At 40.1% G+C, this 126,126-nt stretch overlaps 5 protein-coding genes and 2 long non-coding RNA genes across 7 annotated transcripts; 3 read left to right on the top strand and 4 right to left on the bottom strand.

The window, feature by feature from the left end:
• The first annotated feature begins 15,377 nt into the window (after nt 1–15,377).
• On the top strand, nt 15,378–20,374 carry LOC141909580 (calmodulin-alpha-like). The gene is made up of 5 exons (XM_074800046.1): nt 15,378–15,426; nt 16,093–16,236; nt 17,871–17,968; nt 19,348–19,495; nt 20,170–20,374. The coding sequence occupies exons 1-5, from the start codon at nt 15,378–15,380 to the stop codon at nt 20,196–20,198; spliced, it is 468 nt and encodes a 155-aa protein (XP_074656147.1). The 3' UTR covers nt 20,199–20,374.
• Nucleotides 20,375–25,841: 5,467 nt separating this feature from the next.
• LOC141909959 (uncharacterized) lies at nt 25,842–28,985 on the bottom strand. Its single transcript, XR_012619800.1, has 3 exons — nt 28,831–28,985; nt 27,983–28,071; nt 25,842–27,441 (listed from the first exon to the last, which is right to left on the bottom strand). It is a non-coding gene; the product is annotated as an uncharacterized LOC141909959 (long non-coding RNA).
• Nucleotides 28,986–29,536: 551 nt separating this feature from the next.
• Nucleotides 29,537–85,644, bottom strand: LOC141909772 (oxidation resistance protein 1-like). Its single transcript, XM_074800378.1, has 18 exons — nt 85,398–85,644; nt 84,861–85,180; nt 82,340–82,414; nt 78,495–78,527; nt 73,652–73,794; nt 55,473–55,690; nt 54,590–54,700; nt 51,145–51,345; nt 50,325–50,506; nt 47,705–48,657; nt 46,687–46,956; nt 40,294–40,456; nt 39,963–40,161; nt 38,474–38,590; nt 37,759–37,911; nt 37,295–37,390; nt 37,137–37,210; nt 29,537–36,464 (listed from the first exon to the last, which is right to left on the bottom strand). The coding sequence occupies exons 2-18, from the start codon at nt 84,923–84,925 to the stop codon at nt 36,320–36,322; spliced, it is 3,198 nt and encodes a 1,065-aa protein (XP_074656479.1). The 5' UTR covers nt 84,926–85,180; nt 85,398–85,644; the 3' UTR covers nt 29,537–36,319.
• A 461-nt stretch (nt 85,645–86,105) lies between these two features.
• On the top strand, nt 86,106–87,022 carry LOC141910342 (uncharacterized). Its single transcript, XM_074801076.1, has 3 exons — nt 86,106–86,178; nt 86,624–86,948; nt 86,990–87,022. The coding sequence occupies exons 2-3, from the start codon at nt 86,652–86,654 to the stop codon at nt 87,020–87,022; spliced, it is 330 nt and encodes a 109-aa protein (XP_074657177.1). The 5' UTR covers nt 86,106–86,178; nt 86,624–86,651.
• Nucleotides 86,992–89,879, top strand: LOC141909740 (DNA replication factor Cdt1-like). Its single transcript, XM_074800337.1, has one exon. The coding sequence runs from the start codon at nt 87,027–87,029 to the stop codon at nt 88,911–88,913; it is 1,887 nt and encodes a 628-aa protein (XP_074656438.1). The 5' UTR covers nt 86,992–87,026; the 3' UTR covers nt 88,914–89,879.
• Nucleotides 89,880–90,558: 679 nt separating this feature from the next.
• Nucleotides 90,559–109,481, bottom strand: LOC141909995 (WD repeat-containing protein 97-like). The gene is made up of 27 exons (XM_074800684.1): nt 109,361–109,481; nt 108,190–108,535; nt 106,944–107,099; nt 106,104–106,220; nt 105,603–105,755; nt 105,137–105,260; nt 104,474–104,765; nt 103,681–103,856; nt 103,190–103,291; nt 102,525–102,818; nt 102,046–102,228; nt 101,805–101,943; nt 100,997–101,103; nt 100,770–100,917; nt 100,447–100,522; nt 99,854–100,006; nt 99,345–99,426; nt 98,955–99,244; nt 98,552–98,800; nt 97,468–97,812; nt 96,735–96,858; nt 96,121–96,319; nt 95,627–95,776; nt 95,314–95,495; nt 94,400–94,583; nt 92,149–92,225; nt 90,559–91,575 (listed from the first exon to the last, which is right to left on the bottom strand). Exons 2-27 carry the CDS (start codon nt 108,448–108,450, stop codon nt 91,340–91,342), a joined length of 4,599 nt encoding a protein of 1,532 aa, XP_074656785.1. The 5' UTR covers nt 108,451–108,535; nt 109,361–109,481; the 3' UTR covers nt 90,559–91,339.
• A 14,869-nt stretch (nt 109,482–124,350) lies between these two features.
• On the bottom strand, nt 124,351–125,065 carry LOC141910241 (uncharacterized). Its single transcript, XR_012619880.1, has 3 exons — nt 124,970–125,065; nt 124,767–124,884; nt 124,351–124,681 (listed from the first exon to the last, which is right to left on the bottom strand). It is a non-coding gene; the product is annotated as an uncharacterized LOC141910241 (long non-coding RNA).
• Nucleotides 125,066–126,126: the final 1,061 nt, after the last annotated feature.

Genomic DNA, 126,126 nt, shown 5'->3' with positions numbered 1-126,126 from the left:
GTATTATATAAGTAAATTGCGCGTCGTTTTTACATAGTTGTACACCTAACTGCTATCTATGTAGACCTATTTGCATAAATGATGAGTAGGAAGACACAAGATAGAGATATACTATCAATGCGTCTTGTAAGCCTTATAATAGGCTGGCTTGTTTACTTACAAAAAATATCAGTGTAAGATGAATATATGAGAGAGTTCCCACAATAATTATCTGAAATAACGGGACAAGTAGTACTTGATTTACTCTTGGAGTAATCATTGAGTAATTCAATGATTACTCCAAGATTTACTAGTGAATAGTAGCTTCATTGGGTGAATGATTCCACGTACATTTCCACACACAGTAGGAACACCTATGGACTGCTTACATCGATCGATCTCCAAATCTCAAATCCTCCTAGTTTCTTATTCATGGTTATCAGTTTGTTTGGAGCAGGCTCGGGCATGTAATAAATGTAAGAAGTACATTTTCAATCCTAAAATAACGATGATCGAACATTATCGCCACCTAGTGGATCCACGATTACCACAGAAGCATTAGTATTTGTCATTAAATACAAGACGACTGACTTCTCACGAGCACACCTAGTTCCTCGATTGCCGGGTTTCAATGACAAACGAAATTCATGATAAAAAACGTAGACAGTGTAAAAAAAACAACTCGAAGTTCGTCTGCCATCGAGACAGACATCGACGTCGGCCTCAACATCGTTGCCATGGTAACGGTAAACGTGTGAATCCCGAACTTCCGGCTCAGCCTATTTACAGTAAACCGGCAGATTAATAATATCGGTGAACACCACAATCGAAGAAACAAGGTGTTCAAACTATTTACAATTGTGCAGATTAGAATTGCAAATCTTTCAGAACCTCGACTTTAAGTTCTCCAGTTTAAAACTGAGATCCTTCTCTCCTACTCACCCTATACCCCTCCTCTTTCCAATCTCCTCAACCCACACTCCCGCGCGCCTTTCCAGTAGCGGAAACCTCCCTACTGCAAATTAGTACGTATAGTTTAGATCGTGTCACTGTAAAAAAACATCGGCACAAGATGCAGCCTTTCGTCACGAGTCACACCGACGACCGAAAACCCTTAAATTCCAACACGGGTCTTATTCAAACGCAGTGTTGCCCTTGACTCGGTGTCCGAAATACTGGGCCCAGTTGACTTAAGACTGGTCGTAAATCGAAGCCATGGCTTAGCAACACATGCCCCTTGGGTGTGCGATAAAGCGGGAAGGAGTTCGTAGTTAAAAGTTAGCCCTCGAGATGCATCTTGAAGTCCTTAATACACAGTGATTCTAGATACACAGCCATCAACTTTCAGGCAAAAAAAAACCAGTAGAGATCAATTGGGAGATGTTACGAAATCGAATATCTTTTTTAAACAACGTATTTACATTTGCACCTAGAGACAAAATCAAACAGCTTGCCTAATTGATCCTTAACATCCACTTTCATTCCACAACAAAACTAAAGATAAATTTCTTAAGTCTGATATAGTTTAAAAACAGGATCTTTTTATACACCATATCTACATTTGCACCCCGAGGGAAAAATAGCTAGCCTTAATTATTTTCCTTGAATTTTGGGTGTCCGTCACTCTCCATTTACTCAAAATAGTATTTAAGAATACTGAATCCTACGTGAGAACTCCTTTTTTTCAATAGTGAGAATAAGAAAAAAAAATATTTCAAGACACAATCTGATAAAAAAAAGTCCGTCCAGAATTGTTTCCTGGCACTTTTACGGGGGGCACGCTGCTCCCCCTAAATCCACCAATGGTCAACGAGACTGAGAAGGTCCTCGTTAGTAACGATAACTACAATTTGATCATAACGTTTGGCTGATTGATCCGATCGTCTGTCGTTTAATCTGAGTTCCGTTTGGAGAGAAAGTCGGTCGATAAGAACGACACAGTTCTGACAAACAACACTAAACAACCAGCCATTAGCGAAATGAAAAGCGAAGAAATTCTGCGTCGCTGTCGGATCAAATTACACGATTGCTTTCTCGTACTTTTTATCGTTCGGTTGAAGTTAACGTTTGCTACTCGCGCGCGCGCGACACGTGAACAGCGCGGAGGTAGATATGAATCTGATCCGGGGCTGAAGTACTTTACAAAACTCTATAGTTTAGTCCATATATTGTATACGGTGGGTTACCTAATACAAAAATGAGGGGGCAATTCTTTAGTTTCAAAACAGTAGAGGTTTCAGATTAGCAAAATTGGAAGCCCAGGGTAAAGAAGAAATGATATGCAGTCATGCCAAATGTCTCTATCCATCTTCGCCCGCCAAGGGATTCGATCACTGAGCTAAAGCTGTTCCGTGCGAGCGTGTGGTAAAGAAGCAGGTTTTAACAATCTCCGTTTTGACGAAACCGAGCAATCTCGATAGATAGGCAGGATGAGTCCGCACCCCGAGCCCACCTTCCAAATCCACCCCTGGGTTTATTTATTGGCCTACTCCATTTCAGATTAGCCATTTCGATCACACCGAATCACTCGGGTAAATGAACCAAAGCTGTTTTGAAAAAAAAAATCAGCTCCGTGTCTGTGCGTTGTGACCTCCACGCAAATCCTCTCGTCAGCAATTCGCTTGAGCTGATGATGATGGCGATGATGACAACAAACCGACATTAAAAAGCGCCACCGCAAAACGGAAATGGCTTCTATTGTATTTCGATTATACGCCATCTTACGCGCGGCGCGTACTGACGTTACCATGGTAATCGTTTGCGGTTGGCCGAGACGCAGACGACAGGTGACCGCGCGCCGCATCGCGTTCAATCCAGTCTCCGCCGCTTGTGGCAGGTGAAATAACAAAACCCTCTCGGCGCGTCAGCAGCCGGAGAAACTGACAACAACGTTCGTGTCTTAGGAAATAGTAATTTCGCGTGACGACAAGTCGGTCACCGACCAGCAGTAAGTCTGTACTTTTTGCACTGCGGTATAAGCGACAGCGATACATTTTCTCTCGTCCGCTCCAATCGACACCCGTTGCTAATTCAATTTCATCAACAAGGTAAATTGTGGTTGTTGTGGCTGTCAACGTTCATAAATTAACCGTGTGTCAATTTTATGGACTATTGTTTTAAATATACATTAAGATAGATTTTGAGTCCATCCCGTCGATAAGACCATGCCCTTTTTGGCGTGTCGTTTGAATTTTGTTCCTGGTGTGTCGTAATAGTGTTCTGCACCTTTTTTACAATAAGCGCCAATCCAAATTGATAAGATCGTCGTTTTACGATTCGAATCGAGCGCGTTAGATTTTTAGACCCACCAATCACGAGCGCGGAAAGATCATTGCTGCAGCCAATCAGCGTGGAGCCCCAACGCTTTAACTACACGTGATATGATTTCATTAAGAGTAGTGTGAGCTTGGAGTAATCAGTCTGATTACTCCAAGGGAAATGGGGAGATAAGAGAGGAGAGATGGCGAAGGATGTGTGGAGGGTTTGAGGCAAACTCCTGGAGAAAACACGATCGAATCTCCCTCAAATCTGACACGTTGTTAAATACTGAATTGGCTAGATAGTCGGCAAAACAAATTTACATTGTCCCGATTTAATTATTGTTTACAAAACCTGTTCCCTCGCTCTCTCTCTCTCCCTCTCTGTCGTATTTGTTTATCAATAACCGGATTTTCCTGGTATAACTTTCCTCTCGCAGTGGTACTCCACACTCGCCCTGGCAATCGACGGCTTTCAACTTCGCTTATGAAAAAGAACAGGAGCGGTTATAGGTTCTTATTCGGGGAGGGATCACGTACAGTAAAAGCTCGTTATAATATCACTGTTGGGACCATTCGAAAACATGCTGGCGTATTGGCGGTATGAAGAAATTAGCGTTATCAGTGTGACCGGCAGCTTAAACCAGTCGGCCACTGCGCCTCTCGTTGAATTTGAGTTAGATTGAGCAAATTTGTTCCGGAGAAATGTTGGCGTTAGAGTGAGCAGTGGCATTAAAAGGGATGTCGTTATAACGGACTTTGACTGTAATTACAATGGCACCACGGAAGCAAAATATAATCGGAAAAAATGAACTCACTTTTGGAAATGCAGAGAAGAGCTTATGAATTTAAACTCTGTTTATGTATTGGTTTAATACATTTCATTATGCCGTAAAATTTCACCCCCTGTACCCACCCCTTGGATCCTACCCTGAAGAATGAAAGCTTCGTCACAAGTCAAACTAAACCGAAATTTTACTGTAATAATGGGGGTTGAAAAAGTTAGATTTCACGTCGTTTTTAAACGGCTTGACGCGACAGAAGCCTTTTGAAATCGATGAAAGTCGAAAAGCCAAATACCGTCCGATGCAACAGGCACGCCGAATTGAGAGCAACAAAAATACAACTGCCACCATTTCAAAGGGAATACGTTTATCTATATAGACAAAGGTAATCAAACGCGAAGGACTTCAGTGCATTAAAGGACGACAGGGGCTATAATTAACCATATAAAATTTCGGACGATCACGAAATCATTTGTTTGCACGCGCGCGCACGCCCGTGTAAAAGGCGTTCGTCATAATAACAGTGAAACGCCCTTGCTTGCTTATTAATTTACTATGTCACTCACGTCGTTTGTGCATCTCTTCTCTATTCTCGTCATTGTCTCCTTGCTCCGCATTTTCCGCTCTCGATGCTCCACGCCACTCTATCCCCACGCTCCATCCTGCAGTTTTCATTCCTTTATTTCGTGATCCTGATTTTAGGAACAGGGATCTCAAGAAATTGGGTTTGATTTTGAAATCGGAAATTGAAGTGCAGATATAATAGTTGAACGAAGGGGTGAATTAAAAGAATCTTCTTTAAAATAATTGGCAATTTTTGGAGTGGAAGGAGAGACCCTATCTTTCTTTTTCGGTGTAGACCGGTAAGTTGATGACGTCATAACGAGATTTATTATCGGAAAAGCGGCCATTAGTTCGGGATAGGACCAAAGGCGCAAGTCATAGGGAAAATTATAGGGGCTCTCATCTGCCGTCCTTTACATCTTGGGGTTAGCAGACCAAGCAACCACCTGCCGCTGAAAATGAGCACTATACTGATACCTTCTTTCATGAATTAATGGATTTACGGATCCTGAGTCTGGTCAAAGACTTTATAGTTAGTAGCTGCCCTTATAACAAAGATTATTACAAACATTATACAAATTGCCCGGGATCGCGAAACCGATTACTCCTCGAGAGCTCCGTATCTTCTTCGAACGAATTCCGGAAGTTACTGAGCCGGAAATAGGCAAACCCGGGTCTTCAATGACTATCGCATCAGTTCAATCCCTGTACCGGTCTTTTGAGTTGCCGATGCGTTTTAATTTCGAACGTTTGAACTCAACCGTCACTTAACCGTCACTTCGTTATTTATAGCCGGTAACCGGGTTGAGAACGGATAGAATTTACAAGCTATGAATAAAGCACGATTTGCTCATGTTCGGCTATTTTTGGAAATAACCGATCGCGAAGCCACCCATTTGATTGGCTAAGATAACATAAAAACTAATATAACTTGAATGTTTATTGGCGCCTTGAAAAAAAGACATATAATATTGTCAACAATGGACAATATAGTATAAATGATATCATACAATTTTAAGAGGATCACGTTATTTTCATTTGATCGATGATAGAGAACTGCAACACCAGCTATCCCACCAGATGGCGTGAAGAGCATGTTATACGTTGTCAAAATTAGTTCATTTTCGATGAACTCAAAACTGAACTTTTAGGCTCCAGAATCCATATAATATCACAGGTCCCACCAAATATATACATAAAATTCAATTTCTTAAAGAAAAAGTCCATTCAGATTCAACAGAAATATACACGAAATCGAACGCGGAAGACCGAGTAACTACGTGCGAACCTGGTGGATCCTCGCCTGCTAACAATTGAATCGGCGACTGCCACAGGAGGTCGTACGTTCCCCGTTGATTTGAATCGGCCGCCAACCAGTCAATTCTCTCAAAAACGATAATCAAAATCTATTAAATTTGAAATAAGAGTTAGGAAAATATATCTAATTACAAAATAAAAACCAAATTAATTAGTTGTAATTGTTTATTTTGAAACGCCAAGATTGATGACGAAATGCACATCGACTCACACAGAACCCCTTATATAATAATGCGTTGTAGTTATCAATGTGTATAAACATTATTGTAACGGTTTTTACGGCGTCGAAAAAAAAGAACACTTCCGTCTGATCTCGTCACTCGCAGTAGCGCAGACGATTTTCACCGAAATTACGCTCGTCCACGACGAAATTCGCCCTCCCTCGGGTCCGTATCTCAATTATACCCCCACTCCGGGGCCGTCTCTCAATTATATAATCCACGACGACAGACGAACTACAACCACGAAATAAAGCTACCGCTGGCTCCGGGAGACGTGTCACGTGACGGGCCGGAAATCCGCGCACCGACTGCAAACGTCATTTGTAATGATGACGGTGATTGTTGTTTGCCATTGGCGGAAAGAAACCTGAAAACGGTTACGTTATTTTTGAATGTGGAGCGCAAAGAATTTCCGAACGGTGTTTCTTGTCTATCCCCGGTAACGATGTTTCCTGTCTATAGCCGTTTTGTTACACTTTCTGCCGTGCACCGGACGACTAAAGTCCAACCAAAAGCGATCTTAGATCTTTAGTGTGATCATTAGTTATTAGATTGGGTATAAAACTACATGTAAGTTGGTCTTAGACTGGTCGTAAGTCTTAGCCGTCATAATATGGTACCTAACCTAGGTGCGCTTTGTAATAGTTCTCACTCTCTTCCTTCACTCTCCTAATCGGTCTCCTCACTATCTCTCTTCGTACCTGCCCTACACCCTCTCTCCCCACTACCTCTTGCCTCTAGCTCGCCCTCGTACCCGTACGTTTTTTCGCCCTGCAAAGGTTTCTCTCGCTCATTTTTTTTCACTATCCTTCTTCGCTATCATCCTTCGCTTAAGCGCCCTACATTATGACGTCACGCTTGAGACGAGATTATAATTTAGATTGTTGTTCGTATATATATGGTCGAAAGTTTCTGGAAATTATATTGTATTTAGCGAAGAGGAATATTTGTTCCCTTTCCTGGTCAGAGCTCGTCACGGGGGTTTGGGTGTGGCCAACGACATCAGGCGGATTCATCGCGTGATTCTCATTACAATCCCCCAGAGCCAAGGGTGAAATAAATTGGCAGCGTGCCAATCGGATGGGTCTGATGAAACGCCCTAGAATTCGAAATATGTCTCAGATATTTTCATGAATTGAATAACAATTCCTATGTTAGATATGTATATATACTAGTCGCCAGCTATCTTCGAATCTGAAAAGAGCTAATATTTTCCCCTATCAAATTTTTACTCCAGTCTTCTATCGTTATTGTTTACCGTATAGCTCGATCAACGCGGCGTTGACACAGACGCGCGGTGACGTTGCCATCGTCGATTGTCGAGTTGCAGCGACGACGGACGGATCAACGCTGATCATTAACCAGAACCTCACGTTCGGGAAAACAACGCAAGTCAAAAAAATGGTAAGTAAGCCTGTGTCCGTGTGTCCGTGCCCGTGTCCGTATCCGTGTTTTATCTTTTTTCGTGTTAAGTATTGTAATTTCGAATGTCAGGACGCCCAGATTTTGTTTTGTGTATATGTTATAAGCGTACCTAGCGTCATTTGGTTTCAACATGAACGTATCACCAAGGCGCATTGGGATTTTTGTAAATTAGGCGACTAGCTGTCTAGTGGCGGATCCAGAGTGAGTTCGAACCCCCTTTTATGACCAAGTGCCTTTTCGAAAATCACTGGAGTTAAAATTCCATCCCATAATGATGTACGACGTGAGTCTTAAAGGCACACTGAAATTGCATTAAAATGTACCTAGATTTTCTGTGGGAGGACCCCTGTAAGTGCACCACGCTTTCGTTGGTGTTCGCTAGGACGCCGACCACGACGATAAAGTGTCGTGAACCCCATTTCCTCCAGCCTGGTACCGCCCCTGCTGTCGGAAATGAGGACGCATTAGTTCTGTACAATCTTACGCTGTACAGTATAGGCAACCTTGGAGCTAGATAGGACCGAACTACGGCGACCGTGCTATTTTCGAACTTTCGTTCGGACTTTCGTTCACAGTTCGCGAATAGTCGACTCACTCGAACGATAACCGAAGTACGCCCTGCGGTGTCAACATTCAGTGCCGTCTGGTGTCAGATTTTAGTTCGATTACCGTCTAGATTATAGAATTTATATTCACTGTACAATGTATACATATCGTGTGGTGACGAAGACACACTCAGTCAACATCCGTCAAAAGTTCAGCGTCGGTGGTGACCTTAAACTTGTGACGCCTTAAATCGCGTATTAAAAAAAAAGATCAATAATCAACTCGTGCGATTAGAATACTCTGCATTCCTATATACTTACAAGCAGAGTTAAGTATGTATCGAAAGACTAAGACAACGCGAATTTAGATGAAAGACGCTTCTAGAAAAGATGTCAGCAGTTAACAAATCTCTCCTCTCTACCCCATAATGATAACTTCACTGTGATATCGAATAGCTCAATAGGTCTCCGTGCTATGATATCATCGCTGAATTCACAGGGGAATTCGAGACAAGCATTCTTCTCTTGAAAGGAGGCTAGAGGCTAATCTACGAGCATCATTTGATGATGTCGGCGGATTTCGTGTCGACTGCTATCATCTTTCGGGTGAGTCGACCACGGTCGATATTCGATGACTCCCGATGGGTCATCGTTCTGTTTGTTTTAATATCTATCTTGGTATGATACCCGATAAGTTTACAAATCATTATCAAGTAGTAGTCCTGTCCAATTGTTGCGGGGTCCCTGCGAATCCTCGGTTCGTTGCAAACACCTTCTAAACTGAAAATACTTTCAAACGTGGTTTCTTGAAACTGCTTTAATTTGAGCAAAATTCCCAAAACTTCTTCTAAACGATACGTGATATTGCCCGAAAGTGTTTAAAACTCCTTCATTTTGAGGAATAGGCGATTAGAAGTGTTTGTCTAGTTTGTATAGTTGTACAGTAAACTATGCCTAAATAGGTACAGTTTGGACTTGTTTTTACTCTATTAAGCGGTTAGCAATCGAGTTTTACAGTAATCTTAAGGATAACAATTTGCTTTAAAAAAAACCCACTGAATTAATGGTTTACCGAGGTTAACAGTACTGGGAGGAGTCTATATGGTAATCGGGATATAAGAGATAAGAAGGTGATGCGGAACCTATACCTCGAAATTCCAAATTTTCTCCTTTAAAACAACTTGAAAACTCCTTATATTTGGAAATGTTGATCTGGAAGGATCCCATGTTAAAAAAAAAGTACGAAATCAAATTTCTTTTCCGTAAAGTCCGGCGTCCGCACGAGCCGATCTCTTGACGAAATCTGGTCGCACGACACGAGACCGACCCACGCCCGGCTTTAAGGATAGGCAAACTAATGACGTCATTTCAGGAGATTCGTGGAGTTTTTGCATCTATATTCATTTGTACAATCCTTGTATATCATCGACGGCTCCTTCCGGGCGTTTTTCTTCTTTTTTTCATTTTTCGTGTATGTATTTTGATCGTTTTAAATCGACGGCAATTTTTCGTCGGCGACTGTCGCAATTAAACGTAATTTCTGTAACGCAAGAATTATAGTTAATTTCTGCGAAATGCGGATTTTTTAAAATCGCCCGCCGCACAGTTCCGCCACCGCTTATTTTCCGCTTCTCCTGTGTACCACTCCTACGAGAACCACGGGCGCCATCAATTAATGTCGTAAGCTCTAAACGACTCTTTCAGCTACCTAGCCGTGTTAATAGTGGGTCGATCTTGATGGTGAAAATTGGGTTCAATGTCGGTATGGGCGACTGGTTTTGTGTAGTGCAAATTATGGGCCCAGCGGGCCACCTAGCGGCAGAAATAGGGTTTTCAGTGACATCACCAGATGCTACCGTCTCCTATATATTTTATGTCTTTGCGCGAGACGGTTTTTGAACAGGACACGTATTTTGGAACATGAACAATGGATACCCTTCGGGCGTCTTGTGGCCGCAGTTAATGTGTGCTATTCGATATTTTCATCTAGAGAGTGATGCGTACGTGTGTGTCAGAGCAAGGCGTTCACATGAGAGGGATTAGTCGCGTAGAAAAAGTTCAGCCCGCATACAAAGTCACCGATGCAGACGGCAGCAACCGATTCCTTTTTACCGCATCGCAGCAACCGCTGAGCGAGCGCTCCGCCGTCAGAGCGTTGCTATAATAAGTGCCCGGTCTTAAACAGCATTTTCTGTCGCGTTACTCCCGGATAAATATCAAATAGAGACACGGGAACCGCGCGAGAAGATTATATCGACAGAAAGACGTGATTAGGTATTTTTGTGTCTTCTTTCGTAATCAGAATGTCACTGGCGCGCACATCCGCCGCTTCTGAAATGTGGTTGACTTAGTACGATGTCGTCATTTTCTCAGTGTATGTATGAGGGTCGTATCCAGCTTGACTCTAATTCGTAAAAATTGTTGCTCATTGATATGCCGGCGGCGAAGCTCATTGGGGTTCCTGCCCAAGAAAGATTTGAAAAATGATGCTTTTCTTAGTATTTAAAAGGCATTCTGGACCTTGTTAGATTAGTTACTTCTAGAAAATATCTTATTCACACTTTTCTGACTGTATTCTGGAATACAGTGGAATATAACCCGCTGCGTATGTTCGTTACGAGAAGCAGTATGAAATAAAAGCACTTCGCCCACTCTACGCAACGATATGGAGATTACGTATCGGTGAATCTTAAGACCAGAAAAAGATGTTCAAGTTCTTCCTAAAAGGCCCTACTCTAGGATGAGTCCCATTAAGCGAACAAGGACCGACCCTCGAAAACTCGAGGAAGCTCTTGGATTAATAGTTATTGCTAGTGACCAATCACCAAAACGGAAGGCTAGTAATCACATCGACCAGATAAACTTTCAAACAGTGTTCGATCACTGTATCTCGGCGTTCTTTTGGTGAGCCGGGAGGGCCTGAATCCCAGAGGCTTTTGGTTCGAATACTGGCAGGGGCTGTAAATAGCTTTGTTCTCGGTATGGCTTGGATGACAATAAAGGTGTTGTATCCTAAGCGGATTTGATTTTGATTTGATTTGAACACTTTATTTTTCAAATATAATTTACAGCATAGTGTACAACGCATAATACAAAATACAGTGAATTAGACCTGGAGGGGCCTGTAGAAACTAAGGAATAGTTTGTATAAAACAGGTCCCACAAAAGAGTAAAGAAAAAAAGAGAAAGGCAATAAAGAAAATAATATGCTCACAGCCAACCCTTAACACACAAAATGCAATCAAAGTAAACTATGATAACAGCTTGATTAAGATATTATTATTTAATAAGCCAGTTGTTTTCTGGAATATTTTAAAAACAATTTAGTTTTAGTTCGAATAATGATAAAATCAAGCACAAAGTTGCTTTCTATAATTTCTTAGGAACAGTTTAGAATTTTCCATGTTTTTCAGATTTTCACTGATGTTATTCCAAAGTAATGGGCCGGATACTTTTACTGAAAATTTTCTTCTTTGACTATTGAAAGAACATGATCATGTCAATTTCTCGCCGGAAAATACTCATCTTTAATTTTACCCTAAAAAACGACGATGGTTGTTTTCTACGAAGAAATAGTGACCTTGGCATTTACCTACGTACACCGGCGACTGGATACCAGACACGTGACCGTTCGCGACCTACCCGTGCGTGTAAGCCGATATCAATGTCGCCGATTTATCGAAGTACTTTCTATGAAATGTGAAGCCTTTGAATTTCACTCGACGTTTCAATTTGAACTTCATTAAGTATCAAGATTAGAAACTTCTGGTATCATATTTTTGTAGCACGAGTCATTCAAATGAACCTCGGAGCCCTAGATCGCCCTATGAAATCATCAAATTACCCCTATTATATATGGACAACAGAAAAAACGGCTGATTTCAAAAATCCTCATGACACGACCACCCAATTTAATTTTTCTACACCAGATATCGGTATAGTTTTCATAAAATATTGATTTATTCAAGTAAAAGTTGATACGCTTTTCATTTGAAATCGAAGGAACGCGGAAGACCGAGTAACTATTAGCGAACCTGGTGGATCCTCGCCTGCCACAAGTGGAATCCTCGATTGCCACACAGGAGGTCGTACGTTCCCCGTTAACGCAGTCTCAAATAATTTATGACTTTTTCAAAATGAATCAAAAATTGAACTGATTCTCAGTTTCTCTGTCCTCAAATATTCATAAACGAACAGTAAGAAATTGTTCTTCTTTCCCAGTTGCAGAAAGATGGTTGCCTTCGTATGATCCCCTTTGATATCGTCGAACTGTCTCAGTTTTTTCATCTCTTCTGCCGTTTAAAAATGTCAAATCAACACTATAGGTCTGTATAAGCCTTTGATGGATATTTTCATAACGTCGTTGGAAATCTTTGAGCTCGGAAGTAATCAATCCGATTACTCCGAGCTTCGAGGAAGGCAGAAGCATACGTGGTCCAGCAGCGCTATACACTGTGGCAAACGAGATTAACAGACATAGAAATTGACGTATCAACGAAATATTAGGCTAATTGCAAAGTTAAAAATATCCTATCAGCGTTAATTAAAGATGTTTGCATCTCGATCGAGACAACACAGGACCATCAGAGAGTACTTGACGACAAGCATCACGGGGAAAGGAGGATGAGCTGATAACCTATCTATTTCTGCGTAATTTGCTAAGTTTTCCTGCCTTAAAAGACCGTTAGAGAAAACTACTGTCATTACAAGTTGACATTTATCGTGCGCGTCATTTCGTCGTCGTGATTAGCGTTTTCTCTCTGTCATCGTCTGCTATCGTTTTTGACGTCACAAGATGTAATACTGTGGTGTGTGCGACTTAATACTAGCCTATACGCGTGTACGTGTGTTTCGAGCCGCGATAACTTGCCGCGATTTGATCCGGACCAAATTCTTTAAGGCAATAAACAAAAATGATACCGTTGCCTCGGACCCGGGTCACTATTAGTAAACTGCAAGTAAATTTGAAATCAGTTCATCATTTCGATTGCACCCGGGCTGAAGAATAATATCGTGCAGGACCCAGTTCCACAGTGTTCTGAGTTAAGATTTGACTCCGAGCTAACTCATTAGGGTAGATACGTAGGTGACCGGCGGGGTCAACTTTAAGGCTCAACAAAAAGGAGAGGGTATTAACTTTTTAAAGTGAATCGTGAGGTGAATCGTCACCGTGTGATCGCGGCTTAAGATATGTATTGCATTCTAATGAATGTTGAAATGTCTTAAGTCTGGTGTTTCTATCAAAAATGTCTTAGGTGAAGTCCTGGACCCAGATCCACAGTTGTGAGTAAGAGTTAACTCCGAGTTCAAATCTTAACTCAGAGAACTGCAGTGGAACTGGGTCCTGAACGCAATGAATATAAGTGTCTGACTCTAGAATTAAAACGTTGATGAAAATGAACTGATTTTAACTCAGAGTTAACTCTAACTCACAACTGTGGAACCGGGCCCTGATAAAATGACTGAGTGAAGTTCGTATTCAATTAAAAAGAAAGATCTCGGGTAAATTCCTGACCACATTCGGTGAAGTCTGGACGATCAAAAATCGTAAGAATGGCGATAAAGTATCTGTGTGGACGATCGCTTTGTGAAAGTGTGCCGATAGTAGTTCATTTTCAAATATTGAGACATACGTATTTCAGAGGTAAATTCCGGAACACATGTGAAGTCTGGACGATCAAAACATGGCGATAGAGTATGAATTGATCAGTCTCTATTAGATTTATTTCATATTATGATATACATTTGCATTTGAAAGCAAATCCTCGATGCCTCTTATAAAAACATCATTCATTCCGGATCTATGAAAACAGGCAGACGCGTGAAAAACTTCTCTCGCTTTTAATCGAAATAAAGTTCATTCAATAAAAAAAATGATTGATTCGCTCGCGCGCCGTCTAAACCGACGTCGGGTTGTCGTGTCGTGTGCGCGCGGGCAACGGCGACCAAAAGCACCCGAGAATATCGAGAGAGAGAGAATGAGATAGACAGATACTTCAAAGCCGATGAAATGATTAAATATAGCTGATCTTTGTAATCGCGATATGCGCGTCAATGCCCACGCGAAACAGTAACAAGTTATCAGCGATTCATCGCGCCTAATCAAAAGCGTCAGTGAATCCGTATTATTCCGAATGGAAAAATACCAACAAAATGGCCGCCGTCTTTCATATCGGGCAACGATCTGTTTACAGGGGCCTATCCCCCGGCGGTAACTAGAAATCACAAATGGAAATAACAGCACTGCCTCAGGACTATAGAATTTTTTGAAAGTTTTGAAACGGTAACATTTTTGTGTAGTTTACCAATTTACACATCGACGCAGGTGTCCGGATTACCGATAGCAGCGCCTAAATTCGCTCTGATAGTTAACCAATCTGGCGGTAATTAGAATTTACAAATGTAATCAGGCTACAAAAATGATACCTCGATTCTCATTCCTGCGAAGCTTATAGGCTAAGTTGACACGGTCGGTAGCCTATCTACCCTGTACATGTCACTTCTTAAAATCATGATTACCGAACCCGGCAGCTATCTAAAATGAACGGGATTACACAATTTCGCTGCGGTTTACAAACTGACCCGACCGATTAGGGGAAACAAGGTATCGTTTTTTTGCCTTACGTAACAGCATTGTTGGTTTACTATTGGATTTGCATTACATCATCTAATAAGCAGTATATCTGAAATTGCGCGTATTAATAACTACCAACGGCTGGCGATAGAAAAAAAACTTACCCCGGCACGTCAGGAGCCCGAGGGCGCGCTGAAAATCTGCGCAGGCACGTGAGTCGGTGTATGATTTGATTCGTGCCCGCCGGAAACAATTATCAAACACAGTCACGTGACTGTGCTTGGCATTTAATATCGCGTTGTTAATGTAGACAAATCGAATTAAACCCGAATTCGACCCCAGGGGGCGCTTAGCAACACCACGGGTCAGCTGGCGTACCCTAGATCAGCATCATTACGTTCAGCCCTCTATAGTGGATGAATAAAGAATATGAATTTGGTTGACAAAGATTTATGTGTAGCTTTTCCCATTATCCCGCGTTAACAGTTTTTGCTGGACTCCTCTGACTTTCATTGTTGAATAATGGTTTAAGTTGATATAGGTTTTTCATCTCTTAAATCCCGACAGCACGCACACAAACAAGTTTCCTTGTGCCGTGTGCCTTCACTGGAAACGAGAGACGTGGTTTCGGGAAACAATGTTTCCGAGATCAAACATGTTTGATTGCGATTTCGTTCAAAACATTATATCCCACTACAAACTAAATTTTCATGAATTATTTTCAGGCTACGAAGACATTGACGAAAAAACAGGTTGAAGGTATGTCCAATGTTGTAACAAGGCAAAATCACTATCGCTTACCTTAATATAGGCTTAAGCACTGATACCTTGTTTCTCATTTCTGCTCAGCTTAAAAGTTGACCCGGCCGGCCGGCTATTTGCCCTGTACACTTCTTTTTAAAAAATCTAAAATCACGATCAAGCAAACCATAACAGACCCGTTAGCTATAGAAGTGAACTAATAACAAATTTTGTTGCATTTCACAAAATTACCCTGGACCCAGTTCCACAGTTGTGAGTTACAGTTAACTCTGTGTTAAAGTTAGTTCATTTTCAATGATTTAACTCGGAGTTAAATCTTAACTCGGAACTGTGGAACTGGACCCAGCCGATTAGGAGAAATAAGGTATCGTTTTAGAACGATAACCACACTCAAACGTGGTGAACGGATAATAAGATAAAATCCCACTATTTACAGATTAAAAGAATTCAAAAACCAGAATTCATTTATTCAATCAAAAATATATAAAAGACACGACGTTTCGATCTCATTCTAGAGATCATCGACACCTGACGATGTAAATAGTGGTATTTTATCTTATTAAGGTATCGTTTTATTCTAGCCTTCGAAATCTTGAATAAAAGTTAGTTCAAAAATCTATTGATTCCCGAGGTCCGATTGTAAATACACGTTTTTCTGCGCAGAAATCAGACGTTCGTTTAATCTGTTCGACCGCGACGGAGACGGTAATATAAGCGTCACTGAATTGGGCACGGCGCTTCGAGCGTTGGGCCAAAATCCGACGGAGGCAGAAATTAGAGCCATGGTCCAACAAGCTGATAAAGACGGTAGGTTCGGCTAAGACACAGATAGAAAATGAAATCTATAAAAACGAGCATTAAGAGAACTTGGTGAACTCGTGTCCCTGGGATTTCTAGAAGACATGGTCCCTATAGCGACCAAAATATTTGCAATAGAAACAGAATCCGGTGACACTACCGGGTTGTTTCGTAGAAGATGCCAGCAGGGCCATTTACTACGGCATTGACCACCCCCACTCCACCCGAGGCAAAAAGCAGGAGATGGTGAACTCCTTCAACCGAGAATTCTTGAAGTGATTTCTAGAGGACAGGCATACCCATTCACCGCAATGCCAGCAGCCCAGTTGAGCTAGAAAGCTAGAACAAAACTTGAGAGACTGCTCCATTGAGATTACTAGTCGAAGCGACCCCTAGCGACCAAAAGAAGCGTGTTTTCAATACAATTACAGCGATAACGACCCTTAAAGAACCAAAAAAGAACTTGGCGACCTAGGGCCAGTTGCTATAAGGTGGATAAAACCATAGTAACAATGCAACTTCTATTGTCACTAAGTCATCCATTGGTTAACTCTAACCAACTTTTGAGCAACTGGCACCAGATTATTCAAGTATCTTAATACAGAGATCAATTTTTTATTATGATGTTACGCAGATCTCGTCTGTTGCGCAGCAGAGAGAATTGTTTCGTCTGCTGCTCCAGAGAAACAAAAATGTCTCAGCAGGGACCCGGCGGCGATGAATCGTTTCTGAAAGAAAGACGCCGGCAAAAAAATTCTCACGATTTGATCAAGTTTCCCGGAGTAATCAGAGTATCTCAATTATTGAATAGTCTCCGACCTAGTTTACAGGCAAATGATCGGTTACGTAATAACAACGTGTTTCGCCTGAAGGGTTTGCAATGCAGCGCTCTGCGGTGTGTGTGTGTGTGCGTGGTAATATGCGCGGAGGATTTGCGCTGGTTCTGTCAACATTTCTGCGCGGCAATGATCGCGGTGCGAAAATCGGTTCAGACAGGAATGAAGAGAACGCCCTTTGCTTAAGTATCTCTTCTTCCTGCTAGTGTGGTCACCCTGTCAATGACATTTAGTGTATGTGCTACTCACTAGGTGTCGCTTCTGTTGAAGCGATGAGGGAATTATCGTCTGCTTTCTACTCACTAGAGGTCACCTCTGTATTGTGGGATGTTGTTAACAACGTCTGTAATATTCTTTTAAGATGCTTTTACATTCTATCTTTTGTAAATAATTGTAAATACTCTTGTTTTCCTCATGGAATTGGTTGGAGTGTAATGAATATATTCCTATATTCGTATTGCCAAGATAATGCAGCGTCTCACCAGGGGTCGCTGCTGTCAATAAATTATGGTTAAGTTCTACTCATTAGGTGTCGCTTCGGCATCAGCGTTAAGCTCATCTTCTATTCTACCCGAGGGGTCACTTTAGTCTCGGTCCCTACCGCAGCCCTGATCCCAACCGAGCAAAGGATGTTTCCTATCCTTTTTCATCTGCCTTAGCTTTGTGCGTATGATTTCCTTTAAAATTGACCTACAACGACCTACTGATGACGTACAATCTTTCATGCAGCAAATGTCACGGGTGTTCACGGGATTATGGGCCGAAATGACGTATGATATACGTAGCTAATAATAATAACTATTCCAGGAAATGGCAGTATCGAATTCGACGAGTTTCTGAATTTAATGTCGCGTAAGTACATGGAAGTGGCTGACGAGGAGCGAGAGATGAGGGAGGCGTTCAAGGTACGGTATTTTCATACACGTGAATAAATCGGGGTTCGAACTTGGAAAAACACACGTTTATCCTCTATTCAGCATCTAAACCAGTTACAATTGTGTTCCAAGATCATTTCCTTCATTAAAAATTTAGAAATCACTGTTTCGATGAATACGTCATTGATTTTATAGATATTTCATCAATAGAATACAGTATAAACATTAACATGCCTGTACCAAACCCGTACCCTCGACTGCCAGAGAAAGAATCCTTCAACTGCCCTTGGAGTAATCAAATGATTACTCCAAGAACTGCCACAGTAGCATTATCGACTCACATTCACGATTACGATATGAAAATATGTGTGAATTCTTTTTACAAAGGATCTATTGTGGTTTTAGTTCAGTGAAAATCCAACAGAGGGGGTACAATTACATAAACTACAAAAACCTCAAGAAATAATGTATATACAAAGTTTTTAAATACGTGCATCTATGAATTCAAAATACATTCAAATTACTCGTAAATTAACTACTTTGGAAACATAATTATTTGTCTAACGTATTTGAACTTATTTAGAAACGACCATTATATTCCCATTTCAAAATACATTCAAATTACTCGTAAATTAACTACTTTGGCAACATAATTATTTGTCTAACGTATTTGAACTTATTTAGAAACGACCATTATATTCCCGCGCACTGTAACGAAAAATTTCCATGATTTCCAGATAAAATACAGTCGTTTCTTTGTAAGCTCAAAAACGTTAGACATATAATTACGTTGCCTAAATAATTGATTTTCGAGTAATTTGAATATGTTTGTAATTCATAGGTATATTAACAATACTGTGCGTTATGATTTCGGGAGGTTACTGTTGTTTTTTCTAGGGTCAAAAGGGTATTCCGATGTCAAACCCCCTCTGTTGGATTTTCGCTGAACTAAAACCACGTTTTATGTAGACGAATACGATGCGCTGCGATGCCCTCGAAATTTCATCTCTGGTCTCTAACTTATTACGAAAAAGATATATCGAGCCCGCTAACAATGCCCTTCCCTTGGTGAAAAAGTTGTTAAAAAATACGATGACCATCATCACCATCATCGTCATCATCAATCGACGGATCCATAGAAGGCTTTACAGCCTATTTTTATCCGCTTCGATGTCTCGCTGTGTTGCCGTACGACAGTTACCGAGCTTTCGCTTGGAAAATTGATTAATCTAGATTAATTTCGCTCTCAAGAAACGATTTACCCATGTCTCGTACTAGTAGAATACCCGAATACACATTCTCACAAAGACAGAAATAAAAGCTAAAAACTAATTAGTTCGCGGCAAAATTAAACAGATTTTTGAAAAGTCTATTGTCTTGTCCGGTGTAATCGGTCATTGTTTCGACAGGTATTTGATCGGGATGGTAACGGTTATATCGATGCTAATGAACTGCGAACTGTAATGACCCAGATCGGGGAGAAGTTGACGGACGCCGAGGTCGAGGAGATGATCAGAGAGGCGGATCGTGACGGGGACGGCCGAGTTAATTACGACGGTAAGACGCCCCCTAGTGGGAACCCAGAAGTGTCGCCCCTATCCTAAATACAGCGGCGCGACCGGGGTCCAATTTTTACTAGCGCGCTGAAGTAGGGGCACTTTTTCAAAAAAGGCATATCATAGGAATCGACCGCGATTCACACTATCAGCCAATTTCCAAAAGTGGCACAATGGTACGCCCTAAATCAAAGACTCATTCTGTCCCCATCTTTTGAGAATAAGTCATCACACTGCGAACATGCATTGCCGCCCCCTAGTGAGAACTATCGGTCCTACTGAAGATCTTTCTCCGTCTTTCGATTAGTAAGACCCTGTATTGCCACCCATTAGTGGACCTTCTAGAAGGTTCTACAGAGAACCCTTTTTCTCCAACAGAGAAGCCAACAGCGTCACCACCTAGCGGTGAACCCGTGTCTTCTCTAGTGAGAATTGTATGGTGTCGCCTCCTATTGGTAACGCATTCAGTGTCGCTTCTTACCTATGATTGCATAGTATAGCCATTATGAGGTGGAAATACCACTGAGAAAGCTGCAGCGACGCCCTCTAGTGAGAAACCTGAAGTTGAATATCAGACTACGCAGACTAATCATCGCCTCATTGGCGAATATTGTAATAATCTTCCCAAAAAACGCCTGCATTCTCTGATAAATGTCATTTCACTATTCATTCCAGAGTTTACGAGGACGCTTTGCTACCGGTGATCTGAGCGTGACGTCATCAAAATAAACACCAAAACAACCTGCTGCTAAAGAAACAACGACACATGATATTCCATTTAATTGCTACTTCCCGCGACCCCTGGCGATAAAATACCAAACCGCACAACGCGCATGAAGCGCATACGTATTCATTTCATGAAAAAATAGCCATTCACACAACGATCAATATTGAACTATTATCTATATGCGTGATGAAACAATTAGCATCCCACCTGAGTTGAATGACTAAAAGTCTATTCAAAATACTAGAAGTATTTCGGTTGGTTTCTACCGCCCTTCTTCAGTCTCAAATGAAGCAGGTCGAAGAGGCTTTTTAGATTGAAGAAGGGCGTTAGGGAACCACCCGAAATATTTCTAATATTTTCTAATAACTCATTAGTCATTTTAGTATCGTGGGATAATACTTGTGTTCATCAAAATTTGATAAATTCACCTATTTTGATTATCGAATTTATCTTAGATTATCGAAACGGTGAAATCAATTCATCAAGCCGAATCCAAAACCAATACATTTATATCAAACAATGGTGGAATTTTGTGGGTAAATTGTGTTTGCTTAATTTTGTATAATCGGTGAATGTAATCATTGTAGTTTATAAATATTTAGGGTCCTTGCGATTCCTCGATTCCTTAAAACAACTCCTTCCTAAACGAAAATGCTTTCAAAGGTGCTCGAAAATCTTTAATTTAAGCAAAATGCCTGAAACTCCTTTGAAACTCTTATTTTGAGAAATAGGCTCTTAGAGATGTTTGTAGTTATACAGTAGACTACGCCTTAATCGGTGCAGTTTGGATTTGTTTTTACTATATTAGGCGGTTACCGGATTATAGAAACCGAGTTTAGGTAGTGTTAGGGATAAGAATTTGCTTACAAAACCACCGAATAAACGGTTTACCGAGATAAACAGTACCGACTTCGGAGGAGTCTACTGTAATTGGGATATGAAAGTGATGCAGGCGCTTCCACGAAATTCGAAATGCTCTTGAAAACTCCTTATATCCAGGAATGACTGATCTGTAGGGACCCTGTAGTTACATTACGATAAGTGGAAAGTTCTTTATATCATATCTGACAGGGCGAAAAGTATACTCATATACGTACCTATTCTAAATCTATGGCAGGCTAGAATTAGAAAATTCTTTCTTCAAAATTAGCTCTCTAATCTTAAGACAGAATTTGGACGCATGTTGTATGACGTGCTTAACGAATAATATGTGACGTATTTCGCGAAACCGCTGCTGCTATTTCACCGCCGTGCTTGTCGTAAATAAGTTATCGTATCGTGACGTCACGTGTAGTATCCCCAACGATCGTAGTTTAATTCGTACTCAGATTATTGATTATCGGCGAGATTTTCTATATATATTTTCTACCCCGAAATCGAAAACGGTCGAAGTCGTCTAAATTCTCGATGTGTCCTTTTTCGGGCTCTTTAAAGAAAACCCGTCCCTCGCGTCCCAGTGTAAGTGTTTTGTACGACGGAGTATATATTGTTAAGAATATACCAATAAAACGCATATATATTCAAATAAAAAGAAAAAACATTTTACTTGTGTTTGCTTTGTGTTTGGACAATAATGAAAAGAGAAATTGATGTATCTTCATCAGTATCAAAGGCAAAAGGCCGATTCGACGAAAATTCGACATGAATTTTGGCGCAGAACGGGGAAGCGTCCTGAGGATACAAGAAAATAAAATTCTGAAATGTTCTGTAATTTTTCGGAGAAAATTTTTTCCCTCCCGCGAGCCAAGTGAATCATACGAATGAACAGGGTTCGAGCCCGGAACAACCACTTTATAGTCAGGCTTAAAAATAATTTAGTAAACTAATAACCACATTGTTTACAGTTAAATACCTGTCCTCTACTATACCATCAATTGTCAGAGAAAGAATCCTTCCACTGCCGCAGGCAAAAGATTTTCATATGGCTGACCATATGAAAATCTTAACAAATGATCTATTGTGATTTTAGTTCGGAGAAAATCCGCCAGAGGGGGTTAAGCGCCGAAATGCAATTTAGACCCCAGAGAAAATTACAAAAACCTCGCAAAATGAAAATATACAGCATTTAAGGCATATCTACGAATTCCAAAAAAGTTCAAATTACCCGTAAATTGATGAAATAGGCCACGTGTAGGCAACAATTTGTCTAACGTATTTGAACTTATTTAGAAACTTCTTTTCGATTTCTATATAATAATCATCTGCTGATTTTAAATGTCGATTAAACTAAATTCAACTTCATTAAAACGCATCTTCTAAAGATACGCGAGACAAATATCGACATCAAAAACAGCACGACTAAAATCAGCCCAGATATCAATAACTCCATTAAGCCGAATAAACAAACCAGAAACTATGTAACTCAGGAATATTTACTCGACCGGGTGGGGTTGGGTGGGTCCTGTCTTAACGTGAAACCAGTTGTAAGTAAATGTCATTTGTATTAACATAAGAAGTAGAGTTCAACTGTTCCACTCTTCATCTTACTCAAATCACACTTAACCCACAAACTGTTAAACATTTTCAATCGGGTTCAATCGTAAATAAATGCAACTTTTTTCTTTGAAAAGTTCCACTCGAAATTACAACTGTAATACATACAGAATATAATATATACTTTCATATCAACAGCTGAAATAATGTTCTGATTTACGAATTATCAACTAACTATTCTAACTGAACCCATCGAGGCCTACCGTGGTATGTAAGGTGAGGGTAGGGTGTGAAGGGATACTGAAATACAATATATATGAATTATTAGACATTATTATACAGGTCACACCGGAATTCTTCAGTCACTCTGTCATCATCATTCAACTTCGGGTTCGATATTCTGTGACTGGTGGGTCTTGTTCTTCTCACTGAAATAGAACATACAGGCCGCACCTGAATCAGGCCACTCTGTTTTTCAAGCTTGTGTGTTTGAGGTGTAGACTCGTACTTTCTGGGGCCTAGGGGGTCTTGTCCCGGCGATGACCCTGAAATTGTCGTGTTTATTTCAACCTGATGTATTTACATAAACGCCGTTGTCTAATAAAACAATGGACTCGAAAAACGGAAATTCGGAAATAAGAGAAAAACACCTGAAAATAGAGAGAAACCCTGGGAAAAAAGCATGAAATACAGGCCCTGAAACAATGATTTTAAGCATAAATGATAAACAAACCGCTTTCTTCATCTGATGTTGCAGACCCAAGCCCCAGGACCCCCATGCGTAGCACCCAAAAACTTCTTTACTTTAAACTAATGCATTTCATTCGAAATTGTAGGCCTACTAATTCCCATGCAATTCTACAACTTACTAACTCACCGAGTAAGTTCCTAAAACTAACTAAACCCGTAAAACATAATTTCAGCTGTTAATGTTTTTCTAACTTACAGTTTATCCAATCCTGAGTGTGTAATGTACGAATCTAGTGATAGGCTACTCCTAGTCAATTTAAGTCCGTTTAAATCCATTTAATGTCTTGTGAATAACAGTTCAGTTTTTGAGAACAGTTTACAGTTCTGTTTTTGAGAATAGTTCATATCAATCCTGAATAAGTTTCAGCGCGATTCCATTCCGAATATATCGTCGTGTATATTCACAAGAGGTATGATATAATGTCTGATTTTTACGGAAGATATGTGCGCGCGCATTATACCAGAAATGCACGAATACACCCAGATGCAATAATCTGTACAGGACACCACGAACGATAAGAATGGTCGAACCAAAGCGTCGCATTTCGTATTATCTAACTGGGTCACTAAACTTACTTACGCCCGTAATCCATTTTCTTTAAACTGGCGGGTCTCTACAAAAAAATCAATCGATCCTGCAATGCATAAAGTAGTATCACATATCAGATACTATCTATAAACCAAAAAGAGGTATTATGGCACAACAACACGTGCGACAAGTATGGTCAAACAACCATGTGTTGCATTTCGTATATATTATCTTACTATTGGGGTCACTCAACTTACAATCCATCTTCGCTATATAAACTGCGGGGCCGGACCAAAAATGCTCGCGTGATCGCGGCTCATCAGTTGATCAGGATGCCCCTCTGGTTGAGGCGTTGGAATTAAAGTTCTGGATGAATTTGCGCTTCGCTTTGCACCCAAACTCCTACTAATAGTTTTTCTTCTTTTTATTGTACTCACCCCCCCCCCCCCTCCATATCTATCAAAAACCATTACATTTTTCATTTCATTTTCGAAGAAAACTCCACACAAATAAACAGGTGACATCGTGTTTCGAATCAAGGCTATTGGTAACGATTATGTGGTTCAGATGCTGAATACCCGGTATAGAAATATATTCTGAATATACTATAACCATCTAAGTTCCAACCCAATCTATTGAATGATGCTGGATCAACAGAGGTGTCCCCCGTTTGGAACCCACGGTCTATATACTACTCTGGTTTTAATGCCAATTAGAGAACAAACTGCGTACCCCAGGTTCAAGGGAATTCCAAACAAGGTATATTTCTAAAAGGAAATATACTGCGACAGGTGGTTTTGCAAAGTCATTAAAATCAAGATCCTATTGTATCTAAGGATACAATTATTCCGATTTTGGAGAGAGAGAAGTCATAAAGAATGAATAAATTAATGAAGATTACAAAATCGGAAGTAACAAACGAACAGTTTAAAAGCGGAAGCACCCGTCGCGATAAAATGAAGATTTAAATATTACAAAATCATTATGAAAAACGAAATGAAAAGAAACAAATGCTACCGTTGATAGTATTCACGTACAAATTGTAGAATGAGAATAGAAAATTTAATTGAATACAAGTGACGAGAAGAGCAAAGAGATTTAGACAATCAATTCGGCGGCTTGAAATAAAGAAACTGCTTAAAATGAATAAACTCGAATGCAAGATCTTTGCTTTCGAATAAATTGTTAATTACAAGGGTAGATAGACCTAAGGTTCATATAAATCTATATTTTTGAATTTTGAAATCAGGGGATCTAAAAATAGTATTCATCATTACGGGACGTCGATTCAGAAATTAATTTTTCAGGGTAGAGCCGATCAGCCTTCCAGAAAGGGAATGCGCATCATCCGTGAGTGTCGCAAAAAATTATCTCATTGCTAATTAAACTTGAAAAATAACAGGTACGTTGTTTTCTGAATACTAAAAGATTCTTAATTTTATTTTTGTTCTGTCTACTTAATTGCGGAAATCCGATGTATTTGCAGTGCTGGGATCAATAAAGTATTGAATAAAGTAACAATTAAGTATAATTGATGAGTATCAATAAAGTATATTTGAACTTGAATTTGAGCCCACTAGGCGGTGGTATTGGAAGACACCAGGTGGTTCGATCAACTTAATATGCTCCAGCGCCGTGGCGAATTTTTTTTTCACACCAGGTCCGCCATTTTGTTGTAGCGTTTACAACATGTTCACATGCATCACGTGACTTTTTAATGCCGAAATATCATCTGCTGCATTTTGATGGCCCTGTAGTCACACACAAACAGTAATGATATAAATTTTATGAGAGTAAAATCCACACAGATCACATCATCCAAAAAATATCTCAGATAATAATTTGATAAAAGAAACTTAAGAAAGAACTGCAAATTGAAGGTTTATTCAATATCAAATGGCATCAGAAACGCATACAAAAATATTACAAAATTAAATTAATACAAAAATAGCCTTTTAGATGGTTACATTACATTCATTAATATATAGCATAACCCTGCCCCTGTTATCCCTAAAAAATACCCATTTTGCAAATGTTGGTGAGGATAAAATTTTTTCAACATTTTTAATTAAGTTTGTGTCATGGAAGTCTAATATTTCTTTCAAATTGCCATCAGTACTTATAAGCATCGACCGGAATTTCAGTCCGAGCTAAGCGAATCCCAGTTAAACGGATCCGAGGTAACCGGATTCTACTTAAACATGGATTTGATACCAACATCCTGCATCCCTGCTATATACAAACTAACCTAAACAGATTGTCAACGTTTTCTTTTTGACACTTACTTAATAATAAAATATTAACATATATATATCAATAACAATAATACACATTTCAACTTCGTTAGAGCATAAGAGAGATGTCTCATACGCCCATGATTGTTATATACCACAAGAGACAGAAAAAGTTTAATTAATATTGCTGCAGTAACTATATACAAACTGATTGTCAATGGCCTATTCCAGGTTTTATAGTATCAAGGATACCCCAAATTCAAGGCTATAAAAAAAAGGATTTTCAAGGCTGATTTCAATTATTTCAACATAGAAGAGCTCGAAACCCATTGTTCAATACTAGATTCATTTTTTACCAGATACACTGCGAATGCAAGGGCAATAGGGCCACATGAGCTAGAATCCAGTTGGATAGGATATCCATAGCAACCGTCAGTACATGCATGTGTCCTTACATTCCGTCCATGATGTGTCTGATGCAAGGGGACTACTGTAGTACCTTCCATGGTCAAACCAACTTTACCACTGACATATTGAACTATGTTGATTGGAATTGGCCACAGTAAGCTGTCGCCATAATATATACAATTATTTACTTTGTCATATAATACAAATGTCCAGTGTTTGCCAGTATGATCATCAGTAATAACAGAAGTTACATTGTCAAAATTAACAATACAAAACATAACATAATAACTGTAACTGTCCTTTAAAACAGCTTTATCCCCAATCGGAAATGTATACAGTTTTTCGGTCTTCTCGTTCAGTATATAGCCAATAGCATTAAACTGTAATTCGCTGTACCAACTGGAGCAAGAAAACCTGCACAGGTTCATGGGTGACAGGTAGGATAATGGCTCACCAAGAGAGGAATTGTATGGGGAATTGTTTACAATGCTATGATACTTGCTCAGGTGTCCATCCATTTCTTTGGTATACCATATCTTTTTCTTGAGGGTTTTAAACCAGGTATCCTCCCTCTCAACCTCAATTTGTATCTGACGCCAACTTTGAATAATACGACAGAAAGAAAGAGCTCCACGATCATATGAACAATGCGAAAATTTAACAATATGATTGGGCTTGGAGTCCAATATCTTGATAAGAGTGGTGCATACATTTTCTGGCAGAATGGACGGATACTTTAAAAGATCACCAACTTCAGCAGAATGTTTCTCCACGACAGTGAACTGTCCAAAACTGGTCGGCGGAATACGCAATTGACTGATTCTCCTGCGGGAAATATTTTCATATGCTGTGTCAATATCAGGCACCTGTAATAAAGATAATAGCCATAAGAAATATTGTACAGATTTACATATAACATCATATACCAATCAACTGACATGACTATCTGAACAGAGTTTTTGTAATTCCCTACTTTTTCCCGGATTCTATCAAATTTTGATCAATTCCCTGACTTTTCCCAACCGGGAATTCAATTTTTAAATTCCCTACTTTTCCCGTTTTCCCGGTAAGCTGGGAACCATGCATTAATGGCGGCCAGTCAGCAACAAGAAACTCGTCCAAGATATTTTATGCCCAGTGCGAAGACAGGAAACCACAAGAGGCTCTCGACAGGGTGTTTGTATGCTGTATTCCAAGGAATTTGGCATATGTAATCTGGAAAATATCCCTGTATTCCGTATTCCGATGGCAAAACAAGACAGTTTTCTCCTTGTATTCCAAGAATTTCAGCAAAATCGACAATTTTCAGCTTTTTATGCTGTATTCCACTTCAAATTAGTATTCCGTATTCCATGACCCCCTGTAGAGAACCTCACACAAAGGACTTGTGATATAAAATCAACTTACCGTTACTATAGCTGAATCCATACTTGTTATGTAAGCATTGTTCACATTATTTAATAACTACATTTTAGTATCACGATAATATTCTTTGCCTAAAATTAAAACAGAGAAATTTGGTTGGCATCTTATGTGAATTTGACCAAAACTGTCTGATTTATGAGGTGCCGTACGTTTTTAAATAGGACTCGTTGCGTCTTGGGAGGTTGGTGGAGCAGGCGTCTGTAAAGCCTGCGGAGGTGTTCTCTGCAAATTTTGGGAGAAGATCTACACAACTCGGTATTGCGGCTTATCACACTCAACACATACACTGTCATGATTTTAGGCCTATATGTTTACAATAGACATTAATTGGCTTCAAAAGTTTAAGTTGCAAATTCTTAATAGAATCTTAATAGTTCAGATTTCTACCGTCACAGTTTGAGCCTACAAATGAGGGAGCTGTGGTCTGACAGCGGGGGTCTGACACTGACAGGCCAAATTTTGGGCAATTCCGACATTTCTTATATTCCCAAATAATAGTTTCTCTGATGAAGATAAATTCCTATTAATCATTTCGTCCCCACTAATGACACGTAGCCTAGGACAGTTTACAGCTTTTGGGTTTTCCAACTTATAAATAAAAAATTGTCACTTAATGGTAATATATAAAGTAGAATGTACATGTATATATACATATTCTTGTATAACGAATAAGTCTAATGCTTATGTTGTGTTGTGTTTTATTCTATTTTATATCATTTTATTTTTGTTACAATTGCATTGCATCTACAATCATGTATGATAATAAAGAATTGAATTGAAGTTAAAGAAGGAAAAACGTGCCTGTAAAAAGAATGAAACCATTAACTTACTTCGGTTTCCTACTGGTCTGAGACGCGAAGCTGGCAAGTAGTCAATCATGGTCAATTGGCTGGCGCTAGGCCTCCTACCACAGCTTATATTTAGTCAAGAGTCGACAGTAGATTTTGTCGTTCACATCATGGATTTCTTCATGCATTGCGACATGCAGTCCGGAAGCGAAACTGAGTTGGGCATGCGCAGTGGCTATCTGACATGGTGTGAAAAAAAAATTCGCAGCGCGCGCCGTGGCGCTGTCGCAAAAATGAGTAGCAATTCGTAGCGGTTCGAACCCGGAAACGAGTGTTTACAATATCGTTGTTTTTCAAAGTGCTTTTATTTTTTTGTTTTTGTGATAATGTGAATACTTTTTTCATCCTCATTAAAATCATAAATGACTAGAGTGTGAATAGATCTATTTTAATCTAAACGGTATAACATAAGTTCACAGAAATTCCGCAAGGGGACTATATAGTGCTGCTACCATGCTCGCCTAAGAATTGGCGGTAAATTCAAACTGTGCCGATATTTCGATTATCAGTTTCAGCGCAAGATGGCGCTGACGGCAATTCGCGATGCCCAGCCAATGGGTTGGAATTCAGACGACTTCTATTTGAATATCTGTTGACTAGCAACCGATCAATAACTGTTAAATTTGAGCCTCTATCACTGGGAGCCAATGAAACTTCGAGAAATACAAGAAAAGAGTTGAAGACAATGTGAATTCTAAGAATTTATTTGACTGTTTTTTTTGTAGTTTTTCTTGAGCTGAGCTACATGTATATAATGTTTTGACACTAGCTTTTTAGTGATGAATCCATTGGTAACGACCTTTTTGCACTGATAAAACCACCAATGAATTTTGCAACCAACTGTGAAAGATAACTTGTGAATTGTACCACAATACTGGGCACAAAGCTTATATTTTATTTAAGTGAATTTCTAAAAAGCCACTCGGAACTTATTTCTAGGTACTTGACTAAGGGCTTGACTTAAGTTACCCTCATACCCAAGATAATATATCCAAATAATACCTAGGATATTTTGGGGATATTTAAGTTGTACCAGCAGGCCCTGTGCCAGTTCTTCATAGTGCACATACCCCATAGGGCACATTAACATTAATCTAAAAGTGACACCCAGCATTATACATGGGGTCCTATCAGCAATTTCTAGATCGGGTTTTAGACGATTACCAATGGATTAACAACCATCAGTTTTCATCAAATCATTTAGTTTAGGCCCTATATAATATTTTTGTTACACAAAAAACCCTTTTCTCTGTTGTCTGCAGTTAACATTTCAATATAACACATTTACATAATGAACACTGTACAAATGATGTCCTGCTTTTAATAACAAATTCTAACTATTTATTTATATTCATATATTTATACCCCTACTCTCACAATTAAGATACATGTATATATAATATTAGAGCCAGTTCCAAGCAGTGTGGAAGCTGTATTCATTCCAAATTATTTCTGTTTGTTTGAGGATTAACAATTTGCACTGGTGTATAGTGGGACATCAACGACTGTGGCAAGTGAGCATCCACCAGGTGCACAAGTGTGCATTAGTTCACTTATACAGGTGCGTAATTTGTCATGGTTCCATCTTTGCATGTGGCTAAAGTCAATCAAATTGATGAAGTGATGTCCCACCACTTGGCATGCCATATGTTGGAACTGGGGAACTAGCTCCTAACAGTACCTACATATATTAAGAGCAAACCTTTGAGGCCAGTTGCTGAAAATCTTTTTATCAAATATTAGTGAATTCAAAAAATGTTGATTCAATTGGCATAAAACCCTCCAGCAACTAGCCATCCTACCCCCTTCCTGAAGTCTGTACGTATACACAGTAAAAAGCAAAAGGTATCAGTACAAAATAAACCAACCGAAATCGCTCTCAGCTAACAGCGCCACCTCGAGCAGACAGAAATACCTTCCATCGCATATTAAGTACATCTTTTCATGCACCCAAATGACAAGCCCAAACCCCAGTTTGAAAAACCCCGCGGAAGCCTTTTGCACATCATACGTACATCAACTATTCATTTCAAGGCCAATCTAACGTATCGGTAGTTTTTGCCCCAAAACAAAAATCCCCTTGGCCCAGCTTCCGAAAAAGGAAAAACTACGAAATCGATTAAAGATGAACTGAATTGATGAAGGAATTAAATCGATTTAAAGGTTATCCAGTTTCGTGAAGCTGGGTCGAGCTGATATCTGTTGTATTACAGTACTTATCCACATGATGATATTTACAGATTTGACTATGAGCCGAATAGATACCTATATACACACACGCACGAACGCTGAACAACTTGGGGCCAGTTTAATACTAAGACTACCCGGTATATTCACACCACGGTGGAACGTTGTTTACCCGAAAAAAGAATATTTGTTCTTCACATCATTCTGGATTTAACGAACAGGTTTTCTGATCCCTGAATTTCGTTGCAACAAGATCATTCATCTGTCCAGATTGATTCAGATTAGTTACGGCCTATAGTGAGTATATCCAGGTGGATCTTGGAAAAGTGGAAGGTCGTGGTCCTCGCAAGATAAGAACAGGCATATCTCAGATGAAGCAGCCATGTAAAAGGCCACAGATGATGTCCCACATTCTGTCTTAGATAATTTTGAAGAAATGCATCCAAAAAGATGTAACTATTCAGAGGACAAGTGTCAAATTTTTAGTTTCTAACGATCTCCGTCTTGATTAGGGCAACCAACTTACGTAAATAAGTTATGTGAATACATGTAATATGATCTTAGTATCATACAAGTTCAATTGTATCAGACTTTTTGGTCCCCTAAAACCAAGCTTCACAATTGTAGGTTAGAGATGCTATAACCCTGAGTTAGGTAGGATTAGTTCATACCGACGATGAAAATTCAACCCTGATCGGGTCTGGATGTTTACGTGTGTAATTTCACTTAAGGTTGAGGTTCTAATTCAAAATTTCTTTAAAAATTGATTTCCTGTGGATTTGATTATGCGGATAATAGTCCCAATATCTAGTAATATTGCAATTAAAATCTAGTTTACGTTACTAAGCACAATCAGTCCCTGCGTTGCTAATTGAGTAGTAGTTTTAATAATAATAATAATCCCTCTTCATCCGTTTTATACAAGTTCGATTTGAATTCGTTGACCAAAGTTACCTACTTTCTCATGATATTTCGTTGATATGATATTTTCAAAAATGCCATTTTTTGGGCGTCTGGTTTTTTTTCTCAAAGAAAAGGTTACTTTACGTATAACAGCCGATTTAAAACTTTTAAAACAGATCTTTTTTTCCTGATGCAAATAAAACTGGTCCCGATTCTATATTACATGTAATTCATTTTACCCATTTAGAAATCTTTTCGAATAGATTCATTACAGAGAAAATTATACATCATTTTACCTATTAGGCGAATTATTTTGTCTTGATTTCCGGGGGTCTCAAAAATTTGCATTTTGTTTGAAATATCACCGATTTCTGCTCTGATTTTTCTTCACTATGGTAACGTGCACCCAGATTCGTTATTTACATTTTTAACATTGCGACAAAACATCTTCTATTTACACGAAATTTCTATTATTTACATCGTTCAAAAAAACCAGAAACATTGCATTTTTGTTTTTTTTTTTACGAACAAAACCGTTTCAAAACATCAACCCTGCTGCCCCCCAACCTCCGAAAAACCCCACGCCTCCTTGAAACAGGCGCTGTAGGAAAAATTTCAAAAACACCTATAGCATTGAAAATCACCTATCACATGATCAAAAATCAAACTGCAGTTTATAGACACATCCAGAAAAGATGGCCACCTCCATGAATCCCTCTATGACATCATCAAAATTACAATAAACATCAGGATTATATTCAGGCTTGAAGAAAGGAGAGATTCGCCTTGTATGAAAAGGGCACTTTATAGTAGTGGTGGATTTCCTGGCGAGTGCCCCATGCACAAAGCCCTTATAGGGTACCAGTGGACCTCCTCCAGAATTTTGAAAATTTTCATGCAATTTTAGTGCATATTAGATCAAATTCAGCGCAGGCGAAAAGAAGCCGATTTTCAAAAGGGGGCTTGGTCAGAAAAGGGGGATTCAAACCCTCTCCGGGTCCGCCCCTGTTCATCTAACGAGAAATAAAGCCACCTAGAGCTCCCCATTGATAAACTTTCTACTCACATAGGCCCAAGTGATGCCGTTGGGGAACTATGGAGGCAGCCATCTTTACCAGATGATTCTAAACTGGGCTTCTAATGTGCGTTCATTTTGTCAATCAGCAAAGTATGATACAAAAAGTCAATGCCTGTCACCCCTCTAACCCCCTCCCCTTACCACAAAGGTATATGTAGCTAAATATGCACAAAAAGTTATAAACACGCATAGATATTTGACCAGAATTATTCAATCCAATTTTCTGTTTTGACTATCATTTTTTGTTCCGTTGTGCAAATATGTGCTTCTTATAAAAGGCAAGAAAAAAAGCATTCGTCATTTAAAGAATGTCATGAACTTAGAAATAGTAAAACGCAGAAAATCTGAATATATTTCATTTGATTTGGGTCAGAACCTGATTCCTGTAAAAGTCGACTCTGACTGGTGAACACCTGAGGTTTTTATGACAAGCCAACCAATGGAAACTGGATTTCAAAGGAATTCCAAAATACAACCAATGGGTACTGAGTCCAGTATACAAAGCCTTCTGCGGTTGGTAAGTATTTTTTGTAGCACATAGTCACTAACTAGCCAATGCGAACGGAGTATGTTAAGACCACTCTGATTGGTCAATATAGAAAATATCCTGGCTAGCTGACGAATAGGATGACAGATAATTAAATCACACTCTGATTGGTCCGTAGACAAGTATTTTCACAAATCCAACAATAGGAGTTCTAAATGGAAAAAACCCAAAAGATTTAAAACTAAGCTCAGATTGACTTAAGACCTGATCATCTCGTCGAATCGTCAGGTGGAACCATTTCGACATGAGTTTACTTACAACCGCGACAAATTGATTGCAGAGGGACCATTCATTAAGTACATACGCAAAAAAGGACCTTTTTTCAAGGTCCTACCTTGTGTACCCGCATCGTACTATATTGCCTACCTTACGTACGCAATTGTTGATCGTGTAGTATAAAACATAAACAAACACCTGTTATTAGTCTACTGGTCTGTTTATTATAGTATAAATAAATTCTATTATTTGAGACTTTAATTATCGTGCTAGGATTAACTAGGATGCACTCTTTTAAAAAGGGGCAATGAATTCATTATTTAGTTTCCAGACTCATGGCTGAACTACTACCAAGATTGGGTAGCCAGGCTACTACAAGATTATATAGTAGAAATTGGTACACTTTGATTTATTAAGTACTGGTACATACGCCTTGTGTAAACAGCTATCTAGCTGTGTATGCAGATCGTACGCTTTTGCCGTCGAGGTTCTACCTAGGGCTTGTGCACGTACTTAATGAATGGTCCCAGACTGATCATATGCCGAATCGCAAGGATAGAACAAGTTCTACTACTACGACCTGAGTTATGCGTCACATGACCATAAGATTCAGTGATGATTGAGTCGTAGTCGACCCGAGTACTCTTGTGGCGTTGCGACAAATGAATCAATAATGCAATAAGTGTTTACTACCGCAGCTGTTTTTATGATGATTTAGTCGGGTCGTAAGTCGCCACGAGCTCGGCTTATCAGAAAACGAAATCAGTCAAAGAGAATATTCTGATTTTCTACGTTTCACCAATCGAAATTATCTTTTTATTCTGAAGTCAGTAGAAAAATGCAAAAATCATCTTCATATTTTTTAGTTCATAGTTTCGATTAACGATTCAATTCACCAGCGAATAAAAAATGCTTTTCATCATTGAGTGGATTCCTTTAGGTATATCGTCGTCGATGGCGACGACGAAACGGAAAATTCCGTCGACGCCCAAAAAATCTGTAGATTGCATAACAATTCGGTTGATATACGTATACACGAACTAGAGAGACACCCGGTGGACACAATCTGTACTAGGTGATTATACGGACATATGCAGTATATATGTGTAGTGCACGAGGCTAACATCGTACAACATAAAAATACTTTAAGTGTCTTCGTTCTATTGAGATAGATTTGTTTTCGTTTCGTTTTTGCCTCAAGTCATTCGGATGTTGGTTTCCCTATTAGATTATTCCTTTAACCTCACGACTTTCTCCAAGTGTTGCGCGCGCATTATAAGCAGCCAGCAAGACTCAAACCCGCTTATCATTCAGCACTGATAGTGAATGCTACAGCATCGAGTCTTATCATGCTGAGCTACTGAGGCCACATGTCATTTAGTGTAATTTTTGCAGGCTAATAATAACTCAGACCTAGGTCGAAAATGTTCACGGGAGCCAGTTCAAAGTTCTACAGTTTTGGATACAGTTCCATGGTTCTGGGACACGGTTCCATGGCTCTGGGTTTTAGTTCCACAGCTTTTGACCCATTTCCAAAGATCTGGACTCTGTTCGACAACTTCAGAGCAAGTGGCTAATGCTCAGGGCCAATCTCCACATCAGCTATGGATCCAAACACCTGACTCAACACCTGAGTACTATGTAGGTTTGGAGGCAGTTCCACTCATTTGAGGGTTTAATTTGACGAAGATCCTCCACTCAGCGCTTCAAACGACTTATTTTTCAGTCAAAATTCAAATTTTACGAAGACTTACTTGTCAGCTCAGTTAAGTATGGCCAGGCTAACTTCGAGTGAATTTTCTAAAATGAAAACATTTACCAGTATGCCCGAGTTCTAGCGAAAACGAAATAATTGTTCGCGAAAACTGGTCGTAAAAATCTTCCTACTTCAACCATTGAGCTAGATATGAATGAGTTCAGTGCATTTTTTTACGAATAAAAAAAATGTTATCTCGCGCGAGCTCCGAAATTCCGTTAGCAAAACAACAAACATCATTCGCAATTATACGCGCGAACCTTCAAGTTTATTTACTCTGACTTTTTTTTTCATTTCGAGACTCGAGTCTATTTCGATATTATTATCACATATACACGCAATATTATAATTATAATATTTCGATATTTTGGCGCTATCTGACGATATATCACACATTACTGGACTAGATTCTGGTCGATCTACAGTTTTAATATTTCATCTTTAAATCTAAACATTCAGGAAAAGCACACATCGAAAAAACGCGTGTGCTTCGCGCTAACACCTTCCGCTCACTCACGAACGCGACGCCTCCTCGACCGTTCATACGCCGAGATTACGACGAGGACACCACCTTGTGGCCGCTATGAGCAACGATTATATTATCACTACTGTTATGTACGATCCTAGCCGTCTGCTGGAGCAGCGGCGCCACCTATCCGTCTAAATGCTACATCATTTCGATTTCACAGTTTCACTGCCATAAATGATGCTGTCCGTGCGTAAGTTTTCGGAAAGTTGTAACCGGACTTTTCAAATGATTTTTTGTCATCTACTGCGAGGTCGTTCAAAGGTCGCTGAAAAATCCCCACGCCTCGAACGCTTTCACGATGAAATCCTCTTGTCCGGGAAGCGGGTCGTTGTCGTACGTTTCGCATTTCTGACTGCGTCCGTGGTAGATATCGCCATCCAACCATAAGCCGAACGATCCGCTGAAAATAACGAAAGGTTATGTCAGTGTAATGCTTGTTATCAATGTGCAGTTAGGAACCGGTTTCCTCACCAGTGCACCCTCAGGGGTGGATCTAGGAGAATTGTAAAAAAAGGGGGTGGGGCGGGGTGGACAGTCCAGAAGAAAAGAAACTGCATTTTGCTATATTTTTGAAGAAATACATCCTTAAAGATGCAAATTCTGAGAGGATGGGTGTCATATTTTCAGATTTTAACCTCATCTCTGACTCGACGAAAAGGGGCACCTCAGTGGAAAGGCAGGGGTCCACATCCCAGAGACCACACTCCCTAAATCTGCCCCCGACATCCTCACTCCCTGAAACCACCTGTATATCCTAGAACCATCGGCTAACAGCGCCCTGAAACTACTTCTTACAACCTAGAATCTTTACAGCTTGGAACCACCTCTTCGCAATGTAAAACCTAAGAACCACCTTTTACACTATAGAACCACCCCTTACAGCTCGGAACCATGTTCACAGCCTCGAATTACCCTTATAGCCTTGAACCAACCCCTCACAACCTGGAACCTTCTTTTAACTCATACAGCCTAGAACCCTTTCAGAGCCAGACATCGTCCCCTCAGAACCTTGAACTACCTGACACGAAAAGAAATTTTCAAAATTCTCAATAAAAAGAAATCTGATACTTACGATCCTGCCCCCATTGCTAAACTCTCTCTATTTCCCTTGATGAAGAAGTTATTCTCTCCGGTCCACGGGTAAACCTGAAAATAACCGGTCATTTTAAGAACAGACACACTATCTGACAAAATATAGTTCTTGAAGTCACTAGAGGGTGCAGCACTTACTCTGAATTCTGGATTAAACGTGTAAATGAACGATTCTCCGGTTCCATAAAAATGTTCACTCATTTTCAGCGAACACGATGTCAACGCGCCGAAAACCTTGACGAAAGAAAAACAAAAAGAATGAAATTTCCGAGGATATAACTCCTAGAATTGATTATTATTTAAACAGAGTGGCCACTTTCCGACAATTTACAAATCACCCCAGTTTTCCCTGATTTTTCCACGTCATGACACAAAATTCCCCGAATGAATCAGAGAAATTTCTCGGTTAAAAATGTTTCAATTCATTCATTTTTCATCAAATCACGTTTTTCATCACCACACAGAAACCTGTGGTCTATAGTACTATCCAAGTTCCCTGAGTTTTCTGTGATTTTTCCTAGATTTTTCAGATACCCTGAGTTTTCCAGGCTTTCTAGGTCAGTGGCCGCCCTAAACATTGGGGGGTTATTTTGATTACATACCCTGTTGTTTGTATCTTTGATAACGAGTAATACAGGAGTATCGAATCCGCACATTGATCGGTAGAGAGTCTTTAAACTGAAACCATTTTGGTCGGAACTATATATCAGAGTCCACGGGTATCCCTCCGCCCGCGCCGGTAACTGTCGGACTATCTGCAAAACAAAAATAATCACATGGGATCAGAGCAAATTTCATGGTAAAATAGTCTCAAAAAAATGTTCCAAAGTCATCCTTTACTTCCAGGTCGTCCCTATATAGTTTGCAATAGGGCAACAACAACAGTGGCATTAGAGGATTTCACTTGTGGCAAGTGAGGATCTACCAGGTGTGCTAGTGTGCAGAAGAACATTAAATTTTGTCGTAATAGAGGATTTTTCTTGCGGCAAGTGAGGATCCACCAGGTCTGCTAGTTGCAGCAGGATATCAAATACTGCAGCCATAGAGGATTCCACTTGTGGCAAGTGAGGATCCACTAGGTGTGCTAGTGTGCAGTAAGACATTAACTACTGTGGCATTAGAGGATTTCAATTCGGGAGAAGTGAGTATCCACCAGGTGTTATGATGTGCAGTAGAACATCAACTCCTGCAGCAATACGGGTTTCCGCTTGTCGCAAGTGAGGATCTGCTAGGCGCATTACAGTAGGATAACAAGTGCAGTGGCAAGAGGATTCCACTATTCTTAACTTTAAGGCATTTGTTAAACACTCCACTTACCGATCGGACATGTTCCTCGCTGAGCACGGTCGTATCGCCTAATAACTCCGGCAGAGGCAACGAATCCTCTACGTCTAATATTGACATCCGTCTACGAGCTTCTTCTACATTTACAATCTGAAAAAAAATAAAGGATGTGAACAAAACCACTCATCCGCCCTCAAGTCAAATGCCCTCTCCACTCTGCTGCTAAGTTATGTCAATAGTCGAGGCAATACGGTAAAAATACAGACACTAGATACTGTAGTCCAGTGCAGAATATGTTTCCAAAAAGTTCTGTCACAATATTCGCCTTTTCAAATTCATGCTTACTTCATATTCGCTCAGCGGACAAATCTCTTCGATGATCACAGTCGGGAGACTCGTCCGCCTGCTCCGAGAACTCCGAACGCTCCAGGCACTCAGAGAACTCTGAGATGGGGTGCATGGTGGCTTCCACCTGTGCACTCGTACCCAGCGACGGTAAGACAACGCCGAAAGCATATCTTAAAACCTTACGAAACTGAAAACCAAACGGCAACTAAGCAACTATTGTACGCCTCTACAGACCATCGATAGATAACCAATGAGAGTTCAATGTTCAGTTGATATTTCTTATCACTTATCAACACTTATATAAATGTACCTTTCGTCTGAATGGAGGTCAAATTTCTAGGAAATTTAAGTCATATTTCCAGGTATATATATTAGCTAATATATTTCTTGTAATAGTCGATATCTGTAAGTCTAGTCACTACATACGTAAACATAAATATTAATGAGTCCACACTGTCATTACTAATTAGGATAAAACTTGTAAAAACTCAAAACTTAAGACTATTCTAAGCCAGTTGGTTGTATAGCCAATCCAACAAAGTAAGACCAAATATCAATAAATTTGAGCCCATTTTCAGACTTAAATAGCCGCTAGACTTCTACAACACTGGGTTCTAAGCTGGTCCTGATTGCAAAGTCGTAAATGGAAGATAATCTAAATGAATGTTAATATTACAGCGAAACCAGTATTACAATCCAAGTCACTTATTCAGATGTTTTCCAAACGATGCAGCCAATTTCCAATGACACCAATTCGCTTAGAAATCTGAAGGAGTGAATTCTAGATGTAACTAGCAAAGAAGGGATCGATAAACTCAATTTGCCAGATTACTCGCTATCACTAAAATAGAATTCACAAAGTACAGGGTGGCCACTTTTATTTGTCTTGCCCCTGACTATTCTCTGACATGCATATTGTTTTCCGTGCAAAGAATCCAATCAATGACAGTCAAAGACATAGACGGCAACTGTTTGATTAGATGCGCGATCTGATGAGCGCAACAAATTTTGCTGACTTTTCCCTGATTTTTAGCATTTTCTTTTACAAAATTCGCAGACTATTCCCTGACTTCTTTCGAGAAGTCTTCCTTCCATGACTTTTCCCTGATTTCCAAGTAAGTGGCCACCCTGAAGTAGCTTGTAAGGGGTTAATACGATCGTCAGTTTTATTTACCTCCCAATCTTTCGAGACACTGCGTGGAATGTGGCAGACGTCGCCGGTCAGTTCATCGATCAATTCTACGCAGATCTCCTCGTCTTCGTCGTCATCGTCGTCTATGACAACGAAGCCGCGTTCCGACGGGTCAATGTCGTCCTCACCTCCGTAAAGATCCGGCGACCATTGGATGAAAAATGCATAAAGATAATCGACTCTGAAATAAAGAAGTCGATCAATTCAATTTCATTTTCATTCGCGTGAACAGTTGTTCCGGGCCAAATTTGGCCCGGGCCAAAAATGCTCGTGTGATCGCCGATTCATTCTATCTTATCAAGTATTTACTCACTTTTCACGTGGAATCGAGAACCAATATTCCGGCTTTTTCTTCTTGCGAGTATACGACTCAATCGGACACGTGGCAGACACCGTTTTGTTAATGGGCATGCCCACCTTCAAACACAGGTACAACGGCGGGTCCTCGTACTGTCGAGCCGGTCGCGGAATTATCTCTGCAAAATATCGACAAAGAACGATGAGCGAAAATAGAATGAGCGGAATTCGAGATATCAAAACAGGTATGCCACAAGGGTATGTTATAAGCCCTTCAAAGTTCGTTGATACATTTTGACGACAATCGTCCTGTTCCACAGTTATGGATTGAATTTTTACATCTACAATTAATTAACGTTTATTTCTTAATTCTTGAATCAATTAAAACCATAAAACTGTAAGGGATCCGGTAGTGCCACAATGATATTTTTATGTTACTATAATATTTATCACAATTTCACATTGAATTGCAGATATAAGTCCTGGATCCAGTAACAAAGTTGTAAAACTTTTCAATGGAAAGAGGAATGGGTTCAAAACTGTGGAGCTGGATCCAGGTTTTCAAAGCAAATCGATCAAGTTGAATTTCATTCCGAATCAATGCATAAAATAACAAATACAATACCATTTCATTACAAAATGAAACCCTTAAAATATCTAGATAGAAAATCCACAGCAAGATATAAAACTAACACTTCGGAAGATTTGAAAACCGTATAGGCTAACAACAGTTTAAGACAGAAAAAAACAGCAAAATTTCAGGTGAAAAAATTAGATGCATTTGAAAAAATCCCCGAATAAAGGACCATGGGTCCAGTAGGATCAACCGAGTAGAATTCAGTTTTGAGCACGAAAAAAATCGCTTTATTCCTGGATTTGAAATAATGTTGTGATCTTGGTGCACTATGTAACTTTGACGATATACACGGTAATGGGTTTTCCCCATGACTGACCATTGGTTTTCCCCCATTTCTTAACATACTATGTTCTATATGTATGTTCTTGACAATGACATCCCTGGGTAAGCCCTTCAGTGTCCACCATCGAACTTGGACGCTGAAGGGCTTTCCCACCAATGTCATTATCGAGAAACGAGGTCAAGCATCGGTTAGTAGAATGGCGTAAAATTTATTGAAATTTTGCACTTCAGTTCTAACCCTTATTTCCCACCTAATGACAAAATGTCAGCTGTGTAAATCCAGTGGTTACAATTTGTGCCACCAAGAGATAACACGAAGTTACTCTCAGAACCATTATACAAGGATCCTGAAAACAACCTGTGTTCAAAAGCACTGTGTTGCTAAAAAAAGCCCTCTTCCAATGAAAAAAAAAAAGATTCTCAAAAAAAGGTTTATTCAAATGAGTATTTCTATTTGAATGAAACATGTCTTCGCCGAGCTCATCACTGCCGATTACCATGGTAACCAACCGATCAAAGGGACGCGATTGTTTCAAAAGAAAAACGTTTATTTTGAAATGCGGATACGCGCGCGCTACTTGAGAGCCTGTTTTTGGAGACGGAGGTTTCGTCAAAATAACATCGTTCTATTTTATTTAAAGCGTAGTGACGAAATATGTTACCAACTGCCACAGCAGTCGCGGTCATATGAAAACCACAAAATATCAATAAATGCCGACAGCTTTGTGCGCGCTATAGGGAACGTTATAACATATTTTACAGATACTTGCTGCACGAAAGTTGATTTTGGCAGTTTTCATGTCAAAATAATTTTCAATATCGATTCTCTCTAAGATTCGGGGTAAAGAATATATGAATACACAAATGTAGTATAGATATGTTAAAGAAATATTGTTACAAAGATTTTGGCCCAAAACCGACAAATCACTGGATTATAGTTATCATAGACACAGATGGCCGTCTCCATAAATCCCCCTATGATTACGTATTATCGAATATAAGTGATTTGATGATGTCATAGGGGGATTTACGAAGTTGGAGGCCGCATTTCCACCGCGTACGGACACTTACTACCGGTTTGACAAAAACATCCAGGATGGGCGACTGCAACGAAAATAAAAACATCACAGAAAAAACGCACTAACGAAAATAGACGACACCGGATAAAGACAACAACAACAATGCATCGAGCAGACAAGATACAAAACAACATACGATATAATACTCGTTCAACATGCATGCACATTCGAGAGAAAAGATGGCTACTTCGATGAGTCCACTATGACATCATCGCAGCAAAATGGCCGACTTATCATAATAGATCACCTCTTTTGTGATATGTTTAGTTAGAGTTATCTAATTTTCAATGAGTTAACCCTTTCAGTGCTGACTAATCATTACCCCATAGTGCTGGAGATAATTTGAAAATTCTGAAAAATTCCACCTTAGTGTGTTGGATAACGGGCGTCCCACTATAGTGCGTCTACACCGCGGCGCGGTGTATCTTTAGTTACTAATATTTCACTATGTTTGACAGGTGTGGCCATCTTTCTATAGGGATAAAAACTAATTACTAATTACATCAATACACCGCACTGCGGTGTACTAGCAAAATCCATCACCAATTCATACACCGCACTGCCGTGTAGACGCACTGAAAGGGTTAACTCAAAGAGTTAAATCTTAAATCGAAACTGTGGAACTGGACCCAGGCTCAATAGTTACCACTGTGAACTTTGATACCGTTGAACGTAGATTAAAAGGCAGCCATCTTTTCTTTTAGGGGCTATTTATAAATTCAATGATACCATACAGGACTGTACCTAGCATTTGAATTTTTTTTTGGGGGGGGGCAAAGAAACCTGGAAAAGGGCAGTTCCATTGTATATAACAATACATTTACTCGCAAAAAATTCTACGGGCAACTGCCCCCCCCTGCTAAGTATACCCTGCTAAAGGGGGATTGGGAGGCAGTCATCATTGCTGATTCCACAATATCAATTAGTAGGCTGATAATATTTCCAGTGAAGGGGTGAATCGATGATGTCATAGGCAACGGCCATTTTTAACAACGTTTATAGTATGCCTGCCCTGGATTCACAGCTATGCCAAATATGGACGGAATTCGACACATAATTAATTCGTACGGCGAATATAGAAAATATTTCATAGCGAGATATAGAAAAAAAAACTTGCATACACAATACCAATTAATTAAAAACGATGACGAAAAAGGATTCGGTTTTTTTTTTTCGTTCGATATTTATTAGAGAAACACGTGTGCGGAGAGAGGACAGCGAGGGGAGCAAAAGTTTAAAGAGGGAGAGCGAGGGGGGATATACCTTCATCGAATCCTGGCATTTCGGAACAAAAAAAAAACAGAGAGTAGAAAAGAGAATAAGACATTGAAACGTTTATTAGCTCGAACAGAAAATGTTGAAATGAAAGATCAGAGATGAGATCAGGCTTGTATAAATCACCCTATGACATCATCAAAGACGAAACTGGTGCCTCCGTGAAATATATGCTATTGGTTATCGCGGTCGTAATTTGATGATGTCATAGGGGGAAGCCATAGTTTCTTTAAAACTCTGTGATGTGGATGAAGTTTCTGTCAGCAGATGGGCTTGGCCCTCCACCGGAGCAAGGGGGAGGGTGATGGGGAGAGATATTCGTTCAATTCTTTCAAAGCCCCATGTTCATTCCATCACCTAATAATTGAGCCCCTGCTTTACAGGACTTAGAACCATACAGAAGAGATAGCCGACTCTATTAATCACCCTATGACATCATCAAACATCCTTGGTTATTGAATTCGTAATGAATTAGACAGTATCTAGCAATGTCATAGGGAATTTATGGAGATAGCCATAGCCATAGGAGTAATTTGACAATGTCATTTTTAAGGAGATAGCCATAAAAAATGTGGGGGCGAGTAGGAAGGTAGGGCTCCACGGTCTAAACTCAAAATAGCCCAAGTTTCATACCCACAACTGATCTTGAAAAAATTAATTCTTGAAGGTCATTATTGCGCTTGAATACCGACTATGATTATAACGACAGACCCTCGGACAGTAAGGGTTAACTTTTAATATTACCTGCTAATTACTAGCGAACATAGTTACTTCCGTAAAGCGCGATGTGAATTGGATAGATTTTTCGTCTTGCGGAGTGAAATGATACATTCGCATGGCGACTTGTCGCGCGCGCACACCTGTTACAACTGGATATCAGTACACGGATCGTATACATGTGACAACACCAGCTGAGTGTGTGTACCGTGTCTACATCAAACACTTATACATAACATTAGATTTATGATACGAACCAGCACAATGGAGACAGGTCTGAGCCGACTTCTTAGGTGCTTTAGGACTAAGATTTTTAACTTAAATGTGGAGCAAAGGGGATGGTCGCACAATCAAGGCTTATATACGCGTATCTCTACGATCGGTTTTATCGTCTATTCTCGTTAAAACTTACAACGGATCTTAAGATTTAAGCCAAGTTTTGGAACCGTGCTTTAAGTTTGAAGAGTGGCCTTGAATCATTTAATAGGTCTTAAGTAGTTAGATTAGTTAAAACTGATGAACTTGGTCCAAGCTCGGACTGGAGAAATGGGATAAAATCAGTTTAGTCTGGTCTTATCTTAGGTTTTCAATATCGAACTGAACCAAAATGGCAATAAGCCTGACTTTATCTTGAGTCTCAACCATAAGATACAAAGATACAACCTTGGAATTAAAATACAAACTTGGACTTAAAATCTAAGATCTGTTTTAAGATATCATCGGAGATGACAGTGCAGAAATATCAAAGCAAAAAAAAAATTATTTTCAAACCATAAATCGTGAGGAATTGTTTGTAGATACAATAGGTGTCGACTACAACATCCATGTTTTTTGTTTTGTTTTTAGAACAGACTATACTAACCTAGTTCTGTGACACACGTTTAAAAATCATGATGAAAAATGAAGGAAAAAAAAAGACAAGAAACACTTTTAGATATTTTCAATCGCTATAAACATTGAACAACTGTGCGCTACACCACCAGGGGGCGCTGGAAAACAGCCCCTTCTGCGTCCTAATCTTATCACCATTTTTTTCACTACCAGACAAAAACACTTATTTTCACTAGACAATAATTTCTACAAGTGCTAAATATATATTTCTCTAGAATAACGATGAAAAATATCGTTCATTTTTCCTATGGTTTAAAGTTTTCGTCCCTCGAGAAAAGATGGCCACTAACAAATCTCCTATGACATCATAGATTCATCTCCTAGCCAGTTGGTGACAATCAATTTGACGTTATGAATGATGTCATAGGGTGATTTAAGGAAGCAGTCATGTTTTCCGTACGGGTATCTAGTATATAAAAACATTAATCACACTGCAATAGAAAGTGCACTGGTTATGAATATCCGTCGGCCAGAAACACACTCTGGCAAGTGAGTGAGGAGTATCACCAGTGGACCTATTTTTACCCCTCTAGTAACCCCTTTCAGCTGCCCAAATCTCTGCAGTGAGGAGACCACGAGACCTCCCAAATGGTATGGAGGGCCGGGAGAGTCAATGGCTCTCCTTCCCCTACAAGGAGAGTGGGAGATAAAGGTATCTTGATTTCTACACGAAGCAGTAGCAGTGGGTTGGAGGACCATGCTTCCCATAAGGATAGGAGGGGTAAGCTCCCCATTTGAACTGGCAGGGCGAACTTCAGTTGTCAGAGTTAGCCGTCTATTTGTGGACTAAAGGAAACTGAATGTCAGATAGTCTGTATCTTTCGTCCAAAAATAGCGAACCACGCAACTGAGTAGTCGGGCCTTAGATCTAGTGTCAAGATGGCCGACACTGTAAAATGCATCAAGACGGAAATAAAGAGCGTTCAATTCTTTACTCCGTCCACTAGCCAACTTATTACAAAACAGGGGGTCAAACAGGGGTAATATAGGTCCACTATGAACTGTGTATGTGGTCACATTATCATCCACCTATACTGCTACTCACCTCCGTTTGAAGTTTTGTTTAGCATCACTGAAAACATATCATATTCAACAATTCATAAATATAAAACTAAAAGTGTAGCCTAAATCTGTGGTTTCTCCATTCGCCACCAGATTATACTGTAAACGTGGGAATACATATACCTCCACAAATTACCCCTTGACTATCAAAGTCTAGTTATTACCAACGGACAATTGCATTCACTGATAACTGAACTAATATGGATGATGTCATTGGGCAACTTATGAAGCTAGCCATCTCCCATGCAATGGACTGAGGGGTAATTTGTGATATCATAGGAATGTCATATGATGTCATGAAGGAAACCTTCTTTTCTAGAAGGGGTCTAAGGGTGATTTGATCGATGTTGTAGTTGAATTTATGAAGGTACCCATCTTCCATGAAAGTATTTATGAAGGGGAATTTGATTTTGAATATGTCGTAGGAGGTATCAAGGCGGTAGCCATGTTTGTTTCAAATACCTACCGTCGATAGACTGGAATAGTTCCGGTTTATCCTCCAATTTCACGATGCTCTCCACTTCTAATTCAACGGTCCGCTTCGTCGTCGAAGTCGGCGCCGAATCGTCGCGGTCCATCGACGCACCCATCACGTTCGACGCCTTCGTCGCCGCCGACGACGCGGCGTTTGACGCGACGGACGCAGCAGACGACGCGGCCGACGATACGGCGTTCACGCCGGCCGATACCGTATCCGATACGAGGCTCAACGGCCGGTGATACCAGGTTGTGTTTCCTGTAAATGGGAAGAAATATTTCAAAATATTCAGTTACTTCTGGTTGCTTGCTATAGGTCACAAATGGTCACTTGAATAACTACCTGATGGCACCCCTATACACTAGCACCCTTAAACTCGCCCCCTTCCCTGAACACCCTACAGCACTCACCCCTTTAACTCTGCCCCCCTTTTACCCTAGCACCATACAACTATCCCCCCCTACCCTGAACACCCTACAGCACTCACCCCTTAAACTCTGCCCCCCTTTTACCCTAGCACCATACAACTATCCCCCCTACCCTGAACACCCTACAGCACTCACCCCTTTAACTCTGCCCCCTTTTACCCTAGCACCATACAACTATCCCCCCCTACCCTGAACACCCTACAGCACTCACCCCTTAAACTCTGGCCCCCTTTTACCCTAGCACCAAACAACTATCGCCCCCTACCCTGAACACCCTACAGCTCTGACCCCCTTTTACACTAGTACCATACATTTTTCACCCCGTCCCTGAACACCCTACAGCACCCCTCCCCAAAAACACTGACATACCTAACCACTATCAACCTTTAACAATTTTTTGGGTTGCTATTACATGTAGTTACAACCAGTTGCTGCAGCTACGGGTTATTACCAGTTTCCCTGACTTTTCCCCCCGATTCTTTTAAAGGAAAGAAATTTCCCTGACTTTTCCCCGATTTCCAAGTAAGTGGCCATGCTGAAAATTCTCTGGGTGTAAATCGATGAATAAAATCACCTACCCGAAGTTTCGCCCTCATTAAGAGCCATGTTCATCTGTTCGACCTCGGTGATATCCTTCACTTCGTCGCGTTCGACCTTCGAAAACAAACCACTCGAGAAATCGACGAAACTGCCGGCGAAACTCGACACCTTCGGCGAAATCGACGACAACGCGCTGCCGGTAAATCCTTTATTGCGATTCGCGGCGCCCGTTATCTGCGTCGGTTCGGCTGTCGCAGACGGCGAGCCTAATTCCGAATCTTCCGTCGCCGCCGAAACCGACGTCTGCTTAGTCGCATCGTCTGCCTTGTCGTCGTACTGGAAGTACGTGATATTACCGATCCGCTCTGAAACAACTGCGTTCGTCCGTTCCGTTTCTCCTTCCATTTCGGCGATGCCGCTTTCGACGCTTCCGGTTTTTAGCGTTAACTCATCGCCGTCGTTATCGCGACCGCCGTCCGGAATTTCAATAGCCGCCGTCGCCGACGACGACAGTGCGGTTTCGGCTAATGCCATCGCAGATCCTGCAAAGACCGAACTGTCTTCGTTGTCCCGATCGAAATCCGTCTGCTTCGACTGCGTTTTCTTCGACTTTGGCACGTCCTGTAAAACGAAATTCTCCATCGACGTCGCCAGGGCGACGCCGTTCGAATCGCTGTCACGACGACACGACGAACTAGTCGATACATCGGCGTTGAAACCTGAGGAATTAATACCCGACGAATTCATCGCGAATTCGTCTTCCCGCGACGTGTCCGCGGCGGCGGCGGCCATCGCTGCCAAGTTCTCTTCCGTGCACGAACATTTCAACGTCGGTGCGGTTGCGGCGATTACGTTCAGCAAATCGGAAGCGTCGCTGCTCGACTCGGAGGCGTCTCGTAAACGTTTGCTCCGACGTTCGAGGCGAGCCTGAGCCACCGGACAGTCCTTCGTGTGATACACCTCCGGTTTGGGAATGTTCTGCTGTAACTCCCTGAAATACAGAGAACAACAAATAACGACACGAAAAATATTGTGCATAAAAACACTATACAACACTCAATTTGAGTAATTCATGCATGAAATATCAAAATCTTGATCCAGTCTTCCACAGTTCTGCTGAGGAAAGGGATGCTGTTCTGAATGGCTTACTCTGTGAGTCATGAAACAAGTTCAAGCATCCATTGGCAGATTGGGGAAAAAAAGAGATTTTGCCATTGGTTACAATTTGTGCCACCAAGAGCTAACAGAAAATAACTCTCAGAACCATTCTAAAAGGATCAACACAGTTGATCCTAAAAACTCTTCGCTCACAACTATGGAACTGGATACGAGGCATTTCTTTATGTATAAGATATCACCGGCTTTACTAAACTGGTTAAGTCTGGGTATTAAGTGTCAGTACAGCTCTATAAAACTGGGCTCCCATGTATAGGCAAGGGTAAATCGAAGCAGGCGGCTTTTTAAACGTTACAAATTCAACAGTATTAAACTGATATTATTCTAATGCATTACATATTAATTATTGGCTATTATCGACACCTGGTGAAATGAGACAAATCTATCAAATGGCTATCAATTATGCTCTGTTGAATAGTCACAGCTGGTGCTTTAGGGTATTAAACTGGAGGCGGGGGGGGGCTGATTTACAATACATGTTGTAACAGCAGGGAGGAGAAAATGGGGTGGAAGTGAATGGGAGGGTGGGGCAGATAGAGGAAGAGAGACAGTGAGAGGGAAGGAGAAAGCAAGTGGTAGAGATAGGAGACAAAGCGAGCTAGAGGGAGAGAAAAAGGAAGAGAGGGGGAGTGAACACGGCGAGGGAGAAAAAGGAATTGTCATGAAGCCTATCTTTCACCATAACAGGAGGCTGATGCACGAGATAAGCAGAGTAACCAACCCTAGAACCTTAACAATCTTACATATTGATAAACTAAAAGTTTCCGATAAAAACATTGATATTCAAAAGCTTAACCTGATGCCATGATAACTCTAAGTCGCAATGATAGCTAAACTGGAACTACTAGATAACTCATAGTGGCAATGATGGCTAAACTGGAACGCCTAGATAACTCATAGTGGCAATGATGGCTGAACTGGAACTACTAGATAACTCATAGTCGCAATGATGGCTAAACTGGAACTACTAGATAACTCATAGGCGCAATGATGGCTAAACTGGAACTACTAGATAACTCAAAGTCGCAATGATGGCTAAACTGGAACTACTAGATAACTCATAGTCGCAATGATGGCTAAACTGGAACTACTAGATAACTCATAGTTGCAATGATGGCTGAACTGGAACTACTAGATAACTCATAGTGGCAATGATGGCTAAACTGGAACTACTAGATAACTCATAGTGGCAATGATGGCTAAACTGGAACTACTAGATAACTCATAGTCGCAATGATGGCTAAACTGGAACTACTAGATAACTCATAGTTGCAATGATGGCTGAACTGGAACTACTAGATAACTCATAGTCGCAATGATGGCTAAACTGGAACTACGTGGTAACTTCTAGTCAGCAGCAAATGTGCTGAGTTACGTAGCATATGGTTGATTTTTCAGTAAGCGTGACTATTTATTGAGATCACTGACAACCGTCGCACTGTTAAACTTTCGAAAAATCGCGAAACATCGCGTAAATCTTACTTCGGAGCGCTTTTCAGTTTCATCGCCGCGATATCGTGGTACATGGCAACGCTGATGACCGTATCGAGCGGCGCTATCATTCCGTACATGTCGGCGCTGTGTTCGATGACCAGCGGATCGGAGACGTTCGGGTCGAACATGATCGCGTTCGGAGTCACCAGCAAAACGCCGGCTACCACTCCCTGCAAAATAGACAAAACCCATCATTCATAAATGACGTTTTATCGAGATTTAATATAATGATGTATTTTACGTAAACCACTATGTACTGGGGAGCGTTACCTAAATAAATTTCATCATTATCATCATTCATAATAATAACAATAATAGATATAAATTTGCACAGCACAGTTTTTCATGATGACAGAATTCAATTGCGCTCCAGGGCCTGGTTTTATATACTGGTGGTAACCTTAACCCTAGGGTCAGCTCAATTCATATTCAATTTAATTAACCCCAGGGGTCTGTTGCACGCACGTGGCGTAAGTCCAAAAGTGGACTTAAATCTTAAGACTAGTCTTCAGTTGTTAGATTGGCTATGGAACAAAGTTGGTCTAACACCGGTGTTCAGTCTAAGCCAGGACTATGCAACTGGCCCGAGGGTTAAAGATAATAATACCAGTCTATAAAACCGGCCCCTAGGTATCATAGCATTGGCCGAATAGTTATATAATGGATAGAGTAGAGTCGAAGTGCATCGGATAGTATATTCGTAGCCGGCAGTGAACGCATTTTAAGACCAGTCTACGTTCGCTTAGTTCCTGGAACAAATCGAACGGATTAATACCGGTTTTGATACTGGTTCCGAGATGAGACTCACCAGTCCGTCCGTTATATGCTTAACGTTCAGTTTAATGAAACGTTCGTGACATTCTCGATCTAATCGTTTTGCCTCATCGTCCGATAGGGGGCGCGGCGTGAGATGATCGTCTTCGATTGTTGGGCTGTTCGGCAAACTCATCCGCTCGGCTAAACCAGGAGCGCGACGCTCTGGAGATATCGGACTCAACGGAGGAGTCTCCTAAAAATAGATCATACAGATTCGTTTATAATCGAACAATAACAGAGCCTGATTTGTGCCATCACATAGTCAAATATCCCCCCATGACATCATCAAATCTGTTTCCACACATTCCGCCTTGATATCAAATCTGTTCCATAAATCCCCTATGACATCATCAAGTCTGTTTCCTTAAATCCCCCTATGATACCATCAAATCTGTTTTCCTAAATCTCCCTATGACATCACCAAATCTGTTCCATGAATTCCCCATGTTATTTTCAAATATGCCTCCAGATATTCTTAAATGACATCATATGTTTCAATAAATCTCCCCGACAACACCGAATCTGTCTCCCAAAATCCACCTAGGACAACATCGAATTGCTTCCATAATTCCCCTTATGACATCATGAAATCACTACTATGGACCCTTCCAAAAAAGGTGGTCACTTCTGTAATCCCCCTATGACATCACTGAATGACAAGCGACATTTAGATTGAAGCAAACAACAGATTTTAACATCTAGAATTCGATTTATCTTGCGCACGAAATCGGAAAAGCTGGAAATATCCAGAAAAACCTGCATCACACTGAATAATTGCATCACACATACGTATCATGAGTCTAGATAGTGCTGCCATCTGGCAACGTTTCAGCAATCAATAACAATTGAACTAGTTTTTAACACGACTAACGCAGCGTTACGAATAAACAACGCGAAACAAAAGACCTCAGCGGCGGATCCATTCATCGACGTTTCGATGTTTATATCGGGCGAGCAATCGCTCGTATCGATTTCTAGCCAAACGAGAACGCGATACATTTTCAGATCGAACAACGCTAGCAAATGAATATCCGACCAATCATTATTTCAATTGATGTCGATTTTCGATCGTCGCAAAATAGAGAAAATCTTAAGCCTAGCACACATCGACACTGCGATTGGAGACAACTAGTTGCCAGGCAGTTTTCGGCGCATGAGAGCAACTGGCTGGATACAATCAGTTGCTCGAATTTGTCGATGTGAGCGAGCTTACGACTGGTTAGCGTCCATCTATCTCCAGTTCCACCCAGTTGCTCATGTTCTTCTTTTGAGCAACTAGTTGTACTCAGTTGCTCTCATATCCTTCGATGTGAGCGCTCCATAATCAACAACACATGGTTGTAACTGACTAAAACAAAGCTATTTTTCACGTGACTTGTGATGCCCTCAAGAATATTTGCTAAACCACATCTCAGTTGCTGTCGATGTGTGCGCTATGGACCTAGCGACCGGCATGAGCCACGCAGTTGCTGGTTTTTACTAAATTTTCGATGTGCGTGGGGTACTCACTCACTAGCAACTAGTTGTCTCCAGTCGCTTTGTCGATGTATGCTTAGCTTTACGTTCGATGAATTGAATCTTGATTAACGTTTCATGCCATTTTAGTAGACGTACAGGGGCGGAGATCCGACTTCGAATACTTTTACAGGAGCGCACGAAGAAATGAGAAGGGCGAACTGTTAAATAGGATCCGCGCAGAGGTCGGGAAAGTTTTGAAATTTCGGTGCATTCTATTGTTAATGTTATTTGAGTGACATTGAAGCGGACAAAAAAATTGATACCTTGTTTCTCATTTCCGCTGAGCTTAAAACTTGACCCGGTCAGCCGCCTATCTACCCTGCACGTTACTAAATCTTTAAAATCATGATCGAGCTAACAATAACAGACCCGGCAGTTATAGAAATGAACTGATTACTATTGTAAGTCCTATTGCAGTTTATGAACGTGAACCGGCCGATAAGGAGAAAATATGGGAGAAGAGAGTATTGCGCCACATGACTTCAAGCGTTCAAAATGGCATGTCAACAAACCACAAGACTCGAGGATTCCTGGGGAATACCCTTAAGATCGCGAGACAAACGAATCGGCAATCACGTGCACGCGTACTACCACTGACCTGAGCTATAGGCTTACGACTTCATTCGCAAAACGATACTTACTAATAACATGATAGCGCGATAGGTCAAATATTGTCGGCGATGCGGACTGCAACACAACGGAAATATCTCCCCGGACATTATCTAACTGATTCAATTAATCCGCAAGGCAAACAATTCTAATGACAGTCGCTTCGTTAACGGACAATTCCGGAAAATAGGCCCGTCTCCGTAGAAATTCCCCCCAGTGACATCATCGAATTGCTCCCGCGAACGCTCTCGATGAAATATGGCTGTCCGCGTAAATCCGCCTACGACATCGTCGAAATACACCTTCGGATACTTCCAGAAGATAAGACTGCCTAAGACATCATCAAGTCATTCCAAGAAATGAGCAGCATCAAATAACTCTCATAGGCTCCATCTAAACCGAAGGATCATCTGGAATGATGTCATAAGGGGATTCAAAGAGAAAGTCGCTTTTCGCATTTCGTAGAAGCAGCCATCTTTTTCGTAACGACTTCACATACAGTTTTGAAACACCCATACAGTCCTATACGTGCTTCAACATCATCTCTCCAGTTTGAGTGGCCATATATGCGCGTATGATATGCGTAAACAATATTTTTCAACACTAGTTTCATAATACCGGTCAATATGTGCAGTTATACAAACTGTACGATGTGACAGATGTGCAAAATAGTTATAATCTAGATAAAGGTGGAACCGACGAAGAACAATAGCATCGGTCTCCCTTTCTTTCTGTCCCATCTCTCTGAACCTCACTCCCTCTCCCTGTCCCTTTTTTGATCCCTCACTCTTTCTGCATCTCTATACCTTTCTCCCTCTCCCTTTCTCCCTCTTCATTTCCTTAACCCTCATTCTCTCCTTATCCTGCTCTCTCTGTACCTCGCTCCCTCTCTCCCTCGCTCTTACTTTCCCTCTTCCTATACCTGTCCTATCTTCCTCACTCTCCATTTCTTTCCCCCTTCCTCTCTCTCTCTGTTACATCCCTCTCCCTCTCCCTCTCTATACCTGTCTTCACTCCCTCACTACCTCCTATCTTCCATCTATCTACCTTTTATTCTTTCTTCCCTCTTCTGCCGTCCCTCTCCTTCACCAGTCACTGCCCTGATCTCAAAAACCACCCTCTCTCACTTCAATGAGTCATATTAGATTTAACTCCTGTGCCCTGTTCCACAATTGTGAGTAAATGTTAACCCAAGACTTAAGTCAAATTTAACCGAGAACTGTGCAACGGGATCGCGCTGGTCGAGGTCTATGTTAAAACCAGCCCCCAGTTGTTAACCAGGCAGACGCGAGGACGTATGTTATACTTACGACGATGGCGGCGGGTTGCGGCGTAACTTTAATCGGGCTGGTCGGCGTCGACGCCTGACTGTCGCTTCCATTCTGTAGCAATTCACCCTCTTTGTCGGGAATGTATAAAATCTGCAACACGGCGAAAAATTAGAACGATAATGTTAACATAACGCGATCAATAAACGAAGGAATGAGCATCGAAATAGGAATTATTATCGTTGAGATCGGGATCGAGGAACACCTGTTTCATTCTCAACTACAATGTACGAAGTACGTAAATGCAGGCACACATTAAAAGCAGCTGGTGGGAAAAATATATATATGTTATTCATTGACCTGTTCTGGATTAACCCTCGACTTGTCTTATATATATTATATTATATATATATATATATATATTATAATAATTCAATAATAATAATTATTTATTCAGCTTAAAATCCATATAAAATATGCTCATCGGCTTTACGTTATATATAAAAAGCGAACATAAAAAAAGAGACAACTAAAACTGGTTTAATCAAAGGCTTCGATGAACGAATGGGTTTTGAGACGAGATTTAAAAACATCAATTGAAGAATTGGACTAGATTTAATTGGACTAGAGGTAAATTATTCCAGAGTACTGGGGCAGAGTACGCGAAGGATCTTATGTCCGGCTAAACACGGGGAATGACTAGCACGGATTGATCGTTAGATCTTAAAACTCTAGCGGATGATTTATCCATAGCGGTATACCCCTTAATCAACCGGTGGGGGTGGAATTTTCAAAATTTTGAATTTCCAAAAGGGTATGAATTAGTCGACGCTGAACAGGTTAAAACTGTTGTTGTCGAGAAACTGGTTTCAGCGACATCGACTTTTACGCGCCACCTACACCCTTACACCCCTACGATACGTACCTGTCCTTGAAAGACGATGCGCGCCGACAGGCGGTTCAATTTTGCCAGCTCCGATGGCGTCGTGTCGAATAGCGCGGCGATCTTCGCGAGCGTGTCCGTCGATTTCACCTCGTAGTCGACGCAGCCGGCCGGCCGCGTTATCTGTTTACATAGTTTCTTGTGGTTGTTGTGACCGGTGGCGGCGGTAGCGTTGTTGTGACCTCCGCTGTCGGCCGAGTCTAACGAAAATATGAAGAAAAAAAAACGAAAAATATAAATCCAGAAACGAAAGATTCCGCGATGGACGTAAGCGATTCACCCCGATTCACCCTTCCATGTTTCGGTATATGCTTTGATATTCTCGGAGCCATCCACTTGAGAAAGTGAGGCAGGGGTTGATTTATAGGGGGTAGTCTCGGGTGTGCGGATCCCTGCTTTATCACTGATGCGGCCATTTTCATCGAGACAGAGATAGTTTTAAAACCTGTAAATTTGACTCTCATCCTCATAACAGTAATAATGATAATAATAATATAGAAATATCATAGAAAGTAATCTACATAATCGAGGCCACTGACTGAGGACGTGTGTTCGTCCGATCTCAAGGACTCGTTATTACGGGATTAAAGCGTTGTTGCCAGTCTCAGATCGCCTCCGCGCGGGGATATACGTGCGCGCCCGCATTTACTAATGCATTCGCCGCTATTAATAGTCGTTCTGCATTCGCGAGATAGCGCGGGATATATCAGAGAATTACCTCAGATATATCTATCGGGCTACGTCTCTTCAACGCGCTTCGTGCGACCTCGCTTTGTCATAACCTCCTCTTAACCTCAACAACTCTTTATTACTGTCATGACTCTCCTCTTTACCGTCCCTCGTTCTCCACATCTACCTCACTTTCCTCACCTTTACCTCGTCTATACTAATCTAGGAGAAATAACCGAGGAAACTAGCACTCCCTTGACGCCGTGCCCACAATGCTTGACAATCCGAGGACGCCTGCCTAGGTGAAACGCTTGACGATATGGCATTTCAATATTCAACACCCCCTTGAAAACTTCCCGAAATAACCCGATTCCGTCAATAGACGAACGAACGAAAAGTGAATGCAATAGCCCGCTGGGACGAGGTGGGCTAAAAATGGCCAAGAGCAATTCAACTTTTCCTACGTCTCTTCCTCCTCTCCACATTCTCTCTATCTCTCTGCCCTTTTCTCCCTCCTCTCCTCAACTCCAGCGCAAACTCTTCCCTCTGTCCATCTCTTCTCTCCTGCAGGGAAGGATCCAGGGCAACATGTAAAAGTCCATCAAATCATTTTTTGAGTGCCCTTTTCTATTATATGAACAAAGATAATTGCCGCAGTACACATAATATCGCGTTCGTGGACATCAAAGTGCCGTTTTGGGATATGACAAGTCTTTCAAAATTGGCCTCTCGATCCGCCCCTGTCCTGTCTCTCGACTATCCTACATATTTTCTCTATATCCCTATCACACTTGTACAACTCCCTTTCTGTGTCTAGCCTCATATCTCCAGGTTCCCCCTCTCTCCTCAACCAGCATGGACGTATAGTCAATATCCCAGTCTTTCAGTGCTAAGCCTCTCAGTCGGAGTACATCTGCTAGACAGTGATATAAACAATCTGTGAATGCGTTCGTATGTGTATAGATTTCGCAGACCGTCAGTATTTCACAACCAGGCTGTCATCGTCGCTGTCAACATCAACGCCACCGCAACCGAGCGGGAAGAGGCAGATAAATCAATACGATATCATCATCGTAAGCTGTGACTCTTTGAGGGCACATCTGTAATGAACGAACGGACAAACGAACCAACACTGCGGTTACAAACAACAGCGCACTTCACTGAAACTTCAAATTACTCCTTCCACTAAGAGTGAACATGAGGTCAATTCTTAGCCCATCCGAATGTACACATTATCTTCAATTGAGATTTATACTATATAAAACAATTTCAGCGTGAATTCACGACAGGCCGGCGACTTTCCCCGCTTAGGTCAACGCTCAATTTTCCACGTAACATATGGCGCAACATTCCCCGAATGAAGAGAGTAAAATGCCACGATAAATGAATTGATAGCCACTCATTTATTGCGGGATTTTACTCTTATTGTTTTATCACGGATATTGTGATCCACAACTAATTCTGCCGCGTATGAATCTACAGGCAATCGGAGAAAGTTCCGAATTCATTGTGTTACAATATATTCATTCATTCATTCATTCATTCATTCATTCATTCATTTTTTATGAATCCAGGTATTCGAACAAAAGCATGTTCAAATTCCCTGAGTTCTCCAGGGGCCAGTTAAGCTGTTAAGTTGGTTAGAGTTGACCCTGCATAAGGACAGATCTAGAGGATTATGAAGGGAGGTGTTCTGAGGAATGGGCCATATGCCGGCGAACTGCCAGCTCTTTAAGGCATGTTTTTTTCTTCTAAATCCGGTACAATTGAAGGTATTCTGCTTGAGGCTTGTCAGAAAAAATTTCCTTTGGCATAAATTGCATTTTCACCGGAAAAGGTTGATCTTTTTTAGACTTTTTAGAATGAATATTAACGTTGACATTTAAGGGATTCCTTTGAAATTACGGGGGTGGGCGAGGGGGTGCAGACATGATCGGACAATATCCTTCTCTTTCCCTATAAAATCATCTCATCCTTCTCCCTCTTCTCTCCTTCCCCTCCCTTTCCCTGGCTCTCCCTTCCTCCCTCTCACCATCTCATTCCCGCCCTCTCATATCTCTCCATCTCGTCAAATTATCCGAAATCTGAACTATTTCGATGACAGGTTTAACCAGTAAACAGTTGCTTCATCAATTATGCCAGCATCGAGAATGAAAAGCTAATATCCTGCGGTACTCCTCACAGGTCCCGCCCTCCCGTCCCGCACCCGCTAGAGTGGCATATCAAATGACATAATTCAGCTATAATTAATAAACATAGCTGTTTATCGACTGTATACAACTCAAATATATACACAGTTACTAAACACACGACCAGCTCAAATTTGACTTTCTCCCGCAGTTATTAACCCGTTAAACACCGGGGTCTCGTTAGTTCAGATAAACGAAGCAAAGGTAGGAAAGAGGGAGAGATGGAGAGATAGGGAAAGGTTCAGAGGGATACTGAGATGTGATGGAGATAAAGGCTTGCGTAGGTCGGCCTTTCTCCACGAATGCCAGTCACCCTAAGACCTACGCCGCCATATTGCAACGCGGTGTTCTACAATCGCATCGAGTCGCAAGGCGTCCTTAAGGTAGAGGGCAGGGGAATTGTAGAGAGAAAGCCCAACAGGCTGGCCGCTTTTGTTTGACTCGCTTCTTACCCGACTATTCCGTGATCTTTAGCTTTTTTTACGAAACTCCCTAAATAATCTCCGACTTTTTTCTAGAAAAGAAAATCCCCGCACCAAATACTTTTCCTCATTTCCAGGTAAGCGGTCCACCTGATGGGGCAAGGGCGAGTGAGGGAGAGTGGAAAGGCGTGGATTCATGATAGAAAGAGAGGGATAAAGGGGAGAGAAAAGATTGGTAGAAAGATTTGACTTTTTCCTCCTACCAGGTAAGTGGCAATCATTATGAGGCAAGAGGCGAGGGAGGGAGGGGAAAGGCAAGAACTCAAGAAGAAAGGGATAAAAGGGAGAGAAAAGATAGGAAGAAAGGTTTGAGCGCGGGAGAGAAGGAAGAAAAGTGACAGTAGTGGGAAGAGTGGATAGAGATAAGAGACATCATCAGGGGGGGGGGAGTTTGGAGGGGGTGGAAGAAACACTGAATCGACCCACCTTCGAGTTTACGTAAAACGTCAAATTCAAGTTGTGAATACCGGCGCGTCGTCGACGGCCGCCGCCGCACGGCGACGACGGGCCACGACGGCGAGCGCGATATCGTCCATAAATGTCGCAACTTTTCGATTTCGTCGAAACCGAACTCGTTTTCGGATATCCGCACGGCCGCCGCCGCCGTGGCCACCTTGGTCTCGGCAGACGGTGGACAACTCTGTAATCGCACGAAGCGAGAAGTTTTCTCGTAATATCCCATAATGTCGTCACTATATCCGATATGACCGAGTTTTCTGATATCCGAAAAATTTCAAAAATATTCTGAAATTACGTGAATTTTCGTTTTTTCAGCAAAAATCCTCGGTTGAAAGTCTAATAGCAACTGGAAGGTTTTTTTTTCGAATCGTTGAAAAGCTTTTCGGAAATATTAACAAACTTAGACGAATAAATTCCGGATTTTTCAGTTTTTCCTAGTTAATCGACGCGGGCTCCAAAAGAACAACAAATCGAATTTCGTAAATCAAACTTTTTCCGACGAATAAACAAAAAGAAGAACATCAACTGCTTTTCTCTCCGATTTTTTCGAATCAGTAGTTCTCGGTCGTACTTCGCTTCTCGAACTAAGTTCGACGAAAAAACTGTATCGCGATTAAAAGTCGTTCTAGATCTCGACGTCACTCGTTAAAAAGTCCCACGCACGATAGATAAAAATAAATCCACTCAAGTTCGCGTGAATTAACATTTCAGAGTTGAGTCAGACATAATCAGGGCCGGTTTCATATTTATATCAGATGAATTTGACTATAGGCTTTGAAGACTTAAAAAGAGCTAATTTCTCAATGCCGTATTTGATGGACATACGAGCCAGTTCGATGATTACTTAGATTTTTAACTTTACGGCCAAAATTAGTTCATTTTAATTTTCGGATACAAGACCCTCTAGTCGAATTCTCCGCAAACTACCGAGCTCGAGAGGTATGTACTTGTATGCCAGGCTGCTCGCTGAAGGACATAGTCTTACAGTTAGGAATTAATAGAAGTCCATAGAAAGAAATCCCTGGGTAATTAAACAAGGGTTAACATGTCTCCAACTATGATTACACAACTAAGGGGATTGTAATAATGCATTATGCTGACCACCCTACCAAACCTCCCTCCCCCCATATTTCTAGGGTCTTATTATTTCCCAGGTACTAGAAATAACAATAGACCTGGAACCATTACGTAAATGCCATTACATAATCAAGAGCTAAATAAACTTGTGACAAATTGAGACCATACTTTAGAGCAGGGCATTAGCTACTTGAGTCCATAAGTGGTCTGAACCTACCCAAAATTGTTGAGATAAATGCTTGTAGTCTGAACTTACACTTACTCTAAGTCCTTATAAGTTAGGTCGATTTACAGAAGCAAAAAAAAAAATAAATAAATAAATGAATAAAATAGTCTGAGATCGTTCTTTAAAAATGTAAGCCTTCCTTGCGCGACTGGTGCCTTCGTCCAACTTCTGCAGCCTCGTAAAATTTGGAATTTTTTAACAGGACTTTTTTTAACATAACAGTTGCGATGCCATTATTTGAACATGTGTGTAAATATCAATTCGATATTATGGCGTCAACGATTATGTGTAAATACGCCGGGATAGGGGCCATTGACACCGCTTTACGAAACGCAGCCCGCGAATTTCATTTTGATACATCGAAATCTACGAATCCTACCAACTTGTTTCATCCTTTGTCTCATCTTTTTTCTACATTATTTCGTTAGATAACTCAATTTAGCTTGAAATTACTATTAAATAGGAAGGTATGATGGCTGCCTCCATAAATCACCCCATGACACAATTGAATGATCTCTCATGGGCACTTCATGAAGGTTGTAGGTAAAAATCCCCTGGGTAAAAATCCCCAAGGTAAATATCCCCTGGGTAAAAATCCCCTAGGTAAAAATCCCCAAATATTCAAAGTAGATAAAATCCCTACTTGGTGATTTTCAAGAACATTTCAAAGCAAAATGTTTCCCCCAATTTTGTTCATTTGCAATGAGACTGAAATTTGTTTGAATTGCGCAATGGAGTCTTTTGTTGGGATAAATTCTTTAAGTAAACTCTTAGAATAAAATAAATTGTTAGAATTGATAAGAATAATGAACTTTTTATTTGTAATATCTTTGAACTGGAATATTTGTGTACTGTGAACTCTTGTTGACTTGTGATATATTTGAGCAGTGCAATGCCATGAATTATAAGCAATAATGGACTTTTAATTCTATATATTTTAGGTTCAAGCTAGTGTAATATATAAGTGCGATGAACCCTTTCATTAAGCTGTGTGATAACTTTAAGTACTAATTTAGTATTAATAGGCTGGTAATTTGTAGCATGTTTTGATTCAAGTATATACTAAAGTTTATATACTCATGATATCCTTATGATGTTCCACAATAATAAATTGGATATATGTATCAATATTAATTGACCTAAAGATTGTATCTACTTACACTGCATTCAGGAAGGGGATTTTTACCTACTTTGAAGAATTGGGGATTTTTACCGAGGGGATTTTTACCAAAGGGATTTTTACCGCTAACGCTTCCAAAAGATATCTGAAGTCCCTATGACATCATCAAATTGTGTACTGGCGATCATATGTCTAGACTCTTCTGAAGATGGTTTTTGCAGGATTCACCCTACGACATCAAATGAATGAGTTCATAACTTCTTTGAGTCTTTTGATCTTAATATTTGATTTTTGATAAATAGAAATAGATTTTTAACCCTTTCAGTGCTGGCTAATTAATACCCTATAGTGCTGAAGATAATTTGAAAATTCTGAAAAATTCCACCCTAAAAGTGTTGAATAACGGGAATAGCACTATAGTGCGTCTACACCCTGGCACGGTATATTGTTAGTTACTAGTATTTCACTATGTTTGACAGGTGCTGCCATCTTTCAAGAGAGATAATTAGTAATTACTAATAAAAACAATACACCGCAGTGCGGTGTACTAACAAAATTCATCACTGATTCGTACACCGCACTGCTGTGTAGACGCACTGAAAGGGTTAAGCTTTCAAACTTTGTATATTAGTTGGTTCTAGACTAATCATCTATTCTATAAATGGGCTATTCTACTATGAACGCTCCCTCAGTATAAAGTCTACATATCTATAAATCTATAAAATGTATATATCACAAGATATGAAGAGCGGTTCTCGAAAAGCCGATCCTACGATATTTACGTAGTCCGATATTTTAAGCTACGGTTCCGCAAGCAGCACGTCACATGGTCACCAGTGTCGTTACGCCGAGCTCATGAACCCAAACGTGTACTTAACGAAAAAACAATGTCGCGGCGTCACGGAAGAAAACGTCCAAAAGAAAACGTCCAAAGTTCGAAAAAGCCGATTACACATGACGTTATACACGGTATGAACATTCAACAACATTTCTATCGATTAGTCGCTGGCTTCGCGAAAAAATACGGAACAAATAACGAATAACATCAATTATGCCTAAAAAAAAACCGAGTACTCATGGAGTTTGATACCTTTCGCTATACAAATATTCAACATTTCTATCGATTAGTCATTAGTTTCGCGAAAAGTTCGGAATAAATAACGAAGATATCGATTACGCTTAAAAAAAAAGCCGCCGGTACTCGCGGAGTTTGATACTTTTCGCCACGTTGTTGTCGGTCGAACGCATCCTCGAAACGCGGTCAAAGTTCGAAACATTGCGCATTAGACTTATTGACATCGACATTGATATCTCCAGATACGAGAAAATGGTTGTTTACATTTCTTTGCGATCGACAGAAAAAAAAAATATACTAAATTGGTGGAAAGTTAAGACGGTGCTTCGAACGTTTTATCAGCAAAAAACAACTTGTTTTTCACGGAACTCGATTAGAACGTGTCTGATAGTTCAGTGATCTGTCTGTTGTTGTCAAAGGGTCTGTAGGCACTGAAAAATGTCGTGGGAATATTCTAAGCAAGCTGCCCTTATTTCTTTTAACTGTTCATGTAGATTTCCATTCATTTCAATTTCCTCAACCCACTGAGCGCCACACGGCATTATCAGCGGGTTAGATATTTCTTTTTCCAAATTGGGGAGAGACCAGTGAAAGACTGACTGACTGCTACCACCAGGATTCAAACACATGAACCCTGGATTGATGTGAGACCAGTGAAAGACTAGCTGGCTGGCTGGCTGGCTGGCTGGCTGATACCACCAGACCTCAAACACATGAACCCTGGATCGACGAGGCCAGTTCATGACGGACTGACTGCACCCACCAGGACTGCACCAAACCCATGAACCCTGGATTGACGAGAGACAAGTGACCGGTGGCTTAAAACACTCGACCACATCACTGTTCATAAAAATCATATCGCTATAGGCAATACTAAACATTATGATGTCATAGGGGATACATGCAAGTGGCCATCTTTTCTATAAGGGTCTAGATGGGCAATTTGATGTCATAGGGCAATTCCTAAAAAGCCATTTGTAGAAGAGTCTATACATCAAATCACCGGTACACAATTTAATGATGTCATAGAGGGACCTATGCAAGCAGACATCTTTATGAAGAGCATGTCAAGAGATCATTTGAAGATGTCATAGGGTGACTTATGGAAGCAGCCATCGAATAGGCCTTCGTAGTTAATTCTACTTTCTCTTAATTGAGCTATGTAAGTAAAATGACGCAAAAAAAAGATGACACAACGAATGAGACAAAGGCCCTCGACGTAAATAGATGAAGCTACGATGGAAAATTACTAAACGGCATTTATCTATACCGAGAAATATGGATCTATTTTTGATTAGTAATTCTTGGTTGTCGTTTTATCGGTGGTGGTCGCTGCAGGCATCGCGCGCCTCTCCCACCTAAACTAGCGTTCGCGTTCAAAGACGAGCGTCATTTAAACGCACGTTTGATGTCGATTCGACGCCGGATATCGCTGTTCTCTCAACACCTATAGGGCGAGGCGCGGGGCGTGGGAGGATGGGTGTAGAAGCGGATCAGATTCGCGTATGTTCGTTTCATCATTACCGCCGCGTTACTGTTTCCAGTGTCAAAATAAACCCACACGGCCGAATTTCAGTACTTGACAACCAGTCACCACACACCGACAAAGTATGGCGGTCACTAGAGTTTCGTGGTCAAACGGTTGGAATAGGGGCGTGCAAGCTGGATCCCTAGGTCCAAATCAAATCGGAAAGTAGGGTCGGCGTAGAATGGGAGAAAGGGCGAGGATTCTGCCTTAGAGAATACCATTTTTGGTGCTGGACAAAGCTTCGCTTTTTAGAATAATAGGCCTTAACAAATTCAAGTACATACGCAACATAGACGGAAACTGTTTATTTCATACGCAATCTAGACTTTTCTCTGATTCCTTAGTTTTTTTAAACGAAATTCTCTGACTTATCGAAGTTATTTTAGTTTTCCCTGATTTCCAGGTAAGGCCTACGTTATTCTTTCGAATTCAGGTGGAAAAATAACAAATATAAAATCAATTGTTAATTTGTTGTTGGGTGGTTCCCTCCCGGTGAAGATGAAGAAAATGATGGTATGAATGATGACGCAAACTGATATCGTTTATTCGTCATGGCAACGATTTCTTTAACTATTGCAAAATGTGAAACATGTGATAAATTAGGCGAAAGTCATCTTTATTTTCGACTCTATAGGTGACTCCCATGGGCGTGGACTGGCTGTGACTCCTGTTCTGGTGACTTCCATGGGTGTGGACTGGCTGTGACTCCTGTTCTGGTGACTCCCATGGGTGTGGACTGGCTGTGACTCCTGTTCGGGTGACTCCCATGGGTTAGTACAGATCGACTCAAATGAAACGAAATGTCAAGGTCATCTAAAGTTGTAGAAACAGTATCGCATCGCGACGAAGAAGAAAAAAACCCCGACGATACAAAGTCGAGGACTCCCGGAGTATCGATTCTAGATGTCCTCGAGACGCATCACGACTCTCGAAGTCATTGACTTGGCTTTCACAACATTTGCCATAATAGCTCGCAACAATGTCGGTATCATGGCAACATATCCGGCCCGACGTTACAACGGGGAAGCACTGAGTGGAAGCAGACCAGACGGATGTTGGATCATATCGAATATAATCATATCACATCATTTTGAATATTAAATCCAAAATAGTTTATATATACACATATATGATATCATAATAAAGAAGTTTCCAGTTTCTAGGCGCCATTTTGTGGCGGTCCCTCGAGGTCCCCATTGTTGCGATGATTTGCGCTCATTTTTAAAACATAAGTTTAGATTGAATATCATATAGTTCTGCAGCCCCTTGCTCGATGAACTTAAGTTATACAGCATTTTAAAGGAATTGACATGCAGATATTTGCTGGCGATTCTTGGAATTTTTGAACGCAACAATTGAGAACAGTGACGATGTGAAACCAAGGACCGCATATCTTAACCGTGCGTAAAAGAAACCACAATATTTATTAATTTTGAAATATCTAAGTATCTCTTAAAGCTATATTTCCTATTTTTACAGTGGTTAAAGAGGGTTATTTGCAGTTTAAGCCTGCGTTAAAATCTTTTGATTATCTTTCCTGACGACTGATCTGTACCCGCCTGAGTTTGAGATTACGCGCAAAAGGGGTCTCCCACTGCGCATTGGAATTTCACTGAACATTGAGATTTGCAACAAGAAATCTTTAAATGCAATTTGATTTCTTCACATTTTCCATGGGGATATTTTGAGATGATAATCCATATCTTGTTTGTACCATATTTTGGCGGGGGCAATTCGTTTAGCTGGTTTCGGGATCCGGTTTGTCCCGCTATTGAAGTCTGAACGGTCCAGTTGAGGAATTGTCGTATACAGCCCGTCCAGCCTAGCGCCGATTTTGTGTTCGTTGAAATCAAACGTTTTAGAATCGATGGTGAAATGTACCAGTCAATTTAAACGCTAAGGACATATTTAACACATATCTCTCTCTGGTAATCCCTCATTCTGGGATCATACGATGAATTTACTGAATCTCAACCTTCTGGTTGGAAAACATCGACCAGAAAACCTTACTGATATAAAATCCCAATATAATATTTAAAGGGGTTCATATCTGTCCCCCATTTGATATTCTGTTTTAGGGGGTCAACATCCAGTTTGGCAACATTCAGCTGCGCCGCATATTCAAAAATATACACAAACTTAGATTTTTTTACTAGTGTCCAACCATGAGTGGTACATTCGGTTGAAACGCAAATTAGGTTCTCAACTAGGCCACATTTGAGACCAACACAGTAAGTCCCCACTCTTACAAGAAATCCTTTAATTTCCCAACGCTACAAAACTCGAATTCATCAAAGCACTCAAAGTCCATTTTCAACCATATGAAAATAAAGGTAATATATAACCTTCAGAAGCAATATTGATAATTAAAAACCAGTATAAAATCTTATTTTTGCGATTTCTTTTCACAAATCTCAATGTTCAGTGAAATGGCGGTGCATAGTGGGAGATCCCTTTTGCGCGTAATCTCAAACTCAAGCGGGTACAGATCAGTCGTCAGGAAAGATATTCAAAAAAATTTCATACAGGCTTAAACTGCAAATAACCCTCTTTAACCTCTGTGAAAATTGGAAATATAGCTTTAAGAGATACTTAGATATTTTAAAATTAATAAATATTGCGATTTCTTTTACGCGCGGTTGAGATATGCGGTCCTTGGTTTCACACCGTCACTTTTCTCAATTGTTGCGTTCAAAAATTCCAAGAATCACCAGCAAATATCTGCATTTCATTTCCTTTAAAATGGTGTATAAATTGATTTCGTCGAGCAAGGGGCTGCAGAACTATATGATATTCAATCTAAACTTATGTTTTAAAAATGAGCGCAAATCATCGTAACAATGGGGACCTCGAGGGACCGCCACAAAATGGCGCCTAGAAACTGGAAACTTCTTTATTGTATATATATATATATATATGATATCATTATAGTATATATATATATGTATATGTATATGTATATGTATGTGTATGTGTATGTGTATGTGTGTGTATATGTACAAATTTTCAGTGGGTTGAGAAAAGGCAAATCTAAACAGTTAAGACTTGCCACGAAAAGGGATATACGTTCGTTACTATGGATTTACAATTTCGAATTCGAATATATGGACGGAACGGTTGCGTTTTCATCGGTTGAATACCGATTGTTGTTTTTTCTATTCACCGAGCATTCTGACTGAGATTGATTGATTTTACGTATTATACGCGGCCTCGTGTCGCTGCTGCTACTCGTGTCGCTGCTGCTCCTCGTGTCAGTCGGTAATCAATAGTCGATGATGACAAAGATACAAAATATCGATCCCATCCCCCTTTCAGTAGGTACTCACGACAGCAGCAGCAGTTCTGACGGTAAGTAACAGAAGAGAGATACGACTACCGATCAATCAGCCATTACGACCTAGTTACTAATACTTGCAAGGTCATTTCCGACGGCAAGACACGCATATAGAATAAATCCTTAACCCTTTCAGTGCTGACTAATTAATACCCTAAAGTGCTGGAGATAATTTGAAAAATCTAAAAAATTCCACCCTAAAAGTGTGTTGAACAATGGGAATACCACTATAGTGCGTCTACACTGCGGCGCAGTGTATCGTTACTTACTAGTATTTCACTATGTTTGACACGTGCTGCCATTTTTCAAAAGAGATAATTACTAATTACTAATTACATCAATACACCGCAGTGTGGTGTACTAGCAAAATCTATCGCTGAAAGGGTTAACGACATAATCAAAATAACCCTGTGGATGATAACACATTCGTCAGAATAGACGAATGCCACCATAAACCCGTATGACATCATCAAATTACCCCCATATATGCATGTACATGTACTACGGACAAATCCGGAAAAGATAGCTACCGGTACTCAAATCACGCAAACACAAATCTATAGAAAAGACAACTGCTTTCATATATCACCCTATGACATCATCAAACCATTCGCATACACCCGACCGGAAAAGTTGGCTTCATAAACCACCCGTAAGCAACCACATTTTTCGGAAGTGTCTCGGGGGAAATTTGATGATGAAGATGATGTCATAAGGGGAATAATTAGAAGTAGCCATCTTCGTTTGGCTAAGTGTAACGGGCAGGGTGTTCGGTATGAAATTTTAGATCAGTACATATATTCATCATAACTGTCGATTGGTAAAACTGAAAAAGAAATTCTGTCATTTCGGACACCCGGTCGCGACCTAATTCCTATCAAGGTCATCAAGTGATTATCGTCATTTCGTTTGCAATTGACGACTGTGTGACGACCTTGACCGGAATTCAATTACGACGACTACGACTACGGTGAATCGATGGACGGACGACGATTCACAGGCGTCGACGACAATTGTATCAATCATAGCGAGAAAAAAACGTTCTTTATCGATTCGTTCGTCATTCGCTCCGCTCGAATACAACCTCGCGCCGCGCGTATCTTTCGTCGGTTCTTTCCCCTCCGGATTGTGCAGTCGAGCACGAAGGACATCGAAATGAAATTTTTCATAAACGTGCAATAGTATCCGCTCAATACGGCGATGGCCGAGATTAGGGCCACAAAATCTCGAAACCGCTGACAAAAAAAAAAAATCAGCGCTCGAAACAACTAGGCGATTTCAGCCTCCACCGAAAACAACTTCTAGGGACTGATAACAACTAAGTTGTTAACCCTTTCAGTGCTGACTAATCAATACCCTAAAGTGCTTGAGATAATTTGAAAATTTTAAAAAATTCCACCCTAGTGTGTTGAATAACGGGAATACCACTATAGTGCATCTACACCGTGGTGTGGTGTATCATTAGTTACTAATATTTCACAATGTTTAACAGGTGCTGCCATCTTTCAATGGAGATAAAAACTAATTACTAATTACACCAATACACCGCAGTGCGGTGTACTAGCAAAATCCATCACCGATTCATAAACCGCACTGCGGTGTAGATGCACTGAAAGAGTTAAGTCATTCTCAGCGGATACTGAAATCAACAAGTTGTTTGCAACACTTGCCAAAAATGATCAATTTTTCAACAAACATTTTTCTTGCGAATTATCTTGTATCTGTAGGGCAGTGATTATTATCAGTTGGGCTATGAAAGAAAAAAATTTATCATTATCATTATTATTATTATTATTATTATTATTATTATTTTCATCAATATCATTATCATTATCATAATTGTTAAATGTAGATTTCATTGACGCACAGGGGTTAACAACTAGAAATAAGCATGAAACAATAACTATTATCATAAGAACTGCGCTACAAAAAGAATAATAATAACATTAAAAATAATAATAATAATAATTCTATTCCTTTCGTAAAATGTTAAGCGACGAAGATTTCATCGATGGCGTTAATAACTATAAACAAACATGAAATGATTACGCGCTTCGCAAAGATGCGGACAGACAGACGAACGAACGTACGGATCAAACGGCTAACTGATTTACACGCGGCGTTGCCATCGACGACAGTGATCGATATTGTTGCCGCCGTGTTGTTGCATATTTCGTCGCGCTTCTATTAGTAGATCACGGTCCCGAGATACTGACGTCGTCGTCGTCGAAGAATTCGTAGAAGTTCGAAAAATTTCTACGTTCAATTTACGCGCGATTCGATCTTCGAATCTTGTTTTTCTACTTCCGCGCGGCCGTAAAAACAATTCTCGGAAATATCGAAATGTCAAATGGCCGAACGATCGAGTCTCTCTCGCCGACCGGCTGCCGCCATTTCTACGTCTGCACATCCTCCGGCACAAACGAATAAATGTCAAGTTCATACGAACAATAATAGAATGTTTACAATGGTTTCATTCGATTATACCCGCAAGAGATTTCTGAAGAAACCAGACGATGACAACTGCGCGATATACCTCCACGAACACCGTCTAAATTAACGCGGCACCGGGCGGCGCAACAGCGATACCGGGAAGGCGCACTATCTGTGAATAATTTATACCTGCCGACCTATCGGTTACCACATCCGAGACAAAAACAGTGAAGTTCAGGGACACGGTAAGGGTAAATGAAGAACAAGCCATAGGCGACAACGGTTCTCGGGCTCAGGCTCAAACTCTGTAATTACCAGTTCCCGTTGCATTTTGGATACGTTGTATCTAGAGCCGATAGCTAAATTTAGTCGAGACAACTTTTTGAATTTCGACCCCGTTCCTCAGTTATTAGGCCATCTTCAAGGTTGTGGTGCCCAAGCAGCATTGTTGGTAGCAGTGTGGCAGTCCCGAAAACCACCAACATAACAGTAGTGCGCCAACATTACCACCAATGAACTAGCACAATTTGAAGGGTACCAAGAGTACCAACAGGACTGCACCAGCTGAACTCGAAGGGCACCTTAAGTACCAGCAGGAGTGCACCAGCATTACCAGTAGAGCCATCAGTATACCAGCAGTACTTGCAAGGCACTATCAGTACCAGGAGCACACCATTAGTACCACCAGTGCCCTAGCAGTACCAAACACGCACCATCAGTATACCAGCAGTACTTGCAAGGCACTATCAGTACCAGGAACATACAAGCAGTTCCAGCACACCAACAATACCGGTAGCGCACCATCAGTACCACCAACGTACCAGCAGTACATAGAATGCACCAGCAGTGCCACCAACAACATGAGGAGCGCACCAGCAGTGAATACTAGCAGTAGTAATAGTTATAGAATTGTTTTGATGTTCATCGAGTGACAGTTAACAGCAGCAGTCGACGCTGGCTTGGCCGCCATTCGTTCGTTGTCATCGTTAAAAGATCAATCACGACGAAGCTCATTAACGAACAGTAATTAACTCTCTCACTAAACGACAAACTGATTAACGACGACGACGCCTGCGACGCAAGTGCCAACTGACCTTGGTTACCATAACGACTAAGACAAAAACCGTACACATGCAGATGTAGATAACGAACACCCGCGCTTAAGTAAACACCTAGTACACATGGGGCAAATTCGAGGTCGCTTGCGCCGTTTCTTAATTGAATTTCTGATAATCACGTAATTAACAATCAATTGAATATTTCAATTAAACCCTAAACGACGGAGAAGCAACAACGACTTGATGTTAGGGCTGGTTCCGTAGTCATGGCGTAGACTTAAGACAAGTATAAGACCATCTCAGTTCTATGGCCGATCTAACAGGTCAAGATCGGTACAGTCTTTAGATTAAACTAAAGATAAAGAACATAGACAAGAACTATGAAACAGGCCCAAGAAGGATAAATGGCACGTAAAAAACCCTTAGTATCCGAGTACTACAGGAATATGAAATGACCTCTCATCAGTACTGAATCAACACATGAGTCCTATCAAGACTCTCATGTCATGTCCCACATACGGTAAAACCTCCCCAATCAGGCACTTGCCGGTTCAGACAGGTTGGACGATTGTTTCGAATGAACTGGAATCGAAATTTCCAGTAATGCACAAAAATGTACTTTGACTTAAACAAAAAAATTCTGTAAATTTGCCTGCTGATCACAAAACTACTATATCTGTACTTCGATTTCCGATTTCAAAATCGAACGCGCTGTTTCGCACCTGGCAGGTGTGGTGGGTTTGCAAGGGACACCAATTAAAATCAATCAAACTACATCGACCAATCAAATCAATAACACGGTCAATCCTTATTTCAAGGTAAAAAACCTCCCTCAGCGAACGGTAAACACCTCTCTAAAATTGAACACCTGCCATGACGAACACTTTTTTCTTGTTCATTTTCAAAGTGTCTCAAAGTGTTCGCCGTATAAAGAGGTATTACTGTAAATGAACAATCTACACACACGAGTCCCGCGTGTCCTCTTCGCGAACACTCAAGTGTCCCGCGGAGTCCGTGAGTGCGTGAACACTCGTTCGTACGTGTCCCCAGTGTGCTGCTGCTGATGCTGCTACTGCTGCTGCTGCTGCTGCTGCCTAGAGGAATTGCTCTAGAGGAAAATCGATGATTTTCTATTATAGAAACTGCCAAACAAAGATTGATGAGAACATGTACTTTTAATAACATACAACAACTACCCCATCTCTCTCTCTATCTGATCTACCGGGCTTTCTTTAACTAGATTTTTCCTCTTCCACTACCTATATATATATATATATATATATATATATATACACCATCCTCGCTTGCCAGGGGTCCAGTATCGCTCCCTGAACTCGCTTCCGCGCCCCCGGGCCTCACGATGCGAGTAGCATAACGACTAGCGATAATACTGCCTCGATCACTAAAATGTTCGCTGATTGCTCCATCCTCTACCACTCGTCGCTTTCAATCCTCTCCCCCTCGCCCCTTTCAATTCTCTCCCTCTCGCCCCTTTCAATCCTCTCCCTCTCGTCTGTTTCAATCCTCTCCCCCTCGTCCCTTCCAATTCTCTCCCTCGGCGTTCTTTCTCTCTCTCTTACTTGTCGCTAATCTCTCCGACAAAGGCTGCTGTCTAATTCTATCGGCTGTTATTAATTGCAACCAGTGTAAAACAAAGGGTTTTCTATGTATCTACGTTTCTCAATAGCGCCATATAGAACGAATCGATATACATTTGTTAATCAGTGAGCGTGACGAGCATTACCTCGCTCTCGCTGAATACTGTCATACACCGCGTTAATTAATACTCCATTATTACAACAACGAAAAGATGTGGCATCATTTCAGAGGCACGTCGAACAAATTGAATAGTCTCTTAAGGGATTCCGAGATTTTGGTAGCGGGCGACGTCTGAGGGAGTATCCCAGGTCGGGAACAAGTTTCTAAAGTCTGTAATAAGCAATGTTTCCTATTGATGTATTTAGAGCTATTGGAAAGTGCAAGCTCTGAAGGGGGAGATCAGGGTCTCTATCGACGAGTGATTCCTGTAATATAAGGAGCTTTATAAGGAGAACATTTCAAATTTCAAGGAAGTGTCCACATCACTTTCATATCCCGATTACTGTTGACTCCTCCGTAATCGATACTGCCAATCTCAGTAAACCATTCATTCAGTGGTTTTGTAAGCAAATTTTTATCTTTAAGATTCCCTGTACCTAAACTTGATTTCTAATTTCGCAACCCCAAAAAAGACAAACCAATCCGTCCCGATTTAGATGTAGTTGACACAGTATTATAAGCTAGACACAAATATCTAATTGCCAATTTTTCATAATTGAAAGAGTTTAAACGGAGTTTCAGCAATTTTTCTAAATTAACGATGTTTCGAGCGCCTTTAAAAGCATTATCCGTTTAAAACGAGTTTTCAAGTCATCGAGTTGTAGCGCGCGGTCGGTTCCAGGCTGCGCATCTTCAACGAAGACATTTCGGGGGATAGAACTAAACGATGGATAGATCGTATAACCGACTTACCGGCCGAATTACTGCGACGGAATTCGCGCCTTTTCTCGTCGTCGGCGATCAAATTCCTGATATCCGTCGAGAGGTTATCCCATGCGAGAGGATTCATCATTCCGTGATGAGTTCCCGAATTATCCATCGATTTGCTTTTCGTTCTGGAAGAAACAAAAATCGGAACCGTCAAAAATACATATATTTAAAAAGTAAATATTCAAGAGTACGTATTTAGAAAATATATTTTAGAATTTGGGGCAATTCTTTTGTTAAGAATTACTTTTAAACACTTTTTTCGAGGCCCGCAATACCAGCTATCCCACCTATGGCATGACCAGCAGTAGGTCGTTTTTAATCAATTTTGAACTGTATTTTTAGACTCTCGAACCCGTATATTATCCCAGCACCCGCCGGATATTCAATACTTCATCTTCTACTCGGATATCAATGTAGTTTTCGTAAATAATTGATTCACTTAAGAGAAATAAAGCGCGGACGACCGATATACTGGCGACTTCTAGCGGGTTCTCCACTGCGGATTTCCACTCATACTTGTCTGGCATTTGAGGATTCTTACTGCTCCGGCAGTTGGGGTTTCCAACAGCCCTGGCAGTCAAAGATTCTTATTGCTCTGGCAGGTGAGGATTCTTATTGCTCTGGCATTTGAGGATTCTTACTGCTCCCGCTGTTGGGGTTTCCAACAGCCCTGGCAGTCTAAGATTCTTATTGCTCTGGCAGGTGAAGATTCTTATTGCTCTGGCAGGTGAGGATTCTTATTTCTCTGGCAGTTGAGGTTTCCCACAGCCCTGGCAGTTGAGGATTCTTGTTGCTCTGGCAGTTGAGGTTTCCCACAGCCCTGGCAGTTGAGGATTGTTATTGCGCTGGCAGTGGAGTACTCCCGCTTCGGCTACTATGGCAGTTGAAGGATTTACATTTAAGTAATGACTATAAAGCAGGCACAGACGGATAAAGTCCGGCGGCAGCAGGGGCTATCACTGTAATAAATCACTCTTCGCAAATATATCAACGTCGCATTCATTTTCTGTATAGATTCAGCACGATAACATGAGTTATTAGAACGCCCGAGTCATCAGGCTCTGTAACATGTGATTTAACGTCGACCAGCTGTCGTTGATAATGCGCTGTCCAAATATTCCCCCTATGATATCACTAACTATAATGGTGACATTGTATATTTAGTTTTCCTAACTAGGTAGTTACTATTGAATTGATCACTAGGCATTTTTGATGATATCATAGGGGGATTTGTGGATAAGATTTATGAAGGCAGCCATCTTTTCTGGAAGTGTCTACAGGGTTGATTTAATGATTTGAAGATGGATTATGAATGAAGCCATGTTTTCTGGAAGCGTCAGTCAACCGAGACGATTTGACGATTGTCATAGGGGGATTTATGAAGGCGGGAGCCATCATTTCCGACCTTGACGTTTACGGTCAGTGTCAGCAGCGGAGAAGTCTAGTATCTAGTTAGCACTAAACACATATTGATCCGGAGTAGTAAAATATGATGCGAGTCTCATGAGAAGGGGAGGGTAGGGGGAAGGAAGAGGGCAAGGGGAGGGAAGGGAAAAAGAAGAGGTGGAGGAAGAGATGGAGCGGAAAGAGAGAGGTGGAGAGGAGAGCTATGGCTTAGTGTATGAACATTCAGTAGAGTCTATCCAGCACGATGACTGCCAGTGAATATATCAATCTCTATATACTGTGCTGTGACCCTCGAACTCCGATAGAAATCTCATCAATGTCTTCGACTGCTTCAATTATACGCGACCAGTTGTCATATATCTGACATCATCAATTGATCTCTCCGTCCTCGTCCCTTGTCGTAGTGAGTGGCATGTATAGAATTCACATCTCGCTCTACCCTCACCCCCTCGTGCTGCACTACCTCAGCTCACTACCAGTTTACTATCTATCATTCACTTCATTCGCGTATCACTAGTGCAAGTATGCGACCAAACGAAACACATCGTTTTAGCCAGTACCCGTTTCAACAGTTCAGAACCAAGTTCTACATTTCTAGATCTAGTTCTACAGTTCCAAAGTTCAAGGCCAAGTTCCACATTTCTAGACCCAGTTCTGCAGTTCCACAGTTCAGGACCTAGTTCCACATTTCTAGGCCCAGTATCGCAGTTCTATGGTTCAGTACCTAGTTCCACATTTCTAGACGAGTTCTGCAGTTCCACAGTTCAGGACCTAGTTCCACATTTCTAGACGAGTTCTGCAGTTCCACAGTTCAGGACCTAGTTCTGCAGTTCTAGACCCAGTTCCACAATTCCACATGTTCAGGATCCAGTTCAACAGATTTGGGGCCAGTTTCAACGAAAAAAAAAGAAGTTTACCCCTTAAAAATCCATTCGATTTCTTTGTTAATTCAGTTGAAAAGGGTCAACGTTTTTCATTGAGACATGGCCCTTCATGAACGTTGATAAGAGAACAAATTATCAGGGGGTTAACTTCCTGTTGATAAAGTGATAATGTGTTTTTATCAAACGTTCATGATTGCTTTTTTATATCCGGTTCCTTATCATTAACAAATGACGGTAGGAAAATGTCTTCCAATGTGGGACACAGTGAAATTAAACCCGCATAACTGTGGAACTGGATCTGAAGTCGAATTAAACCCATATAGCTGTAAAACTGGATCAAGAGTCTAAATAAGCCTATACAAATGTGGAACTGGATCTAAATTCGATTTCAACCTACGCAACTGTGGAACTGGATCCAGAGTGAAATTATACCCACCTGTCCGAGGAATAGGGTTCAGAGTCACAGAAAACCAATATAACCGTGGAACTGGATCTAGAATCAAATTAAATCCACACGATATTGGAAAGGGGCCCAGAGTCAAAATAACGTAAATCCGCACAATTGAAGACATAGATCTGGAGTCAAATTGAACCCACAAAATTGTGGAACAGGATCCAGAGTCGAATAAAATCAATATCACTGTGGAACTGGATCCAGAAAATCAGTTTAGACCCATGTACCGTGGAGCTGGGTCCGCGATGAAATAAAACCAACACAACTATCGACAGTGGAACTGGCTCCGAGTCTGTCTTTAGATTTACCCTTTCTACCCTTACCGAAACTCAACGGCTAACCCAATCAATATTAGTCAATCGGGAGTTATCACCGGGTTGAAACCGGTCCCAAAAAATTACGACTCTAAACTAGAGTGCTCTGTCTAACTCGAAAATATCGGTGCATTGCAAACATACAATTTCACAAAAAATACACGTATCAACATATCATCTACCATTTCACTAACGGTCCATATATAGGCCCTTTAGTCTTATAAGGGTCCACATAAACTATCCTAGATTCTAACAATCTTTTAAGGGGCCACATATCTGTAAGGATTCATTTGCACTACTAACCGCGATCACGTGGAGCTTATTTGGCCCTGGTCAAACAACCATGGGCTTCATTGACACCCCCTCAGCGTGTGAGCATTTCAACAGCGGACCAAGAACGCTCGCGTGATCGTGGCTATAAGGCCTATACCCAGCAAACTTTCAGCAAGTGTCCACGTAATCTACGGGATCCATAATATCTACGCTATCAGTCTTTTAATTAAGGTTCAAAAAAGAAATCTCAAAAGTAATACGTAATTTTTGTAAATAGACATTTCTATTTTTGGCACCGTTCTAATACAACCCACATATTACCAAATCTATTTTAGAACAAATATTTTTAGCCCTATACGGAATTCTATTTCAAATAATTAAACGCTACATTTGACAGCAAGTAAAATAAATTGGAGGCAGGATTTAATACTGATTTTTCAAAAGCTTTTGACGACACCGTGTGGGCGACGCTCGGATTACGACAAAAAACTTCATAAATTATTCATAATCACGAATGATTGAATTAGATCTGTTTCATGATACGAATGTGATATTAAAATCATAGGCTTATTTATCAGAATAAAAGTGATTTTGATGAAACATTATTCTAGTAGCGCATAGTGTCAAATACTGAACCTTGCTTCACGCCATAATTCGCTACTTTAAAACAAAACCTATTTTTCCATTTCTCTGAACTTGGCATTGATTTGCTATTTGAATTTCTTCATACCCACCTTTTTGAATAACGTGTTTTCAATAAAGCGTAACTTGCAAGATTTTTAAAATCCGAAACCACCATAATGGTTCAAAAGTAAAGTAAAGCCTGATTTTCCAGAGAAGAAAGCCTCGAAAAATTTGTGTCATCCAAATTTTTTCTTTCTCACTTTTTTTCAATTTTTGTGGGAACAACAGTAATCTCAGTGCAGATTTTAAAGTTTATAGACATAAGTTACAACTTTTCAGACCCACCGGGATTAAGTTCCGTGCAAATATCTTTGGTATTCAGTCTACAAAATCGTGCCTTGTTCACCCAATTTTCGCAAAGTTAATCGAAATCAATTTCAACTTTCAAACTCATCGAAAATGCTTCGAAAATAAAAAAAACTTGTCGCGAAATTGGTTCCACCGGGCGGGTCGTAAGTTTTAGTAACGTGTCTATAAACTAGGCCGAGGTGTGAATCACGAAACTCCAATCAGCGAAATACTAAACCGGTGATTACCATAGGCATATAAAAATATATATATACATATATATATATACCCTTCCTGAAAAGATGGCTGCCACCGTTAAATCCCCCCATGACATCATCAAATTTGTGCGTAGTACCGCGTAAGACTATCGATAATCAAATCGTAATTCATTACTACTATATCATTTATCATTATCGTTAATTTGGTGATGTCATAAGGGGATTTAAGGCGGCGGCCATATTTTCCAGGCGGGATTTCTACCAATATAGATACCGATGATGATGATGACGACTAAGACTTACCCATCATTCGTTTCATCATCACTCCACAGTAGTCTGTAAACATTGCACACATATATATAACACATTCATTCGAGGAAACGAAGTAAGTTTTGAAATAATTCGCACATAAGAAAAATCAAAAGTAAAATATCCCGTTAATTACCCTTTCAGTGCGTATACACGGCAGTGCGGTGTAAATCAGTGATGAACTTTGCTAGTACACCCTGCCGCGGTGTATTGATGAAATTAGTAATTATTTTCTATCTCTATTGAAAATGGCAGAGCCTGTCCAACACTGTGAAATACTAGTAACGATACATCGCACCACGGTGTAGACGCACTATAGTGGTATTCCTGTTATACAACACACAAGGGTGGAATTTTCAAAAATTTTCAAATTATCTCCAGCACTTCCGGATATCAATTAGTCAGCACAGATTCCAAAATAACCTCGAAAATGTGACCTCGATATTCAAGGTCATGTGGAGACAGTGACCCGGAGAACTGTAAGATGAGATATTCCCCGGTCGCGTTAACAGATCATATCCTCACGCACGCGATCTAGCACTTCAATTAGGCCCTAATGGCGTTAATTAATTAATCATGTTTATCTAATTAGTTAAACATCGGATTAGATCGAATAGCACTCGATATATTAATCAGATTAATCTATCTACATCACTGGGTGGCACCACTAACACGCTTCGAAATAGAGCACACACTGCTTGAGATAGCAGGATGGACTGACCAGTGGACTAACTGGCTTACTAAAGTGGCAGTGGGACACACTGATCAGCAAACAAAATGACCAGTGGACTAACTGGCAAACTAAAGTGGCAGTTGGACGCACTGACCAGCCAACAAAATGACCAATGAACTAACTGGCAAAACTAAAGTGGCAGTGGGACACACTGATCAGCAAACAAAATGACCAGTGGACTAACTGGCAAACTAAAGTGGCAGTTGGACGCACTGACCAGCCAACAAAATGACCAATGAACTAACTGGCAAACTAAAGTGGCAGTTGGACACACCTACCAGCCAACAAAATGACCAGTGGACTAACTGGCAAACTAAAGTTGCAGTTGGACACACTGACCAGCCAACAAAATGACCAGTGGACTAACTGGCAAACTAAAGTGGCAGTTGGACGCACTGACCAGCCAACAAAATGACCAATGAACTAACTGGCAAACTAAAGTGGCAGTTGGACACACTGACCAGCCAACAAAATGACCAGTGGACTAACTGGCAAACTAAAGTGGCAGTTGGACGCACTGACCAGCCAACAAAATGACCAATGAACTAACTGGCAAAACTAAAGTGGCAGTGGGACACACTGACCAGCCAACAAAATGACCAGTGGACTAACTGGCAAATCGAGGTGGCAGTTGGACACACGGACCAACCAACAAAATGACCAGTGGACTAACTGGAAAATGGAATTAGCAGTTGGACACAATGAGCAGCAAAATGACCAGAAGACTAACTGACGTGGCAGTTGGACACAAGGACTGCTGACCGATGGACTGACCAGTATCATTGACTTGAATATGAACATATACAGTTATGATATATTTGCAGATAAAACGAATCAATAATGTCACTGCATGTGTGTGCGTATACCCCCTCAGCCTTGTATGCCTCATAATTTATTCAAATAGGTGATCAAATATCAGAGATTTATAACTGGCTGATTCGTACAGATGTTTCCAGTCGTAATCGATAGATCAAAGATTTTACCCCAACACACACGAGCGCCGTCCGCCCGGGGTTCCCGTAAGCCAGACATATGTCTGATGATCTTGATAATCGATTCCGACTGCTAAGTCATCAGTCATAACACAGGATAGTTTTAATGAGCTTACACTGGCCTTTAGTAGTTGGATTAGTAATTGAACCCTAAATGAGCTTAGCCGCTCTTATCTGAAGTCTAACATCTCATATTGATACATTCAAATATTGTAGTTTCTAAACCGGTGCAGTTAGTTAGTTAGCTGTATAGTCAGGGCGCCAAAACCTGGCAATGTTGGTACCTCACCACCTAACGATTTTCGAATCATAACGTATTTTCATCGGAACTTTATGGAAAACATACTCGCGTAGTTTCCACGAGCTAATATCGCATATTATTAAGGGTCGAAATATGAAAAAACTTCAGGAAGATTCATTGAGATAATGAAGGAATTGGGATAATAAAAAGCTGTTTTGTCGAATAGGTAAGGCCTAAAGATGTAAATCTGTCTAACCATTTTCAACCCCCCTCTCAGAAAAAAAAATCATCGATCTATAAAGAAGCGACAAAAAATACATTATTTACTTCGCAAATCTGAACATCCTCGCATGGAAAATATGACCGCAACAGCAACAACAAATTCGAGATTTTGGATTTCCGCCAAAAATTCCCATTACAGAAATTTATGATCCGTAAGTCCAGACAGTCGTATATAGTCCTCCATTCGTCCTTCAAAAACTATGAAACCAAGACGTGCCTTTATACACAACTGTTAGGGTTCTTAAGAGACTGGCGTAATGTTTATTTATTCCTCCCGGAAACCTGCGCATACGCCCTTCACAAGTCCTAGACTATATCACTAGACTTCGCAAATAAACTTAAAACGTTAACTTTATCTTCACTTAGTGCGCGCAAACAATTAATGTTCAACTTTCGCGTTATTTGGTCGCGATCTATCGGTCTTCAGTTTATCGCATTTTCCAGGGTTTTCATTTCGACCTCGAAAGGTTAGTGCCGGGTAACTAAAGTCCATCGAATGAAATGAACAGTTCGATCTTTATCAAATACGCTTTATTAGTTTTGTTTACAAAATTCTATTTCAAAAAAATTCCTGCAAGACGTCTTGACCGGAGTCAAGGTGAGTTGAATCATATGAATTGTTTGATATAATTGTTTATATAGCCCCAATAAGCTTCACTGATCTAAAGTTAAAAACGTTGGGCACAGCATCCAAGTGAGCTTAGACTGGTGGTAAGTTGTTAGATCGGTTATAGAACTGAAATTGCTTCGACTGGTCTTAACCCATTCCATTTTTTTTCGAAAATTAGTTTATAGACTGGTCATAGTCACAATGTTGGTTTGAGGACAGGTATCTTACGTAAGTTGTAAGATTGGATATAGAACCAAAATGAGCTTATAGACTGTCCTCAAAGTTGTTAGGTTGAATCTAGAACCAAAATGACCTGGTCCTAAGTTGTTCAATTGGCTATAGAACCAAAATGAGCCAGTCCCAAATTGTTAGATTGGCTATAGAACCATAATCACCAGGTCCTGATTTGTAAGATTGGCAATAGAACCAAAATGACCTGGTCCTTAGTTGTTTAATTGGCTATATAACCAAAATGACCTGGTCCTAAGTTGTTTAATTGGCTATAGAACCAAAATTACCTGGTCCTAAGTTGTTAGATTGGCTATAGAACCAAAATGAGCTGGTCTTAAGTTGTTATAGATTGGTTATAGAACTAAAATTGCTAAGACTTTTCTTTTGTCAACACTGTCAGATTGGACGTGGAACCGAAACGAGCTTATAGACCGGTCTTTTTTTAAGTCTCTACTGTTGTCGCCGCGCTTGTTGATAAACTTAGAAATAAATGACGAGGCTTAAGTTCGGTCGTATTTGTAACGGCGAAAGTTGTCCGAGTTGTCGTTCGTTCGGGGATAAACGGCTCAAAGCAATTATCAGACTGGATTTATACGGATCAATAATATAATATTGATCGGTCATCAATCGCGCGGATATATGATCATATCATATACGCGTGTAGAGTATCGCGCTCGAGATCGATAACGCCGTATCGCAGTACGAGTATCCGTATCATTGAATGGACCTTGATACCTCGATAACACTTACTGAACACAGGATGAAATGAGGTTTCCGCGATGGACGTTCCAGGGGCGGCTCCATCGGGTGAATTTGACAATATTCCTAGAAATTAATAATAATAATAATAATAATAATAATAATAATAATAATAATAATAATAAGTTCTTCTATAGCGCTTTTCCATCCGAGAGCTCAAAGCGCTTGGTTCTCCAAAACGTGCTTCTTGAAGAGAGCCCTGTCAATTACTGCTCAATGATCTGCCGACGAAGTAGCGAGCGATTTTGAAAAATAACTTGTTTTCCTCCTAAAGCATCCTGGACCGGTCAGGGTGGGGTTGGGGTGGAATATAACTTGAATCCACCCCTGCGTTCTTAACTGTTGCCAAGAGTAACTACACTCAGCGCTAACTTACTAGAATAGGGCACGCCATGATTTGAGGCGCGTTGGAAGCAATTTTTGATTGCCGCCGCCAATTGCTGATTTCTGACAGGTTCTCATAATGCTGCGGCAAATTTACTTCAATATTGTCAAAAACTGGAATAGGAAGAAAAAAATTTCGTTCAGTAAATTTGCAGTCGCTGCACTTCCAACGCCACTGGATTTGGAGATCCGGGAGCCACCCACTATAGAGGGATGGCTCCAAGGTACAGCTAGAAACAGATTTTTCAAGATGGAGGACATTCTTTCAGATGCCGATAACCTGCCGCCGGGAGCCACCGTTGATATCGCTGAGCGCCGTACTTTTTGCGCCACTCACTAAAGAAAGAGGTTCAGCGCGCGATGTCACGATCGGGATATTCTCGGAGTCACCCATTTTAGAAAGGGATGTCTCCGTATGGGAAACGAGACGGCGTCGGAGCCGGCAAATTTGGCTACGAGACGCGCGAAACGTGTAACACGGTTTCCCACTATACGATCGATCGATCGATTTCGAAGACTTACGATTCGTTTTGAGTAAAAACAACTAGACTTACGAACTCAGTCCGACGAGTGTATTGATTCACGTACCGGTGACAACTTTGAAACACGCGCTTAGTTTCGCTTAAAAACATGGAATCTGAATCAATTCAGCGTATAGTCTAGACAGGCGCGCAGACAGACAGACAGTATTTAAAAATTAGTTTGGATATATCGGCAAACAAAAGATTTATCTGTGTAATTGGTGGAACTAGGACAAATACATATCAGTTTGCCACCGGTTTTAACTACTGGGTTATAAAAATCAGGACATGCATGCGATAAATAAGTTACCAGAGCTACAAAAGGTCTTTCAGACAGGATAGGGACAAAATTGTTCGATTTGTTCCTGCAAATATTTTCCCTGAAGAGAGGCTGGAGAATAATTATTGACTAAGAAGAAACTCTGTCAATACCATGAACTCTGGATTGATGAAGGACCAGTGAAAGTCTGACTCGACTGCTGCCTCCAGGATTCAAACACATGAACCCTGGATTGACGAGGCCAGTTCATGACGAACTGACTGCAACCACCAGGATTCAAACACATGGACCCTGGATTGACGAAGCCAGTCCATGACGAACTGACTGCAACCACCAGGATTCAAACACATGAACCCTGGATTGATGAAAGACTGACTGACTGACTGATTGCTACCACCAGGATTCAAATACATGAATCCTGGATTGATGTGAGACCAGTGAAAGACTGACTGACTGCTACCACCAGGATTCAAATACATGAATCCTAGACTGATGTGAGACCAGTGAAAGACTGACTGCTACTAGCAGGATTCAAATACATGAATCCTAGACTGATGTGAGACCAGTGAAAGACTGACTGACTGCTACCACCAGGATTCAAATAGGCCTACATGAATCCTAGATTGACGTGAGGCCAGTGAAAGACTGACAGCTTTCAAACACATGAACCCTCTATTTTGACCAGAGGCAATAGACCATGTAAAATAGTGACACTGTGGGTAGGCCCTACGAGCAATTATCTGAACAAATCGTTCAGATAATTGCTCGTAGGTAGGCCCTAGTCCAAAAATACGGGTTCCAAAGTCAAATGAACAATCGTTTTGATAAGGCTATATAATATAATCTGTCCTTGAAGATTCCATTGATAACGTTGTTTATAAATCAGTCCACCAAAAGGGTGATAACCTACGCATACAATTGTATATGTTGAATCATGGTTGAAAGTTTGTTTTTGTTAGCACGGAACGTAAACTACAAAGAGCATGGGTTTTAATGACAGTTGTTTTCAAAGTTTTCTTTTTTACTCTCCATATAGAACGCCAACACAACAGGCCTTAGAATTTCTCTTAAAAATCAAAACGAGTGTTCAGCGTTCAACGTTTTGAAGTATTTCTCGACGAGAAATTAAATTCCATCTTAAATTCTAACTATAATGACTAGATTAATTAGATAACTCAAATCGAAACAACTCTTCATCAATCAAAATCAATTAAAAATTGAAATTAACCCAGATTGCGAGAAAAAGTTTGTAAATTGTCCGGGTAGGATTAGAAAGTGTATATAAATAAGAAAATCTTCATCTGAATATTTCGATAAATGAACTTACTTCGTTCCGAATCCAAGCTTTTCTTTCGCCTTGTCTTTGAACGACTTTTTCCGTTCTGTCGCCATTTTTAACACTCGTTGATATTTCCGAGCAAACGCGCTGAAACTAGTACCTTCCTGTTTAGAGCCAAATTCGATGGCAGTTGTGTATAATATCCATTTTTCCCTAGGCCTAATTCGAACCACTAGGGGCGCGCGATTTTTCGGCGTGCGCTTAACATGAATAGTCCACTTTCACCTTCCAGGAAATATAAGAAATCCAAGACGTAATGTTTTCTTTTTAAATTCCGAACACACCAGATATCAAGTCCAATTTCTCTCCTGTAAATAAAGACGTTGCAATAGGCCTATATATTTTCTTAAACAATTACAAATGCCAGCAGAATTAAATCCAACAAACCAAGAAAGAATCTGTGAAATTCTACAAATTCCCCACGATTTCGTTCTAAGTAACTAATTAACAAATTCAATTGATCAAATGCCCTGGTTCTCAGAGATAATTACCGAACCCCCTTATTCTTCTCCTTTGTCATAATACCTGTTTGTTATTGTTTTTCTTCCACCAGAGGAATTTCTTCTCGCAGTCAGTTGGCAGATTTAGCACAACCCGCATGAAATCTCGGATATCTCCTAAACCAATAGAGATATCGACTCAATTTGAAGTTGAGCTTGAAAAATATATCCTCCCGCTGAATTTAGAAGCGCTGACAAACCTTGCCGTGCGCCGGGTGCGTCCTAATTTCGTCAGTTCTGTCAGTGTTTTTCGAGCCACAACCCACAGCTGATTGTGGCCGCCATTTTACTTTCGATGACGTCACTTTCACCTGGATGTCAGAAATCTCGGCAAAAAATCATTTTTGCAACTCGTGTTATTAGTTTGCATCGCTGGTTCTTATATCGTTTTGTTTTGGATGAGGAAATTGGTCATGAAACGTTATTTCTAGTATTTGGGTCGACTGGTGAAAAATATTGCTTAAGCGGGATTCGTACCCGCTTGATGCAGCCAACTGTCAATCGAACATTATTGTTACAAAATGACAATTTTTTTCAAATGACTTCTTTTTACGTTTTGTAGTTATTCAAAATCGGTTATCTTTACAAACTGAGACAGCTGTCGTCAATTCGTTCACACGTATATCGAAAGAAATTGCAAAAGTCTTCGGGATTCGAATCTAGTGTAGTCAACCCATCCAGAGTCCAACCTCTTCCGTCTCTGATCTAATACTAACGATTGCCGACCGCATTACGTTAATCTTATTCAATTGCGGGAAATTTTATTTTGTGATCAGTTAGTGATCAGTAATCAAGAAAGGCATAAGGTGATTGCTGATTGTGTCTTGACGTCCATTTTCAAAATGACAAATTGATAAAAAAAATTCTTCTTCGTTTAGAAACTATAAACTAAACAATGATTAAATGAAAAAAAGATATTTTTTTCAACATGTTTTTTTCGGGGAGATGAGAAGAATGAAGAATAGGCCTACCTAATTAATAATGATTGCTGCAAATCGAATCATCATTCAAAAAATCCTTATGTTAAACACAGGGGCTCAGTCTTATCGGAGTTGTAGGAACTGTAAAAATGATACTATGTTAATCCTTCATCCTATAAAGAGTCATTTTATCGACGCGAGATTAAAGATTTATAGATTATCATCATTCACAATATCTACAACTCTGCAACTTGCGAGCTCCCATGATTTTAACTGCATAATTTTGAATTTCGAAAAATAACTAAAAAAATCGAATCTTTTGACCTTCCAGGATCGTCGTTAGCGAAAAAAGAAACGAAATGGCTTCGCAACCGAAGATCGTCGAGTTGTTTCCCGTCAAAAAGAAGCCCGGAAATTTACAAGCTTCGAAACGACGTAAGGTTCATTTACTTCCTACCGCCGCTCAGCAGCAGCAGCAACAACAACAGGAGTCGGCAGACGTGACTCCAGAACCACCGAAACGGAGCCTCCGATCCGCGAGCGCGAAAAATGTCGTTGCTCCAGTCGCGAAACCGGCTTCGAAATCGCGAAACTCCGTCAAAAATCAGACGAAACTTTCATCGAATAAGACACAAAAAACTTTAGAGGAAATTCTCGCCTCAGAGAAAAAGGTCGGCATATCCAAGGTCGCCGAAAGTATCACAGCGAGCGTCGACGATCACAACAATAGCCCGATGTCGTCTCCGCGTAAACGTGGAGCCGTAGCGACAACGGTTAACGACGCGGTCTCGTCCGAATCGCCTTCGCAATCGGCGTCTCCGAAAAAACGCGGCCGAAAATCGACGAAAAAAGATCGGCTGTCGGAATTGTTGAAAACGCCCGAGGCGGCGCCGGGTTACGATTTCGAGAAATTCGCAGAGCGAAAATCTCCGGGTGCCGATGTTCCCGTTCGTAAGAAACTCGTGCTGAAAAAACCGAGCGTCGAAGAAGCGGTCGGGGTCGATGAAGTCGACGGTTTGTTCGGTAACGCGCGAAAAGCGGTTCAAAATTCACGCGCAACGGAGACAAACGCGGCCGAGAAGAGTGCACCGGAGAAGAGCGCCGTTGATAGACCGGTGTCTTACACGCCGATTCGAAATAAGGTGATCGAAATGTTGGAGAAGACCGATCTCGTAAAACGCGCCGCGGCCGACGCGAAAAGCGCGGAAGCCGCCGAGTTTAAGGCACTGCCGAACGCGTCGGAAATGAAAACTAAGTTGGCGAAGTGCGGAAAGTTGCGCGAATTGCAGGCGAAATTAGCGCGCATGCAGGAATTGACGAAGCAACGCGAATCGAGGCAGCAGACAGCGAACGAATCGAAGCAGCAGACGGATAAAGAATCGAAGCAGACGGATACAGTTGAGGCAGACGCAGCCGAAGAATCGAAGCCGTTGCCGGCGTATCAACGTTTTCACACGCTCGCCGTCGAGGTTCCGCCGACCTTGAGTTTGCCGTATTCGTACAAAGTTCTCGCCGAGTTCTTCCGCGGCACGGAGACGATCACGAGCATGTTGCACAACCGCGCCGAGACGTGCACGTTCGCGAAACTGAAGAAAGGCGTGCAGGAACTCGTGCGCAAGACGTTCGAAACGAAGCGACTCGGCCAGATCAAGACCGTCTACCCTGACGCGTATGTCTACCGGCAGGAGCGCGGATTACCGGCATTTCCGGGCGATAAGCATCGAAAGTACGAGCTGACGGTCGAGCCGAATTTGATCGACGGATCGGAGAACGACCCCACGGCGGCGAAGAAATGCCTGTACAATAAAAATGGGCAGAAGATGTTCACCGGCGACTTGGTCGTCAAACGCAAGCATTTCTTCCACTACAGTCTCGTCGAGATCGTCAAAAAACGCCACAAGGAATTCCTCGCGAGTTTCTTCCCTCGTTTGGCCTGCGGCGTCAACGACGATAAGATCACGCGTTGGCATCCGAAATTCCGCGTCGACGAGGTCGCCGAAGTCCGCGCCGCCGAATTACCGCAACCGCCGACGGTGCGCGTGTTCAAAACGGCCGCCGATGTTTTGACAGAAGCGAAATCCGCCGGGAAAGCGTTGCACCCGCGTATCGAGCAGGCGCTCGCGAAGGTTGCCGCTTCGAAGGTCGCTGCGACGAAACAGCAACTGAAGGAAACGTCGAAACAGACGTATAAACCGCCGGTAGCTGGTGGCGCCGCGTTGAAAGGCGTTTCGGCGTCGTTGTTGGAGCGAATTCGCGCGAAGGAAGCGCAGAAAATGTCGGCACAGTTGACGCGAGACCCGCGCGACGACGAAAAGTATGCGATGCTGCAACGTCTGCCCGAGATGGCGAAGATTCTGCGTACGGTTTTCGTTTTGGAGAAGAAACCGGCCCTGCCCGTCGAAGACGTTCACAAGAAGATGGCCGACAGCTACACGTCGGGGATGACGGCGCTCGAAGTCGAGAGCCACATGCGCTTGATCGCCGAGATTTTGCCCGACTGGATTTCGGTCGTTAAGACTCACCGCGGATCGTTCATGAAAGTCGACAAGAATAAAGATATCGCAGCGCTCGTGAATAAAATCGAAACGGCAATCGAAAAGAAGCGGCTTGAAATCGCTTGATAGAATCTTAGATCATTCTCCGCAAGACCTTGTTTTATAGTCGTGTGTTCATTTTGAATTCAGTCTTCCCGTTAAATATCAACTCTTAAAGTCTAGTATGATACAGCAAACGTCTTTTATAATGCCACTGTATTGGGGTGGGACCAATGAAAAACATTGCATTATACAGGATGGTATTATTTCCTTTGAATTGGTGCAAATTTGTCCTCTGAAAATTCTGGTCTTTCTTCAGTGAGCAGTGGCATTAAAAAGGATGGTTACATGACGGATTTGTGACTGTGGAGTCGAGGTGTTAAGTGTGGAGACAACTGAATGAATCGTAGAACAGAACACTGGATCCGGTTCCACAAAAAGGATTAACCCTCAAATCGAATTAAGGCATACTAAATGAATGAAGAAATTAATCGTTAAACGTTTTCTTGGCTCTGGATCCTAGCACCCTAGTCAATCTTTTAGTAAAATCTCTTGTAATACCATACCTCAAATAGCAAGACCTGGTTCTAATAGAACTGCGACCATAGATATCGACTATAGGTCGAAACATGATATCAAGTGTTCATATTTAGATTTTTACTGAAATAAATCAAAATAAGTTTGCTTTCGATAACTCTAGGGTCAACTCCAAAGCTGAATTCAGCTCAACTGGATCTGGAGAATGACCAACGTTCTCAATTTTAAGCACTAAGAAGCATTGTCGTAGTTTCGCTGGCTCGAACTTTTTAAACTAACGCCTATTGCAGAAGTTTTTATATTCGCATGATTTTCTCAAGTCATTTTTCTATACAGACTCAAATTTTTAGCCGAAAAATTATGAAAATTTTTCAAGCATTGTATTCATCATTGTTTTTGTTAGTCTGTTGGATTTTTCACAATTGGGTGCGAGATTTTCAAGACTGTATGTATTATTATCATGAGCATTTGTCTAGTTGTAAATATTGAGCGATCAAAATTGCATTTATTTGAATTGATTAGTGGATTTTTCGCGTAATTTTCATGTTTTGAATTGATTATGAAATATTTGTAAAATCGAGCATTTATTCAGGTCATGCATCAAACTGTATAAAGAGTCCTACGACGTTTTTTTGTAATAAACTTGCATTTTGCTGTTTTTGAACATATTTGATGAAATAAATACCGCTTTTGAATATTTTGAACAAATTTCTCGCTGGTTTTACTCATTTCTGGAGTTAGAGGAAGAATAAAATTGATTGAACCTTTAGAATGTATTTCTTCAAAATATCTCAAAACTGAGGGCAGAACCCCAGAGGCCTTTGACTGGGGTGCTTTATCCATGAAATGCCTTTGCTCCTACACCCCATTCTTCCAATTTTCCTAGATCCCCTCCGCCCTGCTAAGGCAAGGTTAGCAAGCATACAAAGTGCTTACTTATACTTAAGTCTCGCAGCTACAATCTGTGAGAGGGGAAACACCCTGTTTCAGGGCCCAGGGAAAGTAGGATAGCCATACCCTAGGAAGGGTTGCTGAAATCCGATGAACCAAGTGCAATTCCCATGTTAATCACAATAGAAAAAAGGTTTGTTTAAATATCTTTATTCAAAACAAATAATCTTTCAATCTCAAAATATTGGGTTGAGACAAATTTACATAAATTCAATCAGAATTTTTTTATGAAAAGACCCAGTAAAACAGTTTAGTAAAGTTTGTGAAGAACTGAAACTGGGTCCTCCACAGTGTAGAAATTTGGACGGAATTTAACATTCTTGAAAAAAATGACAGCAGAGTATTCATACATTAATAGGACGCCCTTCATCCTAGTATTTACAAAGACCCAGTTCCACAGTTTTTATTTCAGAGATTTGTCTCTACGGTCAAAGTTATAATAGAAATTGAATTGATTATGTTTGAGTGAACTAGTAGGTGTCGAACTATGTGTGCAGAATCCAAATGATGCTCAGGTCAACAAGCACAAAACCCACCTTGTTGTTTTTGACCATTTATTTTCTGACAGTTTGGAAGTTTTGACTAAACTTAATCATCAAAGAAACAAAAAAAACGCAATAATTACTACGTTATTTTGGTTTCTTTCATGATGAAGTTTAGTCAAAACCGTCAAAAAATAAATGGTTAAAATACATCATCAACTGTGGGTTTTGCACATAAACTCTGAATACTGAGATTAACATCAGTCTACCAGTGATGCTCGAGTCACTGGTAAATGTTTAATTATCACCCCCACCCACAAGTTGTAAATACAAATCTAAATCGAACTGTGGAATTGGGTTCAGTTTAGAGTTATCACAGTCTATAGAACAACAATTCTTTTCATACATTTTATACAAATAAAAAAAACTAATCTCAATACACGAACAAGTGACCAAAACTTCACTCTGATTATAGTGCGTTACAGAACCGTGTGTTTGGATAAAGAGGAGTAGAATTTTAGGATCGTAATTCTTCCAGGATCATCACGAAAGGGAAGGCGCGACATCCGGTGGAATGAATGACTGCGAAGGTATGAAATACTTCGGCGCCATTTTCAACGTGATCAAAACTGGTTCGCGCATTTCGTAATAATCGATTGGACTCGGGAACGGATTCATCGCCACGGTCTTCAGCGGCAACACGATACAGTTCGGAAATCCATCGAGTTGCCCGATCGCGGGCTGACGACCACGACTCGTCATGGGCAATGAGCGGTAGTCTGAAATATTATCAAAATTGTCTATTTAGAAAAATAGTTCGGAACCCTCTTTTAAGAGTGGGCCCCATTTTTATGCCAATGTTAACTTGAACCATGCAGGGGCTGGGTTTCGAAGTCAGCTTAAATCCCTAAGAGCTGGTTGTATTTGGTGGACCATTTTTAACTTAAACCCAGGGGAGCCAGTTTTAAAGACTAGGTTTTCTTCTACCCTGGGGTCGGTTCCATGGTCATGGCTTTGACTGAAGACTAGTCTGAGACCATCCATATAGCCATTCTTAAGATTTAACACCTCTTTTGGACTAGTCTCAACTGTGAAACCGGCCTCTGGGACCTGTGTTTTGTAGACTACAGTAGTTCTATCTATAACCCCAGGGGCTGATTTAGAAGACCAGTTATTCTTTTAAGTTCGTTTCATAGAGCAGGGGCCAGTTGCTCAAAGTTGGTCAAAGATAACCGACAGAAAAATACCAACTATCCACTGGTTAACTCTAACCAACTTTGAGCAACTGGTCCCGGACTTAATTCAAACCCTTGGAGCAGGCTTTTGTTTGTTTGATGTTAAGTAGAACTTACCGACAGCGTAAGAAGTTTCTCTATGTGGTCGACACTGACTAGTGTGTGTTTCTCCTAATCGTACCAAAGCCGTTCTTCTACAAAAAATAAAAACAACACAATGTCAATGAATGTAGATGTAACTATCAGTCTTGGGCACCACAATGACAACGTTCCATAGTTTTGTGACAGATTTGAGTCGTTAGTGTAGGGGGCCAGTCAAAAGGTTTTCTCACATCTTAATACTGGTCTTGAGAGATTGGTTATAGAACTAAGATGGTCTTAACATGGTCTTAAATCTAAACCATGACCATGGTTCCCACAGTTATATGAATTCAAAATTCCCAAATTTTTCCCAAGTATTTCATGGGTGATTTTTCAATTTTCCCAAATGGAAATGAACACATATCGTCATGCTACAGCCAACATTTTAGCGGTGACTGGCTGATAAAGGTGATTTTCAAGGGAAATTGCTGAAGAAAGTTGCCCTTGGCAAATGCAATATGTGAAATGTAATGAATTTCTCAAATATTCCCCTGATTTGAGGAAAAGTTTTCAAATTCCCAAATATTTCCATACCGGGAATAATCATTTCAAAATTCCCAAGTTTTTCCCAATTTCCCTGTTCTGTGGAAACCATGCATGCCTACGGAACTTGACTCTCGGGTCTTGAGCAATTGGAAAATGATGGGTCTGAAATTTAAAACCACTTTATGACTCAGGATATAAACTTTGGAACCGCTGGCATTCCTATTGAAATTCAAGCAACTTGGGACTTTAAAACAGTGATTTGTGAATTCAATTACTTGTGTTTATGTGAAATTAAGGAAACATGAAAAAGACTCATATCATTCAAATAAGTGTAAATCAGGCCCCAGTTTCACAGTTGTGAGTTTGATTTGATTCTAGGTTCGAAATCAGTGCATAATTAATTCAATTATAAAACCCACAACCGCTCAACTGGATCGGTGCAAAAACTCCGCAAGAAAACCTTGTGAAAAACTTGTGACCAGTAAAACACTTTTTCAACAAAAACGAAAATCTCTTTTCTACCGAGGAATCTATTTGCTGCGACTCAAAAAAAAAAAAGAAATGAACCAAACGAACCAAAAAATACCTTTTAAGGCATGCTTCATTGTGATGACACCGACCACATTGACTGCGCATGCATTTACGACAGATACCACATCGGGACGGTACCTCGTATATTCCCGCGCGACAGACACGGTCGGTCCGTCGCGGTTCGGAGCTTACTAAGCACGGTAACGTTATCGTAACGTTTTCGTCATCGCTGTCGTCGTAACAACCGCCTAACAGTTGATCGACGCATTCCGTCTGCCGCGTTCGTAACCGCGGAAACGTTATTGAATATTTCTCAAGGTTGTGGTCACGATCATCGATTGACCGATCTTCATTGCCGCAGTCAAAACTCAAAAGCCTCGATTGCGAGGAATCGGTTATGGCAGACAACCTTGAATCCGCGGTCGATGACCTCGAACTCGAGGCAGACGGATCTAAGAAAATTTCGCCGTCGACGATTAAAGTACGAGTGAAATCTTCGTTCGAATCGGCGAATGAAATCACAGGACTATCGGTACTAATGTCACCGCAGTTCTGATTGGCCAATTGAGAAATATGACAGCTCTGATTGGCTGATTGGGAAACGATATAGTTCCTGATGTTTGCAGCATTAGAGAGAAAACATTTCAAAAATATATATCATCGCCTTTAGTTTACAAAGAAAGCCCTCCCCTCCAACCAAAATCATTCGTCCCATCCCTCCAAACAAGATAACCCCTTCAAGAAGGTCAGAGAGCACACATTTTCAATAATAGGGCTAATAAAGAAAACTGTAAATGTGTAGTAAGGCACAGTTCTCAGAACAAACTTTTTTTCATCTTTAAACAGGGATTGACCCTTGATATTTGATTTGGTGTCCCTTACAAACCCACACCTGCTAGCAGCAGAGTTGTCATGGAAAACAACAGGTACAAAATCTTTCAATGATCCCAGTTTGACCCCCTTGGGCTCCAACCGCTATCAGTAACAAATTGAATATTTTTCAGTAAAATTTCATTGAAATATGAAAGAAAATGTTCAAATTAATCAGTTATCGGCAGTATGACCCTCAGTAACATCTTTCACATTTCTGTATGCATCAAACAAATCAATCTGCATTTCTTGTTATAATATAGTAGCAAGTACTGAAAATCAGGAACATTTGGTAGCGCTGCACCCTTATAGGTAGTTCACTAATAATTCCGATACTAACCCGTCGACTTTTGGTAAAACGAGAACCGTATTTTTCGGTAGCGATGGCTTTTTCTCTTTATCCGTTCCGCCTGAGCGTAGACGTTCCAGTTCTTTCTGTAACTGGAACTCGCAAAAATAGTTGATCGCTTCAATGTAGGTGGCGCTTTCGATTAGCGATGCATCGGGTACTGCATCGAAAGTTACTGAAATGAAGCAAAATTTGAAATGAAATATTTTGTCCGATTCGAACAGATTAAATAATGATCCTAAAATGCTAAAGTGAAACTGATTTTAAACTGGGGCCAGTTGCTAAAAAAATTGGATAAAGATAGGTAGGTGAATATCATCATTAAGGGTAACAAAGAACTTTTAATTATTACTAGTGTCAACTATCCATTGGTTAAATCTTTCCAGCTTTCGAGCAACTGGTCCCTAAAGTCCCCATAACCCAAGGGATCACTCAGTAATGTTCTTCCATCACCCCAAGGACAAGTGTCTCTAACACAACCAGGGATCAAACAATGCCAGGGCCCATATGAGGGAACACGCCCCTAAATTGCTCCAGCATGGAGAAGAGAGAAAGTGACATCCGAGCTACAGCCTCAACCCACTCATCTATTAGGCTACTTAGTGCAGGATAGGCATTGGCCGCCCCCCTCAAGCCCATGATGCAGGAAAACATGGAAACAAACATATGTGATCTCTTTCTTTTTTTGTTTCTCGTATGAAAATGGCCATCTTCCTTGGAAGTGTCTAAAGGGGCATTTGGATTTGATGTCATAGGGAGATACCGGTATGCATGTAGCAGTTTATCACGGTAACCCTTTCGGTGATGGGTTTTACCAAATGGGCAATATTCATCACTGATTTATGCGCAACACTGCAGTGTAGACGCACTGAAAGGGTTACCCTGTGAAATATAGTGATCCTTACCAGTAACAGCCTTTTGTTTATTCGAGTCCACGGTTTCATCATTTCGTTTCAGAATACTTTTACTTGGCGACGATAGTTTACCCGTCTGCGCCGTCGGGGGTACCACTTTACCGTGGAGACCTTGACCTTTCTTCAACTTCTCGATAGCGTCGTTGAGGTGAATTTTAAACTGCGTCATCCACCTAATTATGGCAGCCAGATTTGAATTCATTAAAATATTTTTTGCTTTCAAAAGGACTCATAAGTTTTGAATCAATTACCGTATTGGTGACTTGATTAGACAGACTTAAAGAAATTCAAATTTCAAACTTACTTTTCCAGCCAATCGGAGCACATCGCGATTAACGTTCGTTTGCGGTTTTTATCGTCGAGGCCCCACGTGTCCCACGAGTCGAGTTCTTTCGTAAAATAATTATGTGGATCAATCATTCCACACATCTTCAACATATCAACAGAAGTGGATCTATAAATTGAGGAAAATATGGCAAAATCAAAGGGGGATTAATGGGGGAAGCCATTTTAACTGGAATTGTCTATACGTGGTAATTTGAGGATGATGGTCAAAGGGGATTTATGGTGGTAGTTATCTTTTGTCACAGTGGATTAATGAGTCTTAAGAGGTAATTTGATGATATCATTAGGGGATTTACGGGGGACAGCCATAATTTCTTGAAGTGTCAACAGCTTGGCACTGAGTGTGATATCATAGGGGATTTTGTGAAGACAGCCCCTTTTTAATAGGGGATTTAGAGTTTACAGATGAAATTTGATGACATCATTGGAGGATTAAAATGGAGGCAGCCATACCTGACGTCTTTATCGCCGTCCATATATTGACACATGACCTCGGCGTATAAATCTTTAGTATACGACCTCATCGCGCACGTCAAACGTAACGCCGTTAATATGAACTCTTTCTGTAACGCGTCCAAACACGTCATCGGATTCTCCGAGCTATTCAACAATCCGATCACGGTCTTAGTGACGGCTTCGTTGTTCGTCACTCCTGAAAAATAGAAATTCATAAGGTAAAAAAATTAATTAAAAAAATTAATTGATTTAATTAGTAATTACTAATTATCTTTCTTGAAAGATCGCAGCAACTGTCGAACGTAGTGAAATATTAGTAACTAACGATATACCGCGCCTGGGTATAGACGCACTACAGTGCTATTCCCATTATTTAATACACTAGGGTGGAATTTTTCAGAATTTTCAAATTATCTTCAGCACTATAGGGTATTAATTAGCCAGCACTGAAAGGGTTAAGACACTTCGAGAAAAGAATGGCATCCATGAATTCCCTTGCGAGATTATCAATTTACCCCACATTTTCTCTAGAAAAGATGGCCGTCTCTATAAAATCCCTTCATGACAACATGAAATTACACTAATCCTACAGACAATTTCGTTGCACCTACCTTCTTGATGATGTATGGTTAAAATCGCGTTCATCACGGAGATTTTGATTTGTAACTCGGCGATTTTCATCACGCGAAGCAACATCGTGATAAACGCTTCGGTCGACCACGGTTTCGGCATCGTCTGAATAGAAATATAGATAACGGACCGGTTAGTATCCATGTTAAATACGCGTGTATAATCTAATATAATAATACATGCACATGCGTAAAAAAGCATAACATCATATATAAATACTGATGACATTAATGAAAGGCATTGTAGACATGTTACATGTACATGTGTTAACATGTGTTATTGTTGTTTATCTTGCATTACATCGTTCTTGGTTTCCAAAGATTAACCCCATTAGATTGCTAATCTAACATTACTACAGGACGGCCCTTGATGTGCTACCCACACACTGTAAGCAGCCAGCAGGAATCGAGCCTGCTTGTCATTCAGCACTGATAGTTAATGCAACAGTACCAAGCCTTATCCCACAGAACTACAGCACATAAAATGTAAATACAGATAGCAATGACCTCAATGAACAGCAAACCGTCAGTATCCATAGTACAAGACAAACGTGTTACATGTCCATGTGTTAACATGTTACATGTAATATGGATACTCAATGAAGAGCAGATGGTCATGTGCACATATGTCACCTGGCATATGGATCCATGTTACATGTTCATGTGAACCTTAGAATTTCGAAAGTTTAGATAAATCGGAATTGAGTTCTATTACCCGTTCGTTACAGTTGGGGAAGTATTTCTCGAACCAGTCGACGCCTTTAAACTGCGAGATGAAATCAGGTAGTGGAGTCGGCGGCGGGGTAGGCGTACGAGGTTTAGGCGTAGGTGGCGCCTGAGGACTCTTCGGCGGCGGACGTGAAACGTGTTTGACGATCGGTTTAAGCGGTTTGATGACTCCGGAGTCGCGAGGTTTCAACGGTTTTGGTTGAGTTGGACGCTGCGGCGTCAGTTGACTGGTAGGTCGACGCGACGGTGGAGTAGACTGTTTTTTGACCGAGTCATCGACTGGTGTCTCCGGGGTCGGGGCAGGTAGCGGCTCTGGGGATGGAGCATCCAACTGAAAAACAAAAACGCTTGTATTTTGCAGGGTTCTTAAGGATTTTTGAAAGTTTTGGAAAATAGAAATTTTTTTCCAGGCCCTTGAAAATCTATGAACATTTTTTCTTCCTTTATGGCTATGGAAAAGGTATGGAGGATCAGAAAATGGTCCCAAAATATGATTTTCCTCCTATTTTGAATTTTAGGCTATATGCCTAAATGTCCTAGAATGTTGATGACAACAGGCAGTTGCCACTTTCTAGAAAATGCATTGTTCATAGCCATTACACATTTGATAAAAATCGTTATGAAAAGACTTTGTCAATGGTATTTATGATTGGCACTTATTTACTTCAGATGACCAACATTGCCTGTTCCAGATTGGTGATAGGTACTGGTAATTTTTGGGTATGGAAAATCTATGATTTGGGTAAGAAGCCTGATTCAGGTATTCAGTATAATACTATTGTAATAAATCTGAAATTTTGGCACCACCTGGCAGGAAAGCTGTGCCCTGGTAAATTGCAAGGCAGGGGCTGGCTGAGCAGGGACAGCGCCATCTAGCAGGCCGGGAAAGGTGGTGTAATCAGGAATAGCAGGATAATTAAATAAACTCAAATGTATAAGAGTCAACGGGAATATAAGGACAGGGAAGGTGCTGTAGGCCTGTAGTAAATTACCTAAAAAGCGGTAAACCTTCCTACCTAGTAGGGTTGTTGTAAATAGGGAGTGGGTAGGAAGGGGTTAAATCGGTTTACCTTAGGCGAAGGCGGTTTTTCGAGAATTCCTTTCATTTTATCCATCAACGACGGAGGCGATTCCTCCCCGTCCGGTCTCGCGGAATCTTTCCCGCTCGGCCGTCTGCTCAAAGTGAATTCCTCATCATCGTCCTCTTCGACCTCCTTCTTCGATTCCTCATCGTCGCTCCAATCCATGATCATCGTACGGTCGTTCCAGTTCGACGTGGAGCGCGTCGCTTCACGCTGTATGTCGACACTTGACACCGGCTACAAATACACAATAATCAACAATACTTTACCCTTTCAGTGCGTCTACACCACAGTGCAGAGTGTAAATAGGTGATGGGCTTTGCTAGTACAATGCATTGCTCTACCATGATTTAATGGTTCAATTCGGAAATAAAAAGAAACCCGTATTTACTTTTTTCAGTTTTTTAATCAGTTCCAGTTGTTCGCGGTTCAGTTTTGGAGGTTTGTACGCCTTTTTGATCGCCGCTTTCTGTTCGGGCGGCCAGAGCAGACGCGTCAGGATCGAGTTCGGTACGTATCCGTCCGGCATCGTCGGATAATACGCCGCGCGGAGTGGTTTATCCGGAGCGGCACTCTCCGCAGCGGCACACGGGGCGCCGACCAAGGCAGGTTGTCGTTTGGCGAGATTTGCCGGAGGGAAGAAACCGGTCGCTCCAATTTCAGGTCGATAAACATCGCGTTCTGAAAATCCGTGAAGAAATACGGTCATCCGAAATTAAGGCATGATCTAACAATTCCTTCATCTGACCCACTCATCCGCCCCTGTAGCCGGAATACTTACTCTCATCTTTAGAAACTGCCGGTTTTTCTCCGCTGAGTATTTTCATCTGTTCCTCAATCTGGTCGTCGTCATCGGGTGGAAGCTAAAACATGAATTGAAAGAGTTGCAATTCTTAAAACCAAATTCAGACAACAGTAGTCATGGGAACAATATGGGTTATGTTATGGGGGACAGGGACGGATCCGGGGGACTTGTGAGACTTGGACATTTTTAAGTGCCATTTTCATTCCGTCAACCAAGATAATTGGTACATTTCAGGGTGTACCAATAATATTGCATTTTTGGACATCAAAGTGCCCTTTTGGAATGTGGTAAGTCGTTCAATGATAGCCTCTAGATCGGCTCCTGGGGGATTCATAGGACCATTTTAGGAAAGGAAATTCTAGATGGGGAATTTGATGATGTCATAGGGGGATTTACAGGGAAAGCCATCCTTTCTGCAGCCATATTTTTCTTGAATGAACTGATAATGTGATTATGTCATAGGGGGATTTGTGCCGATGTTGTACCTCAATTTTCGGCCGATCATAGAATATTTTCAGGTATTTGTCAAACGCATCGCGTTTGGTTTTTTTCGTCGATTTAGGTTTGTGTTTAGCGTGAAGTTCACCATCACGAATCAACACAATCTCCTTCTCGCGCTGGTCCAAAATGGCAAACATCTGAAAAACAAACGATTAGCAATTCACTCCAAATACAATTGAAAAACGATGGGGTACCGGCAACGCTGCTGCGGCAAGTGAGGATTCCACCGGGTTCACTACCGGGTTACCGCGCTTCAATTCCTTCGAAATTTCAATTTAATCCATGTCCCTTTTTCTCACTAGTAAATCAATTTTCAGTGAGATCTATACCATACACTGAGTTGAAAAAGAAAATCTTATGTTTCTCTGATGACTTGTTTGATAATTTTCGGATTTGGAAGCCAAAAAATCAAGTTCAAATTTCCTTGAAAATGGAGGCAAAGGATGGAGGCAACTCTTTTTCAAAGATTTTGAAGGGTTGAAATTTGAAACCGTCACAGGGGGGATTATAGAGGCACTATTTTCTCATTGTTGGAAGTGTCTACAAGTTGGAGAAAGATATTATTATCGAATTTTACCTTTTCTTTCAGTATTTTTTCTCCCATCACTTCCTTGGTTTCTTCTGCTGACAAAACATCCATAAAATTCTCAAATCTACAAACAAAAAACAAATTCAAAGATAAGCCATTTAGAATTAATTACTCCTCATCCAGGTACAGACATGTGAAATTTTTCTAAATCAAACCTGTAGAAGTGTTACTTTCGAAATCTAATAAATGGCCAAATTGTGGATTCAGTGTAACCCCCATCCCTGCTACTACCCACACCAACTACCTTCAAGACCTTGGTAAAGCTAAACAATCGAAAGACTTCATTCCATGCTTTATGATATTCAAATTACCTGAAAGCGGCCCTGGCGCCTTTCAGTCGTTTCAGATCGACCTGTGACAGTTTTCGGCAGACCTCCTCTTCGTAAGGCAGAGCGTCTTGCGCAATCGAAGCGTCGAACTTCATACAGACCATTTTCAAAATATAGACACGCGGCAAATCTAACAAACATAGAACATACATTTATTATAAACATGGTCGCTTCCGTAAATCCACCTATGACCTATATTCTATGCTTACACGACTGATAGTTGATTTTATGAAGATGTTTGTCGATACCGACCACGAGGTCTCCTCTCTGACTACAGAAACTAACACTCAACGGAACTGCATTCAACTTCAACATTCTACAATCAACAAATACATCGGTATCATTCATTTATAAGTAGACATACGCATGTAATAATGTGCATGTAGTATGCACATCTAGTGATATGCATGCACATGAAGGAACAGACATACTGGTGCACATGTATGAACAAACATGTACATGTTGGAGCAGACTTTCACATGCAGGAACACACATGTACATGTACGAACATACATGTACATGTTGGAGCAGACTTTCACATGCAGGAACACACATTTACATGCTGGAGCATGCTGTACATGGAGGAACACACATGAACATGTTTGAATACACATGTACATGTTGAAGTAGACATGCACATGAAGTAACAAACATGTACATGTCAGGGGCGGATCTAGGGTTTAATTAACGCGGAGGAGCAGGTAAAGTTAGGGCACATTTTAATGAATGAGGGCAATCTAAGAGCGTCACACTGGAGGTTTTACTTAAATAGAAACAATCTTTTTAGGGCACCTTGAAATTTTGAGGGGAGCGCTCCCCGTGCTCCCCCTTGAATCCGCCCCCGCATGTTGGAGTAGAAATGTACATGTAGGAATATACATGCAAATGTTGGAACCACACGTGGTTGAAGCAGACATGTACATGTAGGATCAAACAGGTGCATGTAACGAGTAAACATCCAATCATACATAATGCACAAAGTGTAAACAAACCATGTACATGTATAATGAAACGCACCTGACAAGTTGATTGTGATCGTCCCAGATGCGAATAGTTCCGTCTAAACTCGACGTCGCAAATAACTTCAACCTCGAACAAACGCTAATACCAGTTATAGTATCAGTGTGATCATCGTCGGGGGAGTGATCACTGCGATCTATCAAAAATAGACATACACATAGACATGATTAACTATTATCAGAAGTGACCATATCTCAAATATAGCCAACCAACCAGAAAAAATGTATAATTTTGTTACCTTTTGTATTGAGATTATACATGACTACGCTATAAGTGGCGCTAGAGTGTTCCTGAAATGCGACTAGTAGTTTCTCTTTCAACACGGTCATTTGAATTGGCGTGTGGGCGCAGAAAAACGACATCAACGGCGCCAATGCCTCCTGGGCGTACGGGTACAAACGCCATATCTTTATTATATTATCTGAAAAAAAAAACATCAGATATTCAGTTTGAATTCAGATAAAATAAGTATGTCAATATTCTATAAGTGCTGAAAATTATCAAGCTTATGTGAAAAATAGACGATCAAACCAAAATTCAGCCTTAATTTTCCAGTATTTTTGGGGGATTGACAGCCTTGCTACTTCAGCAGCCGCGATTCATACACTCAAAATTGAATGCACCCGGTTTAAAATTCCAGCAAGGCGAACACTGCTGGCAACGATTTCAACATTTTTGCGGTAAAACCTGGATACATCGGGGTGACTAAGTACTTACCTTTCCCGGCTGATATCAATTGATCCATGCGAGAATTTGCGACCATGCTCAGAACGCCCTTCACGCCGTGGGCCTCGATCTCGAAATCGACCTTCCCCGTCGACCAGTTGAACACGCAGATATAACCGTCCTTGCGTCCGCCGAGTAATAAAGTTTTATTCGATTTCTTTTGCTGTTGCGTCGACGCGATGGCGATGCTCTGCGTTTGAATCGCGCGTTTCATCCCCGACCAGAAATCGCCCTCCATCATCGCATCGACTACGTATTCATAGACCAGCAGATAGTTGCACGCCTCTGTAAGCGAGGGAAAGTAGTTCCTCATTTGATCACGCGATATGCAAGTTTTTAGATTATGGCGCAAAAGGTCTCAATTGTGTAAATGCAAAACTATTTGAAATGAGGAGCTTTCACTACTAGTGCTAGTAGCTGAACCTTTTCAGCACTGACAAATGAATGTGCTGGAGATTACTAATTACTAAAAACATAAATACACTGCACTGCAGTGTAGACGGACCACTGAAAAGGTCAATCAGGTAAATGAGATTATTTTTTTCATTAAACCACACTGACTGGTCAGCATTTTATGGAATTTAAACTTGCTGGTCAGTTTTTGTGATCTTAAAACTTACTGGGTCAACCTTAAAAAATTTTGAGGCGAAACTTACTGGTCGGATCTTTACATTTCCAGACTTTTTCGATGGTGCATGGATTTTCCAAGGTCGAACATTTGATGATGTTCCCATTTTCGAACACAGCAAACAACACGTCTGAAATAGTCACCAACCGAAAATCAGCCATTTATAGCAATAGAATTGATACTCAATTTCTATGGACAAGTTCTAGATGTAGCTGGCCAGTTTTAACCTTAACCCAGGAAAGTTAACTCTGATTATGAATTGAGTGAAAGCCAAGTTTTAGTCCATTCTAGTTCTATGCACGATACACTCAACAAAGACCGGCTTAAAAACATTTCAGCCAAATTTTTTTAACCAGAATTATTGAAACCTTTAGGATTACCGGTAATATTTCTTTGTCACAGAAATCGATATTATCATAGAAATTTTTCAGAGGCCAAACTTTTAGATAAGTCCACTTTTATGACAAATCGATAAATCCTTACCAAAAACACCAAAGCATTCCCCTCGACTAAACTTACTTTCTTCGATGGAGTAAGCAGCGTCGATGAGCAGATTTTTCGGATCATTCAGCATCGTCGTTATGATATTACCAGAAGTTGGGCACGTGATACGAACGCTCGAATCACGACACAATAAAACGGTTCTGATCGGGAAACTCGGGTGATCCGTCTGCTTCAGAATCGGCACTTTATACCTGCGAAAACAATATCCAAATTGATTACTGAAGTCATCGAGAATGAAAACGTCAATAACAGTAAATGGCTGTAATAATTTTTCTGAATTGTTGAGAGAATAAGAAGTAGTCATTAGTAATTAATCATAATTTTACTGAATCAATGAAGAGTATGAGAAGCTCGATATTATCAACTAATTATAATTTTATTGAATCCTTGAAGGCACCAAAAATGATAAAGTATTGCAGTCGTAAGTAACAAATCATAATTTTACTAAATTGCTGAAGTCACCAATAATCAGAAGGTCGTCACTGATGAGTAATAATTGTAAGGGTGAATAATAATTTTACTGAATCGTTGAAGTCATTGAAAATGATAAGGTATGGTAGTCATAAGTAATGAATCATAATTTAGCTGAATTGCTCAAGTCATCAAGAATCAGTAAGTTGTTATAAGATAGTAATCATAATTTACTGAATCATTGTAATCGAAAATGAAAAGTTTGTAATCAGTAACTTAAATCATAATAATCATAATAGCTTTTAGGAAATTAGCCCTTTTTAAAACCTCAGACTGGTTTTAAAGACAAGACCCTGCCCGCAACCCAAAATGTTTTTACATTGATTTTGACACTTACCCGATATTACTGTGAACTGTGTGCAGATGGTAAACGTTCCAAAGTTCAACGTAATTTCGCGAATACGTAAAAAATCCATCCTGCAACAACTCGGTGCCGAGTCCGTTGACCGGTTCCTCCGTGTCGACCCGGTCGATTTCGTCAACCGTTTCCAGACTCCAGACTCGCAGCGTGTGGTCAAAACTAGCCGACATGATGTAAGGCCCGTACGGATACACGGACAGAGCCGATATTCTGTGACTGTGACCGACGAATACCATAACCAGGTGAAACGTTTCGCTCCAAACTTTTACTGAAAATTTGAAAATCAATTTTTCGACTAGTTGCGATCAGTTTCTTTTTGTTTTGAAATAAGCACAATCTAAAAACCGTTTTGAATAACCGAGTGACTACTAGCACACCTAGTGGATCCTCACTTGCCACAAGTGGAATCCCTTTATAGCACAGTAGTTGATGTCCGACTGCACACTAACACACCTGGTGGATCATAACTTGCCACAAATGGAATCCACTGATCACATGATTGCCACAATAGCTGCTGTACATTAGCACACCTGGTGGATCCTCACTTGCCACAATGGAATCCCCTATATTGCTACAGTAGCATTGTGACCTCCCCATTAAAATAGGCCTATATCAAAATGTTTTTAATGCCTGACTTACTGGATCCATCCTTAGCACCGGTGATGAGGAATTTCAGTGGGTTGAAGAACATGGCGGCTGATATCGGACGCACGTGCAGATCTTTATGACGCGATAACAACTTACATTCGAATATATTAAACACCTACATTGGAAATAAACTAAACTTTTAAATATGAAATGAAAAATGAAGAAATTCAGTCATTTCCAACCTGAAAGATCAATGTGTTACAATATACAGCAAATAAAACAGCACCCTATCACATCTACCCTGGGCACAATTTTGGAACTGGATTTGAATTTGACTCTTTGGAGGTTAACATTTGAAAAGCAACTAATTTTAACTCAAGAGCTATATCTTATCAACTAAGTGCATAGTCATATCAAAATTTTGGAACCAGGCTTTCCTTTTTTTTTAGTATCTGACTAATGAAGAAATTAAATCGATTTACACTTTATTCATGAAACCACGCCTGACATTGCTTACCGAAACAGTTGTTCCGCAAATCGCGAAGCACTTTTGCCCGTGACTGGCTGTTTCTTCCACAACCATGAATTCGAACTGGTCCTTACTGGTCAGGCCTTCTTGAGTCGATTTACGAGGCAGAAGATGGCGGGCTCCGTAACGAAAGGCCCAAACCTAAAAATAATTAGTTGATAAATCGTAAGCGATTTCAAGTTTCTAGAATTTGAAAATCGTTATCAGGGCCATACATAGCGCGGGCAGGGGGCAGTTGGCTCCGCAGAAATTTTGGAAAAGTGCTCTATTTGCAAATATTATTGTTATATCCAATAGAAATTTAATGTAAAATCCAGTCAGTTGGGACTCATAAGCATTTTGTTATAGGCCTAACAGAGGTTTCGCTAGGGCATATAAAATAAGAATCATTTATCAGTTTTTGACTTGAGGTAACTGCCCTTTTTCGGGTCTCTCTGCCCCTGACACTAGGAGTATCGATAATATTACCGGACGTTTTCCGGTGCTTACCGTGAAACAGCCGTAACCGGATGAGATGAATTCACCGGTGTTCTCGTTGTAAACGGTCGCCGTGATGCGAGTCGCGTGCTTCGATTCGGAGACAATCGTAAAATTATTTGACATCAACTAAAACCAAAATTGGGAAAAAACGAATTTAAGATCAACTCCTATTCCTCTATGACATCGCCAATATGCCAACCAGTTGCTCAAATGTAAGTTCAAGATAACCAGGCATAAATACCATTAATTGTCACTTTGTCAACTATCTGCTAGTTAACTCTAACTAACTTTTGAGCCACTGGCCCTAGGTGAAAATTTTCGTAAAATATGGCTGCTACTACAAAGCCCCATGACATCATATTTCCCTTACAGACACTTCCAGAAACTATTGCCATTTTCAGAACTCCCAAGTTACCTATGACATCATCAAAGTACTCCTACACTACCAGGAAAGATGGATACTAGTGTTTAAAACTTCCTACGACATTATCAAATTTCAAGTCTTCCCATTGATACTCAATCAAATTACCCTAAATGTCATTCAAAGAATTATGGCTACGTCCGTAAATCCTCTTATGACATCACAAGGGTCTAGAATAAATCAATTTTCTCCTATGCTATAGGGTCTTAAGTCACACGACAGTTGTATGACAAAGTTTAAGACTGGTGTTAAGTTGTTTAATTGGTTGTAGAACTAGGACAATCTATAGACTGGCTCTAAATCAGCCCTAACCCGTCTGTGGAGCTTAGATATATGATAAACCAGTGTCTTTTACGAAAATACTTCAAAAATAAATCTAATTTCTCGAATCAAAGGATACTTTGGAAATGCAATTCTGAAATACTCACGTATAAATCGTCTTGTTTATAATTCCAGCCGACGTACATGTTGATTTGACTGGCGAAGTTGATGCGGTTTATTTTCGAGTCGGGAACGACGAGGTCTTTCTTACGACCGTCCTCGTGAAATACGCGTACATACTGAGAGTCGATCACTATGTGTTCCTGTAATACAGACAAATACGTAATGATTCATTGATTATTCAGTAAAACCTTCCCCCGAAACCAATCAAAACTTTCTACAATAGTTCATTTTCAATTTTGTGGACCATCTCTACGGTTAGTCAGTAACCTGTCTGTGGTTTAGTTTCACGATCAGATATTTTCACAAACCATGTTTTGGATGTTTTATATAAATATTTGTAGGTCATCTTGTCTATCATGCCACATGTATGCAATACAAAGAAATGGCGGCCAATGGGAGAATTTGTGGCGAAATTGATTAATTTATCAAAATTATGTTGATTAATCGCTCGAAACATACATAAAATTGGATTATTTTGATTATTAGGTACCTGTGTTAGTTTGTGAATTAAGCCATTAATTGTGGACTGAAGTCAATAGAAAGTATATTTTCGAAGTGTTACTTTTTTCATCCGTGTTTTGGCCCTTGAGATCCCTAACGTTGGTATAAGCCCATCCGATTATAAAAAGCTTACCACCAACGATTAGGTAACTAACGACTCTACATTGAACGTCTCCCCACAGAGAATTATTTGCCTACACATGTAAGTGCTTACTGTGGAGAGGTTTTACTGTACTTTTAAAATCCTCCTCATCAAATTAACCTTTTTTCATCAATAAAGTTTTCAATACTTGTAAAATTACATTGAATCTATAAATCCCCCAATGACATCATCATAGGCCTACTATTCTTGTATTTTGATACTGTCTTGAGACGCTTTATGGAGGCAGCTATATTCTCCAGAAGTTTCTATTATATGGAGGTAATTTCATGATGTCATAAGGGGATTAATGTAAGCACTGGAAGTGTCTAGCCTATAGGGTGATGTGATTTTGTTATCGTTATAGGGGCATTATTAATGGAAGCAGCCATCTCTAGCGCAAGGGTCAAGAGGTGATGATGTCATACGGGAATCAATAAAAGCAGCCATCTTTTCTGGAGTTGCCTAAAGGGCAAATTTGATGATATCATATTAAAGAGACCTATGGTGGCAGACATATCTTTTGCAAGGATTTATGAGGACAATTTGATGATGTCATAGGGGAAGAATAACGTAAATTCAAATTTTACCTTGAACACGTTATTGAATACGACCGATTGAACGGTTTCGTCGTCGTCAATTTCGACGCGTCGTTTATATCTGATTCCATGCGCGACAAGTTTCTCTTTGAAATCCGTCTGCTTCACGGCGTCGATCGTGTTGCGCACCGAGTTACGCAATAATCCCCAGTAATAAACAGATCGCGGAACGCCGTTTATCGTGTTCGGGCGTTTCGGACGATCGACCAGTAGTCCGTGCTGGTGTAACAATTCTTCGACCCGGTCGGCCATCTTTTTTTTCGTTGTTTCTATTTTTTCCGGGCAGTCACAAATCGATTTTCGTCGATGTCATTTTTCGATCGTTTAATAATGAATTCTAAAAAAAGATTTTGAATTAATTCGATGAAATTTAAGATATAGCATAATATTGAGCAAGCTTGACTAAGGCTTAGCAGCGAATGATAGAAATTCTTCCAAGCTTCTATAGAATTTAGGTCTGAAAATCTTGTATATAAACAAATGTATAACTGGTTATAAGGCCTTTATCTCATTTCACTGACTGCATCAAGATAAAAGGCAATGAAATAAAAGTTAAGATGATGGTATATACTATAGGCCTTTGGTTTTCGGTTTATAGGCCTAAGTCAGGGCCAGTTGCTTTAAATGGTTGTAGAGTTTAACAGTGCATAGTTGACATAGTTCATTCTTACTATGGCATTTACTTTGGTCGGTTATCTTTAACGGCTCTTTGTTGGTACCCAGTTCAAGCAAAGCAAAGAAGTTGGCAGAGGGAGCTGGACCACAGAAGGATTTCGACCCCAGTATCCTAGGTACTATATATAAAATGTCTTTTTATATATAGTACCTAGGATACTGGGGTCAAAATCCTTTTGTGTCAAGTCCATGTATTGTAAGCACAGGGACTTGTCACAATTGTAATGGATGAGATCAATGATGGGGGTACCAGAATCCCTGCAACTGTATGATAAATAGTTTTTTCATTATACAGGGATAGTGGATCTGGTCATTGATATTGGTTTTATTCATCCATTATCAATCGTGACAAGTCCCTGTGATTGTGAGCTGGACCTGTTGTTGTTGAGGACGAGGGCCGGGACGGGAGACGGGAGGAGGTGGATCGATGTATTCTGGCCTGGGTTAACTAACCCTAGAGCCATTATATTCACTGAAACATAAATACCTGATTAGTTTTTTTTAAACCCTAAAGTATTAAGGTTTTACCAGAGGGCCAGTACGCACGTTTGTTCACTATTTTTTAAGGCCAACTTTCATTCAGATTCGATATTAACTGTCAAACGCCGCCATGTTGTTTACATCGATGTCATGGATTCAGCCACGCAATGGCAGCACTGTACGGTCCATTCCCTGTGAAGTATTGCGCAATGACCTGGAACCTTGGTGGCGGCACGGTACGGTCTCTTAAAAGTATGGATGACCTGGAGAGTCATGCCAAGACCCCGATGTTGTGGCCATGATATGTAGAAAATCCCACAATAATAACAAGAAAATAACGTCCGAAAATGTTTCCTTGAGCTCACAGGGGCCCGAAGTTTTTGCCCCCTATAGGAACTATTAGTTAGGATTCCCCCTTGGACTGCGGGCCAGTCGATGTAGGCCGTCCTTTTGACCGAACCGAACGGCTCCGATTTCAACAATACATAATTCGGTGCGAGAAAGGATAACCTTTTCTCGTCGATATTAAGAATAATCGTAGTCTAGTACCTAGCCGTCGTTCCACAAACAACCAGTTACCGGTTGTAGGGAACCGGTAACAACGACTGGTGATTCAGACTAGCATGCCTCTCCAGAGTTAGTGGAGCCTTGTCAGCCCATGCTGATTTCAAATATAATCAAATATTGAATAAATTACACCGAGGGCCTCTAACATTCATATTAAAAAAGACCCGATTATTGTATGATTTTTTTAAATTATTAAACTATTCGAATTTGAATATCTTTGATACCCTTGATATTTTGAAAAACCCAACGGTACAATAAACCATTTTACAGTTGCTAGCCGCCATTTTGTTAGGGTACTTTTGTCCCGTATTGTTGGGTCATTTTTTTCTCTTTTTTAAAAACTATCCGTGATGTGTATTGTATCATATTTCATCTGTCCATGGATGGATTTTGACAACTTCAGCAACATTCAAACCGCGTGAATCTCTAGTTTTCAGTTATGTTAAAATCATTTCTCAAATTTACAACAATGCGACATGAGAGCGATATAGAAATCGGTGGTCAGTTTTTGCCGTGCGCATAGAAATCCAGGGTACTGAAATTTGAAGTTCGTTATTTTCAGAAATAATTTTCTAAAAAATCCAAAAAATAATTACTACGTATATTACACAATTAAACAAGAGGCTCGTTTTATAGTTTCTGTGTTTTTGTGATGCCAAACGCAAGCTATATACTGTAAAAAAAACTGAGTAGACTTGACGCTTCATAGTACGGCGTTAAAACCAGCAATGCAGAAAACGCGTCATCGCTGCTTTGCATCATTTATTTTTTTCTGAAACAGCATCATTCTAAACCTGGTTCATCAAATGACAAAAGGTTTATTCACTGGGAGCCTATTGAAAACTGTTGAATAATCGGACATTGGGATTCTCCAAAATGTCAAATTGCTAATATATTCAATTCAATTTCTAGACGATGAAATATTTGATAATATGTGCTATTGTGGGGACTGTGGTCGGTGTCGCGTCATTTGCAGCAGGTGAGTAACGACTGGGGGAAATAATACATAGTTTAATAGGATATTATAGGATGAATGATATAGATCAAAGTTGCAAATATCATCAGTAAACGTATATATTTGTTGTCTGAATGGCTGGCATGAACGAAGGATATCCATTATACTCATAGTTATGGTGGCTGATAAGGGCCATATCGTAAAATTCCTGGTATGTAAATGAGGGCGCCAGAACGCCAGAACACCAAAACGAAAAAAAAACGTCCAATTTTCTCTAAAAGTTCGTTTTGGCGCGCCAAAAGAAAGAAAATTCCGTTTTGGCGCCCCCACCAAAACGAACTTTCATTTTGGCACCCCCGCCAAAACGAACTTTTATTTTGGCGCCCTCGCCAAAACGAACGTTCATTTTGACGCCCCCGCCAAAACAACGAAAAACGTCCAATTTTCTCTGAAAGTTCGTTTTGGCGCGCCAAAACGGAGAATATTCCGTTTTGGCGTCCCCGCCAAAACGAAAGTTCGTTTTGGCGGGGACGCCAAAACGGACTTTAAACCACGTAAAATAATTCTATATAAACGTAAAATATTTTCATATATGCAAATTTATGAAAATTACACACAAGATCAACGCGCCAAATTGAAAAATAATTTTACTGTGGTTGAATGCTTGTTTTGGCGGGGCGCCAAAACGGAAATAACCGCGCCAAAACGGAATTTTCTTTGTTTTGGCGCGCCAAAACGAACTTTTAGAGAAAATTGGACGTTTTTTTTCGTTTTGACGTTCTGGCGTTCTGGCGCCCTCATTTACATACCAGGAATTTTACGCTATGGCCCTTATCAGCCACCATACCAGAATCATCCCCGGTCCTACATCCGGGGTTGGGGGTTTTAATAATTTTTTCAATTTAAGTAAAAATATTTTTCACTTTAAAATTTCATTTTCAATTGCGTGTATTCTTAATATATATATATATATAGGCCTAAGTTGCACAGAAAATGGCAATTTGTGTGGAAGTCATGCTCAGTGTTGCAGCGGCAAGTGTCCTGCTGGATGTTGTTGCGGCTAATCGTTGGTGATAAGGGTTTATAATAGGATATATACTTGTGGTGGTATGGAAAATATCCGATTAAGAAACAGAGCCAGTCTGACCGACTGACTGACGTGTACGTTAAGAAAAAGCTCGAATTGAATCTATATTTGTTGTAACTCAGTTGTCAAATCTCGTGTTATAATTAGCGATTCAATAAAACTGCGAGTAAATATATCAATGATCAGGTTGTTAACTGCTTATGATTCTTCGGTAAAGATTTTCAAAGCTACCAAAAGAATATACATAAATATTTATATATCAGTATCAACAGTTTATAAGGGCATCTTCGATTTTGTCTTATAGGTAATGTTTAACATTTTCACACATGGATGCATTCATATAGGAAATGTATACTTGAATTCGTCAGCGAGGAAACTCTATACGTCATTACTAAGTTAATCAATTTTTTTCGTATGACTCATAATCCACTAGACAATGGCATATGTTATTTCAGTTAGCGCAGTTCATTCAATAATAGAAATTTGAATCGATCATACGGTCATATACACATACAGATGAAATGTATGTAGAATTTCACTAATCTTCTTCAGAGTAGGTAAAATAAAGGTAGTTGATATCGTTGATATCGATATCATCACGTTGTTAATGAGAAAGGATGTTTCGATTAATGCATATTAGAAATATGATTTCTTTAGTTAATGGTGCGAATTACCGCCGTGACGTACGGAAAGCCTGAATCCCAAATTGCCCGGTTTTCCTAATATTGAATAGCTTGAAAATAAATTATCTACTGGTAAACTCAGATAGAATCCAGGGGTTGTCCATGGTGCGTAGGAGCTATTTATGATTTCAGAATGAATATCTGTATCCTCATCCAAACCAATCGTACATAATTATCGTTATCGTGAAATCTAGACTATGTATTATGGGATACATACATCTCACGTAGTAAAGGTAAAGTAAAGTGTAGGAAAGGATGTTGGAGATTCTATGATGAATTTAGAGGGTGGTCTTGGGGTTCGGGCCCCTGCCTTCCCCATTTAGCTGCTCTTTTTATCAAGACAGATTTCACTACAACCTGCAAATTTGATCTATTTGGTCATATTATAGAAAACTCCATTTTTCGAACGTATTTTCCTCACAGGAATCTAATACAGAGGGTGGGACCCCACCAGTTGCCTTCGACATGGCTGCTTTATCAAAGAAATTTTCTTTTATTCTTTGTATATGCCCTATTATTTCTATGTGGCCGGTACCCAGTGATTGCTACAGTTGTTAGTTTCACCTGGCAAATGAAAATAAAATCTGGATGCCAACTTGAATTGAGAATAGATATAATGATACAAGTATTTCTTCTGCGTGTTCCGTGGAGCTGATGTCGGATAAAGGCTATATTGTTGTCCGTGTTGCACCGGGAAGTAGTTAATAATGTAATTGATGTGTTAACTATTGGAGTCAATAATTTCAATTCGCGATAAATTAAGATTTTGAATTCAGATTCTAACATTTATGGTTGAATACTTTCATTAGTTAACTAGATGATATTGAATCCTGAATTTACAGTAAAACATATCAGACGGTATAGTTTCGTATTTCACCAGTTCCCACTCCACATTCAAGTAGTTGAATAGAAAAATAAATATCGTATTGAATATCAGAAGCGTGAAATTGATGAGCGAATTTTCTACATAAAGGTTCCTTCAATGAATGCAACAACCGAACTTTAACACGAAGGCAAAACCGTAAGTAGATAACATACGTATCGTGATACCAAAATGTTGATTATTGTTTTTCTAGATTGTAACCGATGCAGATTTTCGCCTAGGCTGCATAAAACTCATAACCGAATGATTGTCTAAAGAACTATTAATGATTATCTATAAAATATAAAACCCAGTACACTCGGAAACGAGAGACAGAAACTTTTTCCGTGTTTTTGTGATGCCAAACACAAGCGAAATGGCCGCCCTGCACTCAAGACCAGAAAAAACTACACCAAAGAAAGTCACGTGACTATACACAGCGTATATATGCTATACAATTGACATGAAAATAATTCAATGCTACAAACAAATATTCACTGAATTACTTCTATCATCACTGCAACGAACTGAGGAGACTAATTTTGTCGAGGAGGCCAGTACGGCATTCAAATCAGCAATATCGCTGCTTTGCACTATACGTATCTATTATCAGTTTTTTTCTGATCCAGCATTACTTTTAACGTACTAAGCGCGAGCCATAACAACCGATAAAAGGCCCTGGCCGTCTCTTAAGACCCACTACGGTTACACTGCAACTTGCAGTCGGGACGTAAAACCCTACTACACTAAACTAACTAAACTAAACCTGGTACACTATTTGACAAAAGGTTCGTTCACTGAGAGCCTATTGGAAACTGTTGAATAACCAGAATTTTGGATTCCCCATTATGCCAAATTCCTAACATATGTAATTCAAATTCTAGGCGCTGAAAATGTTCGCTTATTTAATGACTCGCGTATGTGCTATTGTTGTGATTGTGGTCAGTGCCGCATCTTTTGCTCAAGGTGAGTAACGACTGGGGATATTTCCTAAACTCCTGGGGGCAGTTGCACAGTCATGGCTTATACTTAAGACCAGTCTGAGACTATCATGCTTCTATAGCCAATCTAATAACGTAAGATCAGTCTTAAGATTTAAGACCCTGTATACATTTGTTGTCTGAATGGCTGACATGAACGAGGGCATCTATCATCCTTGTCGTCATCGGAATCATCACCGCTCCACATCCTTGGTTGGGTTCAATTAAGTAGAAAAGTGTTTCACTTCAAAATTCCATTTGTAATTACTTGCTTTTTTAATACATATAGGCGCAAAATGCAGTGAAAACGGCATGTTCTGTCACAGTAATGCGAAGTGTTGTAGCGGCAGGTGTCCTACTGGATTTTGTTGCGGCTAATCGTTGGTGATAAGGGTTTATAATTGAATATACTTGTGGTGGTATGGAAAATATTCGATTATGAAACCAAATCAGTCTGACCGACTGACTGCCTCCTGTACGAATTGAATCTATATTTGTAACTCAGTTGTCAAATCTTGTGTTATAATTAAATTTAATTCAATAAAACTGCGAGTAAATATATCAATGATCTGGTTCAATTGCTTATGATTCGTCGGTGAAGATTTTCAAAGCGATCGGAAGGATGCGCTGTTCCATCCTAGAACTAGAATTTGAACTTCTAGAATTTCAATCGTCGATTCCAGTTCCGCATTTTACTCTTGACTTAAACTAAGTCCAAAATGGTACGTAAGAATGTTAAAATCTGTTCAACTATACGCGACCCGTAGATATTCATTTTTCAATGATTTTTTTTTTCCACTAACCTGCGAAAACTATTTCAAATTTTATATCAGCGGCCACATCAGCGAGGTCATTCTAGAGTCTTGCTTCCAGTCAATTCCAAAATCCATCTCGAGTTTTGAGTCACTGCACCTTTAGCGTCAGTTAAAAAGAAAAGAAACATTAGAGAACGTAATAATGAGCCAAAGAGATGCTCTCCAATTCTGAAAAGTTAACATTAAAAAGAGGGACGACCCAGTTCCACAGTTTTGAGTTCAGATCTAACTCAAGATCTGACTTCAGATTGTAACTGTTGAGATTTGAAAACTAATTGAAATGTTACAGATAAATACATCGTGAAAACATTTTCGTACAATATCTGGAGAAAATGATATATGTATACGGTTTCACATACACCGGACATCAACTCGTTATTTGCCTTCGCTGGTCGAAATTGAATCCAGTTGAAAAATGATGATTGAATATCAATGATTATTTCTTCCATTAAAACGGATTTTTGCATTCTAAATGAGTGTCAATTCTATCTAAATTCGTTGTCATTTGTCCTGAATTAATTGCACTTATTGCGGCCCTTTTCTGAAGTTTTCATGAGAAATTTTCTGCAATTTACATTATATTTCAGGAAATAACTTCAATGAAGATTGAAGATGTGCTCAATCGATGGGGTGCATCGGAGTCAAAATGGATTGAATTGTCAAATAATTCATCAGTTCAACCAATATTTGACATCGGTGTCTTTTAACTCGTTCGAGGGCCGTGCACGATTCCTTTGTTAGAACCTAAATTGAATTTAAGGACAGGTACAGTGGCAAGGGCCACTGATGTAAAGCAGTATGCCCAGGCAGTCGCGGGCTCGACGTAGTATGAAGTTTTTGCAGACTTATTAACAAAAACCAAGTTTATGCGCTTTCTTATCAACGTCTATAATGAACAATTGTCAATCTTTCTAGAAAGTACTATGTATATTTATATATGACGCCTTGGGTACCACACCGCCTTTCGCAGACCCGTTCCTATCCAGTTCCATCCCACCAAACACCCAACCCCCGCCAACACCCTTCCCCATCCCGCACCAGACCCCTTCCCAAACCCGAAATTGAACAAAAAAACTGAGTGATGATATGCTAAAATACAAAAATAGAAGACATAAAAATCAAATATGGATCTAGTAAATTATTGTAGGAAAATAGACTAGAATGCCAGGGACCAGGTGGCTCCATAGATTCAGATTCAGATTCAGATTGAAATTCATTGCTCAAGAAATTATACTTACGATTATACTATATAATTTTTTGCGAGAGATCTTCCTTAAGATGTTTGCATCTTGCGATGTAAAAAGATTCATAAATTTTCTTAGTTGCTATATTGTTGCGGTATATACCGACACAGTGGCGGGTAAACGTCACAAATACAGGTGAATGTATCCATTTCTTTTTCGAATCCGAATTAAATACGGAACCGTGTCTAGGCCTGTGTATTTCGACGTTCAACTTATAACTTACTTATCTCGAGAGTAGTAAAATAGATAATAGTATAGTAAATTATGAGTGAGACGTGAAAATTATCTCCATTAGGTAAGTCCACGGTGATACTGTTGACCTCAGACTTAACCGAGGTCTCACCACGGAACGTAATTCAAACACTCATTATAGTAATTCGATCTGGACTGATTTGTTCGGATTATTATCGAGGAAATTTGAATTTCACTGGCTTAAGCTGGACACCTTAATATCATAAATAAGTCTAGAAACTGGTTCTAAACCCAACCGCCAAATTCAGCAGAGTCAATGACAGTTACTATATTAACAATATTTTGATAAATTACTTACGTTTTGCGTCAAAGTTATTTTTCTGAAGTTGAATTTCTCGGTGTTTTAGAAGCGGGGAGAGAGTGGCATGTCTGCAGGTTGTCGTGGTCGGTATAGTGGACTGAGCTATAGTGCGGTCCAGTCATGCGATTGGTTCTTATCTCTGAACTGGTGGCTTCATATCTATATACGCGTCCACATTTTACGAATAGAATTGTGTCGGACTTCGTGGTAATGCGTAAAAAGATGGGCCAGCGTCGAGCCGTGCTATCAATTAATGAATATAAGGGATCGGTGCGGTGTAGTGCTGGGTATGATAATCAGACATGATGGACGCAATGACATGTGACAACAGTACGATTAATAGGCTTCATTTCTTACCCATTGGTCAACACTGACATACTATCGTATGATAACTGCATGTTGCATCTTGGTCGAAAAAATGCATTTTCGAAGTACTTTTGCCATTAATCTTTCTTTTAGCGGATTGAAGCCGATGCCACTTTCACACAAAAAAGGATCATCGTAAATTTAACACAAATTGAAGACAATAGTCGCGATCGCACGGATACCATTTGGCCCGGGTCAAATTGGCACGGATCATATCGCTTAAATCCATATTATCAGATACATGTAAAAAGAAAAATAAATAAATTCATTCATTAATGTATTGGTAAATTGTGAGTTGTTGAAACAGGTTGGGTTTTTGCAAATTACGTTCATATTCTAGTTGGAGATGATATGTGATTTTAGATGTTTGCGCGATAAAGCATTGTTTTGAAATGTCCCATATTTTTAGTTATTCAATTTGGTGGCGCATCGCGCACTTCTTCGGAATTTACTATCGGTAGAAATCAGAATGAAAAAATTACCGACTGAATTTAACACTGTTGAAGTGAGAGCGACTTGATAGAATATAAACAGTGTTGCGCTGTCGTGTATTACGAAACCGCTTAATATAAAAAGTCTCGGCATTGTGGCCGGGATTTCACAGATTAGGAAAAACAAAACGAGCGCGATGACATTCCTCAGGACGCGGAGATCGATAACGTTCGTCTGGGCGACGGAATCGGTTCGACGAAGAGATCGTCTGGCTACGGTGGCTCGATATAAAACGAAAATTAACAGAAGATTAACGACTATTAAAACGCAACATGGAAATATTGAAGTTATACATATGTAGGCAAAAGAGTCGTAGTTATCCAGTAATCGTCGGATAAAATCTGTATATTCGTATAGTACATAACCACTGTATTCGGTAAAGACACGAATGTTTAATCTAAGACAAGGCCAGCGATAACGACTCGGATATGTGTCGATTATTACGTAATGCAAGTTTGCGACGGCGCATAAAACGGTTATCGAAACTACGACCGAAAGTTGTTTATTTTTTGTCCAAAATCGCGCGGCGCGCAACGGAAAAGAAATCACTATCAATCGATCCAAACTGAGTAAAACAATCGACCAATTCCGCGACGCTTGTAGCCACATAAATGTATAAGAAAATATGTACTTTATCCAACCTCCGAATTTGAATCCGTAAAAACGAAACATAACGTCACCCAAAGTCGCGTAAACGTATATTTGATGGATCGGGTACAAAAACGCGAACGATACGAGAAACGATAAATCGAAACAAGCTACTAATTTGCAGACGTAATACGATTTCAGTTTCATGTAACGTTCGATCGTGGCGATTATGAGAATATTCGAGACGATTCCCACCAGCGATAACGCGCCGTAGTAAATCGCGTTTACGTAAAACTCGTCGATATAAACTGATCGTATAGGTAAAGTTTTTGCACACGGAACGTAAGATGTATTGTGAGCTGCGGCAGACGACATTATCGAGCGAGCCAATGATCGCTTAGTTTAACGCGTACAAATTATGTAAATCTATACCGTATCGTGGTATGTCGTTACCAATTATGGAGATATAGTTTTGCCATTTTGTAAAGTGATATGGATATAGGATGCGGATTAAGGACGGTTCGGCTAGCCTGCGGCTTCTTCCCGCTACGCGAAAATTTCTTATTTTTTTCCAATGAACCCGAAATAAATCGATGGCGCATAGTCAATAAATTCTCTGGTATTCAGCTGAGGGTTGCTATTGATTATACGTATTTTCACGAAAAAAAATAGTGAACAAATTATCAATTTGATAAAATATATACGTATATATTCAACCAGCCTCCTTCTGAACTTAAAATTGCCAGGGTTTGCCCCATTTATCCTACAAAAAGTTTAAAGCAATTCCTAACTTTCGACAAATTATATCTACCCGTATCCATTTTACGCGTTTAACGAGAAGATATTGGAGAGTACGTAGGTGTGTGATCATGTTAAAATGTTTTTGAAGGTGACGATAGATAGAGACGAGGGGGGCTTCAAGGAATATGTTTTGAAAACAGGATGTGCACGTTCAGTTATTCCACGTCTTTCATTACGAACGTCCATTAGAGTATGTATTAAAAACTAGACTGTTAGAGACCGGTTAATCCCATCCTCCATTTTACATTTTCGATGCATGTAAAAATATCGAGTTACTTCCAGGTTAAAATGGCGTCTCATCGAAAGCGAAACTAGGCCACACGTAGTACAGGTGCCCGCAGAAGCGTTACTTGATAGTTTTGGTCGAGTTTCTTCCTTCATTGGTGTAAAAATCGACTTTAAAGCGGTCCATGGAAAGTAAATCAAGACACTTCGAGGCTAAATTCGGTTTTCGTATCTAGTCGGCTAGTGGTCGGAACTAATAACCGAATGCGCTTGATTTTCGAACTTTCCGGAATACAGTTCCGACTAACGGACATTCGGTTTCGTTTAGTTCGACTATAGTCGACTAACTCAGATAACCTAAGGTGGCCCTGGGTTCCAAAAATGATTCACGGGCCGGCCGTGAAAAGCAGTTAATCTAATAGCAGGGCAGTGAAATGGGGGTGTTACTAAAAACTATGCGCTACTAAAACGAAGACCTATGCACTTTGGGGTATTAGAACTATACATGACTAAAAAGAAGTCCGAAGATACTCGAAATCATCACTTGGGGCGCTCTGTACCACCTCTGCCGGAAACGTAAATTGCCTGGTCGGTTTTCTCGGGTGCATATAGTCTTCGTTTTTAGTAGTGCTTCGTTTTAGTAACACTTCTTGCTTAACTAAACGAATGACAAATTTCAAAATCAATCATATTTATTCTCATACAACAATTATACAAAATGCCAGGTTTGTGCTCGAGGAATTTTAATGTAAGCTCCTCAAACACGGACTTTCAAAAAACAACTAGTCCAACCACCATAGGCGTATAAACTATAAACAAGAGCTTATATACGCCCATGGTCCAACCATAGACTCTAAGACAGAAACGTCTATGGCCCACAACCATGGACTCTTAAACTGTAAGAGTCCATGGCTCCCCGCACTAAAACCAGAGATAAACCTGGCCAAATACTCTGGAAAGCGTAGGATTAAGTAATCAATCTGATTTACATTCTTACATCATTTTATTTTCACATATCATATTATTAACTTTTAGCTTATTTTCTCAAATTTTAATAGTAATTTTATTTCTATTACTATGTATGAAATTGTACTAACTTAAAACAAAGTTACATGTAAGGTATTTAGAAGTCTTTATCTACATACATTTCCACTACAGCTGATTTATACAATTTGCATCAATAGGAAAATAACAAAAATACACAAAGAATTATAAACTTTGATCCATAAAAAACCGAAAATTGGACAAGTCTAAGATTATGAATTTGACAATTCATGAGGTCAATATAACCGACACTTTGTTATATTTCATGAAATATGAATCTATCATGTCAACTTTTCAAATGACATCGATTGAGGACATCTCATTTATCAAGAAAAAGGTTAACTTTATTCGATAGGACCATAATAAATCAATGTTTTATGAACAATTGACATGAACATGTCATTTTATCTCCACAACAACAATCATACCTAAATGACAGGTATTCATGTACTGGAGGAAGTGCCTCAGTCATTAACAAAAACGTGAGCTGTATTTCAAAAAAGTCTCCAACATAAAAACATTATAACCGGAGATAAAACCACAAATTCAATCTGGAAAGCTAAAGATTAGATTAAATAAACAGTTTGATCTAATTTTCATTAACATTATTTTACAAGATAGCTAGTTTTGCCACCTTTGCCTTGTCTTTAAGAGGTTTCAAGACATTATCAAATTGGTTATTTTCTCAAATGTTACATTCAATGCAAAGTATTTTGGAGGTATTCTCTTCTATGCATTCCGCAAGAGTAAATAAATCGAGTATATAAATATTGTTCAACTGCCAATTTGAATAGAGCTAGGGCAATTACTAATAACTAATGGCTTTGCTACAATTAGGTTTAGATTCAACAACTAACTTTTTGAGGTGCTTCTTGTGCAGATATTCAGAACCCATATTGTTAAACCATGGTTTTAGAGTCCATAGCTAGCATAATCTACTGATTAATACTGTTCATATATCCTCATTTATCAAGAGACTGCTCCTCTATTTTGCTACTCAATTTTCCATAAGGGCCTTAATGAAAATACCGGTAGTATTTTATGAACCATTGATGAGCATCACAGTATAAATGATGAAACATGTATATCATTTAATTCTTACACAACAATTATACCCCACTAAATGAATTATTTAATAAACAGTTCAACATAAAACCTACAAATTCACTCACTCTGGAAAGCGTAAGGTAAACTAATTAATCTTAGTTATTACAAGAAAACTAAAAACATTGCCAAAAATTTCCTCGTCTGAGAGATTTCTTAAATTATCAACTAGCTTATTTCACAAATGTTACATTTGAAACAAAGCAGGGTCTGATTTAAGCACTCGTCCAATTGCCCAGGACAAGTATATTTTCATTAGGGCATGTAGGTTATCACAATCACTCGTCCACCGGGCTTGTGTAATTCTATATCTCAAAGCTTTTATCCCACTCCATGCAAGGGATGATTGTGTCTCAATCGGACTACTCATGTAGGGCAAGTTGATTTTTGAGGGGGCAAGTGATTTTACATATGCTTGCCCCAAGGTCAAGTGGCATTTATTCCTTAGATCAAACCCTGCAAACTATTATAAAGGTTTTTCTTCGTGATTATCAAAGATAAATCGAGTATCTTCATAAATATGGTTTGACTGACGAAGCTACGGCAACTTCTTAATTTGTATTATTCAACTTGATAGTAGATATAAATACAACTTTATACTAAGATCAGAAATTCTTCTTGTCCAGATATTACAGGCCCCACACAGATGCGGTTAAACTGATAATCAAAACAAAGCTAGGACAATTGACCAATTAGCACTGTATCCTCAAGTTAGCCTATCAAGAAACTACTTCTTCCATTCTATCAGTATTTTATGAACCACTGAAAAGCACCACAGTGGAATTGTTGCTATAGAAATTAACAACTTAAAAGTTTCAACATGAATGATGGAATTGTACATCTTTTTATTCACACAACAATTATATCTTATTAAACGAGGAATCATCATGCAAGTTCCTAATTTCCAAACATGCGTTATGTGTTACAATAACAGTCTCCAACATAGAGAAAGCTAGAGATGGAACATACAGATTCACTCTGGAATCTAAGTATCAACTAATCATTACTTTCACTAGAAAACTAAACTTTTGCCAACTTTGCCCTGACTTATAGATGTCCAAGCACCTTGGCATTGAATACTAAGTATTCTGATGTTTTTTTCTGGCAGCTACGAAAACATCAACATAATCATACAATCAGTAACTAATCAATAACTTAAGTTTATAGCTGTTTGACATTCTTTCTAAAAAGTAAAATGTATGTACCAGATTTTAGATAGTAAGTCTACCCCCATATAACAATCAACGGTCACAGCAGTGATTGAGCGCGGCTAGTTCATAGGACGGTAGATCTTTCATCACAGTTATTCAAAGCATTCTATCATATCAGTTATTTGTTTAAGTGTGTTCGCTTTAGTTAAGGTTTATGGTTATTTGTTTTGTTCATTACAATAACTGAGTCCGATAGAATGCTTTGAATAACAACAGAAAAGATCTAGGGTTTTTGCTATACTTAGGGAAGGTTGTTCGATAAATGAATAACCTTGTTGATGAATATTTGAAAAAATGCCTTTTCATGTAAATAGAATATTAATTTGTTGTTTGTTTCTATTGTTGTTTATTATTTTATCTATCTTTTAATATTATCTATTTATGTATGTACTTGTATTTTATATTATTTACTACTTATTATTTATTGGTTTTTTTAATTTATTTCTATATTAATTTATGTACTTGTAGTTTGTATTATGTATTATTTATACTCCTCTATTTACAACTGCAGGCATTTTTTCACTGTAAAGTTTCTGGGCCAATTTTAGAAAAGCACTACCGATTCACTGCCACTCCTTAATAATCATTATACACCCAATTTGAAGCTAAGTGATTATTCACGAGAGCCATCTCGTGATATGGATTTACCCATTACAATAAAAGAAGTTCAAACAGCTATAAACAATGTTAAAACGTTCAAAATTAGTCCTAGCTATAACTTTATGCCTTGGTATTCCTAACTTTACCTCTCAAATGTAAATAATGGTCTCCTTTCAAATAAAGCTTTTGATTTCAAATACGTAGCTATGATCATCAAACAGATTGATGGAGGCTAAAAGTTAAAACTCGATGTGAAAATCGACAATTACGATTCAATTGTTAAATCAGTTACATGGGCCTTCGAAAATATAAATCCATCAAATTAATACATCTACAATTCAGCAAATACTTAATATTTGTACATCAACACTGGCCTAACGTTATGTTCTGTTTCCTAACTATGTGATACCTACACGGACAAATAGCCATAGTTGACTATGTTTAACTATGGTAAAGTTTAAAGATTAAACTCACATATCATGTTGAAACTATATCTCAGTTTAGGAGTTAACTCAACAGACCTGCAGCCCAAACAAGGCGCTCAACGCGACCATTTACTCCTAGTGACTAACCTAACTTGACTTCTCTATCAACCAAGGATCGAATACCAATATCGTGAATTATTGGAGCTTAGCTTTTATTAGACTCTCACATTGCATTTAACATTATAAAATAATTTCCTTTAAAATACTATATCAGACTAGTTTGAAAAAGGGTGATACGTAAAAAAATCAATACTTTACGACAGAAATCCGCTATTGTCTTTGCCGCTCCTGGATCTCAGTGTTTATAAGATGCGCTATTGTTTATGCTGCTCCTGATAAGATACACTAATTGTCTTTGCTGCTTTTAAAACAGTGCTTTTCCTGAATCAGTGTTTATGAGATAATCCATTAGCTTTGTTGCTCAAATCAGTGTTTATAAGATTCACTACAATCTCTGCTGCTCTTGATAAAATGTTTTATAGAAATCAACCACCGTTTGTAGAAGAATCCATGGTTGCGTGATTAATCCGTCACTGGCTCCTCAACTTCCTATCTGAGCTTCTGCAGTTTTCATCAGCAAATGGTTCAATCAGTATTCATCTACTTGTAGATTTTCTGATGAGTAGTTGATCTGCAGGTGGGTTCTTTCTCATAGTTGATATTTAGCTGCAATGATTAAAAGAAGATATCCTGTAATGACAAAATATTTCAATAAGAATTAATTGTAATAATTCCATGTATATCCAGTTACCTTTTATGATGGCTGGTTTCATTATCAGCGATTATCTTAATAGTTGATTGGTTAATAAGTTCGATCCTAGTTGGCTGTGCGCCGTTCAAGTTGGTCTTTTTGCATAGTTGAAATTTAGCTGCAGTGATTAAAAGAAGATATCCTTTAATGACAAAATATTTCAATAAGAATTAATCGTAATAATTTCATGTTTATCACGTTACCTTTTATGATTGCTGGGTTCGTTATCGGCAATTATCGTATTAGTTGGTTGGTAAATGAGTTAGATTCTGTTGGCCTCATCTGTGCGCTGTTCAAGTTGGTCGATTTTGGGCGAGTAGTTGTTTTCAAGCTGGGTTTTTTCTCATAGTTGAAATTTAGCTGCAATGATCAAAAGAAGATATCCTTTGATGACAAAATATTTCAATAAGAATTAATCGTAATAATTTCATGTATATCAAGTTACCTTTTATGATTGCTTGGTTCGTTATCGGCGTGGATCATCTAGTTTGTGTGTTAATGAGTTCGATTCTGTTGGCCCCATCTGTACGCTGTTCCGGTTGGTCGATTTTGGATGAGTAGTTGATCTCAAACTGGGTTTTTTCTCATAGTTGAAATTTAGCTGCAATGATCAAAAGAAGATATCCTTTAATAACAAAATATTTCAATAAGAATTCATCGTAATAATCCCATGTTTATCAAGTTACCTTTAATGATTGCTGGTTTCATTATCGGTGATTATCTTATTAGTTGATTGGTTAATTAGTTCGATCCTAGTTGCCTGTGCGCCGTTCAAGTTGGTCGATTTTTGACGAGTAGTTGTTCTCAAACTGGGTTTTTTCGCGTAGTTGAAATTTAGCTGCAATGAATAAAAGAACATATTCTGTAATGACAAAATATTTCAATAAGAATTAATCGTAATAATTTCATGTTTATCAAGTTACCTTTTATGATTGCTGGGTTCGTTATCGGCAATTATCGTATTAGTTGATTGGTAAATGAGTTAGATTCTGTTGGCCTCATCTGTGCGCTGTTCAAGTTGGTCGATTTTGGGTGAGTAGTTGTTCTCAAGCTGGGTTTTTTCGCATAGTTGAAATTTAGCTGCAATGATTAAAAGAAGACATTTTGTAATGACAAAATATTTCAATAAGAATTAATCGTAATAATTCAATGTATATCAAGTTACCTTTTATGATGGCTGGTTTCATTATCGGCGATTATCTAATTAGTTGATTGGTTAATGAGTTCGATCCTAGTTGGCTGTGCGCCGTTCAAGTTGGTCGATTTTTGACGAGTAGTTGTTCTCAAACTGGGTTTTTTCTCATAGCTGAAATTTAGCTGCAATGATCAAAAGAAGATATCCTTTAATGAGAAAATATTT

The sequence above is a fragment of the Tubulanus polymorphus genome, chromosome 8 (assembly GCF_964204645.1).
Source record: "Tubulanus polymorphus chromosome 8, tnTubPoly1.2, whole genome shotgun sequence".
NCBI lineage: Eukaryota > Metazoa > Nemertea > Palaeonemertea > Tubulaniformes > Tubulanidae > Tubulanus > Tubulanus polymorphus.
The sequence above is the reverse complement of the archived record's forward strand: the minus strand, read 5'-3'. Positions and strand labels throughout refer to the sequence as shown.

What these genes read in the sequence shown, in the direction of transcription:
- LOC141909580 (XM_074800046.1), top strand. Translation starts at nt 15,378, where the DNA reads ATGAATTATTTTCAGGCTACGAAGACATTGACGAAAAAACAGGTTGAA. An exon ending in GACGAAAAAACAGGTTGAAG is followed by an intron (nt 15,427 to 16,092) that starts GTATGTCCAATG and finishes TTTTCTGCGCAG; the next exon opens with AAATCAGACGTTCGTTTAAT. An exon ending in CCAACAAGCTGATAAAGACG is followed by an intron (nt 16,237 to 17,870) that starts GTAGGTTCGGCT and finishes TAACTATTCCAG; the next exon opens with GAAATGGCAGTATCGAATTC.
- LOC141909772 (XM_074800378.1), bottom strand. Translation starts at nt 84,925, where the DNA reads ATGGCGACAGAACGGAAAAAGTCGTTCAAAGACAAGGCGAAAGAAAAG. An exon ending in CGCAACCCGCCGCCATCGTC is followed by an intron (nt 51,346 to 54,589) that starts GTAAGTATAACA and finishes ATCTATTTTTAG; the next exon opens with GAGACTCCTCCGTTGAGTCC. An exon ending in TAATGAGGGCGAAACTTCGG is followed by an intron (nt 46,957 to 47,704) that starts GTAGGTGATTTT and finishes TCCCATTTACAG; the next exon opens with GAAACACAACCTGGTATCAC.
- LOC141910342 (XM_074801076.1), top strand. Translation starts at nt 86,652, where the DNA reads ATGGCTTCGCAACCGAAGATCGTCGAGTTGTTTCCCGTCAAAAAGAAG. An exon ending in AAACTTTAGAGGAAATTCTC is followed by an intron (nt 86,949 to 86,989) that starts GCCTCAGAGAAA and finishes GGTCGCCGAAAG; the next exon opens with TATCACAGCGAGCGTCGACG.
- LOC141909740 (XM_074800337.1), top strand. Translation starts at nt 87,027, where the DNA reads ATGTCGTCTCCGCGTAAACGTGGAGCCGTAGCGACAACGGTTAACGAC.
- LOC141909995 (XM_074800684.1), bottom strand. Translation starts at nt 108,450, where the DNA reads ATGGCCGACCGGGTCGAAGAATTGTTACACCAGCACGGACTACTGGTC. An exon ending in AAAAAATACTGAAAGAAAAG is followed by an intron (nt 100,007 to 100,446) that starts GTAAAATTCGAT and finishes TTTGTTTTTCAG; the next exon opens with ATGTTTGCCATTTTGGACCA. An exon ending in AGAAACTTCTTACGCTGTCG is followed by an intron (nt 91,576 to 92,148) that starts GTAAGTTCTACT and finishes ATAATATTTCAG; the next exon opens with ACTACCGCTCATTGCCCATG.